This window comes from Clarias gariepinus, chromosome 24 (genome assembly GCF_024256425.1).
Source record: "Clarias gariepinus isolate MV-2021 ecotype Netherlands chromosome 24, CGAR_prim_01v2, whole genome shotgun sequence".
NCBI lineage: Eukaryota > Metazoa > Chordata > Actinopteri > Siluriformes > Clariidae > Clarias > Clarias gariepinus.
The window spans coordinates 10,190,960-10,335,138 of record NC_071123.1 but is presented as its reverse complement, the minus strand read 5'-3'; the positions used below and the strand labels follow the sequence as shown (position 1 = coordinate 10,335,138).

At 38.0% G+C, this 144,179-nt stretch overlaps 2 long non-coding RNA genes across 2 annotated transcripts; both read left to right on the top strand.

Moving 5' to 3' along the window:
- The first annotated feature begins 25,140 nt into the window (after window positions 1–25,140).
- LOC128512230 (uncharacterized) lies at window positions 25,141–93,103 on the top strand. The gene is made up of 3 exons (XR_008356271.1): window positions 25,141–25,447; window positions 69,149–69,195; window positions 93,047–93,103. It is a non-coding gene; the product is annotated as an uncharacterized LOC128512230 (long non-coding RNA).
- A 37,958-nt stretch (window positions 93,104–131,061) lies between these two features.
- LOC128512229 (uncharacterized) lies at window positions 131,062–138,214 on the top strand. Its single transcript, XR_008356270.1, has 3 exons — window positions 131,062–131,229; window positions 135,666–135,942; window positions 136,398–138,214. It is a non-coding gene; the product is annotated as an uncharacterized LOC128512229 (long non-coding RNA).
- Window positions 138,215–144,179: the final 5,965 nt, after the last annotated feature.

Genomic DNA, 144,179 nt, shown 5'->3' with positions numbered 1-144,179 from the left:
TACCTGCATTCCCTGACTTACGAACTTTCCGCAGATAAGAACCCGGTTCGCATCTAACATTAGTAGATACCAATATTTACAATTATATGCGATATTTTCAGTGTGTATGTTAATATGTATAAAATGTGTAAATACCAGTATATAGAATGTGTGAGTGTGTGGGGCTGTGGGAGAAATGTGTCAGCCTCACTGGTTTTAAGGAATCAGTCTGGAAGCATTATGATACAAAATGTCTGTCCTGTAAAGCTGTCTCGATGGTGAATACAGTAATCCTAATTCTGGAAAATCCTCAACAAAACAGTTTACAGTACAGTGGGGCATCTGGGATTCCCCTCACAATCTTAGGCTGCAGTCTAAGGAAAGTCACAATAAACCCAACAAAATGGTGTCCAAGATTTTCTTCATGATTTAGAGGGACAGAGACAACATTTTCCTGAGATTATTACCTTAGGCACTGTTACGATTTTTAGACCACATGATGGCAAAGAGGAATAGATTTAGGCAAGCGAGTTGGTATGCTTTATATTGTATATTTGTGTCTAAGGTGTGTAAGACTCATTTTGCCCCTGACTTATGGACAAATCTGCCTTACGAATATGCTCCTGGAATGGAACTCGTTCGTAAGTAGAGGACCACCTGTATATACTCAAGGCTCATTTAGCATGAATTGCTGCATTAGTAAGGCATGGCATGGAGGTGATCAGCTTGTGGGACTGCTGAGACATTATTGACGACCAGGTTGCTTTAATATCAGTCTTCAGCTCATCAGTATTGTTGAGTTGCGTGTTTCTTATCTTTCTCTTGACAATAGCGGCCAGATTCTGTATGAGGTTAAGCCCAAGTGACCTGGCTGGCCAATCAAGCACACTAATGTTATGGTCAGCAAACCGGTAAGTGGTAGTTTTGGCACTTAAAATCGTCAGTACCAAAACCAGTTACTGAGCTCTGACCATCAAACATAAAACAAAGCAAAAAATGCTTGAAATATTATACTTACATTTATTTTTTTAAGCAAACAAAACTAAATTTATGTCATACATGATGCTTTAATACACTTTTCCCCTGTTTTATGCACAGTGATACTAGCCAGCCAAGGGTATATTTAATTCATGTACCATAGCATGTAAAGGATTCCTAATATGTTGCCATTGCTATATAATATTTACAAAATAATAGTATGAATTATTTATTAATATTATTAATTATATTAATTTATGGTCAAAGAATAGTTTTTTTAGTTGCGAACTAGTGTAATTATATTATAATTAAAGAATCATAAATAATCATAAGGCAGTTTAACCAGTTGATCGCAAAGACTTGCTTATGGAAAAGTAATATATAGAAAAATATATACATTACCAGAAAGAGAGTTGGCATTACTAAATGTGGAATTTAATATAAGATACCATTTAAAATGACAAAACTGGCTAAACATATTGGGATATTGAACATAATCAGCCTGCTTAGAGTCAGATAGAGATTGAGCCTCTTTAGGCTAGTTGAGACACTGTTACAAATGAATACACCCTGTGGTCAATATCAATCCTGTTTTGGGGCATTTAAGATAGATGAACTGTTACACATTTCTCAATATTAACAGAGATTTTTCATTAATGAAGGCATAAAATTAATCAATTGCTCAAATATTTTTATAGAAGGTCATACCTCAGTAAATTATGATCCTAACTTGTGGATAAAGACATGAAGCAGACAGTAATACGATGGTTCCTGAGTACTGAGAATACTTTTTACCCTGATGGTATCAAAACACTAGTGAAACGCTGGGATATGTGCATTAGTGTAGCAAGGGACTATGTAGAGAAATAAAGGTATTTTTTACCCCTCATAACTGTGTCCTGTTATTCCGGAAAATCAAAAATCACTTTGACTTGAACCCTCCTTATACAGTACACTGAGCTGACATTTTGTGATCTTTACAAGAGCTTAAAGGTGATTTTGGTTTGAGAGACAAGAGGGAATTTATATATATATATATATATATATATATATATATATATATATATATACAGTATATATATAATTCCCTCTTGTATAAAATGGTGGCCCTGAGCTGCATAATAAATTTACATACACAAAATTCATAAAATACTATTATCCAGCAGTTATCCTTAGAAAATGAGAATGATAGGTACAGATGATTGGTACTGCTGGACTTGGACTGCTTGGACTGATCCTTAGTTTTGTACTATGAGACAGATTGAACATGGAGATCTGATTGGACTTACAGGGCTTTGTCTTTCACACTGGATACTCAGACAAGACCTGGTTTGGATAAGTAATGAGCGAGATCCCTTCTTTTGAATGCGTAGATGCAAGGACTAATAACCATGAAGGGAAGTTTGGTCTCAGTTATTAGGGTATATAAGGAAGGAAACATAATTGAAAGTTATTTCTCTACTTTGTATATATAGTACTTATACAGGTATGTTAATAAGCACAAAATCGCCTCTATTGCTTTTTCTCTTCCTCTCTCTCTCTTCTCCTTTTTATTAGTATTTCCTCTAAGTTAATAGCTTCTGTTTGTTGTAGTTTAAAATATGAAGAATATTGGCCTTTGCTTGATTGTTGATTAATTGTAATTTGTGTGTTTATCATTTAGATTTTTACATAATTTGTAAATAACATGTTGTTATAGATTGAAAAACTTAATAAAAATATATTACAAAAAAAAAAAAAGAAGAAGAAGAGAATAGCAGTTTGAAAAGATTGGAATTTGAATCTCATCTTCGGTCTGTATGCGTGGAGAAGGTTCTCTTCTCACCTCCAGGTACTTCGTTTTCTTCCCGCAGTCCAAAGAAAGGCAGTTTGGTGTTTCCGAATTGCCCTTTGTGTGTGTCTGCATTTGTGAACGTGTACCCTGCGAGTTGGCACCCCATCCAGGATGTACATTGTCTTGTGCCCTAAGTTTCCTGGGATAGGCTCCAGGCCCCTGCAACTCTACACAGGATAAGCAGTATATATGATAAATGGATGGATGGATCTACAGAATCTTGACAAGAGAAAAGGTTAATGAACATAGCTTCACTTTGGGAATGTGCAGAATTTCCACTAGGTGGCAGTGCAAATCCAGTAAGGGTGCATTGGCCTATTTTGTTTTATGCAACATGCATCTATAGAAAATGTCTGATAAAGTATTTACAGACAGGGAAATAGTGACTTTCAAAAAAAAATTAATAAAATGTATAAAAATTGAATATATATATAAATACGCTGTTATCAAAGTAAGCCTTATGGGACTTATTTGTATAATATATACACTGTTGGTCCCTTGAGCAATGACTATCACACCTGCTCAGATACAATCAGACATCATGCTTACAACCCAAACTTGCAAAATGCGATTCTGAACAACAACATATAACATTTTTTCATTGTTTCATTATTTAGTTAACAAAAATTAATTAAAAAACGACATATTGGTCTCTTACATCATTGAGAATAATTTTTGGCCTATTCTTCTTTATAACAATGCTTCAGTTCATTGAGGTTTTGGGGAATTTGCTTGTGCACAGCTCTGTTAATGTCTTGCCACAGCATTTCAGTTGGGTTGAGGTCTGGACCGAGGCCTAGGCCATTTCAAAACCTTGATTCTTTTATTTTTCAGCCATTCTGAAAAAAGGATTTATTGATATGCTTTGGATCATTGTCCTGTTGCATGACCCAATTTCGACAAAGCTTTAGCTGTCAAACAGATGGCCTCACATTTGCGTTCATGGTAGATTCAATGACAAGGTGCCCAGGTCCTGTGGCTGCAATACCAAATCTAAAACATCCCCCCTCCTTTGCTGTGTTTACTTGGGCATTAAGGTCAAACAACTACACTTTGGTCTCATATGCCCTTAGGACATTGGTCCAGAAGTCTTCTGGTTTGTTTAGATGCTGATTTTGCAATACCTCGGCTGTGCTTCCCTGTTCTCTTTAGACAGATTAGGGTTTTCCTGGCAATCCTTCCAAGCAAATAGTACTCGTTTAGTCTTCTTCTAATTGTGCTGTTATGGACGTTAACGTTTAGCATGCTCAGTGAGATCTGTAGGGTCTGAGATGTAGCTATTGGGTTTTTTGTATTATTTGTAGAATCATTGTACTGTCTGATCTAGGGATGAAAAAATGCTGGGACATCCTGGGAAGATGTCCTGGCAAAAGTCTTGAACAAATATGGATTATGTATATAGTTAACAAAAGTGTGTTTAATAACCCAGAACTTGAAGGAGTTCCCAGAAGTATTAAGTCGTGCTATTTTTTTTCACTCTCTGGTCTAACTCAAACCCAAACTATCTCAGTTGGATTTAGATTATGGAAGCCAGGTCCTCTAATGCCGTGCTCCATCACTCTCCTTCTTGGTCACATAGCTCTTACATAAATTAGAGGTTCATTGTCCTGCTGGAGAACAAATGATGGTCCCACTAAGTGCAAACCAGATGGGGAAGATGCTCTGGGGCCATGCTGGTTATGTGTGTCTTCAATTTTGACTACCAACAAAACCCCACACCATCACACCCCCTTCTCCATGCTTTACAGTGGGAACCACACATTCAACTGACTGTTCACACTCTCTACGTCTGTAATAAAGACATGGTGGTTAGAACCATGTACAACTAGAATAAGTCGTACTTATCAGACCAAAGGACGGTTTTCCATTGATCTCTTGTCTATTGCTTGTGTTTCTTGGCCCAAGTAAGTCTCTTCTGCTTGTTGTTGTTGTTCTGCTGAAGTAATGGTTTCTTGGCCATAATTTGGCCATAGAGCAGGATGTTGAAATATATCTGTCATTTGAACTATGTAGGCTTTTATCTAAGGTGCTGTAAAGAAGCCAATTAAACAAAATCTGTTAAAAAGTCATCTGGGGACTTCCGGTTAGGCGTTATATGGAGTAGTGCGTGTTTACGGAGGGTCCTGCAGAATTTCACTAAGAATCGATATTAAAGCACAGTTTTTTTATATTACCGAGTATCTTTAATAAAGTTTAGTTGGCCTGGTTTACTTTTCTTTAATTTGGATAAGTTAAAATGAAAACTAGAGCCAATAAACTCGGTAACGAACAGACAACGCAACAGCGGCCTGCTACTGCTAGTTCATCCATGGCGGAGAGTGACACAGCTAGCGCCGAGGAGCGGACCGGACTCGAGATGACTTCAGACGACACTCAGCGTCTAAAAGTTGAAATACTGTCATCACTACGTAACGAACTGGCAGAAATATTTCGTTCGGAGCTACGGTCCATGCTAGGTGACGATTTATCGACTATTAAAAGTGAACTTCAGGCTGTGAAAGCGGAGTTTTCGAATAGTCTTGTTTCGGTTCAAACGGACATGCTTGCACTGAAAAGTACAGTGAAGGATATGGAACAGTCACTCTCTACCTGTTCTGATGACATCACCGTGCTGGAGGATAAGGTGGACTCTCTCATGGCCACTGTGGCAAAATTGGAAGATAAGTGTGAAGACCTGGAAGCCAGATCTCGACGCAATAACATAAGGATTATAGGAATTCCAGAAGACAATCCCTGTACCACCCTTGCTATCTCGGAATTGCTCAAGAAAGTCCTTAATACTGACAGGGACATTATGGTTGAAAGGTCACATCGCACGCTGCAGCCCAAGCCCAAGCCGGGGGAGCGTCCACGAGCTGTTGTGGCAAGGTTGCATTACCACTCAGACTGTACTGCGGTTCTGCAGCGTGCGCGGGAGGTGAGGCAGTTTAAAGTTGGCGATATGAAAATTATCATCTTTCCAGATCTCACTGTAAAAACTGTTCGTGCTCGATCTGCCTTTAATGATGTCCGTCAGCAGCTGCGGAAGATTCCGGGGGTAAAATTTGGATTTCTTCATCCAGCCAAGCTGCGTGTTACTTACGATGGAGTGGAGAAACAGTTTAACTCACCAGACTTGGCTGAAGAATATGTCAGTACTTTACTATCTCAACGTACATAACCAGATGTTTCATGAGTATCCGAGCGTGTGAGTAGGGTGAAGTAGTTTCTTGATACTATATTTTATAAGTATTGTGTTGCATAATAAGATATTAGTCTTTGTCACGGTTACTTGATTGAAATAAATGTATATATAATGTTGGTGGCTAAGCTGGATTAAAATGGGCCTAATGTTGCAATGATTGAGATACTGTGCATTTTTGTTATTAGTAATGATTGGGACAATCTGCAGGGTTCCATCTTTTCTTTGGTTACTAATCGTGAGAGTGAGGAGAATGGGTTGGCTCCAATTGGAGTCTGCACATAGTTTCACATCAACTAGGGATGTGAACATTGGTTGTGCTTATGGGTGGGATTGTTTGCAGGGGGATGGTGTTTTGGTTTCTTGGTTGTTTTTTGTTTGCTTGTTTTTTGTGTGTTTTGTTTTTGCTTTGTTTTACAGGAGGTATGAATACATCTTTGAATTTTTTCCCCAGTGGATTAGTAGAGTGAATGGCTAATTTTTCTGGTTCTTTGCATAATCCAGTCTGCTCCACAATTAGATTTTTAACGTGGAATGTTAAAGGCATGGGAAATCCCATTAAAAGATCAAAGATCTTTTCGCATTTAAGGAGGCTAAATGCTGATATAGTTTTTTTGCAGGAGACACACTTAAGAAGTCAGGATCAGATTAAATTAAAATGCCCCTGGGTCAGTGAAGTCTTTCACTCAAATTTCAATTCCAGAGCTAGAGGGGTTGCAATACTAGTTAACAAGAGGGTTCAGTTTATTTGTAATAAGGTAATAGCTGACAAAAATGGAAGATACTTGATCGTTGTTGGCTCACTGTTGCAGAAACCTGTGCTTCTTGTTAATGTCTATGCACCAAACTTTGATGATCCTGGCTTTATGAATAGGTTATTTGGGATTCTACCCTCACTGAATAGCCACTCATTGATATTCGCTGGGGATCTGAATTGTGTAATGGATCCGGTTTTAGACCGCTCTGGCTCTCAGGTAAGGACTTTGTCATCGATGTCGAGGTCAGTTGCAGAGTTTATGTCCAGTAATGGATGTGTTGACCCTTGGAGATTTTATAATCCTCAAGCTAAGGCATTCTCCTTTTTTTCCCAAGTTCATCAGTCATATTCCCGCATTGATTATTTTTTTATAGATAGTCTATTACTTTCTAAAGTAACATCAGTTTCATACCACGCTATTGTTATTTCGGATCATGCTCCTCTCAGCATTGATATGCAGTTATCTGTACAACCTCCATATTCTTCATCGTGGAGGTTTAATTCTCTACTTTTGTCTGATGAAAAATTTATAGATTTCATTACAACATCAATTGATGATTTTATGGCTACAAACCAGGATGGCACAGTTTCTTGTTCCTTACTGTGGGAGACACTTAAGGCATACCTCCGAGGGCAGATTATTTCTTACTCTGCAAATTTAAATAGACATCGCACTGCAAGGATACGTGAGCTTACTTCTGCTATTTTCCACCTTGACCAACAATTGGCTAGATTCCCTTCACAAGTCCAGTTTAAACAGCGTCTGGATCTGCAGGCTGAACTTGATATTATTTTAACAACTGATGCTGAACGGCTTCTGTTGCATACTCGTAGTTCTTATTATGAATATGGTGATAAAGCTAGTCGGCTCTTGGCACATCAGTTAAGACGTCAGGCAGGTAGTCGCTTGATTCCACAGATTCAGGACTCATCAGGTAATTTGATATCTGATCCAGAAGGTATCAATGCTGTATTTAAATCTTACTATTCCATCTTATATTCATCTGAATCTCCATCGGACTCCCATGATTTGACTTTGTTTTTAAAGGATTTAAATATCACCTCAATAGATACAGCTGCTGCTGCAGATCTTGACGCCCCTTTGGATATGGAAGAAATTAAACAAGCAATTAAAATGATGCAGTGCAATAAAGCACCTGGGCCTGATGGCTTTCCAGTTGAGTTTTTTAAGAAATTTCAAAGTAAATTGGTCCCATTACTTTTGGATGTTTATGTGGAATCCTTAGAGAAAGGTTTCCTACCAGAGACACTAACACAAGCATCCATAATTCTGCTTTTAAAGAAGGATAAGGATCCCAAGTCATGTGGCTCCTACAGACCTCTGTCTTTACAGAATGTAGATGCCAAGATTCTGGCCAAAGTATTGGCTCTTCGCCTGGAAAACATACTTCCAAAGATCATATCTGAGGAACAAACCGGTTTCATTAGAGGGAGACAGTTATATTTTAATGTTCGCACTCTTCTAAATGTAATTCATTCTAAACATTCTGCTGTAACACCTGAGGTTGTGATTACATTTGATGCTGAGAAAGCATTTGACCGAGTGGAGTGGGAATACCTTTTTGCAGTGCTTCAAAAATTTGGGTTTAGGAATGGTTTCGTCTCTTGGATACGCCTTTTATATGCTTCTCCCCAGGCTAGTATACACACCAATAATGTAAGATCCAGCTATTTTAATCTGAGACGGGGAACAAGGCAGGGGTGCCCACTTTCCCCGTTGCTGTTTGCATTGGCCATTGAACCATTGTCGATTGCTTTGAGGTCGTCATCTCTGTTCCGGGGTGTGGTCCGCGCGGGTATTGAAATTAAATTGTCACTTTATGCTGATGATTTGCTATTATATATCTCTAATCCAATATTATGTCTGCCAAATATTTTATCCATTATACGAAAATTTGGATCATTTTCTGGGTATAACGTGAATCTTCAGAAGAGTGAATGCTTCCCTGTTAATGCATTGGCTATGGGACTCTTACAGACAGACATTCCCGTTAAAATAAGTAAAACAGGATTTAGGTATCTTGGCATTAATATTACCAGATCCCTGCCCTCTCTGTTATCCGCCAATTTTTTTCCTTTGTTAGAGCAGACTAAGTCTGACTTTCAGAGATGGAGAAATTTATATTTATCATTGACTGGTCGAATTAATGCAGTTAAAATGAATATCTTACCTAAATTTCTCTTTGTTTTTCAGTGCATTCCCTTATTTCTTCCTAAGCGCTTCTTTAAATCTATCGATCAGATTGTTAGCCACTTTCTGTGGGGTGGTAAAGTGCCCAGAGTGCGGAGATCATTGCTTCAGAGATGTCGGCTTAGTGGTGGGCTAGCTCTTCCCAACTTTATGTTTTACTACTGGTCAGCAAATGTTCATAAATTAATGTTTTGGCTCAATCCATCCAGTGCACTGTGGTGCAGATTGGAGGCAAGTTCATGTATATCTACCTCATTATTGGCATTGCTTACTTCACCCCTATCTTGTAACGTTACTTCCTTAACACATAGCCCGGTAGTCATATCCACCCTTCGGATCTGGGGTCAATTCAGGCGACACTTCAAATTTATCTCTGCCTCAACATTAATGCCGTTACAGGACAATCACATGTTTCCACCATCTATTAATGACCCTGTTTTTAAGCAATGGTATGGAAAAGGTATTAGATGCTTTCAAGACCTATATAAAGAAGGTACCTTTTGCAATTATCTGCAGTTGTCTTCAGAACTGGGGCTGCCTGATTCCCATCTGTTTCGGTTCTTTCAGGTTAGACATTGTGCTGCCACTCTGTTTCCTAGCTACCCCTCTTTACCCCCTATGCAAGAATGGGAAGAATTTTTGAAGTTTAACCCTCATCATAAGTCACAAATCTCAAGAATTTATGGTCGATTATTATCTTTAGATGGCAGTGTTATTGATAAAATTAAAAGAGCCTGGGAGGGGGAGCTTGGAGAGGATTTTGAAGAGGAATGGTGGGCCGCTGCATTGGACAGAATACGTTCTAGTACAATATGTGCTCGTCTGAGCCTTATACAATTTAAAGTACTACATAGAATTCATTTCTCTAAGGCCCGCTTATCTACAATATATTCGACTGTAGAGGACAGATGTGACAGATGTCAAGCATCTCAGTGCCATTTAAGTCACATGTATTTCACTTGTTCTAAGCTGCAAGCTTACTGGATTAACTATTTTACAGTGATGTCCAAGGTGCTCCGGGTTGATATTGATGTTTGCCCTGCTATTGCAATTTTTGGGGTTCCACGCGTCTGGTCTCAGTTTAGTTCCAAACAACTTGATATTTTGGCATTTACCTCTTTAATGGCTAGGCGCCGTATTCTGATCCACTGGAAATCTGCTAAGCCTCCTACTGCGTCTCAATGGCTCGTAGATACCATGTTCTTTCTTAAACTAGAAAAGATTAGATGCTCTGGGAGTAGTTGCTTTTTTAAAAAATGGCAATCATTTATTTCATATTTTAAATCTCTCAATATTCTGCCTTCTGTTTAGTGTAATTATGTTTTATTTTTTATAATAGTTTTTTTATTTATTAATTTATAAAAAATGTTGTTTTTTATTTATTTTTTTTTTTTGTGTGTGTGTTTTGTAATTATTTATTTATTTTTTTTTGTTTGTTTTGTTTTTTTTTTGTTGTTTTTTTCTCAATGTTTGGGGTGTGGTTGTTGGTTCTTGTTTGATTGTACTTAATGCTTGCTTTATTGTTTTTTTGCATGTTTATATTGTTTAAAATGGACAATCGCTTAAATTTATATCTGTCATGATGACTACACAATAAAAAGTTTGAACCAAAAAGTCATCTGGGTCATTTTATAACATATACGATTTTCAATCTGAGATGGCTTGTGCTCACTGTTACCATCCCCCAATCCCCAACCCAACCCAACTCAGTCCCATCCCATCCCCACACACACACACACACACATGACCCTTGGGAGCAATGACCTTAGAGGTCGGATGGCTTGTAACGGTTTTCGGTCTTTGAGACTTGCTCTAGATCATTTATGAGATTTCATAAGGTTCAAGCAAACATTATCCTTCTTACAGGTGTGTGTGTGTGTGTGTGTGTGTGATTATATATTATCAGCAGCAACCTCATTTCCCCTCTCGTCTGTTCCAACCACTCAGCATTCAGTATCACCAGTATACTCATCACAGTCTTACTAATCATCTGCACCTGTTAGATGGTTGTAACGCTTGAATGATTTAGAGGTCACTGTGTGGCTTAACAAACAAAAAGCCTTCATCTGAAACTGGTCGAGTTCAGGGACTTGACTGAAAACGAGAGCCAATGACTTGCCGAAAGAGCGTCAAACAAGTCCTTCAGGAAGCCTGGAGAACTATTTCTCAAGACTACATAAAAATACAAGAAAGTCTGGCACTTTGCGAGCAAAATATGAGGAAATAAGAGTTGCTCAAGACTTTTGAACAAAAAATAAACAATGTGCAATTTTGCGTTTGCACTTGCAAAATAATCTGATGCTAATTTCAAAACAACAAGCTGTTTGGACGGGTTTAAGAAAGACGCCTTCCTAAAACCACAAACCACTAAATATATCATGCAAGCATCATCAAATGTCATGATGTCAACTTGCACTGGGAGTTATGGTCAGATGAGACCGAAACCAGACAAGGAAAGCACCTAAGCATCATGAATTTTCTAAGTAGTAAACAGTTTCAGCCTGAACTAGAATGTTTTTGACAGGAGGTTCAGATTTGACCTGAGATAAAGCTTTGAATGAGATAAACCTAATACTCGAGCCAAGTCAAAAGAAAAATAATTGAAAATCAATGTTTCACTTCTGGAAACTGTGGGAGCTTTGTGCCTTGTCTTGTGTGTTTTGTGACTGAGTGTGAGAATTAGTGTCAAACCTGGTTGCCTCCGCCAAGAGATTCGAACTATACAGTACCTGTCTCAACAACACAACAAACACAAACAGACAAATAAACAAACATGTTTTTCTCAATGGTCCTTTCAACCCCAATAAAAGGTTCGAATTGTAGATGGAAACTGGCATGTACAGACCCAAGTATATAAATAAGGATGAAGATGCATCGTGTCATTATTCCCTCCGGGAGATGCTATTGTCTTTATACACGTTGCAGACGGAGAGATGTCCCTCTTTTAACAAATACTGCATGAACATGTTGAACAAGCTGCGAAGAAACACACTACATTAGCGAATGCTTCGCTTTCTTTTTTGAAACTGTTTTGTGTCGGAAATGTTAAGGGCTTCAGGGGAGATTGGCTCGTGTTTTCTCTAAGCGGAAAAAAAAAAAAGCTACTGCTTTTGTCTTCCTGTATCAACCTTGGAGGCAACTGTCCTTTCAAAGCGAACAATCACATGTCCATGTTACTACACAAACGTATTATTGCTTCTTCTATTTGGCTTAAAACACAGACATGGATGCACAGAATGAAAGCTCTTTTCTTTCTCTCTGGAGATCTTTTGTTCCGTGCTTTTCTCATGACCTTTGACCTTAGGTATCAGTCGGGTGCCTGTGTGCAGCTCAGAGGTATCTTATGCTTTGTCACACCCTGATAGCTACTTATACCCATGTACACACACACACACAGACACACACACACACACACACACACACACACACACACACACACAAAGTGAGAAACGGTTAAATTTAGGAGAAGGCGTCAAACTGTGAGAGTAAATTGCCTTCACATTCACAAGTGAGTATAACTTTGTTTATTGCTTTTGTATTTAAAGATACTTTACACTATCAAGAAATCTGTAACAAAAGATTAACCAGGTGTTTTTTCCCCCCATGTGAATCATGAAACAAGTCCAAAACCATCTCAAATTAGTTAAAGCCAATACTGCGGAATGGTGGGGGGGGGGGGGGGGGGGGGGGCTTTTTCCTTTAATTAAAGTACTTTGTGTGTGTATAGTTCCTCATGTCCTTTTAAAGAACAAGGGAAAAAAACAGCTAAAAAAACAACCTAAAATCCACTCTTGTTTTAGATACACCCCTGTTTCCCTTTTAACTCAGGATCAATGCATTTTTAAACTCAGATTTGAAAATCGGTGTAATTGACTAAACACTGCTGCTAGAGTCCAGAAAAAAAACGAAATTAGGAAGACTAGGAAGAGAAAGACCAAATAATGGGAAAAATTAGCAAATTGAAAAGCAACAGATGAAGAACGAACGATGAGAGGAAAAGAAGAATTTGTGAGAAGGAATAAAAGATTGATAGGAAAAACAGAGAGCTAGCGGGATAAAGCGGAAGAGATTAGAGTGAATGAAATGGGAAGGTGGTGGAGAGGTTAGCACTGTGGCCTTGCACCTGCAGGGTCAGGGTTAGATTCCCAGGGGCTGTGGAGATTGTATGTTCTCCCTGTGCGCGGTTGGTTTCCTCCGGTTTCCTCTACAGTCCAAAGACATTCAGATTAGGATAACTGCTGTTCCCAAATTGCCCGTAGCGTGTGAATGAGCATGTATGGTATGTGTGTGTGTGCCCCACGATGGATTGGCACCCTGTCCAGGGTGTTCCCTGCCTCATGCCCAAGATCTCCTGAGATACCGTAGTTTTCAGGCCTGCGTGACCCTGTATACAGGATAAACGAAAATGTATTCATTCTCATGAAAGCATTATCCATCTTTTTTACTTAATAATGATTGACCCATTATAGTTATGCAGTATGCAGTACCATAACAAAATAATCACAGGAGCTATACTCACTCACTCACTTATCTATACAGCTTAATCCTGTATTCAGGGTCAAAGGGGCCTGGAGCCTATCTCAGCAGACTTGGGGCACAAGGCAGGGTACACCCTGGACAGGGTGCCAGTCCATCGCAGGACACACACACACACACACACATACGACGGGCAGTTTGGGAACGCCACCAAGCACGGGGAGAACGGCATGCACACAGAGACGGGAATCGAACCCATACCCTTGAGGTGCAAGGCGACAGTGCTAACTACTAAACCACCATGCTGCCTACAGTAGCTATAATATAATAAAAAAAATGTGCAAAAATATAATAACAAAACAAACACTGACAACATTTTTATGGGTTTCTGAATGATCAGTCATATACTGTACCGCACTTTTTATTACTATTTTGTTTACCCTGAAATGTGAAGTCACATTTCACAAGTCAGAAAGTACAAAGATAATGTCCTTTTTCAACTAAACAAATTGTATTTCAAGTTCGTAAATTCCTTTAACGTAACATATCTGCTGCTTGTTGTGAAGATTTTTTCAAGGTAAAGGATGGTTTCACTACTCAATTTACCAACTGTGTTGCCAACAGAACTTCATCCTGCAACTCCTAAATTATTTGTCCCAATGCCAAGGCACCAGCATCAAATGATATGATTTTATTCTTTAGCATTCATTTTAATATTAATATTGAACAATTTGTGCTGTGACATATGTATACTGATAAGGTTAATGCTGGAGAAATGATGACTGATTATGTACATTACTGGGTGAACTATAACAGTGTACATATAGTTCAATGAATACAGTCAATTTATATACTCCATGAAAATCAGCTGTGAAGTTCTGTTTTTAACTTAGTTGTCAGAACTTTTTCAGACATCGATAAACTCTCACTCAGTCACTCCCTCATTGTCTATACCGCTTATCCCCTTCAGGGTCACTGGAGGCCTGGAGCCGATCCCAGGGGACTCAGGCACAAGGTGGGGTACCCCCTGGACCTGGAGCCAATCTATTGCAGGGCTAACAAGAATGCACATATGCCCACACACTAAAGGCAATTCAGATACACCAATTACCCTAATCTGCATGTCTTAGGGCTAAGGAAACATAAGGAAACCCAGCAAGCACAGGGAGGGAATGCAAACTCCATCCACACAGGCCCAAGGCGGGAAATGAACCCCAACCCTGGAGGTGCCAGGCTACAGTGCTAATATCACCGTGCCACCCCATTGCTAAGTTGATATTGATTGAATATTGATAAAAAAAATCTATTTTAAAACTGTATTTTTTTAGGATTTAAACTTAAATAAATAAATAAATAAATAAATCAATAATTAAATCTAACAGATATTGATAATTTTAATGTTTTTATTTATATTTTAAAACAACTTTAACTGCAAAATAGCCAAATTATGGCAAAAGTGCTCAATTTGGCAACATTATAACAATTTTCAAGCTAAATTAAGCATACAGTATGATGCACATAATGTTCGTATGATATTCTCATATTTATAAATTCTTTATTTCTAAAATTTCATATTCTGATTTCTTTCTCTTAATAGGTAAAACATGATACTCCTCAAGAAAATATTTAAAATAAATAAACTTGATCACCAATAAACTCTGAATGTCCAACTTTTCTAATGTCTCCTGTATGTACGCTATGAGCATCCAATCATCTGAATTCCTTTTAATTATTTATTAATTTCTTATCTACGCTATGGCATCCTTATTATTATTATCATTATTATTATTATTATTATTATTATTATTATTATTATTATTATTTTTACATTTTTATTATGACCTATGTGGAAGCTTATTTCTCAATCATCTTGTTTATTTTAACCAGTGAATGTAACATAAGGAAGCAGTCTCTGACATGAGAACTGAAATATCGGCAAATACAATAGATAAGGCAACAGTTTAATCTGATTTGGAATTGCAAGTTTAATCTGATTTGGATTTGCTTGAGAGCCACAAACTGGAATGTTTTGAACTAAATTTGATGTTTATGTCAAATTAAAAAAAAGGGCTGAGACATCTCCTCTGTAAAATACCAGGGAAGACAGTTTAAGTTTCTTGGGGTGTTTCCTCCAGGTTCTCTGGTTAACCTCCACAGTCCTCTGACAGTCCAAAGACATGCAGAGTAGCCTAATTCGCATTACCAAATTGCTCAGAGTGTGTGATTCTGCCCTGTGATGGATTGACACCTCAATCCATGTAACCTGCCTTGTGCCTTAAATCCCGTGGTATGGCTTCATAGAGAATGTGTAACTAAGTGGCAGGATGAAGGATGACACTATGATTAAAGTTCATACTGTATAACATGCTAGAATGAGGAAAAAAGTGATTTTTGTGACTTTAATAACTGCATGGTTCTTGGTGCCAGATTTAAGTATTTCAGAACCTGCTGATATGTTTTTTAAGTACATCAGGTTAAAGAGTTTGCATGAAATGGTGAAAAAAATAATACCACATTTAATAAAGGGCAGGTCTGTGGGTGGTGTCGAAATACTGTCATGTTCGAGTTTTAACCTTAGCTACCATGCTTGTTAGACTGCAAGTCAGAAGGTTCTTGATGGCAGATGTTAGATCTGAGTAATATGACCAAAAATGTTGTGAAATCATAATACAATTGTCTATATTGATTAATGATTAATAATAGTATCACAAACTGAACATTAATCAACTATATACTGTAAGAATAAACTGATGACAGGATCATTGGCACCCAATTACTCACCCATGCCCACAGGGAGGTAATGCACCGGCAGGCAGAGAGCCCAAAGACTGCTGACCTGGCCTCCAAACTTCTCATCTCCCAATTCTTCACACAGATAAGACAAGTTGGACAAACAAGTTAGGCCCTACGCTAACCCACAGCAGCCAAAGGATCTGCTGCTAATGTCCTGGTGCCAGACACAACATCATACTCCAGAGGTCTCGTGGTGTCATGTCTGAGGGGCCAGAGCTGCCCAGCCAGCCATCAGAATACCTTTTCTTCTTCAGAATAACCTTTTCAATAATGCAGAATCTACAGTATAAACCAATGTTGATTAAATAACTTAAAGGTTGCTGCCTTTGATTTTGCAGCATACGAGTTATTTTCTGCTGGTGAAAAATACTTTTTACACTACTTCGCCAGTCTCAGGTTTGACAAGTGAACTGCCATTGGAAGACCCATTTTGTCCCCTTCAAGAATCATTCTATTGAGTCTCTGTCACCATGACAACCATAATGCTGGCAAAAATGTGGGATGAATACGATTATAAAGAAGAAAGACTTATGTTCTACAGGATGGTGGCCAACTTTTACATATAGCATAATAATGGCTAAAGTCTTAATCTACTGCTGGTTAGAAGTTCTGCTACTTAATGGCTGTCTTATGGCACTTGTTCTTACTTTAAGCTCTATATGTTATCTGCTGGGTGGTAGATTTTAAAAAGTGAAACAAACCGGTAGTGGCTAAACTGCACTTCATCATACTTTAGCTATCAGAACAGAAAATGAAGTGACTGTTTACACATAACGGTGTTCACCAGTCAGACTTAAAAAAAATGAAAAAAAAACAAAAGCTGCCGTACTGGCAGGCTGACATGTCCTATTTTATCAACAGTTTCCTTACCATCTGCACACTGTTTCTGTTGTTATGACATATGACACATGTTGGTGGTGCATCAGAACATGACACCTGTTAAATGATTAGCTGCTTCCGTGTCATTTATTGCAAGTTGCTTATTATTGACTTGACTGATTGAGCAATCAGGTGAATGAATTTACTGATTGGATGTTAGTACCCCCTGGCGGGTGGGCAAGCATTAGGGTCGAGCCCCGAACTGACCATTTTAGTTTTAAAAAAAAGCACTTTTTCCTTAATCTACCTTCTCTTCTACACTTAACAAGGTGATTATTGTCCAACTTGTGTAATTATGTCACCTCAGTCTTCACACTTATAGAACTCTGGATTTTAGATTGAATGTACGTATGGTGGTAATTCACTGTTTGAACAATTTGAGAGCTCTGAAGAATCTTTCATGAGCCATAAGGAATTCTTAGCTAATCAGCTATGTATTAAATGTGTGGAAGAAGTGCCAAGGGCCATCTCTCTCAGATGACGAGAGATTCTGTAGCCTTGAGAAGCCTGGATCATCCTGATGTTGTGAAAGAGAAACCTACATAACCGTGACAAGTTTGCAACACAGACAGAGACTGATAGATTGTCTAGAATTACACCAAGGTTTTGTGTGTTGACAGATGGTGTGATCAGAGACAGGGATTTCATTTCAGCTGATGAGCTGTCATCCATGCTGAGATGCTGACACACATTTGTGAGATCCATGCAGAAGCATGGTGGTTTGAGGGAGGAGAGGGTGATGTCATTAGCATAACGGTGGAATGAAAAACCATGTAATTAAACAGTATACTGTACATAACTTCAAGGAGAGAGTGGGTATAGAGGATTACAAAATGAAAGCGGACCAAGATGTCCTTGCGGGACTCAGGAGTCAGGAGTGTGCATGGAACAGATGTGGATGTTACCTGATATGACCGTCCCTCCACTTAGCAAGAAAACCACTTCTAAACCTGGAAGGCTAATTTCAAGGCTTGTCGAGGGGAACAGCTGAGTCTTGGGACAGACCATGCCAAAGGCTACTTGGAGGTCAAGAGGGATCAGTTCGGCAGATTTGGTAGCGAGATGCTTTTCAGTCGCAGCCACAAGGACTGTTTTGATTAGAGCTGTTTCGAGGGATCATTTCTGTGGAAAGAAACAGCTGAAAGATACCTGCACAATTAGAGACTTGGAAGAGAATGAAATGAAGTGATACTGATCAGAGGTGTCCGCTAATGTCCAAGCTCTCTGCTTTTTACAGGCAGTGATAGGTTGACAAGTGGAGGACAAGAGACACTGCAAATCGAGTAGAAAGAGAAAAAAAAATCATAAAGGGGAAAAAGAGAGAAGGAGAGTAAACTTTATTAATAGAGGTAGATTGGTGGATCATGTTCATTTTCTCTTCAAAGAAGGTGGCAAAGCCATCAGGAGACAGGGATGATGATGTGGGGGAGACCTGAGACATAAAGTAAGACATTTGGATCAGTGGAAGATAAAGAAAAGTTGATTCTAGCTTCACTTTTAGAAGAACATCTTTGCAGAATTCACATCCCAAAAAAAAAAAAGCTTAGCGAAAAAAAAAAAAGCAAGCAATAGAAGTGGAGATTAGAAAATTAACATCAAGTTATGAGATTCTGTGACTTTCTCTCAGGAGCTTTTAATACTTTCCTGAATGCCGTGTCACACATCTGGAAGTCAAGGAGGAAAGCAAGTCTTTCTTTCACAATATCACCTTGGATTAGTGCCATGGATCTGTTCGCAATTTTAAATGGGGTGAAACACTTACTTCTTTGTTCTTTTATCGGTAAACATCCTGTTTTTGTCTCTTTTTTTTTTACAAAAAGGAAAATAAAAAAAATAATATGAAAGTCTGTAAAAACTCTTTCCTTCCTGACATAATTTCTTTAGCCCTATAGCTATAGCTGGACTATACAGTATGCTGTTTTTTACATACATAAACACAAGAGATTGTATATGCTGCCACAGAGGATCTGGTACTGATGCAAAGCAGTGAGCTCTTGTTTAGACAGAAGGCAGCAGTGGACAATGGAGCAACTGAGAAGACAAAAAAAAGTGTTGGTTGCTGATCCAAGTGGTAGAGAAAACGGTGGAGTGATTGAAGAGGGATGAAACAATAGATTTGTAATGAACCGATATACTTACGAGCTAAAATTCTAGATACATCAGCAGCCAGTGTCCTTAATAGAACCAGAAAATATGAGCACATCACCACCCCTATCCAATCCACACTGCATTAACTCTTAGAGAAATTTCGCATTGATAAAAAAAAAAAACTTTTTACCTATAAGACACTTTATGTTCTCTCATTACGCTACCTGAGTAAACAGCTAGTGTTTTATGATCCACCACACCAAAGGGTGCAGGCTATATGTTGACACCTCGTATTCTGAGAACTACTGCAGGGGCAGAGCTTTGTCTTAGGAATCTCCCAAATTATGGAATAGCCTTAAAAATAATTTTTGGGACTCAGATACAGTCTTTAGCCAAGCCTTTCATGGACGTAGAGTTTTATGGTGAACTGCAGGTTTGGATGCTGTCTTCCCTATGCTCATTGATCACTCAGGTTTGTTGACGGTAAAGTGACAGGTTGCATTACTTTCCAGGAAGCCCTCATGTCTGCATTTCCTTCTGGCTCTCCCTTCTAGTTATTCTGTCATAGTCAGTCCTGCCATAGTGCCTTCTTGCACTCTACACTAAATAAACACACCACATTTTATCAATGTTAGCATATCTAACTGATCTCTCTCTCTCTCTCTCTCTCTCTCTCTCTGTGGTGACCAACAGTTCCACTTGACCATAAAGATAGCTGATGCAGGCAGTATGGTGGCTTATGACTATGGTCACTCGATAGTTAAGGACTAAAATTTCCATGAACAGTTTTGCCCCTGAGTCTCCAACAATGGAAGTGAACTTTCACATTATATTTAAATCTCAACCTGTAATATATGGTCATGCTTTCTGATATCACCCAAATGAGGATGGGATCCCTGTTGAGTCTGGTTCCTCCTAATGTTCCGTCCTATTGTCTTCTCAGGGAGTTTTTCCTTGCCATCGTTGCCATTGGTTTGCCCATCAGAAACAAAATGATAGTTGCAGTCTAGCTTTATTCTGTAAATGTTCTAAGGTTTTTTTTATTCTGTAAAGCTACAGGTAGGCTATGTGGTTGAATTGAATTGAATTTTGGCATGCAGTTTGACTGACACTAGTAACCACGGGTAACCATTGGTAATAATTGGTAAACATTATCTTCATTTAGAACTAACTGATTCTGTAGTTTTTGTTCAGTTCAGTGCCTTAATATGTAACAGAGATTGTATTCTAGCTAAAAATCGGCGCATGGAAGTAAATATTGCGTACAAATCCTTAATTAGTGGTGAAGAGACAGAAAATTGTATAAAATATATTGGGCACAGTTTGGCAAATAGGTAAAAAAGCTCTTGAGACAGTTTAAATTACCAAGTTGGTGCATACATGGTCATTTACTGAGAGTAATCCACATGATAGGAAAAGTAGCAATCTGATAGAGATACATAGTGAAGACTACTGTATGTCATAACATTTCCTTGCGATTAATAAGACAGTGAGCAAGAATTATGCAAGGCCTATATACCTATATAAAACACGTTAACATTGACTATTATTTATATACCAGTAAACTGGCAATTAAAAATGATTATGGACACCCAGGGTACATTTATGCCTGAATTGAGGAAAGACTAGCCTGTCTGTTCTAAACCAATAAAAAAGCCGATGCAACACAATTTGGTGAAAAATGTTAATGCTGGCCATAGTAAAAAGGCACCAGAACCCCTGATAAACCTGCTGTGTATGGGGCCCAGCAGGCAAAGAGCCCACAGCCTCCCACCCGGCCTACAAGCTCCTCAGATCCCAATCCAATCGAGCACTCATGTGATGGACTGGATGGATCCCTGAAGGCTCCACCCCACAACTCACATTAGCCAAAATATCCACTGCCAACATCCTGGTGCTTGGTCAGAACAAATTTTGAAATGGGAAAAAAAAAGGGTGGTGTAAACCTTTAATAATCTGTTTAATAGGTGAACATTACCCATGAGCCACTTGTTCCGATCCATTTGTTTCTCACATTCTGGGCGTGTTTGCCCATGTAGGTGTAAAATTATGTGACGTGACAAGTTTTCAGGAGGGAAATTTTGCTTCCATTCCCAATCAGCAAAATCAGAAACACTGATTTTACATGTAGTAAAACATCTAACCAATCATATATGAGACTGAAGTCTTGTAATCAGTCATAACACGGAAGGCGGGATTTATAGGACGGATTTAAGATGGGAACTCTAACCTAACATCAAAGCTCGTAAAATTTTTTTTTTCTTTCTCTGTTATATTTAATATAAATACTGCACAGGGGTAGAACTACGAAAAAAAAAAGATCACTGTAGACGTAGCCACTGTTAACTTTTGCTGCTTATACAGTAGCATGCATGCACATAAGAATCTGAAGATTTCACAAATCCATCTAATGACAGTGTGTGCTCGGAACGTTCATAAATCAAACACACAAAAGGATGTTATTTTCACCGTGTTTGGATTATGGCCTACATTAGTCCTCACTGTATCGTTCCCGCGCGTCGATCATTATTAAACACAGCAGCAAAGCCGCTTGAGTGTGAAGCAAGAAAACAGAACGTTCCGTCTGCTCCCTGGATTAGTAGAGCTATTTGCAGAACTTGGTCTTTCTCTCGTTCAGCCTCTGGAGACAGCTGTGCTCAGCACGGGCACACTGACTGCCCAAAGCCATGCTGACCGCCTGCAGCATATGTGGTATAAAGATAGAGGTGACTATATGGTGTGGGTATACTGTATATGTATGGGTTTGATACCAGATTTCCCTTCTTTTTGAAGGAGCCGTTGGTTTAAATATTTAAAAAATTTACTAATCAATGAAAGCAATCAATGGAGTTTAAACTCCAAAAAATGTTAGACATTTTTGACATTCAGAATTTAGTACGAGTGGGGTTTTTTTTTTCAGCATAAAACCTTGTGGCTGGCCATGTGTGTGTGTGTGTGTGTGTGTGTGTAACTGGGTCAGGAAAAAAGAGAAGATTATGTGCAGAGCTCTTTCCTATCTGTGTGTTGATGTTGCTGAATGTATTAGGCTGAGGGATTTCTAGGACATGCATCAAAGAGTATGCACACACACACACACACACACACACACACACACACACACACACACACAGTGTTCTGATTTAACTGTTACATAAAATAGCTTTTAACAGGTCAATAGGTTCACCAGGGAGCGTCATTATAACTATAGCATAGTTCATCTATATCCTAGCCAGAAGTGTGACTGTATCATAAAAAAAATGGCTCGCAGCTTAACTGCGGCACCTTCTATCCGAAGATGGACGTCGACATTCTGGCACTGCACATCCATGTCTTAGACGCTCACTTAGTACACCAACATCCATGTCTACCTTGAAAACTTTGATGTTTCAATAAGGTCTGTATTTAATAAATCTCCTTTTGAAAACATATTAAGTGTAATAAAGTGTGATTCTCATTGTGGATACTCCACTTTTATTTTAATTCAATGAAATAAGCCTTGAGTTCTGTGCAAATACAATCAGGCTTGATGGTCACATGGTAAAAGGGGGGTATTTTCAAAAGCTCAGGGAGATAATGCAAACTCCATCCACACACACACACACACACTGATGTGAGGTTAGATTCGAACCAAAAACCCTGGGTTTTATATTTTGAAAGAACAAACTGTCACTGTACTGTACTGCCTCTGATAATTAGTTACCATTTAGTCATCATCAAAAATGACATAGACAAACAGTCAGACAGAAATTTCAAATTTCCACCCATGAGGAAGTGGTTCAGCCAAACTGGAACTAGTGGAACCTTCTCATGAATGAAGGAGTAAAACTGATTGATGTGACTGTAAGCTGCAATAAAACGATTGATTGCTACAAACATTTTAAAGAAGATCATCAAGTCTGTAAATGATGATCTCAGCCGACACGATCGCAGTTGTTCCCGTGTACATTCATTACGGCATTTGGTAGACGCCCTTATCTAGAACAACTTACAGTACATTTGATCTCATTATACAGTACATCTGAGCAGTCGAGGGTTAAGGGCCTTGCTTAAGGGCCCCAACAGTGGTAACTCGGTTGTTGTGGGGTGTGAACCTGGGACCTTCCGATGCCTTAAGCCCTGATCTATCCCTGACCTAGCAAGTGGAATGCCTAATCCTTAAAAATCAATGGATAACTTGCAGAAGAGATGCAGCTGTCTGTGGGAACTCTACACACACTCATTTACTGTACCAACACCACTTTACAGGAACAAAGCACATTACAGGAACTCTGCTGGGAGTTATTGCCACATCCCTGTACAGTCCTGACCTCGCTCCAAGGCGGGGTACACAGTGGACAGGGTCCCAGTCCATCGCAGATTAGTAAAGGAATAAAAGTCGTTTTTTTAGTACTCTCATAACTGTTTTCTGATCAAAAGTCCCGGTTTGACTTGAATGGTCTTGATATTTTCGGAGCAGTTAAGAATTTTTATTCTGAGTATGACGTAAGTTCTTTATGAACCAGTCCAATCTATTTTGATAGGTTGAATTTTCTTTTCCTAATTTTTATTAATAGATGTGAATAAACGTACATGAGAAACTTGTAAAGCTTATTGGCAAACACAGACTGCGTGTCTACACGATCCATTTTCAGTAACTCGTTTTTCCCAGACGCTTTAATCAAAATCAGCTTATAAGTGAGGCAGGATACAATTTAAGTTCAGAGCTGAAGGTTAAGGACCCATCAGTGACTCGGTGGCAATCTTGCTATCTGAATTCACAGCAAGTACTACATCTATTTCTAGAATTTTTAGAAAAAAAATGCTCAAAATGAAATCTACAGTAAAGACAGATATGACACTAAATAGCAAAGCTTAGTGTAGCAAAGGCAAACAATATGCACTAATAGGAAATGATACAATTTCCTGGCAGTTTGTACGTTTAAACTGTTCGAACTATAAATGTCTTGTATCGACTGCCGCATTTGTCTGACGATCAGATAAGGAGTGACAGATAAACAGAAAAGGCGTGTCCACACACTTAAATCTTACCGTCACAGTCTGTAATAGACCTTTCTCTGGGGCTGGTGTAATAAAATCCTGTTGATTTACGTGCACTATCAGATACCATTACCTACTATGACACTATGTAGTTACAGTATACTGTACCATAAGTCTGGTTCATATCCCCCCTTTTCTTTTTTTTTAATGCTCTTCCGTGAATGCAACTTTGCCACTGACAAACATAATTACTGGCTGTGCTGCTACACTTGCAGTGTGCTCTCCAGTGTGCACCCACTTCTCTATAAATCCCAGTCCTCCCATGATGTATGAGCACGAATGAATTTCTCCAATTCTGAACAGACGAAAAGAGCTGAGGAATTCCTAAAAGCTGAAGCGGTTTTAGAATGCATTTCGAAATTTATGAAATATACTGTATGTGAGAAGAGATTATGTGTGGGACGCATTAGGAATGGGAGAAGATTATGAGATTTATTCATAAGCAAAATAATCTGGCTCTGTGCATGAGGATGACGCAGCTGTCAGGAGTCTGTGGTCTGGGGAAAAGGCGTATTCATTTGCTAAATTGCTGAGAGAGGGAGAGAGAAAGAGAGAGAGAGAGAGGGATCAAATGAGAGATTTTTGATAGAAAGGAAAAAAAAAAAGATGAATAAAAAAAAAAGTACAAAAGTAATGCTCACAAATACTTCCTATCTGTTATAGGTTTTGAGTTTTACCCCAGTTTAAGTGGACGCTACATTAGGGACTGATTAAAGAAAAGAGAGCAAGTAAACATACCTTTAAAATATTCACACACACACACACACACACACACATGCAAGCATTAGTTAGACTTTGGACAGAGCAGGCTGGCTGGCTAAGGGGCGGGCAGGAAGAGAGAGAGAGAGAGAGAGAGAGAGAGGAGGGAAGTGAGAAAGGGTGAAAGTAGAGGGAGTCCTAAACAGAGAGAGAGAGAGGAAAAGTGGCAGGCTGTTTCTCTTCTCATACACTCCTTTCTCTTTTTTTTCTGCTTCTCCTTCTTTTGTTCTCTCTCACGGCTGGTTCTGTGACGAGGTTCAAGGCAGAAGAGACTGAGTAGAGAAATGGGATCAGGCTGACAATCTCAACTCATCAAGTAATGATAATAACAGTAAAAAAAGAAAAGCAGGAGCTGAAGAAACATGAGAAGGTGTGGAGCTAAACATATGTGTGTGTGTGGGTGTGCCCAAAAAGTGCAGAGGGAAAAGAAGGAACACAAAGAGACAAGTTTGTTGGGAGAAAAGAAGAAGGAAGGTGAGTGAAAAATCCTGTCCTGCCTGAGAGCTTCGGGTTGAAGTCTAACTCAGTGTTTGTGTGTGGTGTGTGTGTGTGTGTGTGTGTGGGATGGAAGTTGAGCCTAGCATCAGAAAGCTTTTTCTAAGAACCGACTTTCAATTTATTATTGACCAACCTTCTAAAGTTAGACATAATGAAGGTGTGAGATTGGTATTTGTCCTGTTGTGGCCATTACAAACTTGATACTGTGTGAGTGTGTGTTTGAGTGCAGTGCATTGAGCTGCAATGTAATATGCATGCATGATTCAGTTCGATTCATGTACAAAAGTGTCCCGATCTCGACCTATGCTAATTATGATATCCAATCACTGTATACCTGATCATATGAATGATTACGTTTGTTTGGGTATAATCTTAATTATATTAGAAAATGAGATCAACTGGGTATTGGGGTGTAAATCAAAAAGCAATACTTTTAAAAAGGTCCATTGGTTCCCCATCCTTACCCGAAACCAGTAGGTTATCTTGTCCAGGTTTTGTTTGTTTACATCATGTTCAATTTATATATCTATAGTTATAAATCACTGTATTGTTCAAAATTCATTGACATGACACTCAGTGTACTCATGTGAAAGTTTACGTGAAAGTTTATATCATATATACATGGTGATTCCACAAATAAATGCCATTTAGACAACTGATCTCTACACTTTTATCTTCACAAACGTACTGTATATGCACTTTAAAAATGTCCCCGGCCAGACACACCCCACGTCTTCTCCTGTTAAACCAGTAAAAAAGTCAACAGTTCCCGTGAAATTTTCTAGGGATTAATTTGTAAAACTGTCAGGGTTGAAATCTGACATTACAAAAAGTTTATGCGTGCCAGCGTTTAAAGCATATAAACATAGTCAAGTAATTAACCTACATTTAATGTAACCGCAATTTTAAAATTTTAGAGTATTTTTAAGTAGCATGGTGGTAGCGCTGCAACTTTTACCTCAACTGCTTTGTAATGTGAATTTTGCCAGCTGAGAACAGCAATAGCACTTGTGCGGTCTCTCTCTCTCTCTCTATTTTTTCATTTACAAAAATATATTTGAATCTTTTAATTACATCCATAAATTCGACTCTGGGTGGAACAGTTTCAGGGTTCATTGTAAGGTTGGTTTACTGTCGTTGTGGTGTTTCACGTGTTTGCACCGTGCCTGTGTTTGTTCTATTCCAACCTTCAAAACAGTGCCAGTATACTGTACCACCACTATAGGTGGATTGGCTATGCTAATTTGAATGCGTGTGTATGCATGGTGTGCTGCCATGACCTGAGACAAGCTCTGGGTCCTTCACAACAACCCTGACCGGGACAAAGTGGTTACTGAAGCTGTGTTGCCAAGTGTTTTCAGGGGGAGCTAAGCAGCTAATGTGTGCTCAAGAGGTCAAAAGAAATCTGCTTATTCATGCAAGAAGGACAACAATGGTGATCAGTGATTGGGAAAGAATAGTGATCAGTGATTGTTCCTTGGAAAAGAAAAGTCGTCATGGAATGATTTTTGGAAAAAGAATAATTAGTGATTGGTCTTTGGGAAAAAAATAGTGAGCAGGGATTAGTCTTTAGGAAAGAATGATCAGTAGTTGGTCTTTCGCAAAGAATAGTGATCAGTGATTGGTCTTTGGTAAAGAATAGTGAACTATGATTGGTCTTCAGGAAGGAATTATCAGTAGTTGCTCTTTGGAGAAGAATATTTATCAGTGTTTGTTTTTGTCAACATAGGCTTGCACAAGAACAACTCATTCAGGCTTTGCACACTGATTCGGCTGTAAGCGATGCCATGTTCAAGGCAGTTTCTAACATCTACTTTAAAAATGTAGCAATTTCTTTTGCTACGTAGGCTGTGATCTGAAACAAAGCTACTAATATGTCACCAATTCTAGTGGCAAGTTGGCAAAACTGTACTAAAGTTGAATTAATAAATCAATTAATGCAAATTATAGATGCTTCTTATTTGTTAGCTAAAAAAACAAACAAACAAACAAAAAAACCCAAAACAAAACGATTAACTGCTTATAGGACCAAGTTGTTTACAAGAAAATATTGTCAGGACGGTGAATAACTATCGGATATGGTTGCCATTGACAACTGATCGGGTTCCACTTTAGCCCTTGGTGTAGCTAATTCGTTTTATCAAACAGCAATTTACATTACATAAACTTCTTAAAATTAGCTCGCCCATTTAAGTATACTGTGTTTTCATGTAAACTGTATGTTGTTCACACTAGAAAGTCTTTTGCAGCTGTTGGGCTAAAATCTTAATTAATTGTAAAGTAGCTCATCATCATCCCATAGTTAATACCTGGTTCTTATTGTTGTTTTCCATTGGTTGGGCCTGGTGGAAAGCTTTTTTAGGCACTGCATCTGCACAAGTCAGTGACATCATCCATCCAGGTGTGTCATGTCTGACATTACCATGTGCTTCATGTGGTTGTTATTCATGCGGTAGATACTGTATGCCCAAATAGAGTAATTTTCCCTATCATATTTGGTCGATAATAGTTTTTTGTATGTTCCAGGTATTCCTGATTTGTTCATTTCTGATTTTCTTCTGCCAATTAATTTTTATTATTCCACGGTAGTGACACATTTAAAACGGCAATAGCTTTTTCTGATCGCTTTTTCAGCGTCCACATTTCAGCTGCATACAACAAATATGCTGAAGACAAATACTGTACATATAGAATACATTTAGCTTTACTGAAATGGTGATTTTCCTGGACTTTTAGCAATTCTGTTTTTAATCTTTACTGTGCAGTTGTTGTCCTACATGATTGTGCTTCCTAAATACCCAAACCGTTATTTTCCTCGCGGACATTTCCTTCTACGTCAAGAAGAACTATTTACAGCTACATAGTTAGCATGTCTGCATGTGTGAGCTACATAGTTAGCATGTCTGCGAGTAAAATACTGTACAGTATATTTTTATATGTTAAACACCTTGTGCAAATAAATAGATATATTTTGTATGGAATAAAGGATGGCGGGAAGTGCTGTTATAGGAAAATAATCAGAAGTTGTCTGGTGTGAGTGAGCTGGATGTGAAATGTTAACATAAATGGGTATTATTCCTTATACCATGACATTATTACAGTAATAATAATAATTATAATAATAATAATAGTACTAAAAGAAAAAAAACCACAATGAACATGTTATGCTTTGTAAGTATTGTGGAAGATGGAAGTTGAGAGCTTAGTTCCTGTTCTTGTTCTTTGTCACTTACAGTATGCTATAGAAATAAAAATACAGATTTTTTCTCCCATTTTTTAATACTGAATAACAACTTTTTTAAAAATCCACTTTTTATTGGACTTAGATTTTCATCTGCCATACAAATCCCAGTGAATGAGTGGTTACTATAGAAACATTAATGTAAAAGAGTGAGTGCATTAATATATTCCTGTGATTTGCCTTGGAGCCAGCACTAATGTCAGAGTTCCTGTTATAGAAAATTAACAGCCTTTGACTAAGTCAAGACTTCAAATTTGTATAAACAAGGTAGCACAAGGGAATTATTCTGAATTATAAAAAAACAGATATTTAAAATGTAATAAATTATCTTGGACTCTGACTTTTCAGTTGTCTTATTGTAAAATTATTATTTTTTTAAAGTTATGTGGTGATCAGGATTAGACAATTGTTGAGCACAGAAAAAAATAGTGATAACCGTCAGCTCTTTTAACTTGGCTGGTAACACTTATTCTGTAGTCCATATTCATAAATCATTATAACTGTGGTTATAATTTATTTTCATTTTCATAAACTATATTATTGGCTCATAAATTTCCAGCAGTGGAAAATACTTGTGGGTTATTTATACTTTACTGAAGTGTTACTGATGTTCAGTATTTTTTAAATTATATTTACAGCAAAAATAATACAACCTTCAAAGTACTCTAAAAATTAATTTTATTAGTCTCTTCATCACTCATCTAGAAAATGTATCACACGAGAAGGAGTGCTGTTGTGCTGGATATCAGCAGGCCTGTGATGCAGTATTAGGCATGATGTGATGCAGAGTAGGGGGTAGTAAAATGGATGAAAGTAGTTGTAAATTCTTACTAAAATAATGTAGCTAAAAGATTGAAGGTGGTAGACAGTCCTGAAAAATGCACTTTATAAATTTTATATTTCCACTTTCGATTATCAGATAACTCCTGAGTTCCAGGGTCGAATCCCAAATAGTCCTAAATGGAACGCTAGTGCAGTAGGTTGTACAGTCACTTGTTCCACATAGCAAGTAGTGCCCTTGATTGCGGTTACAGAGGGATTTGGGATTTAGCTTTGTTTTAGAAGCTAGGTAGCTCTGTAGCTCATGCTAGAAGTAAATAAAACAACAGGGATGCTATTCAGAATTATTTCGAAAATATTATTAAGTAAAGACAATTAAGACAAAATATTTAAGATGACATAATGTTTTTGGATGATTTTTCTTCCCTAAAGTGTTTTTGTAACTGGATTGTAATGTTGGTTTACATTAGCAGGATGTTGCTTTCTCCTCAGTACTGCGGTCCATACAGTACCAGTTTGTCATGATGTATCCAGGCACATTTAACCGTCTGACCTTACCTCAGTACAGTGCTTCAGTATACTAAATTAAGCAGTGATGTGTATAACTATATCCACAGAAGGAATTCATTGAGTTAGAAAAAGTTTTTTTCAGGTGAGTTTAGCTAACTGTCTACTGTTACCTGGCTGGTATAATGAAGTTATATCGTTCCTGTTGCTAATGCAGGGTTAGACTAGCCTATAAAATTAGCCTGTAATGTCATCATCCTTATCATTTTTATCCTCCTCCTCCTCCTCCTCTCTACCTCCTCATCATCAACATCGTCATGCCTTCTGCCAAGCTAACAATCGCGGTGGCTTGTCAGGAACTGCCGCCATCCTTTTCTGTCTTTTGGGAGTTGGTTTGCATTATTAACTGACAGCCCATGTAACAGCAAGTCCTGTTTAATGTTCAGCCTATTCTTTGTCATCCTCTACTTTTGGTTCCTTTCACTTTTGTAAACAGTGCTTCAGTCTTATTTCAGTAGTTTTGTTCAATTTAGGAAGCTTTATCGTTTCTATAGCTTCTGATATTCTCACACTTTAATCTTTGTCCTTTGCTTAGGATTGTACAGTTGCAGCTCATTTCTGCTGCCAGTAATCTGTGCTCATCTTTTTTTCTTAATGCCCATGAGTCTCTAAGCCCTACAGCTTATTACAGCTAATGCAATTCTAGCTAATGGTAAATGTTTAAGTATTTTATTTCTGATTAACTGATTAACTGATCAACACTGAGTGTTATTTTTTTAACTTCCCTCATTATAAACAACTTATAAAGAGGAAATATGAGATACTGTATGACATATGGGACATGAAGTATATGTACTGTATGGTGCTTATGTGCAGGTTTTAGAGGCACTGTGTATACCATACATGGAGTGAGTTTTGCGACTGTGTAGACAGTTTACACCACTGAATGTTCGGCTCTTTTGAAATACACACAAAGCCTATACATTTTATTTACTTTGCTCTAATCGCTGACTTGGGTAAATATACTGCGAGTGTAATAATAATTCACTTCGTCAAGGTGAATGTAATGATCAAAAAAGAGTAAATAAGGTGTCTGGTTAAAACTACATTTGTAAAAACTCCCCCCCCCCCTTTAAAAAGTTAATTAATCCAAATGTGGTACATACATCTGATGAAAGCATATTTGAACAGTTATGTTAAGTAATTAACTAATCTATCCCAAAGTCAGCAAATTACCTGGATAGCTAGTAGTTTTCTATGTGCTTTAGCTAGTTAAATAAAACTCACATACAGTATACATATTATAAACATTTATACGTATTTCTAGCTACATACTTAGCTAATTAGCAAAGAAGCCTTTTACACATTATACTGAGAGTTGCAAAATGATTTGTAGTATTTGTACTAAATATATTTGCACACGAGCATAAAAGTAATGCTTTATGCACAAGTCAGATCTAGTCATGTTTAAAAGTTAGTACCCCCACTTTTAATTCTAAGTGTCTTTTGTGTGAAAACATAATAAAAATTATCTGATCATAGCAGGTCTTAGTATTAAGCAAACTCAGACGAATAGCAATATATGTGGTTATTTGTTTAAGGTTGTATTTTCCTAATACTAAGACTATAACTATACTCTATAACTCGGTATACTGTATACACCATGAGCAGGGATGAAATTAGTTTTACATTGTTGTTGTATCATGTTGCCAAAAGGTGAGGAGAATGAACATGGGGATGGTGGACTATCCTGTAAATCTTGTAAGTTTCTCTTTATATTTTAACACAAACAAATGTAGAATAGCCTCAGCTAAGTAACTGATCCGTGTTTGAATCGCAAATAGTGTAAAGAACTAGAAACGCTAGTGCATTCTGTACCCTACATAATGCACTAGCTTTTTTAGTACAACCCCTTGGTTCACACACCAAGTGTGGATGCTTTGTAGCTTTGTAGCTTAAGTAGCTTAGCAGCTTTAATTAGCAGTGAACAAAGTTGAGCGATGAACCTGTCAGTGACTTGGCAGAAGATTGTGCTCATAGTAACTAGCAGTAATGAAAGAGTACGGGTCTGGGGCAATTCAGAACAACGTAGCAATTACTAAAGAGACAAAAATGTTGTTGACATAACTTTATCAGGTGTGTTTTCTTGCTAAAAGTGCTACAGTGACTAGTTTTGAATGTGGGTTTTTGCTGGCAGCTCCTCCACCCCCTTTTTCCGGTACTGCGTCCCGCCAGTGAATCTTATAGTGTTATGCAGTTCTGGACTATGCTCACCATTGACTGCCAGTCAAACGTCTGGGGTCATACAGAAAATGTTGTGTTTTGTATTAAAACATTGTATTTTTTATTCCTCAAATGAGCTGTAAAATAAACAGAAAAGTTTATTCAAGTCAAGACATTGATTTTTGCATGAAATAGAACTTCTCCAAATAATGATTTTGTTAAAGAAATCTTATTTAGGCATTCTAGCTGGGAAAAAAAAATTTTCCCCATACTTCTTGAAACACCTTTCACACTTTGGATTGGCTTGACAGGCACCTTTAATGAACCACATGGTTGCGCTGCTCAATATGCTCACAACAGCTCAATGGGGTTAAGATCTGGTGACTGCGCAGGTCTGTGCATTATAGATTGAATACCACCGAACTTCTTAGTCTCTAAATACTTTGTGCATATTTTGGCGCTGTGCTGTGGGTCACTGTCCTGTTGTAGGAAGAAGCTGGGTCTGATCAAATACTGTCTACAGACCATGAGTGGCATGTCTTTTAAAATAAATTGATAGGGATCATGAACAAAAAAAGCTTTTATCAAGCTTTCAATCTCTCACTTTAGCACCAGCAGAGCAGCCCCAGACCATCACCTTTCATGCACCATACTTGACAGATGGCGTCAAGCACTCCTCCAGCATTTGTTTTTTTTTCTTTTTGTCTTACAAATGTTCTTCTTTGTGTTACAAACACCTCAAACTTATTCATCTGTCCATAACACTCTTTCACTGTGCAAAGTCTGTGTTCTTTGGCCCATCTGAATCTTCTTTTTGGCCTGTCTCAGATATGGCTTTTTCTTTGCAACTCGAGCTAGGAGGCCAGAATTGTGGCGTCACCTCTTGAATGCTAATGATGAGAAGGGTGTTTTGCTTGGAACCAATCAGTGAAGCTGTCAGTTGAGGAGACTGTTTCTCAAACTAGAAACTCTGAAATTCTTGTCTTCTTGTTCAGTTGGGCATTAGGGCCTCCCACTTCTCTTTTCTTTCTGTCCTGTTTAGTGAAATACACAATGAAATACAAAATCTTCAGTGGCTTGGCAATTTGGCAATTTGTTGGGGGACGTGACTTTTTAAAGTAACATACAAATTACATGAAATAAATTACATAAAAAAATTACTGTCATTAATAAGGAATCCGTAATTGATATAACGAGTAATCTAATGCATTATGTCCGCCATTTAAGTACTCAGTTATTTAGTTACTTTTTCAAAAATGTACTCTGTTATTCTGCCAATTTATGCAATCCGTGAGCCAGACAGCAGTCATTCCCAATCTCTTAGTGTGTGTGTGAAAGCCGTCCTACAAGCCCCATCCCTGAAAACTCGTCCCCCAACTGTTATTCCTGCTGTTGTACCTCTATCTCACCTATGCGGTTTGACTATGCGAGGGCCGACACGCGGAAAGATGGAAACCTAATCGCAGCGCCAAAACTCGCAGTGAATCATGATGGACCGTACTTACGGCCACCGCGAGAAACCGCATAGGTGAGATAGGGGTATTAGTGGTTAACAGATTATGGGCCAAACTTCACTGAGTGATGATGGTAGAATAATTATAAAGGTTTTGACTGAAATAACATAAGGAATCACAAAGGAGTTTTCATTTTCTGCAATGGAAAAGTATTCGAACTAGTTACTTTTATAACAATAACAATGTCCAGTGCTTTTTTTTTTAAACTGGTGGAACTTTTGACTGGTACTGTATGCATGCTTATGAGTGTGTGTGGGCACGTGTACAGGAGAGCCCGAAAACATGCACGATGTGTAAAAGGATATCCTGTGGGTGAACGGCTTGGTAGAACTCTCATTAACATGGTATAGTAGAGGTGCATGTCCTTAGAGAGAAATTCAAGTAAATGCGGAAAGTGAGACTGAAAGCAACAGCAAGGAATAAAAAAAGAGAGAAAAAAAAGTTCACGGGAGCCATGCTGGCCACCCACACAGGCGGTAAAAAGGAAAAGGAGGGAAAGTGAAAGGGTGCTGCATGTTGTGAATTCTAAGCTGCTGACCTCTGTGGAAAATAACAGGAGGTACTCAGGAAGGTCAGGCAGAGAACATCGTCTTTACACTGGCCGAACTCTTGATGACACACATGCACACGCACACACACACACACACACACACTCCTAATAATCGTGTCAATTACTTTAATCTTAGTAACCAAACAGAAACTTTTTTATTTTATATATAAATATAATAGTGAGTTAAAAATTATCTGCACTTTGGTAGTAAAATATATTTTAATTAAATTTTAGAGGAGACAAATACATTCTATTATATATAATCTCCTGGCTTTTCAATACACCGTGTCCATCTTCTGTATTCCCTAGTTGAAAATGTCTTAGGATGAGCTGCGAGCCACGAATGCACAGCTGTCTTCACTTCTTCATCAGAAGTGACTTTTCATCCTCGTAGGGCTGCTTTCAGGGGACCAGACTGGTAAATGTCTGATGGAGCCAGAGCAGGAGCATCGGGAAGATGCTTTAGCACCTCAAAACAAAGTTTTTGCAGAGTGTTGACAGTGTGGGCAGAAGGGTGTGGACGTGCATTGAAGCATTGAAGTTTACATGTGGATTTGCTTTGAAATATGAAGTTTGGTCTTTAGCTCTTCGATAAACATCTCACTGTAACGAGCACTGTTAAATGTTGAAACTTTTACCTGATAAAGTTCCAATACTGGCCCTTGAGGATCCCAGACAACTATAAGCAAAAATTTTTCAGCTGATGCTTGACTTTCGAACTTTTTCTTGGTTAGCGAGGCTTAATTAAGAATGTTTCCCTTTCATACGCTCAGCCATTTACTCTCAGGCTTGTAGTGATAAATCCATTCATCACCAATAATAATTATTTTACCTCCCTTTGAGTGCTGGTCCAAATTGTATTTGCACACATCAAAATGCTCTTTTTTTAAGCGCAGTATATTTTAAAAAACAAGACTGTCCCTACAAGGACAAACAATGTAATTTATTCTACAGCCCCTGAACAGAGATATATTATCCACAGTGACATTATTAAATAAAAAATTATTCCCCAGCTCATTCCGAACACATGCAAAACTGGTCAGTGTGTCCGAATTTTTTTCTTTTTTTTCCAATAGCATGCTTTTTTTCCATTTCCCAAAAAAGATTTCCAAACAGACTCTAGAAATGTCTGTTTATATCATACACACTTCGCAGCACAGTGGTTCACTGGTTATCCATGTCACCTCACACCTCCAGAGTTAATAGGATGGAATCTCGCCTCTGGTCTATGTGTGCATGGCGTGCTCTCCCCGTGCATTTCTTGGTACTTCGGGGAAAGAGTCTAAAGACATGCGCTGTATCCAGATTGCGCTTAGTGTATGACTGGGTGTGTGTGATGTGCTGACACCCCATCCAGGGTGTCCACTAACCTAGGCTTCCTGCGACCCTATACAGGATTAACAGTATAGACAATTTATAACTTTTGATCCTGCAAGGATCGAAAGTTAATGTTAGACATGTAAAAAGTAGCTGTAGAAACTTTTGTATTGCGATTCAAACTAATAAAAGTATTATTTCAAAGCAGCACAATGTTAGTTTTATTAATAGAGATATTACTGTAGGTGTATCCCACAAGAGTTTTTTTGATGGTATAGGTACCATAGTGGTATGATGGTACCAGTACCAAGTTATGTCTGACAGCACCATGGTACTTACTGTATTTGCTGAAGTGGTACATGGTTCTGCCATGGTACATAGTTTGGTACTGTGGTACTTGTGGTATAGTATAGTACTGTACCATGTATTGTAGTACATATGATATTATAAAACACGTACCTGCATACATACTTATAAAGCATAATTATACGCTATAATGCTAATATTTATATAGTAAGTTCTGCAAATCCAAAGCTTAATACACAATACCTTGGTGAGTACTATGGTTTTTAATATAGTATTGTCTGTTTTTATACCAATAGCATGCATTTACATACTATCTAATGTGTTACAGTATGTTCAAACATATCACATTAAATACCTGATGAAGTTTGGTAGCAATTGCGGTACCCATGAGTATCATATTATTTACCAAAGTGTTGTGGTACAGACCATAGTTCTACCACAGTATCCAATGAAGTACAATGGTCCCCATAGTTACAGTATGTCTGAAGTACAGTACCATGGTAATTCTATTATGCACTATAGTTTACCATAATGCATTATAGTACATAACTTGGTTAATTTTTGCATTGGATATTTTGCTAACACTGATATAAATACTTAATTACCTTGCAGTGCTAAGCAAAATATTTCTGGTTGCATTGTACAAATTAATTTTAATTCCTCTTTTACTCTTCACTGTCACATTAAATGGCATTGCCTATGTATAAAACATGATGAGCTACTGTAGGTTGTCATGTATTCCACATATGCATGCTTTTTACTATATATTTAGATTAAATTAAATTTAATGAACAAGCTCAAATAACTTTATTTGAATCTCTTTGTGACGTGAATGATGGAGAGGTTCAGATTTACTGGCTATTAAACTTATTTTATTTCATTTATATTCATGCTTCCATAATCCAGCATCCTCTTGTGTTGGTGCCTCCAGGGCAATGCTATATCCAGCAAGAAAGCATAGAAGAGAACGAGTTTTTACACAGAAGTAATGCAAATACAGAAGGAGGTGTAATTACTTTTAATGACAGAAAGTGTTATTTGGCATAATAGATTTCAGAGGATGTCTATGGAGATAGAACAAGGAAAGGTGACATGCAGGCTAGAGTTTGACGCACCCATAACATGCTTCTGACTCAACCAGTTTGGACTGAAATGCCAGATAAAATATAAGTGTTATTGCCGAGTGTGACAGGTCTGATGCGTTTCGAAAACTGCTTTGCATACTGACCTTTACACAAAGCATGGAATGTACTTGCTTGGACTGACAAAAAGTAGCAGAGTAGCAAAGTTTTCTTGTGGAATTTCTTAAACCTGTACCAGCCACAGTCCAGAAATTTCATGACGACACTTTCTAAACTAAAACGATCCTTACAGAATTTTTTAACATTTTTAACCTGATCTCTTCTTATGCACATCTGTAATGTATGTGCAAGCATTACAGTCAGGAATTTCACAAGGTTTTATTCTACTGAGTAAAGAAACCTGTTTAAGCCAAACTCACATTAATAATCATCGAATTCAATTCAATACAATTTTATTTTTATTTGTATAGCGCTTTTAACAATCGTAATTGTCGCAAGGCAGCTTTACACAATTAAAATAGTTTGTATGAAATGTTAATGTGTATGAATCAAAATGATTGGATAGTCCCTGATGATTGTGGCAAGTAAAAACTCCCTGAGATGGCATTAGGAAGAAACCTTGAGAGAGAACCAGACTCAACGGGTTGATTCCCGTCACTGTTTGCATGGAGTGTGCATGTTCTTCCCGTGCTTGGTGGGTACTCTGGTTTCCTCCCACAGTCCAAAGACCTGCAGATTAGGCTAATTTGCATTCCCAAATTGCCTGCAGTGTGTGAGTGATGTGTGTGTGCGCTGTGATGGATGGCACCCTGTCCAGGATGTACCCTCGTTTCCGAAGTCTCCTGGGATAGGCTCCAGGCGCCCTGCGACCCTGAATACAATTGAGAATTCAACACTTACTTTTCGTCTGTGAAGGGTTTGTCCAGAGATATATGGGTTGGCTAATGTATCTAAAGGATATCATTATTTATTATGACCAGTTGTCATAGAATAAGTGATCCCATAAATCAAAGCAAAGGGAATGTGTTCATAAGGGGCTAAGCCACTGATCGAAAGGTTGGTGGTTCAAACCCGAGCTCCACCAGGTTGCCATTGTAGGGCCTTTAAACAAGGCCCTTAACCCTATCTGCTCTAGGGGTGCTGTATCATGGCTGACCCTGTGCTCTGACCCTGGTTATGCTAGGATATGCGAAGAAAGAATTTCACTGTGCAGTAATTTATATGTGACAAATAAAGGCTTAACTTATGTACTTAGTGATGACACATCAAACATTGTATACTGTATGTACCACATGCAGCTGAATAAAAAGTGACTGCTTTACCTTGTTGGAAGGTTTGTGGCTGCAAATGCAGTGAATTCATGAAAAGATGCCTAGAATATTAGGGTAAAATTTTCATCTGAGAACGTAGGATGCTTTCATATTAGGGACCTAGGCGTGGATCTAAGTGCACTTGTCCCCAAAGTTTGGTGTGTTTGCATAATGTGAACACCATAATGTGTACCGTGCCTGGGTAGGGGTAAGTATATCCTGCTCAAGTTCAGCTAAAAAGGTACTCAAGCATGGTTCCAACCAAATATTAAATCCAGTCAGGTAGCTGTTTAGAATGGGACTGTGGGATCTGTGTATGCTTTCAGGACACTCCGATCTCATCGTCTGAACTCCACAGCCATAACTGATAAGTACAACCAAACTCATAGTAAAGTTGGGACAGTATGAAAATAAGCAGTAAAAAAAGGGTTATGTGTAAAGTCTTTTCACCTTGTATTATATTGAAAACATTACAATAAGACATTATTTGTTGCTTTCCCATATGAATTTAATTTTTTTTTTTTAGAAAATATTCACTCTGGTGGCTGCAACATCCTCCAAAAACAGTACAAGGCAAATTATGTTTGTACAAGGCTAACCCTAGGACTAACAATGGTGAGATAAGATGAAATCACAAGGTTATGGGAAACAGGTGAATGAATTATGTTACAATATATATATCCATATATACAGTATATATATATATATATAAAAAATAAATATATATATATATATATATATATATATATATATATATTAGTGCTGTCAAAATTAGTGCGTTAACGCATGCGATTAATTAGAAATATTTAACGCATTAAAAAAATTTAACGCAATTAACACGGTTGCGGTTTTTTTTATTTCCTGTTGTGGCCGACGTGTGTTCAACGTGCAAAGAAGTATGGATAAGACCAAGGAAGGACTTTTAGACGGAAAGTTTCAGTATAAAACTCTGCCGGATGGTTCTGTGGATAAAACAAAAGTAATCTGTACATTTTGCAAAGCCGAATTTAAATACCACAGAAGTAATTCGTCTTTGACATATCACTTAAAAGCAAAACACCCCACCGAAACAATCTTTACAGGGTTTTGCCAATGTAAATTGCATTAATTGTTTTGAAATTCAAATGACACAAATGGCACATACCTGTGTTTTTATTTCTGTAATAAATATGGCTTTCAAGCCAACAGTTAATTTGGAGAATATTGATGGTTTATTGCAGGTATGTTGTTTACATGAGAAAATCTGTGTTACAAGTTAAACAAAAATTCCAATAAACAATCATATTTGAATTTAAATAGTTTCATTGTCTTGAGTTGACATTAATTATTTACATTTACATATCCCAAAAGTTTCAGTCTTTTAATTGTGATTAATCGCGATTAATTGCAAAAGAATTGTGCGATTAATTAGTTAATTTTTTTTATCAATTGACAGCACTAATATATATATAGTCCTTCTAGATCAAGGCTGTGTCATGGCTAGAGTTGCAACAGTATGAGAATTTAAACATTTTTTAATGAAATGAAATGAATGAAAACATTAATTGAAAAAAAAAGGTGAAAATAAAAAGAACAGGGTATTTAAAAACAGTTATATTTTTAGAGATACTATAAATAAACAGTATAAATCAAAAAGAAACAAATGTGCAGAACCTAAAATCAGACTTTTCTAGCAGCATGCCTTTTCCAAATTGTTTTCAGTCCAGGCTGTAATAAAGAAACATAATGGGTGTTGAGATTTCCATGGCTCAGTTTTAACCACTGAAGTGACACTGTGTCTGCTTGTGCATGAGCAACAGCTATGTACAGGGTTCTAACCTTGACAACCCAGCAGTCTAGGCTGATTGGCATCGTTTGAGTCAGTTGGAGATGTACAGTACCTGTGGATGTCTTTTAAGGCCTATCTTTAAACTCAGTGCAGCAGTTGACATCATGGGAAATTCAGACAAATCTTAAGTCAGAAAAATGTCTGAAGGTACCACATTCCTCTGTGCAAACAATGCTAGGCATGTATACACACTATGGGACCAGGCAGCCATCAATCTGCATGTCTTTGGACTGTGGGAGGAAACCGGAGTACCTGGAGGAAACCCACCAAGCACGGGGAGAACTTGCAAACTCCATGCACACAGAGGCAGTACTCGAACCTGACCGGGAATCGAACCCAGACCCTGAAGGTGCAAGTCACCAGTGCTAACCACTAAGCCACCGTGCTGCCTAAATGTATACAATGTGTACAGATTTTTGTTTCTTTGCCAATATTCATTATGTGTAGAATAAAACATGACATTTTGTTCCTTGTTGTAGGAGAAACAAAATCATGTTATACCTTCAATTATAGCAGCTACAAACAATGAGAGACCGCTGTCTTGGAGATTTTCCCATGAAAATCAGAAACATACTGAAGTACTAACCACCGAATTCCTTTTTATTCTGAATAACTGAGCACTTAAATGGCGGCATAACACGTTAGATTATTTGTAACATCAAAAAAGTAATCCAAGTATTCTACACCCACCACTGGTTGCTCTGAATTGGGTGTTATTTAGTTAACGTTACTGTTACAGAGTTACCCAGACCTGCTTTCGTAATCTGATGATTATTCACTTCTTCTTGGTGCTGACTCAGATACTTTGGGGAGGGGAGATCAGGGTCCTTGTGCAAGGTCATAACCTCTGTATGTATATATGTGTGTGTGTGAGAGAGAGAGACTGTGGTCCCTTGCAGGTCAAAGTTCAGTTAAGGGTTGATCCCTCCTCTTGTTTAGATCTGAGTGGGTGGATTGGTGTGTATTGACGTAGTGGTGGTATTGTTTAAGACAGTGGGAAAAAAAAAGATTTTCCCATGAAAACAATGCTAGAAAACGAACGAAATCCGATACAGGCCAGTTAGCATGACCTGCAGAGTAATCTTCAAAACTGAGCGAAGCAATAATTGCTAACATGGCGTAAAATGGATGAAACCGGATTAGGTTGCATTGTGGTAACAGATCCACTCGAGTTTCCTTTATTGTGAGCTACATTAGCATTTTTAGTATAATTATTCCTTTAAACCATGTAGGGGATTACCCTGTGGCTAGACACTGAAACCAGTACAGGAAATGAGCATCATACTGTAAATGCCTTGTTCTTTTGCATCAGTAGGAAACTCAGGTCTTTTCGTTCTGTTCTGCTCTTCGAACACCATGTAGCTTCAGTAAAAGCTAGTAGATGATTAGTCAAACTTGAGTTATTCAGACATTTTGTACTGGTTCATGGTTAACTGGATTTTGTCTTGCGTCTTACCTGACAACCCTCAACTGCTTCTCTAAAATTAGGATTAAACAAAGACTACACTTGTTTTTATATAATAATATAATAATAATTATGTTGTCTAATCCAAAGTCTTATTCAAAGCCACTAATTTAACACAAAATGATCATGCTAGTTCTGTATCGTTGTGCTAGTTTAATAGGTCAGGATCTAAGAATACCATTGAGCTGAAGTTCTCATCATTAAATGATACCATTGAACTCATCATTAGAGAGGTGGTAGTGCAGCAAGTAAACACACAAGTCAAAGAATTGGACGGGATAGTTATAAGAGTAAAAACTACTGTACCTTTATTTCTCTATATAATCCCCTGCTACACTAATGCACTTATCCCAGTTTCACTGGTGCTTAAATACCATGAAGATTTTGCGTCTCTGACGGCCTGCCTTATGTGTGAAACGCTGTTGTTCCAGGAACTCCTTCAATGGCTTAAACATGTGAAATGACTTGGCGTGATGTCGGGACTATATGGGGGATGTGGCAATAACTCCCAGCAGAGTTCCTGTAACGTGCAAGTGGTTGATGATGATTCCCTGTACAGTTCCCACAGACAGTTGTGTCTCTTTGGAAATTTGGTGACAAGTTATCTATATATTTTTGAGGATCAGGTGTTACACTTGCCAAATGGCCGAATGCCGCTTCCGAGCCACCGCAGGTCATAATTTACGGATGTACGGCCATTTTTTAATTGTTCGCACCATTCAAATATGTTACTGTGGCTATCAGTCTGATTCGATTTTGCGTCTTTATTCATGAGAAAATTGACCTGAACGTCCCCCGCATATAAGTATACTACTGTATTGTGTATTGTATTGATTCATTTTTTTTTTAAATTCTTATCAGCTCACATCTCCTGGGTTGGGGAGTCAAATTTCACCTCTGGTCTGTGTGAATGGAGTTTGCCTGTCCTCCTCGTGCTTGGTGGGTTTCCTCTAATTGCCTGTAGTGTATGAATGAGTGTGAGAGTACTGTATGTGTGCTTGTGCAGCTTAATGAGTTGGCACCTCATCCAGGGTGCCCTTCGTTCCCATGATAAAGTTCAGTCCCCCTGTAAACCTACACAGTAATTGCACTATTCTCCAGTCGGGATCTGGAAGAGCTCCCAGAAACTAATGTTCACAACGTTCAACGGAAATGTAAGAGCACTCGCAAATATCCTTCTGGAAGCAGGGTTTTTAAATGTGTGCTGTATTATACAGCAAGTACACTGTTTTTATTTATTCATTTTTTTCCTCTTCTAATGGAATCCCAATGTAGTAGGCATGGAAACTACATGACTTAAATCATGTAGGTGATTAAATGTTGCAAATAGAAGCAGTGTGACTAGTAGTGTAATTCCTATTTTAACTTCATAGTCAAAGTTTCCTTAAGACATCTTTAAGTGTCAAAGTTTTTGCTCTCCTGATAAATTCTTCTGTTAATATAACCGTTTGTGATCCTGTTTCACCGAACCGATGGTTTGGCCAGAGGCTGTTTTCTTTATGTTTGTTTGTAAAAGACATGTTGTTACAGTCAAATGACTTTTTCATTACTGTTCCACCCTTCTGCTATATTTTCCCGTTATGTCCTCCACTATATATTTTTTTCTTTCTTTTGTGTTAATTATTCTTGCTAAAGAGAAAAAAAAGATTCTCAAAGCCTTACTTTAATCTTTTTCTATATGTTGACATGTTTAAGTCTTTCAGATGCTGTGAATCTCCTGTTAGACCACATCCAGACTCTATTTTATAGGATTCGGATTTAGTGACTGGGAAGACCATGGATAAACGCTGAAAGTTTTATTTGTGGCATGGTTCATTATCATGCTGAGCAAAGCCATTAGAAGATGGGTGAATTGTGTATATGAACGGATGCACATGGTGAGCAGCAATACTTAAATAGGCTGCCAGATTCACACTGTTAATTGGTATTACCAGGCTGGAAGTGTGCCAAGAAAACCTTCCCCATGCCATTACACCACCCCCACCAGACTGGAGTTATTGGCAGATTCATGCTCTTGGTGCTTGACTGTACAGTAACCCTACTATCTGTGGACATCAAAAGAATTCACGATTCATTAGACATCATACAACTACCATTCAGGGCAGGCTGAAGACTATCATGTGTTTCCTCTTAGCCACATGAAGCCAGCCAACCGCTGCTTTAAACCTGTCCTTGTCAAGATTTAACATGTGACTTCTGACATGCTTGTCTGCTAAGCACAATTATACAGGTCTGTTGGTCTGTTGATCTCCATTATCAACAAGGCTTTTCCATCTGAACTCCCACTTAGTTGATGTTTTTCGTTACTGCACCAATTTAATTAAACTTGAGTTCATGAAAAATCCCAGGATATTAGCATTAATAAAAATGCTCAAACTAGCCATAATCATGCCACAGTCAAAGTCAGTGAGATCACATTTAGTCCCTATTCTGATGTTTCAAGGGAGCATTACCCAAAGCTATTGACTTGCATCTGCATAATTTTATGCATTGTGCTGCTGCCACATGATTGGCTAATTAGATAATTAAGTGCAGTAAAGTAGTAAAGTAGATGCCCAGGTGTTTATAATAGTGGTTGGTGAGTGTATTTATGAATCAATGTATGACAGATTAATTATGTTATTAGGACATAACTGAAAAGCACTTAAAAACTCTAACCCTACAATAGAATATGAACAATAACACACAATTACCTCTGTCCCGTATTTCCTGTACTTAAAGGATTATTACAGATGTCACACCCAGTCACTGCTGTGACTTGTTGATTTCAGGTTACATTCTTTACAGATTTTTATTTTTTCCTATAAATGAAATGGATGCAAATGTGTCTCCTAAATTCCTTTTGGAAACATATCAGATTTTTTCCTTTATCTTAGGTTTGCACCGAACATTGTTCAATGTATTGGAGCCAATCTAGGATATGAAAATCCTTGAGCGATGCCAAAAGTATCAACAGGAATAATTATGAGCCTTCTCCTTTATAACCTGTGTCTTGCTGCTGCAATGATTTAAAATGTCATGTTTGGCATGTCTCAGACAAGGATCATCCTGTTTGATCACATCTCTTGTGCACCTGTCTAACGCTTTAATCATTGCAATGTGGAAGCTAGCTGAAGATGATGCTGGTAGATGTGGCACAATGTGTAGGATGTTGCTGTCAACAGTATTGCCAGAATAATTTACATATTTATTGCAATTGTATTTGATTGCATATGAAAACAGTATCAGTAGACATTACATGACAACTAAGAACAGTGGTGACCAGTGAATGGCCATTAAGAACAATGGTGACTAGTGATTGGCCAATGATTGTTGACCAGTGATTGGCCATTAGGAATGATGGTGACTGGTGATTGGCTATTGAGAACAATGGTGACTAGTGATTGGCCAATGATTGTTGACCAGTGATTGGCCATTGAGGACAATGGTGACCAGTGATTGGCTATCACTGGTCACCATTATTCCTAATAGCCAATCATTGGTCTCCATTGTTTCTAATGGTCAATCATTGGTCACCATGGTTCCTAATAGCTAATCATTGATCACCATTGTGACTAGTGATTTGCTATTACAAACAATGCTGACTAGTGATTGGTCATTGGGAACAATCATGAATGATTGACTATTATGAATAATAGTGATTAGTAACTGGTTATAAGGAACATATGCATACAAGCACATCTCTTCACACTGGCGATGAGTTGACTGACCAATCTCTTAACCATATGTGAAGTGGAGAATCATATAAAATGAAGGACAGTCATGAACACATGCTAAAAATATCACTAGATATGTTGCTCTTTTTAATTTAAATAAAGCCTCTAAAGGGGTCTGAAAATTAATACAATTTAGTGAGGAAGTTAAAGTTGTTAAAACTACCTATCATTGACCTTTCAAGAAAAAAAATCCCTTTGTGTGTTTTAATTTCAGTTAAAATAGCAAATCAAATTTCGCTGTGGAATTCCCCTGTAAACACACATGCCATTGCTTGCTCTGTTACATATTTAAATGCTCTTGCACCCACATAATGAAGTTTCCTTTGGCAACTCAGGACTGTTACAGCTCAGTGGTTAAGGCTGTGAGTTAGTGACTAAATAATAAGCATAAAAGCAATGTAGGCTTCAAGACATAAGGCTCGTAGACTTCATGGACAATATCCACTTTTTTGTAATTGTTGATATTGATGCATTTTTCTTAAAAGTTTATAAACCTCTGTAGTAATGGTGGTCTAGACAGAAACATGTCCTTAGGTAGACCTGTTCAGGAGTTATTCCAGAATTTCCTTCTAATCAAAAAGAAGGTTCAGGTTAGGAAAGCTACTACTGAATGACAGAGCAGAAATGACAGGTTTAAAAAAAAAAGAAAATCATGAATCAATCGAGCTTTTCCTCTTTTTTTATGTAGTAAGAGTGCACACACAAAGCCTAACTAAATCAGAGTGGACAGATTTCCCTCGTGTGTGGGTCCAGTTTGCTATAAAGTGTGAAGTAATTATCAAATACAGTGTAAATCAAGTCCTTGTCAAAGCCCATAACCGAGTTAAGTAAATGTTGCTGTATTTTTACTTTAAATGTTGTTTTCAATTTTGTAGTTAGTCAGTGACATAAAAAAATTGACATTACTTTTTGTTGCACAGAAGACGTTTTTATTTACAAAGGTTAATGGAGAAACATTAAAACATTAAAAACAAAAAGATATTATTAACAGCCTCTTCCTCTACCAATTTCAGTTTCATTTCAGTACTTAATGACGACACCTTACCATAGTACAGGTATGGCCTGTATAGCGTTTGATTGCATGTACGTCTGTGGTGTCCTAAGGCTATAAAATAGTTCAGAAATTCCAAGAGGAAACAAGAATAGTTGACATTACCAGACATACAGTAGCACAGTATACAGTACATAATTACCAGACATACAGTAGCACAGTATACAGTACATAATTACCAGACATACAGTAGACATACAGTACATAATGAAACAGCTTCCCACACACATTGGGTGCATCTCTTGTCTCTTGCATGAAGTGTTTGCACATCTTTGGAGTGTTTTACCTTTATCTCTTTGCTTAATTTTCTTTTGGAGGTATTATCATCATGGATCCCTATTGCACCAAAACCTGTGCTAGCAGGAGCAAGTATCGATTTGCAAGTGAAACAGAAGTTTTGACTACAATATCCCACATAAAACAGGTTTACATGTATGCAAGGTCAAAAAACACTTTAGTTTTCTCCAAAAATAGATTTAATTTGACCCCATTTCTAAATGATTTGTAAACGACTCGTGTGAAGCAGTTTGAAGATTCAGTCTGTTTAAACCCCTCCTTTCCGTGAGCCCTCACTGCTGTGATTTATTCAGATGGCACAATCTTTTATAATTGGTCTACCGCTACAGCGTGTGTCGGAAAACGAAACGCCCATGACCATAACTGAAACTAGAAACCCGTCAATACGTAGAAAAGATGGCGTCGGTTTTACAGTGTAACGACAGGCTAATTTTATATTAACTGTGGCTACAAAAATCGAGAGGTCTTTTATCTTTGTGTCAGTGTTGCGTTAAAGGCCAGTGAGCAAAAAGGACAAACACAAACAATTAGATAAAGCAAACGTGTATTATACAAAACTAAATAAAGTAAACGAAAAAGGTGCACAGCAACCAAACAAAAATATAAACAATATTTACAAAATATATAAAATAAACTGTATGTGTATGTGAACGCGAGTGAGTGAAAAATGTCCGAAATCCGTGTCTATTGTATGCGTGTTATCCGAGTATACAGAGTATGGTTCGGTCTCACCGGGCTTAATGAAGTCCGAGAGGCTAATGACGGAGGGTGAGAAGTCCATAGAATATGTCCAGTCAAAGATAATCCAGTTAAAAAATCTTCGAAAGAAAATGATCCACAGCAATCTCTCCTTCTCTCGTCCAAACACAATGGCGGCGCTAGTCCACAATTACTACTCCTTCCCTCGCTTTCTCCCAGCTGTTTCTTTGAAGGCAGGTCAGGAAAAGGGCACGGCGCATGCGCACTTCGCGTGTGTGGATGCATTTTACCCTCAGGGCTTGCCGTAGAAGCTACAGCAGGCAGAGTGGCGTGGATCCGTAACAGAGTAAAAATAGATTTGCTTATGACTCGTTTGGCGAATGTGAGCTGATTCTTTTTTTTAATAGACAAAAACTTCATTTATCGTGCACTGTCAGCGTCACAGATAGTGCAGATAGTTTATGTTCACATACAGCTACATGACACACTGCATGAAAGAAAATATTTAAAAAAGCATAATAGGACCTCTTTAAATAGAAGGCTTTGATACTGTATATACAACATTGTGTGCCAGAAGAAACTAAGATGTCAAAATGTTGTCAAAGTACAAAAATGCCATTTATCACAGTTGAACAGCTGTAACTTAAACAGATGTTTAAATGTATTTGAAGCTGTATTTGAACAGCTGTCAAACTGTTCAAATACAGGGTGTCCCAATTTTTTTATTATTTTTATTATTATATATTTTTTTATTTATCATTATCATTTGAAATATAAATATCTGAGTAACTACATGTTCCGGGGAAAATGAAATTAAATAGTCTTTGTGTAAAAAAATGAAATACTTATTTATTAAAATCCCAACAACATATTTAAACGGACATAGATTTTATAACAGATTTCACAAAGCTTCACAAATGTTCAATACGCGCACTGCCTGTGACACGACACACGTCAAGTCGATAGTCCAGCTCCCACCAAACACGCTGTAGCACATCTTGCATAACATTCTCCAGCGCCTCAATGATTCTCTAAAAAGAGGGAAGATAAAGACCAATCCTTTCACAAAGACCAATATAAAAAAATGAGGCAGAGTCAGGTGAATGTGGTGGCCATTTTAACAGCACATTGTTATCACTGGAACGCCCGATCCATAAAACATTAAACTTAGTTAGTTTTTACTCATCTTCTTGTAAAATTTAGAGATCATTTGAGTGAGAATTGGCTATGTTGTTAGATTACAAAATTATGTCAAATTTTTTGGGACACCTTGTATATATCATAAATAGGCTAGTTGGATACATGCCTAGGTAAATATGAAGAAACAGTAACCTGGATGTTCTTAAAGCATTAAAACTTGCAAAAAACTAATAAGAATCAAGATAACGTCCATTCCAAGACTACTATTCCATGTTGTTATTGATTATTATCTTTTGTAAACTCACTCTCACTCACTTATCTTCTATACCACTTTATCCTGTATACAGGGTCGCAGGGGTCCCAGGAGACTTAGGGCACGAGGCACGGTACACCCTAGGTGGGCTGCCAATCTTTTTTATACTCGATAAAAAAATGTTTTATACTTTATTAAATATGAAAACCCTATTTCTTAGAGGTGGTGAAAATAGATTCAGTAGTGTATTATCATTCTTTTGTTTATTCTAAAATATTCTTTTTTGTATTATGTTAAAAAAATTATATATATATATATATATATATATATATATATATATATATATATATATATATATATTAAATTAATTAATTTTTATTTTTCCTAATTCAATTTAAGTATGTTTGCATTTGAAGTGGTAAACAGCTCAGCATCCTGCCACTAGTTCTTGTGCACTTCTGTTGCATTGTATTGCAGAAAGTGTCTGTGGAGTGTGGTTAAGCGGTACACTGATGCCATACTTGATGATTAAGCTTTACTCCTCACTAAGAGTTGCTCTGATCAAACTTTTAATCTGTGCTTTCAAAAATGTTCCACCTGATTTTGAAGACGTATTTACATACTGGTATAGATCCTTTTTAACAAAGTACACACTATATGTAACTACATGATTTTAAATCTCTGTAAGCATCACGGAACCAACAAAAACTGATGCAAATATATAGTACCATGGGGTTGATTATCATAAATCTTTTTAAAATTAATTAGAACGTTTGTTAAATGTCATACTGGTAATATGTATTCTTTTTATTCTTTGCCAAAATGTAAAAGGTGCTTTCGTGATGAATAATTTCATAACAATGAGTCAGAGTTGTAATACACAGATGTGGTTAAAAAACAAAACAAAAATGTCAGCAGATTCTGTCTCTCAATCCTGTGCCATGTAAATGCTGCATTATTACACATTCCATATAATCATTTATTTAATAAACATTTTCACAAAATAACTTTAATCTGTAGTTAAACTGTCATATTTTGAGGATATTAATAGTTTCTTTCCACCCGGGTTTCCAGATCTGCTGAATTATTCTGAATAGTAGAATTATTCTACTTTGGACTTAACTTGTTTTATTTTGTTAATGGGTTAAACTTTTGACTTTAACTTTGCATACTTTTGCAATAGATTATTTATGGCAGGGTGATGAGAATGATTTTGCAAGTATTAATTGCTTAGTGTGAAGTGTATAGATTCTGGTTGAGATACAGTATTGTACAGTAATGAGCAAACGTCTTCTGCATTTCGTCATTTATTGCTTTTAAAGAGGCAAAAAAAAAGGGTTTTCCAAGCTTCCTGAAGGACTTTTTCGTCTCTCATATTTAGCTTAGCCCCTGTACCTGACCAGTTTTAGAGGAATGGTTTTTGTTTGTTAAGCCACATAGTGACCAATGAATCATTCAAGCATAAAAAGCATCTAATTTAAGTCATGAACCAGTGAGAACCAGGACTTTTGCACAGTACCAGTTCTGTATAAAGTAACAAGTCAAATGGTATATCAAAGAAACTGGGTATTTAGATCCGGACATATAATAAAAATATATTAAAATAGAATAGTTTTAATACAGTAAACCGTACAATATAAGTCATAGGTGACTGCAAATAAAAAAGAAGAATATTTCTTAATTGTAGTCTTAGTTATAAATTTTATGCCAAAGTTTAGGAGGATTAGAGTCTCCAATAGGGGATAGATCCTTCATTATCACAAGTAACAAAAGTTAAGCACTACCGTATATGTTGAATGTGAAAAAGTAAAAAATGTTTAATTTCTTATTGTAAATATAAGAACGGCTTAAAATATTATAGAATAATTTCCAGCAGGCTTCAATTGTATCCTCTGAACTGCTTTTGGATCCTCTCAGTTGTAATGTTTGTAGACTCTGCTGCTCACCACCCACGCATTCCTCCTGACATATCTGTTCTGACTCTGTCAGAGTTACACACTGCCTTCTTCATATCATATCTAGAGTCTGGGAGCGTGAAAACTTTTTTTTTTTTTCTTCTTTAGAATCTTATCTGTTGTTTTTTTTTGGCTCTTGTTGTAGATTATTGTATGGTTGCAGGAGACACCTACATTAAATTTTAAACAGCTTGGAGTACTTTTTTTCATAACTCTGAGGTCAGTTTTCCACCCAGTCCTGGGGAAATGCATGGGTTTGCACTGGACCACATATATATTAAATATTTAATATAAAAAAAAAAACGCAGGCTGTTATACCGAATTTTTATATTTAACTTTATTAATTATAATAATGAAAAAAATAAGTTTAATAATTTAATAATTTATTTAATTATGTCTCATCTTAGGCCCATATTGATGGCAAGTGAACAGCTTATAAGACCTGCCTTAATGATAATGCTGCTAAGGTTATCAAATTAAAGCTACATACAGTACATATACACATACACAGTCTTTTTCTGGCTTTTTGTGGGCTGTGAGCAAATCCGAAGATGCAGGTCATGGTGAACGAAATGTAGAAAGAGAGAGGCAGAGATGAATATGGCAGTCAGTCTGTGTGTGTGTGTGTGTGTGTGTGTGGTTGTGTAGCTCACGTCTGACACCATTAGCGGCGTGGCAGACTAGCGACAGCCTGCGGCTCAGTCTGACCCAGCTGTGTAAAAATACCCACTGCTCCCCTTTTAGCGAGTGCACACATATACACAGTCTAAAAATTTTTGTTTATCTTTCTGTGCCGCCCCAAACAGGATGCGACTGACTGCGGCACTTTTAACATCCCATCCTGAAGCAGATAGAGAGAAAGAGAGAGAGAGAGAGAGAGAGAGAGAGAGAGAGGTGTGTGGCCCAGTTCTAGACATGTTCAATTTTCAGTTCTCATCTGAGATCAGATTTTCGTGTTTTTTTTTTTCCTTCACAGTTCACGGAAGATAGGAGAAGCTGCTACCAGATCAGTGTGAAAGTGTAATTTCTAAGAGCATGAGTAATGTCACTGTGATCGCTGTGGCTGCGTCGTTTTTTCTCCAGCTAGTTTGTCACTTCCCACTTACAGTTTGCTCTGACAAGTCAGGGGTGCCAAAAGATTCGCCGCTGTGAGTACGTACTGTATTTTTGTGTATTAGTGCATGCGTCTAAGTATCGTTCAAAACTAATCTCTTAAAAAAACTGTTCTTTGTGTGTTCCTTTTTCCGCAGATGAAGAATGCTTGTGTTAAAAAAAATTTTAATTAAACATTAAAAAACTATCTGAAAGGAAGTAACAGGGTAGGTAGAATTATTATTATTTTATTTCTTATGTCCAGTATGATAAGTATAACGACCCAAGCTAGTGTTGGTATCGCTGGACTTTGCAGTTGACGATAGAATCCTCCAAACGCATCCCAGAATAGTCCTAAGAATGGCAGGAAGCGGGTTGCCATAGCACTAAAGGTCAGGCAGGGTCACCAGTGTGTGCAGACTGAGATTTGAGGGATGGAGTGGAACAGATTGTTCAGGAGAGATTCCTATATGCACACACACACACACACACACACACGCACACACATTTCTAGGACAGCACGGGGTACTAAAGGAACACAGTGTCCCTTTCTCACACTTAAACCATTTATAGAAGGGTTCTAAATTACCCTGTTTGTGTGTACGTGTGTGTGTGTGTGTGTGTGTGTGTGTGTGTGTAGTAAAGTGTAATATAGGGAAGTGTAAGCATCTAACTAAAATGTGTCCCTGCACTTATGTTTTTTTATTAGTGTGGATGAAATGGAAAAAAATGTCCAGATGTTATGCAGTTGTGACATTATGCTATACTGTATTACAGTGCAGTATTGTAGATAGTTAGAGGATATGGCGTACTGCAATAAAGCTGCTAAAGATTAGGGAAAAATCGATTCAGTTTTGATTTCCGATTGACTCCAAAATGAAAAAAAAAAAAATATGTTAACGTTTATTATAGGGATGAGCCGGTGATCAAAGAAGCTACTGAGTGGCGCAACAGAGACGCATTTTTATGGCGTTACATTAACAAAAATCGAGGACGTTAAAAGTCTCCGATCTGCCTCAAACCCACTTATTACACACGTTTAAATCAGTCTCAACACACTGCGAGCACAAATTTTTCAAAACTACAGTAACGTGTTAAAAGCTGCACATGTGCGTGTTTGCAGCAACTCAACTGTCAAGTTAAGTTTTAAGACTTTGGGTAGCAAAATATTGCCGTTTCGTTATAATCCTACAGGCGGTACACTCATTTTTATCCCTTGTTGTAGTAGCGAACTATTTGCCAAGTTTGTTTAGAAATAATAATTATGGCAGATGATAGAGATACGTGCTGCTCAGTTAAATGCTGAACTTGTATTTGAGGCTATGTTGTATTGTTTACATTTTATTATTTTTTATGAGAAAACTAATTTTATAAGGAATGGGCTACATTTAATAACCCATGAAACTTTTTAAAGGTTTAAAATTGCAACAAAATTGGGGGGGAAATGTAATAACGAATAGGGATATTTATAAAATTGTGATATTTATAGCATCACAATTTTATTCAAATCAGCACCCAGGTATTGTGATAATATTCTATCAGGAGGTGACTGGTGATTTCCATCCTCAATAGCTGTACTGTACAAGTAGGCCCCAATCAAAGGCAATATTCACTGATTTGAAATTAGTAAAACCTGCTGTTTTACTTTCAAACTAGTACTTCTCCTTTGTCTCTCCCTGACAATCACCTTCTTTCAGCTTACGCCTATCCACCAAATGTGTATGTGTGAGTACCAAGGACAAGGATTTTGACCCTGCACTGAGCACAGAATGTGAAAAATGTTGTCATATAAAAATCCAAACTTGCATAATATGATACAATTCTGAGGGCAGCCGTTGAACTCAATAGATGTGGAAGACATTTTTCCAGTCTTAAATGAAAGGCATTCTTAAATGAAATCTGTATGTTAAAGGATGCTTTAAAAGGAGGAATTTGTAGCATTAGAAGAGCACAAGGATATTGCAGTAGCTTTAAGAATTCTTTTGACTGGATTGCAAAGGTATTGCTAAAATTGCTTTAGAACATATCTGTCAAGATGTGTGCTCATCTTAAGACTTTTATTCTTAGATAGATAGATTTCAGGTGAGTTTCAGTCGATACCCTACAGGGGCCCTTGAACTTCATAAACCAAGGATTTCAGCACTTGGCAACTGGCAAGCAATATAAACACTAAATAATAATAATTTTTTTTTTCCTGCCATTAAAATTCTATTACTTGGAAGGACACTTTAATATGTTTGTGGTAATCCAATATGCTACACATACATACAAAGTTAAGTCCTAACTTTAAGCCAGTTGGCAAAAATCATGGTTTGGTGCATTTTCTTTCATTGTTATAAATTTAACTTGCAACAAACATTTCAGTATTTGCGCTGTTTGCTACTGGTTATGGCAACATTACTGTTTTTGCACAACTCAGCAAACCCTTCTCTCTTGATGAAGTAAATGCGGATCATTTCGTTTATGGCATGAAACGATATAAGTCAGCTTGGGACGATATACACTGGTGTCGTTACCATCATCAGATTAACTAACCTAGATGAGTTTTGTATGACATTCCACTTTCTGTTTTGTCTAACTCTTGTTGCTAGACAAGATGGATTATTATATGGTCTTATGGCAGAATTTGTCTCTTTATACAGTCTTCTGTTACTAATACTGAGCTGTAACACTGCAGTTTGCCCTACGGTATAAGCCGCATTTCTACATTCTGTCAAATTCCGCCAGTGGCGGGAGAATTCCTTTCATTTTAGTCTAGAATGAGTTTTTTCAAACAATTTACTGTTAATTGAATCAAAATATAATACATTTAGATCATGGTAAAAGTTCAAAGAATCAGCAGTCTCTGGTCTTTTAAATGTAAAGTCCTTAGTGTGTCCAGATGTAAACTGTCACAGGGGAGTCTGTTGGGCTTGACACAGAACACGTCTTGCTCCTTTCTCAGTTCACACGCTCATGATATCCTGTTGCACATTTGACTTTTAATCAAGCTAGACCAAGCAGGATTGGGCAAGTGCAAAAGCATGTGCGAGCGCATGTCATTCTTGAGGAGATTCATTAAACAGTCCTATTGTTTGTTTTGCTTTCATGGCTATAAGTCAAGCAAAGGATCTGATGATCGCTTAAACTGAATCTCCGAGCCGCACACACATAAACACACTCCCTCCGACACACACTCCCACACTTGCTAACTTCTTAAACCATGTGTGTCTTAGAGGGTTTCTTGGCTAAACAGACGGGACCAGCATTTTCCACCATTATTTATATAAGGAAAGCTCTGGAGAATCACACTCTTTAACCATTATAGCTAAATGTTCTTCTCATCACACACACACATACAAACACCATGATAAGGGAGTCAGTGTGTTTCCAAAAGAAGAAATTTGATGTCATAATCATTTATTGGGCCATAAATGATATATTAAATGAACAAAGGAGAAAGTCTTCAGGAATCTCAGTTCTCTAGCTGTCCCCAAGTGTAGCCTAACTTCTTGGTACAGTATCTAGCCTTCAGGTTACAGCACCAGGTGTTTTTTGGCTGTCCTTGTTTCCTTCTTTCCTTGGGGTTCCATGTAAGGACTTGTCTAGTGTTGCTTAAGGCTTAATTACAAAAGTATATTGGCTATCCATCTCCAACGTCACTGGAGACTCTACTCTTCTATAAGCGTTCATCTTGTTTGCTGCAATAGTTCTTTGTTGCTAATATTGTCTGGACAGTAAATGGACCTTTGTTGAGGAATGTCTGCATCTTCTTCGCAGGGTAACACTGGTGCTCAAGCATCTCAGCTCCATAGAGTAGACTTCACATTGCTGTTTGATCTTGGCTTGGATGGACAGGTTTATCAATCTCCAGACCTTCTTTACTTGGAAGAAAGCGGCTCTGTTCTTTCCAGTTTTGACACCTATGTTGGCATGTGCACCACACTGCTAATCAAGTATGCCACATAGGTATGTGAAGTCGTTTAACGCTTCAGCCTTTTAGTGTAACAGGTGCAGGGTTGGTAGTGCTGACTTTGAGGACTTTGCCCTTCCCATTGTGTTGTTACCAAAAAATTGATTATTTTCCAATAAAAACATATCCTGAATGTTGCTTTTTTTTCTTTCTCATATACAACAGCACTTTGTTATTGCTAAGACATGTGATACTCCTATTTATAGCTATATTATATTGTGGTATTTTCCTTTGTCTGTGAAATGACATAGCGCTATCAGAGACATGCTGGTGGATGCAAGCGCAGGTAGGAAAACCGTGACTATCTCGGCAATCAAAACAAAACACAGGTAGTTTGGATAAGGGTTAGCAAACTAGCAAAGCTTAGTTAATCTACAGTACGGTCAGGTTGAAACAGGGTACAACAGAGTCAGGGTCAAAATGTGTGATGGAGATCAGACTGGTTAGAACAACTCGTAAGTGTTTGCAAGGTCCTTGTATACTATGGTGTGTGTGAATGTGTGATAGACTCCAATTGTGTGAATGAGTAGTTAGGTGAAGTCGAGTGTGTGATTTGAGAGCTGGAGTCCATTGCGGCCATGCTTGGATAAGTGTTCTGGGAAATCACCAGCTACTTTTATGCACTTTAAGTTAATATGATGATGATGATTAAAAATTTTTTTTTAAATAAATGATATAAAAGGAAGTCAACACAGTGGGTTAGCGGTTAGCACATGTGCCACACCTACAGTATAGGATTGGGGTCACCGTGCTTAGTGGGTTTTCTCTGGTTTCCTCCCACAGTCACAAGACTGAGGTTGAGTTAGAGGTTGATTTAGGTTTCAAAACCTTTTTTCATAGTGGATGATAAAGTTTGTAATTGTGTGTCATGTGATGGACCGGCACAATATCCAGGGTGTACCAGCTTTGTGCACTAGGATCTATTGGATAACCGCAATCTCTATACTGGATAAAGTATGTGGAAATTGCATAAGTTGACCTAACATTAGGTTTAGTACTTATCTTGCCTGATATGTCTTTATCTTATTGTGTCCTAGCTAGCTAGCTTACTTGTTCTCGGAAGAAGGGTAAAGAAGTTCAAAATAATCATTGAAGAGCACCTTAAACCCTGTACCAATGACACAAATTGCTGCAAATGATGGCAGCAAGTCTATGGCTTGCCTAGTCATGCCAGTCATCATTGGTTCTTTCACTCTGCAGATGTCATGAAACTACACGAGAAGTGAAATTCAAAGAATGCTTTACACTTTGGTCCGATCAATACAATTACATTATTATTGATACTGTGTGTGTGTTAAATTGGACATTTTCCAAGCAAAGAAGTGATTAGAACCATGACTTTGATGAACTTTGATGAAGAGTTTTCTGAGGGCATGGAGCATTGGGTATTAGTAGGGCAAGGTTAGAACAGGATCGATTTTGACTCGTACAAAAAAATTGTAGGAATTTTAACAAGCAACAGCACAAGAGCTTCTCAAAGTTGTGAGATTAAAAAAAAAATTATTAAAAAAAACACTAAACTGGCCCTAAATCTAATTATTGATAACTTTTATATACATTTAGTTCCAACAGCTTTCTAATTATATGCGAGAAAGGAACCTTGAACTAGACAAAACACTTGTTATAATATTTAGTATTACATAATATTAAGAACAATCATTTTTAAAAGCTTTTAGGTGATCAATGCTTCCAAGTTTTAATGAGTATGTGAGTGTGAGAGTGTTACTCGTCGCACATGGCATACCGTTCCGTTCTTTGACAGAATCAGGGCAAAAGACAGACAGGTAGTAGAAGTAGTGACTTAAATATCCAACACCTAGAAAAGAAGCTGAAACTTTCTCTGTGTATTGTAGCGCATACTGTGTGTCAGTCCTGATCCGATCGTGTTACTCTCGTAACTAAGCTTGTCTTAACCTGAGTTTAATGAACTTTCGCATACTTCAGTTTAACTTTTTTTCTTTTTGAGCTACAATACAGAACGTATATGCCTGTCATGAGTTACAATGCGTGTGTATGTGTGTGCGTGCATGCTCACATATGTGCTGGTGGCGTTAGATGGAGGAGGCATGTGCGTTTCCTCCCTTAGAGGCCTCTCTGGGCTGGGCTCATGTGTGTGTGTCGATGAACTCGTTGCCCTCGTGCTGTTTCTGAGAGCAGAGGGTCACAGGGTGCAGAATTCCTCCGGCTGTTTACAGTTCGGGGCCTACGCCATTAGAAAACACTCACACACACGTACACACACACACACACACAAGCATGTTCGGAAACACACAGGGATATCATGTCATGCGTTCACATGCATACCCATATGGGGCGCAGTATGTACAAAGCCGAATACTTGTTTGTTTCTGACTTTGAAAGATTTGAAGGCAGTCGGATGTATTTAGATAGCAGTTTATGTTAAATAATAGTTTAATAGCAAATAATCAGAATAGAATCAAAGCCGTTACCACAGACATTTGCTGTGGCAAAGGTCAATTTTCAACATATATACAGATGAATTTCACAAAGTTCGAAACTGTTCAATCTTTGTGATAAATATCTGAAAACAGACTTTCAGGGAAGTATCCACGGCAGTATAGTTACGGATTTCCGAGTGACTTTCTCAAGTTAATATCCACCTACTGTACAATCACTAATATACTTTATTAATGCACAAGAGGACATTCGTGAAAATGAAACTCCACTCATTTACCCAAGCTGGCTTTTGGTAATCACTGTGAGTGACATCTTGGAAGGTTTTTCCAGTCTTTATACAGTCCACCTACCCATCCATCTAGGAACCTCTGTACTCCATCTAGGAACCTCTGTACTCCATCTAGGAACCTCTGTACTCCATCTAGGGACCTCTGTACTCCATCTAGGGACCATGGCGGTTAATGGTAGAACCTCCAGTCAACATTCACACATTATGGGCTGTTTGGAAACTGAACATTTTAACTTAATCTGTATGTCTTTGGACTGTGGGGGAGGAAACCCATTGAACCTAGACCCTGGTGGTGCAAGGGACAGTGCTAACCAGTAAGCCATCGTTCTTATACAGTCCAAGGCTATTACCAAAAGTTGCTTAAAATAAAAACAGACTTAATGCCATTCAAAGTTTTTAAATTCTAATATCATGAAAAAAAGTCATGGCCTTTCTACTGCCATACAAAGCTGAAATGGTTCTGTGCCCTGTACATAGGCCTACACTGTCTACATTTCCTTTACCATCCTGTATTTAATTCTGATTATTTGCTTTAGAACAAGATCTTGATGGACTGTTTTTGTAGTAGTCACGAAATGCGATCTGTTAACTTGCTTTTCACATCTTCGGCTTTTTTCCCCAAAAAACTTCACAACATCTTGCAAACCTGTGAATTTTCACTTTTAATATGTCAGTTTCACACTCCTGTTTACTTTGAATATTTACAATAAAACTTATGTGAAGTCGCTATCTAAAGTACCAGAATAGTCTTAAACGTAAAAAAAAAAAGAATAAATAAAAAAAAATTCTATTTTTAATCGAACCAGTTCCCCGGGCCAAACTCATTTCCTTAGGCTGTTTTCACATGTAATTAGGCTGTGTGAAAAACTTTGCTGTTACGGTGCTGCTAGAAAGTTTGTGAACCATTTTGACCTGAAATGATCTTCATTTAAGTCCTAGAACTAGACAAAGGGTACCCAGTTAAACAGATCCGTCAAGCAAACTTCATACTGGTGGGCAGTGTTTTTCTTAATTAAGTTATGAGTTATAATTTTAATTGTTATACTTAACCATTATATGAGTTATAATTAAGTTATGACTTTTGAAGACTTGCTATCCTGTTACGTATGAATGATGATGATTAGATTGTCCCTGATAATGGTGGCAGGGAAAAACTCCCTGAGATGGCAATAGAGAGGAACCAGGGAACTCATCTTCAATTGGGTGTTAACGGATAGCAGGGATTGATCTGCAGTCATACTGTGTGTTCGGAGGCTGGACGTTCAGTATTACAGGAAAAGAGTTTAGGTTATTATAAAGTCCACTCTTGTTATTAGCGGCTCATGTGCAAAACTGTTTTGTGGTATTTTCTGACTCTAAACTGTTAAACTCACTTCTGATTGCCATTCCCTTAATCACAACTTTATTAACCAATTAATTCAACAGTGTTTTCCTGTAATGATTCATTATACAACAAGTGACAACACAACACAAGCACATGCTGAAAATGTCTTTGAAAAGAAAGGTTAATCTGTTTGCCTGGACCGAGCAAAGAAAACAACCTTGGAGACTCACAGTAACTCGAATCGGGTTAAAAACTGTTCAACCATTATTAAATCCTGAAAGGATAAAAAAAAAAAAAAAAAAAAATTACAGTTATGTTCAATAGTGAAAGCACACAATTTGACGAGAACTTACAGAATCGGGACTAAACAGCCGTGTGGCCATAAGACAATCACTTGTTAGTAAGGCTAATCAGAAAGAAATGTCAAAGTCGTTACAGAGCATGAAGATCAGACTTTGGAGTAATGGAAAAAAGAATGATGTGCACGTCAGGGTAAGAAGGGAAGTGCATCTGGAATCTGTCCATCTGATCTAAACTCAGCAATGTTAAATGTGGCAATACAATAAAGTGAGCTGATGACCTGAATAGACTGAACAACAATCTATTGAGTTTTTTTTTCCCATGATGGTTCAGGCATGTTCCAGGACTCGAATTGTGAAAGAGTTGTTCTGGGAGCATGAGGAATCATTTTCACACATGAACTGTTCACCAGATTGGGCGCCGTAATCAAAGCTAAAGGTGGTCGACTAGAGTGTGCAGCGTTTTTTCTTTTAGATAGATAGATAGATTAAATGAGTTGTACATGCTTTAACAAAACAATCAGATCATCAAAATATATTGCCTTACTCCCCTGCAGGTTAGTGCATGTGTGTGTGTGTGTGTGTGTGTGTGTGTGTGTGTGCCTGGAGGACTTACCCAGGATGAGTTACAGTGTAACCACATACATGTTTTCTCAGGGAAGTGTGTTTGTCTTGCAGGCCTGTGCTGAGGCCCTTTTGTTTAACTAAGCGAAGTGGTTCTCGTTTAACACACACACACACACACACACATATATAACCCCCCTCCCATCCCCCTACATTACACATGTGAAAAACTTATCTACTTAAACATACCTAAAATGTTAAAATACATTTGTAAGGAAAATGCAACTTTGACAAGCCAATCAGCATATAAAGATGTTTCTGTCTCACACACACACACACACTTGCATGCAATATGTCAGGTGTATTATATGCACTGATCCCTCCAACCTCGGGGATGTGAACTGACGAAGGTGTGTGTTTTGATCCCCAATGATGACTAGAATGTTCCCCTCCAGCTCAATGCTGCTCCCTTCTGGTGTGTGTGTGTGTGTGTGTGTGTGTGTGTGTGTGTGTTTGTGTCTGCAAGGGGAGGCGGATGAAAAAAAAATTGTTACTGCAAGGATATTTCCAAAAATATTTCATACTGTTGAACGCTTACCATATATTTCTGTCTAATAATGCTATATATCAATAATATATATTTTACACTAAACCACTGATCTATACATATATCATGTCATTTTGGGAAGCAGGACAGTCATGTCATGTCAATCGAAATATACAAAAGACAAACCCGAAGAATAATAAAGCACAATGAAACAAAGTATAAAACAAGGCTGTTGAATTTTGGAAAAGGTAATGATTAGAAAGCGTTGATTTATTTTCTAATTTAGCTGCCAAGGCTTACATGTTAATACAGTGTGGGATTTTTTTTTTTATATATATAGACTATGGTTTATTTATTTAGCACTTTTTATATGGAATCTATAGCGTTTACACTAAATTAAGCTATAAACTATAATAATTAATAATGAAAGTCACAAACAGCAATTTAGAATTGTTATTTTTTTACACTATTTATTTCAAGAGGGAAAATTGAAGCCTAGTTCGGGATTTATAATACGATCTATACCTGCTATATTATAAGCATTGTTATGCTAGTTAATAACATAATAATAAGCTACTATTACTAGGAACTTTTTAGTAAAAGTGATATTCCTATAACTTATGACTTTTCTATAACAGTAATATAATGTTATGACGAGTTACACTTGTGTTAGTTTTACATGAGTGTATTTGGTCTAAGGCCATGTTAAGATTTACTCAAACAAGCAACCACATGAAAAGCTCTCAAACGCTTGGCTGCAGTTAACGCCTCAGTGATGTAGACACTAAGTGTGTAAGAGCCGTGCCCATAAGAGCCCAGTGCAGCTGATTAATCCCACTTTCATGCTTTAAAATTCAGTTCACGGGGTTACATGTTTTTCTTCCTTAAATAGCACGAAAATTACCATTCTCCTTAGGTAAAAAAAAAAGAAATAGTAATAATAATTTCAAAAAGAATCTAAGACAGCTCAACACAACACAAGAAACAAGTGGAAACTTGTACTGTACATTATGCCACTTGTGTGTGATGAGAAAAAACGAACAGAAAAAATGAAATGTAAGCACTTGTTATCTATTTTATTTTATTTTTTTGAATGGAGCTAGTTCTGCATAACTGGATTTAAAAATGACATTGTTATTATTTTACGTATCGCGATTGCGTATTAATCTGTGGATATTTAATTATTAAATGTACGCTTCAGTATTAAAATTTATTTATCTACCCTGACAAGACATAATGCAATAAACGATCTTATATTGTAGCCTATTTATTTTGCACAATTTAAAATTATTTTAATTATTATACAAAAAGAATGATTCAATTATTGACAAGCTCTGCATAAATTCTAATCTCAAAAAGATGTCATTTATTCCAGGTTATTTATGCAGACTTTTGTGATTCGATATTGCACAGGTCAATATTGTGGTTTAGATTTTTATGCAATTAAAATCTATTAGCCGTTTTCCTTTTTTTTCCATTTTGGTTTTGGTAATAAATATTGCTTAAAAAAAATTAATTTTTTTTTCATACCATAGTGAAAAATTAATGAATAAACATAGAGTGAATGATTGAACAATAATTGATTGAACACAGATTGTACACACAAAGTGTTTATGATAGAGGGATTTCGATCATATGGTATATCAAATGAAACAAATGTGAGCTTTCAACAATTTGTATGTGGAACAACAAAATGCACAGATGATTGACACACGATAAATAAGGGGGAGTAAAAGATTACTAATATAATAATAGTAATAACAGGAACTTGTTTTGTGAGAGGCCCAGAACATTAAACATAACTAAATATGTTTTTAACCCTTTATAAGGCATACATATGTGTGTGTGTGTGTGTGTGTGTGTAAAAAAAATCTCTATAAATATTTATATATATAAATATTCTATATATATATATATATATATATATATATATATATATATATATAATATAAATATTTCTTGCGTTACTGATAATGCTGTAGTATGCTGTAGTATAAAAATAACAAAACACATTGGGGTGAAATGTTATTTGAAAACCTAATTGAAATAATTTTTCTATTCCTATTTTTCTGATCCTATCTGGATCACCACTGATGTTGAAAAAGGTATAAAGTCCCTTGTGCTACTCATTTCTATGCCAGAAATAACCTTAAAAGATAAATATTAAACTGGAAGGGAGCTGTTTCTTTCAGACATTTCAACTCTGTATAAATCCTAAAGGTATTTAAGCACTTATTTTGGAGATATCATGCTCATGAGAATCACGAAAGGACAGTTGGACAGACAACTTAGAAACATACATAATGCCGTTACCAGTTGGTTTTAAAAGCATATTAAAGAAGTATTCTTCAACATACTGTACACTTCATACTTTTCTATCACTATCTAACTACTATGACTGATGCATTCATTGATCAATAGATAGATGGATAGATACATACATACATACCTACATACATATAGACACATAATATAAAATCAGAACGATTTAAATATAGATATGGCTCCATGGCACATTTTTCTTTATATATAGTAACTGATGCAATTTAAAATTAGGAACAATAAAAAAAGAGGAATGAATCCAAAATAAAAAAAAATCATTCTGTCGTTTTTCTCCAAAATCAAGTTTACAGGTTTTTGCTGGTATTGGGATCATTTGTTGTATTTTAATGCAGTTTATCACTGTTTACTTAATGTCGTACAATGCATATTTATTCGTTATTAAATTTCACCGTAAGTGTAGGTATGAACTACATACAGTATCAACTAAAATAATAATTTTTAGTTCATTTTAAATCAGATTGTCGTTATTGGTGAAGATTAACTATAAATGCGTGTTGAGCAACTAAAGAAAGCTCTAGGAGTATATGAATCACCTGGGCAAATGTTTTGGAAAAAGAACTTTTTTTTTAAACAAGGGGCGTTCAAGTCAAACTGGGACTTATGATGAAATGTCCTGTGAATGAAGTCGTAAAAAACAATTCTTCAAACCCAGTCCAAGACAGTGTGAGACTCTTATCCGCAGTAAAACTTTTCAACGGTGCCAGCGTTTTAAAGAAAGCTCTACGGCCGTGAATTTTGATCCCGGTCGAGGTGGCTCTGAGCCTACTGCAGTTGTTCCCCTGAACAGTCGGCGAAGGGGAACTCCTGATCCATGAAACTTAGGGAAGAGACACATTTGTCTGTGGGAACTGTACACACACATGATTATTTACAAAACTACTGGCGCATTACAGGAACTCGGCTGGAAGTTTTTTTTTTGCCACATCCCCTGTACAGTCCTGACCTCGCCCCAAGCCATTTACACATGTTTGGTCCATTAAGAGTTCCTGGGAAGCCAGTATTTTAGACATGAAGCACACAGTCTGATCATGCCTCTGGCGTACTGAGAAAACATTGTGAAACGCTGAGTGCATTAGTGTAACGTGGTTTTATTTTGAAAAATAAAGTTACTTTCTACTCTTATAACTGTTCTGTTATTTTGCACAATCGAAAGTCCTGATTTGACTTGAACGCTTCTGTTGCTAAAAAAGAAAATTTTTGGAAGCATTTTTTTTTTCTTTCATGGGTCTGTTTAGGGGCTTGACATTTTTTTTGCCTTTACTAAGGTCAATTTTAAATAGATAGTGAGATGATCATAAATTTAATTGAACAGGAGCGATTTATTTAGCGTATGCTGCTATGTCACACTGTTAACTGTCATCACGGATTACAAGCATAACGGTATGTATGGCTTCAGCCCTAAAACTGATGCTGAAGAATGCTCTGTTTTGGTGAACCCTGAACTGCTCTCTTTGCAGCAAACCCTTAATACATATGGTAAAGAATGAAAACATGCCACACACACACACACACACACACACACACACACACACACACACACTCAAATTGATCACTGTGATCTATCTCTATCAGATAATTTAACAAGTGAGCCACACAGAGCTCCGTGTTGTGTACACACACACACACCTTGCCAGCCAGCGTAAACGTGTCATTTTCAGACGGCCTTTAATTACCTATCGGCTGTTTGTGGCTGTCTGAATGAATGGACAGCGTGTTAATTAGCTCTCCGAAGCCAACCCGTTAACGAGACGGCAGCTGAATGGCAGGCTAGCACATGTAATCACGCTGTCTCACAAATTCATGGAGTAGTAGACACACACACACATACACACACGTTTACTCATGTACACTGGCAGAAACAGAACTGTCTGGTGCCATGGCAACCACTGCAGATATGCCTACCCTCCCTCCATCAGTGAGAGCGAGATAGAGACAGAGAAATAATTAAACTGACGATAAAGCGTGAGAGGCGCTCACATATATTCCCTCACATAAATAAGAAAAATAATCAAAAAAAGCGTAGGAGAATGAGGGTTATATACGATAGCAATGAGAGCAAGAAATGCTGCGAACTACAGATTAACGTGCCACAGTCTTATTCCTAATATCAGACGTCACTGCAGTGTCTGTCTCCACGCCTGTCTCCTCTGCCACAACATCCCCACATGCACACTCGCTGGCTTCTCCAGCTCTATTTTCTCTGTGCATTGTGCAAGTTGATTATAATACAGTTATAATTAATCGTACTGGGAAGTTTATTTAAGATGCAGTAAGTACATGGCATTGGATTTTAGCGGACATAGTAGACCACTACAAACAAATCTGTTGTGCCACAGGACAATATGTGATGATCAGTGTTTGGTCATTGAGAACAATAGTGGTTAGTGATTGGTTCTTAGGAAAAATGGTGATCAGTGATTGGTAAATTGTGGTTAGTGACTGGTTGTTGGGAACAGTGACAGTCAGTGATAAGTTGCTTGTGCCAATTGCAACCAGTCATTGGTTGTAGGAACAGTGATTAGTAATTGGTCATTGCAATGCATCACAATAGTCATCAGTGATAAGCCATTGGAAATGTTGATTAGCAATGGGTCATTGGAAAATAATGGGGATCAGAAAATGGTTGTTGGGGAAAATGAGGATCAGCCATATATTTTTTTTTTTTTTGGAAAATTGAGGATCAGTATATGCTTGTTGAAAACAATGGGGATCAGCTTTTGGAACAATAAGGAACAGCGATTGTTTGTTTGGAACAATGAGGATCAATAATTGCTTGTTGGAAACAACAAGGATCAGCGATTAGCTTTTTAAACAATGAAGATGAGTAAATGGTTGTTTGGAACAATAAGGATCAGCGATTGGTTATTGGAAACAATGATAAATAGTGATTGGTTTGTAGATACCAATGAGATTTAGGCTACGTTTACACTGTCGGGTAAATGTGACCCAATTCCGTTTTTTTGCTCATATGTGACACATATCGGATATGTTCTATGTCCGTGTAAACAGGAAAAAAACACATGCATTCCGATATTTCGAGATCGGTTTCAGGCCTCCTTCATATGTGGAAATAAATCAGATATAAATCAGATATGTCCTAATGTTCTGAGGCATTGTGTTCTGTACGTCATTAAAACTGCGACTTCTTCGCGGTTTAATGACGTAATGTTATTCACCAGTGGAAGCGCGTGTGAAATTATAACATCGCAGGTGACGTGGAATATAATGCTCTTAATGCTCGTTAGGGCTAAATAAAATTAAGAAATCAGTATTTGGTGAATAAAGCATTTGCACAGGCTGCAATTTATGCCGTTTTTTTCTCCTCCGTTTTAAAACCATGGTGACGTTTCACGATCTTTGCATATATCGCAGAGCGTCAAGCATACTTCACCTCCGTCTATCTTGGCTAGTGTGTAGCGCAAGAACCTCCCTTTAAGTATGCGCGATGTTTCAGATGGCATGGCAAGTGTAAACACGTGCATCGGATATGAGTCATAGTTGAAAGAACGTGTAAACAGACGGTCAAAAAAATCAGATATAGGCAACAAATCAGAATTGGGCATCGAGACCTGCAGTGTAGACGTAGCCTTAGTGATTGTTTTTGGAAACAATGGTGATCAGTGATTGTTTTTTTCAAGAATAGGTTTGATTAGTGATTGGTTTTTGGGGGCGATGTAATTCAGTGATTGGTTGCTAGGAACAATGGTGATTAGTGATTGGTTGTTGAAGATAGTGGTGATCAGTGATTGGTTGTTCTGAACAGTGATGATTATTGATTGAATAAATAATCAGTCATTGTTTAATCGGAGAATGAATAATCAGTTACTGGTTGTAAAAAACAATGATTATTACAGTAGTGATTGGTACAGTGATGAGTGTCATATTTTATGCACAGCTCTCGAATTGTGAAAGATACTAAATAAAAAAAAAGTGAACTAGTGTATATAATGCATTAATGTTAACTAGTAAAAATATGTTGCCTTTGCAGTAAAAAGATGATTATGCTCATGATCCCACTCCCTCTGTTAAGTGAAGTACAACTGGACCAGATGTACAAGCTGTTAGCACCTGTGTTTTTGCACAGTAATTAAACTGCGATCTGCATGCACCACTCTGTGCTGTGGATGAAACTGGTGCACAACTGAAACGTGCAATTTAAGTACTATTTACATGCCAATACGCAAAACATGCTTTTTTTGTTTAAAAAAAAAGGGGAAGTCCGCTCGAAAAATGATGAAGAAATGGGATGTTGCTGATTACATATTTTGGTTGATGTACTGGGCAATTAGCGGTCGACAGTTTTGTGTGTGATTTGTCCGCCCCCTAAAACGAGGTGTAAATTACTGCCATGTGTGTTGCTCTGAGCTTTCTAGACAGTGTTGCCCAGTTGCATAGTGTTTACAGTATATAGGATTGTACTAACCCTGAACTGCCGTTCTCATACATATTTTCACTTTGGGAGAAAATGTCTAACTTGTAAGAATCGTTACAAATCGTTACAAATCGTTACCCCCAAATGTAATACAAGCTGAAGTCGAACTAAGGAAACATGGCGTGAACAAGTATCATTTTAGCCACATTATTGCACTAATTTTTTTAAATGAATTGTTTAATACAAACTGCACGTATTAACACGTCTCCGTTACTGCAAGGCTTGCATTCCCACGTTCAGCCTTAGGAAGAAAAAAACTCGTTTAGCACCGTGGTTGGATTTCCCCCACTTAACATCTGATTTTTAGCCACAGTTTGCACATCACACAGAGTGCACTTAGCATGCTAGAGCCTTAGTAAACTCGCTCGTTTCAGATTTACTGAGAGACATTTTGCCGCCACACTTGAATCTTAATGACCGCGATCCATAAAAAAAATCTCATAAATTTAAAAGGTCCTAAAAAATATTTGTAGGGTATTGCTCAGATTTTATAATTATTGCCAGTATAGAAACAATCACATTAAAATAATCAACTGTACATTTAATTTATGTTTATTTACCGTTTAACCACCTAATTGAAAGGAAAATATCAAACAATCTTATATACAATACAGTACAAAATCTTAAGCCGCCCCATATTTCTTCATATTAGTTGAAATTGAATGATGTAGATGAGGTTTAAGATGTTTCAAAAAATATTTTAGGCTGCGGAAATGTTAATTTAACAACCTCAGCAGCAACCTCATTTCCCCTCTCGTCCGTTCCGAACACTCAGCATCCAGCATCACCAGTATACAGTACTAATCACCGGCCTGATTCATGCCTTAAGCTTGATGTTTTTTAATGTTTAAATGATTCATAGGTCACTGTGAGGCTTAACACACACAAGACATTCCTCTGATCAGAACTGGTCTGGTACAAGGACTAGACTAAAAAAATGAGAGCCAAACAGCCTTTCAGGAAGCTATTCCTCAAAAAAATGATAAAAATATTAGAAAGTCTGACTCTAACCATAAAGTCTAACTATAAACTAACTATGAAGAAATAATGGGTGGCTCAAAACGTTTTTATTATTGTATATTTTATATTCAAGAGATTTTTGTCTGTCTGTTCAATTTCATTTGATAGTTTTGAGGAATAACCACACTATTATTTGTCTTTGCGTGTGTATGTGCGTGTACAGATACTAGCGCATGGATTCATAAAGCGCGGACCACAGACGACTTCATGGTGAGTACAAGTTTATGGAGGAATGCAGTACTCATGTAAATCTGCAGGTGGCAGACTGGCACATCAGCATCGTTTTGTGTGTGTGTGTGCGTGTGTGTGTGTGTGTGTGTGTGTGTGTGTGTTATGTGTATTTGTGTGTGCCTGTGTGTCTGTGTGTATGTGTTCAAACATGACCCAGCAGAAAGTGTGTTAGGAGGACAGGAAGGGGTGAAAATAAGGAGTGGTTTTCATATCACCAACTCAATGCAATTCAAACTCATGACTCAGCCGGATATAACTGGCCAAATCTCTCTCTCTCTCTCTCTCTCTCTGTGGTGTGTATGTGTCTGTATGTGTCAGAGAGAGAGAGAGAGGGAGAGAGAGAGAGAGAGAGAGCGATAGAGAGAATTTGCTTTGTCATCTTATTGTGTGTAGGTTTTTTTTTTTTTTTTTATCCCAAAGACCACACCCCGCTCAGGATTTTAGGAGCTCTCGGGAACTTTGTTGCAGAGAATGTATAACCAAACATTGTCACGGATTAACATGGTTGAACATTCACACAAGGCAATGAAAAGTTCAAATTGCCTCTCACAATACAAATTTGTTAAGGAGGTGAATCTGTCTATGCATATATACACAAGGGGTGTTCAAGTCAAAGTGGGATTTGTGATGAAATTTATCGTGACTAAGAGCATGATTGACATTTACAGAAGACTTTAAGGACAGTACCATGACGAGACTCTTACCCGCAGTAAAACATTTGAATGGTGCAAACGTTTTAAAGAAGGTCACACATTTATGAGTATCAATCCAGGCTAAGGTTGCACGGAGCCCACTGCAGTTATTTTTATGAACATTCAGCGAGAGAAACTTGAAAATCAATGGATTGCAGAAACTTGCAGAAGAGACGCATCCGTCTGTAAGAACTCGTTCAAGAACACCACTTGGCACATACCTCGTACAATCCTATCCTAGCATCAAGCCATTTCCACACGTCTGGGCCATTAAAGGAGTTTCTGGGAGGCCGGTGTTTCAGACGTGAATCAGGCAGTCCAATCATGGCTTTGGTGTACTGAGAAAACTTTCTACCTTGATGGCACTCAAGCACAAGTAAAACACTGGGATATGTGCATTAATGTAGCAGGGGATTGTATAGAGAAATATTTTTTTTTTTTTTTTTTGCGTTTATAACTATGTTATAACTTTGTTTTGTTATTCTGCACAATTAAAATGCCTGGTTTGACTCGAATCTCCTTTTGTATACACATATATATTGTTGTGTAAAAATCTACAGAATAGCTCGTACTGTACAGTATGCCATTTGAACAAATTCAGCCTTGGATCCTATTGAAGGTTTATCTCTGATGTATGCTTTGTATTGGTGCTGTTAATGTACTGTATATCCTGTCTTTATTAGCAACACTAAGGCTACTTTTCAGTGACATGGCAAACAATGTGTGCCAGAGGAATCCATTTGCATATAACTTTTAAATGTTCAGTAAATCTATGTAAATAGGGCTGTTTTTTCACTTGTACAAAAGTCGTGATCAACCCGGGCAAGTCTGGTGTCTGACATTTAAGTCTTTGCCTGAAAGCTATGAAGAACAAAGACAATCTTGCTAAGATGTAACAGATGTAACAGAAAATCTGCCCATGTTTTTTTTTTAAATACTTGTTTAAAAAGATATAACTAAGCTAGATTTTATTAACTAGCATGTAGTAGCAAGATTAAGATCAAAGCAGAACAATCCATGTAAAGATCTTAATAAACCAAAATATCTTTCTTAACAATTTATTGAATTATGCAGGGTCACATGAGGCCACGTGTGGCACAGTGGCACACATGGCGCACACATGTGTCACACATGGCAATGGTGCTAACCACTAAGCCCCCGTGACGGCCATCTTTCAAAAAATAAAATGTGAAGGAAAATCATTTAATGTCACAAAACCCTTAAAAAAGGGTTAAGTGTTTATTTTAACAATAGCATTTCAGCCGTTTTAACATTTAGAAGATGAGATATTAGACCTTTTCCGATTTGAGTCTTGGAAAAGAAATGGGAATGTGAATGGGTTTTATCATCATTTACACAAAAAGCCAGACGGACTCATCTGAATAAAATGACAAATCTATTTTAAAAAGTAATATTATTCTGAAACAAAAGGTGTCCCCATGACCCACTTTCATTAAAACAATCACTGAAAGTTTAACTCTCATAGCATATTATGAAATGAGATATGAGTCAGACACTTTTAAGAGGGTGCTTCTTGGCCTCAGATGACTACCAGACTTTTTAGAGCTACTTGCAAATGAATAGCACGATCACGCTTGCAAATGAATAGCACGATCAAAAAATGCGTTTATTCATTAGAAAATATGCTTTGTGGGACACAAGTTCTTTTTTTATAAGTGGAAATAGAAAGAAAGAGAGAGAGAAAGAGAGAGAGAGAGAGAGAGAGGGGAGAGTCCATGACTCAGCAGTCTTGCTCAGCAGTCTCTTAGTCTCAGATCTCACTGTGATCCAGCTGCCTGCGATCAAATGCCCGATCGAATGTGCCTTAATCTTTAAGGCACCAGGATAAGCTCCCGGTCATCCTGGGACTTGCCTGGGAAGACATACCCACTGTGTCTTCTTCACGCCCCTGTGAAGGGATGGAGACAGGGTACGTCCACATCACACCTCTGCGCTCACGCTGAGTCTGAACGAGAGCCAATGGGCTGGAGTTAAAGTGGTTCGAGGTGTATTTTCAACCAATCACAGAACACTGCAGCAAGGCGAGGGCAATGAGAGGCAGATAACAACGAGAGAGAGAGAGAGAGAGAGAGAGAGAGATATGGAGGAAAAGGAAGGACTTTGAAATGGGATCATAAAAGAAACTGGGAAAATAGTTAGAAAAGATTAAGAAGAATAGATATATGGAGAAATGGAATGAAAGGCTTCATGTAGGAGAAAGACAGGTGGCTATTGGGAGAACGGAAGAGGAATAAAAGAGAAGAAAGATGGATAGACGATTAGGAAAAAGAATGAATCGGTTGTTTAAAATTAAGAAACAAAAATGACAAGGAAAAAGACAAAGATAAAGACAAGAATAGGTAGAATGCAAATGTGGTAGCAGTAGAGGATAAAAGTAAGATTAAATATGATGATGAGAGAAAGAAGAAGAAGAGGCATGACAGAGGTACAGTAGAAGGCCATAAGGAAAGAAGTTAGGAAAGTAGGGGTAGAAATTGTGAAAGAAAAAGAAGTAAATGAATAAGTGATAGAAGGAATGAAGAGATTAAAAAAGAAAAGAAAATTGTGAGAGAAAAATGGAAGGATTAGGAAAAAAAACTAAAGAAAGAAGAGTAGAGTAAAGGAGGATGAACAGATATTAAAAGGGAAACTAAGGGAAAAGTTAGAGAATGGAGAAGAAAACCAGAGGGAGATAGAACATAAAAAAATTATGTTGTTTAAGGTACATGAGAAGCAAAAAAAGTGAGTAAGCTTAAAACAGAGGAAGATATGAAGAGATTAAGGAGAGAAAGAAGGAAAGAAATAAGAGAATGTTAGAGTTAGAAGTAAAAACTTGTTTAAAATGATGGGAGAGGAAAAAGGGGGAGGAAAAGGAAAAGGAAGTGAGACTGAATTGGGGTTATAGGGACAGATTATTGATTGCTGGAAAACTTGTTTAGTTCATACACCCTTTCCCGCGGAGAACACACACACACGAAATATATTGCATTTCACACAAGGCACGTTCTCATATTGCAGGGATTTTTGCTGAGGCAGGAAACTACTTCATCAAGCTCGTCCACACCCATCACACCGCATTTCCCACAAATCCCTTTGTTCTTTGATTCCAGAACAGCTGCTTTAAGCTTAACGAGGCAGCTATAAATCTCCAATAAGTGCATACACTGCGGTGCTGCTATCTATTTGCAACTTTCCCCAGTCCAGGTGTTGTCAGATCTTCCGCATGCTCTCCTGAATCCAATATGATTCAGTTCACTGACTGGGAGAGATGACTGATGGAGTGTGCTTCTCTCGAGGAGCTTGGAGTGTTTGGAACACAGACGCTGGTTTTTCAGCTTATCCATCTTTTTAGGCAGCTGCTGCCTTCTTTTCCTGACCTCTATCTGATCTGCTACGGTGAAGACCCCCTCAAGAGTGCAGGCACATACAGTACTGTACACTCTCCTTCATTCTCTCGCTCTCTGTCTTTCTCTTACACACACACACATTCCCCATCTCTTTACTCTTAAAGGAGTCATCACAAGGAGAGAGCAGCATCTCATTCACTCCCTCTCAGCACACACACGCGCACACACACACCCCTTCTTTTCACTCTTAAAGGAGTCATCACAAGGAGACAGCAGCATCTCTCTCTCTCTCTCTCTTGCTCTCCCTCTCTCCCCATCCCACATACACGCATCCTAACAGCAGGGATCGAGTCGTCCTGGTGATGTCTGTGAAAAATATGGTAATGAAGATGTCTGGAGAGACAGACGCGTGACTGCATGCTATTTACGTCCCCCGAGCATCATCAAAACCTTATTTACAGTAGCTACTACGACGTTCTTCAGCGTACTCCCCGTCAGCCGCATCTGTGGCATAGAATGTCTCACATGTACAATATTTTAGACACGTTTCTCCACACCGAGGACAGAAAACATGTTTACTTCGAACTCACAAAGACTTCCCATTAAAATGACAGCTGTTACACTTCAACACTAAAGATCTAAGATTGGCAATCGTCATTCACGGATCTATAGACTTCTTTAAAACGTTTGAACCATTCAAATATTTTACTGCGGCTAAGAGCCTCATCGTGTACTCTGCTTGAAGTCTGACGTAAATGTCAATCGGTTTTACACCTTCATTCACAAGAAATTTCACCACAAATCCTAGTATTAACTGTTGCAACATTGGGCTAGACTGTGGAAAAGAATCATTGCGTAATTATACTATAGTTAGTTTCAGCAGTCTGAATGGACGAGAGGATATGGATATGATGGTAACACAACTCAGACATTTAACTATATGTTTTATTTCGCATCACAGATGTATTACGTCGTTGATTACCAGTGTTGGGGAAGTTACTCAAATTACTACTTTATTACTACTTTAAAATTGGCATTTGGTTACATTGCTGATTATTACATGTAAAAAGTAATCAGATTACTAAATACGTTACTTAAAAAAAATCTCTCGCTGCGCGCGTCTGTGAAGGGCGTGCGCCTCAACCTGTTGTCGCTCCTCGCTCACTTCGTAGGCTCCCTACGTAGGCGTTCTGCAGGTGCGCGAAGGGGCGGGGTAATACTAGTAATAAATTAATATTAATGGAACTTGGGCTACAATGTGTGTTAGTGCGTTAAACTAACTGTCAATTTCAAAAACATAAACATCTTTTTGTAATCCCTAATAAAGGGCCCTACTTGTTGTTGTGTTGAACGAGTCATAATACAGCCTAGCACACTACCTTTCCATTTAATGCAATTTGGGATTTAACCCTAGTGCTAGAAAGTTAACGGAGCTGATATTTCTAAAGATGAATTACAAGATTTACAGGTTTGTCCACCACCTCCACGGTTTAATTCTCCACATTTTTCGGTACGTACTGTAGTATCGGTAAGAATTTAAAACTACTTTTAAAATCCTGTAGCGATAGTTCATAAACGATTTGTTCTTATGAACGAGTCTTTAACGTGACTCAGAAGAACGAGAGTGATTCGTTCATTTTCCACTGGCCGCGCATGCGCAAAGCACCGCAAAATCTCCGTAGGTTCTGTAGGGAAAACAGAAATTAGTACTGTAGTTAGTAGCGATGGGAAGTTCGAATCATTTTGGTGACTCGGTTCTTTGAATCTCGTTTATCAAAATGAATCTTTTCTTGTCATTTTGTCATTTTAATAAATTAAAGTGTTGCGCTTTTAATAAAATACCCCCAATACGTCTACATACACGAAGTTTGGCTATAGTTCCAGTTATAAAAATATTACAATGCAACTAAGTACATATTATAATAAACAGAATGAGTAGCTCACCTCTTATATCTTCCAATCTGAGTCGTTCGTTCTTTTGAATCTATTGCACCGCATAGCGTCTATGGGAGTCACGTGACAAAAGAACGTACGACTCAGGACCGAAAAGACTCAAAGGTAACGACTCATTTCTGTTTCCTGTATATAACGTCCAGGGGTTTTGCGATGCTTTGTGCTAACACATGAGCGGAGATTTTTCCGTACGATAAAGCATCTCTTAAATTTACTAATTTTGATTGATAATTTGGATTTAAGAATTGTTAAAAAAATATATTATAAATATAATGTTAAAAAAAAACAAATATACTGTATTTCTCATAAATATTGACTGACACAACATGAGAGTATTGTGATTGGGTCTGGTTGACAAGGGTCATGACAATAAGAAATTTATCCTCATGGTGCTCCAGCCATCTCTCCTGTGTGTGGGCTGAAAAACCTAATCCGGGGTTCATTCCCAGCCGTTGTGCCGGCCGTGCTACACCATTCCAGCTAGTTACTAACAGGTGACATTTGTACCAGGCCATTTGTCAGTGCACATTTATTCGACCGAGGGGGCAGAGCTTCAGAAGGAATACCAAAGCGATTACTAGAGACTTTGTAAAAATCTTTTTTCAATATCGCTACCTCCTCCCTTAATATTGTGGAAAGTTATCGCTTACGTTATAGCAGCTATAAAGACTCACACTTATTGTGACATTGTTTCATTTTCATTTTCCCAGTCCTGTCTTGCCTCTTGTTCTGCCTCATACTGTATGTTTTACTCACCTCTTGGCCTTTTAATTCCAGATTAGTCTGCCTATTTATATCTTCATATCACTTTGTCTTTTTGTAAAGTGTTGTTTGATTTATATGTACATTTTACATTTAGGCATTTGGCAGACGTTCTTATCCAGAGCGACTTACATTTTTATCTCATTACACATCTGAGCAGTTGAGGGTTAAGGGCCTTGCTCAAGGGCCCAACAGTGGCAACTTGGTGGTTGTGGGATTTAAACCTGGGATCTTCCAACCTTCCGAGCTACCCCTGGCCCATTTTTAATCATTTTGAGCCTAGAACCTTTTCACAATATTCTAATGTTCTGAGATTGTGGATTTGGGTTTTTTAATGAGCTGTATGCCATAAGCATCTCAATTCTGGCAAATCACGGCTTGAACTATCTTGCTTTGCATATAATGAGCCTCTCTTATGTATTAGTTGCACCTTTTAAGTTGCATTACTGAAAAAAATGATCTCTTGCACAATATTCTAATTTTTTGAGTTTCATCTGTATATAAAATATGAGTTGACACACTCTGCACTGTATATCTTTATATGTAATGTATATCTCCTTGTGTGTGTGTGTGTGTGTGTGTTGTTCAATTTTTTTTTTCCATCTGGGTTTGGGGTTTTGCAGTAGAGCTTTATTATTTTTCCTCCAGGAGTGAGGGTAGGCACAATGCCACATGCTGAACATACCAACACATTATCCCTTTGCCCACTGCAGAACTGCTCGACTACACTCATCCTCTTATCACACACACACACACACACACGCACACACACACACACACACACACACACACACACACACACACACACAGACATATACACACACACATTTACACACACATACACACACAAACAAATAAAGAGAAAAGAGCGCGGAGAGAGAGAGAGAGAGTAGAATTGGATTTGGATGCATATTACCAGTCCTTGAGTAAAAGATGCCTGTCCAGTGAGTGGAACAGAACACATGCTGAATTTCAGCAGCTGCATCTGAGTCTGTGGCCTCAACACTCTCAGGAAAAAAGCATTCCTTGGGGGTTCTTTGAATAGTTTGAGGTTCTAAACTTCATAAAGCAGTCCAACCCTCTCTGTTCAGAGTCACGTTTCTGTAATGGCATAGGATTCAATTTTATTATAAGTTGACATTTTAGTGTCTGACACATCTTATAGCAAACTATATATTCTGCTTGTTGTGCACATTTCATGGGTAACATTTACAATAAATCAACTCCCCAACTGACAATTTGAGTTTATCAGAATGTTTCGTTCTATGACCATTTAGCTTATGTGAAGATTTCTGGGAGGTCATAACTCTGGGACCAAAAAAAAAAAAAAGAATATACCGTGATTCTTTCTAATTCTCCCCAGAAAAGTCTGGCACATGATTTAGCACTTAGCACTCTGGCACATGAGTTAGCACCTACTCCATGTTAATAGATCTAACACAGGTTTTGACACCTTGTTTCTGATCTGTGCGAGGCCATTAAACCTGAATGGAAGCACGCGGACATGTCCCAGTGTAAAGCGTCTACAAGTCCATGTGTAAAGACATTGTTGCCACCCAACAGTCCAGGGTGCCTGGTTTAATCTTGAGCTGGTTTTACTGTCTGTGTGGACTTTTCTTCTCCAGAGCAACTTACATTTAAAAAAAAATATCATTATACATTTGAGCAGTTGAGAGTTAAGGGCCTGGCTCAAGGGCCCAACAGTGACTATTGATGCAGACTCCCTCTGCCCTCCGGACCTGTCTGACTCACCCTGGTGCCCCGCTTCTGGTTAGAGATCTCATCACATGGATGCTCGGAGAGAGACTTTGGGATGCGTCCGGTGTCTGGGGACGGTTTCACTTTACAATGAAGACGGTTCTGGCCTCGACTGGTGTTGACAGCTGTTTCTCTGAGGACTTGACTTGGCTGTAGTTGCTCGATAGTTCAGAGTATAGATAGATAGAATTTTCTACAAGTCTACCAGAGTCTTCAATAACTACCTGGACATCAATTAACATCAACTGTTATGCTGAACTGCCTGCCACCTAACACACAGTATGAATGCAGATCAATTCCTGCTCTCTGTTTCACCCAAATGAGGATGGGTTCCCTGTTGAGTCTGGTTCCTCTCAAGGTTTCTTCCTATTGCCATCTCAGGGAGTTTTACCTTGCCACTGTCGCCCTTGGCTTGCTCACCAGGGACTATCTGACCATCTTAATTCATACACATTCACATTCCGTAAATAATACTTTTGATTGTGTAAAGCTGCTTTGCGACAGTGACAATTGTCAAAAGCGCCATACCTGTCCAAATAAAATAAAATTGAATTGAATTGAATAGTGGCAACTTGGTGGTTGTGGGTTTTGAACTTGGGACCTTAGTCCAATGCCTAAACCACTAAGCTGCCCCGACCCCTAAGGTTCAATCATGCCTTGTTCCCAGTGTTCTCACAGATTGACTATGACCAGGATAAAAAAAAAAGGGAATAAATATTTACCTTCTATCTCTTAAGTTTTTTCCAAAAAAAAAAAAAAAAAGTGTTTCTTGTATTTCGGTTGAAGTAGCATATTTATAATTCGGTGGCGTGACGGTAAAAAAGTGTGAATAGTGTGACAAACAGCATGTCTGTGCTAAAAATGGATTCAGTTGATGAGTATTCAATATGCACTAATTTGGAGCTCGGCTTAGGTTTTGAAAGTCACACCGTCCAGATTTTGAACATCACACCGTGTGTTGTGCAGCTTCACACACGTCAGGACACGTGCATTCAGATGAGAACCTGAGAACTGAGATAATTGTGTGTGTGTGTGTGTGTTTTCTGTTTGGGGGTTCATCAGCTGCCCAGAAATACTCTCTCTCTCTCTCTCTCTCTCTCACACACACACACACACACACACACACACACACACACACATCCAGGCCAGGGCAGATTTTGATGTGTCAGGGCTAAGTGAGTCATCAGCGGTATCTGTGTGTTCCTCAGGAAAAGTTTAATAACCCCTTGAAATATTTATTTATGGGTGTTGTGAGATGTGTGGTGATTAAGCTCATGCTTTGAATTGTGTGTGTGTGTGTGTGTGTGTGTGTGTGTTGTGAGAGATCAAGAGATGTCTGGTGATTAGGATCATGAACACAATGATTTTAATTGTGTGTGTGTGTGTGTGTGTGTGTGTGTGTGTGTGTGTGTGTGTGTGCACGTGCGTGTGTGTGTGTGCGATGCGCTTCATTGAGGAAGAATGTGTGTGGCTTAAATATTCCACACTGTACATGCCTGCCATAAAATATGTGTAAGATATGACTCAAGGAACCAGGGATGTGTGTGTGTGTGTGTGTGTGTGTGTGTGTGTAAAGGACATGACTCAGAGGCCATTGGATGTGCGGTTGACGGTGCAGATCAGCATATCTGAGTTAATTGATGGCTTGACCAGCTGGAGAAAGTGCACTGTAATTTTAAAGCAGTAGTAGTAGGAAGAGTAAGAAGCTACCTCTGACCACACACACACACACACACACACACACACACACACACACACACACACACACACACACACACACACTTTATAAGAAAAAAACTATTCTGTAGTAATAGCTAATAGGAAGTCAACTTATTTAATTATTTAAACATTCTCTTAATGTGCTTGGGGAGAAAGGACTCCTAAGTTGTAATTATTGTCCTTATAAACACATTCAATTAAGGAGCCCATATTTGACAATTTTTATAACAAATTCGGGGGCACAGTGGTGTATTGATTAGCCATGTGGAATCGCACCTCCAGGGTTGAGGGTTCGATTCCCACCTCAGTTCAGCGAATGTATTTTCATAACTTAAACTCCCTTTATTTCTTTCATGATCCACATGTGTCATTTCAGTGTCTGTGTAAATGAGGCACGTCCAAGAGAACAGCAGAGCTGGCCAAGAACCTGGGGAAGGGATCTTCTTATATGAGATCACAATAGGGGGAAAACATCTAATTGGCTTCTTTAAGTCCTGGCCAATACAAAAATGTGAAAGAAAAAAACCCAGAAATGTATTTATTGTGATAAAAAAAAAAAAAAAAAATCTCATTAAAAAATTTTAATCAGAACACACTGCAGAAATGTCATTCTAGCAAGTGAAAACATCTCAAATATGGCCAAATGAAAATCCCTGAAATATTGTCAAATGAAAATATCTCAAATATGGCAAAAAATCTTAATATTTTCTAGTTTAAAATTGTTCAAGTCAAACATAGGACTATTTAGACTGTTTTGAGACAGATTTTAAGACATTATGAATCATTTAGCAAAGGATTTGCTTCTTTCTTAAAATAAATACTTTCCAACAAATTCTGTCAATTGGAAAGAATAGTAATAACATCTAGGAGTGCAGTGAGTATACTATTCATATGTGGTGTTTACAGACACCTGCTAGAAAACATTTGTATATACACAAAATAGAATGAATACGCTTACTAGGACATGCGCGTCTAAGAAATGCGACAACTGAATAAGTTGCGTTCATATTATATACTGTACAATATTATTCACATACAGTATATGCTTGGACTGATGGTAATTATGTTTTTTTTTGTGCTTTTTTTCAGTTTTTTTTATACATATGTACGCACAAGTTTTGACTGCATTTTTGTATCTTATACAGGCATTCTCTTCTTGGCGACATGATAAATAAAATTGCATAGTTAAAGAAATAAAAAGCACTATTCAGGCATGATTAAGCATTTATATGACACATAATGCATACAAGTCCAGATGTATTAGGTGCACCGGGCCTGTTTACAGCTGTATTCTGCACAACTCAAAAGTAGAAAGTCAACGCGAAAAGGGTTGAGAGGGGCTGATTACATATTCCACTTGACATGTCAACCTTCTAAAGGCACTAAATGTTTGTTTGCCTTCCAAAACCAGGTGACAATTAGTGCCATGCATATCGCTTAATATGCAGAGCTGCCAGGTGCATGGTTTTCCCATGAGCTACAATACATTGAAAATTCATGTGCATGTTTATTTTTATTTTTGTAAACACTCGATGTCCACTTTATTAGAAACACCTGTACACTTAGACATTCATGCAGTTATCTATAATCAGCCAATCAGTGTCTCAGCAGTGCTATGCATAAAACTATGATATAGGCTTGTTACAGAAAAATCTTGATGAATCCTGTCTTTGCCTGTGGCATGGTTGTTGGTGCCTGACAGATTGGTTTGAGTATTTTAGAAAATGTTGATTTTCTGAGATCTAGACAGAATTGCACACAAAAAAAAACCCAGTCCAAGTGGCAATCCAGTAAGCATTACTTGTATGGGTGGAAATGCTTTACTGATGAGTGATTAGTTAGACTGTTTTAAGACGTTACACTAATTCAAATTAGCTCTTTTTTTAACCATGATAAGCAGAAAAGCATTGGAGAAACCACAACATGCTGAACCTCATGGTGGGCGGATTCTAATAGTAGTGTCATGTGAGGTACACTGGGTTTAGATTCATGAAAACTGGACGGTTAAGGATTAAATAAAAACCATACGATTATAGGAATCCGCATCTTATAATGTTATTTGAGAATTGAGCATTTTTTTTTTCTTTTTTTCTTTTTTAATTGCTCAGTTCTGGCTAAACCTTTTAAAAGATTCTAAAATACCAAATAGGCATTTTTCTGGTAGCCACACAGACACCGCACCTTTCAGTGGCACCAGACACTCATTCACTCTGCTTCCCGTGAGTAAGCCCCAATGTGACTCATGCTTGTTCACACCCATTTTATGGATCGATAGAGAGTTCCACATTGCTGATTACTCACACAGCTTGGGGTCACTCCACCAGTTCTGTGGTGAGGAAACTGAGGTGATGGGTTGACAACGCAGAACAGATTGTATTTGTGCATGTGTGTGTGTGTGTGTGTGTGTGTATTTGGACAAGAGAAAAGTGCTTTTTGTCCTACAACTGAGCCCTCATGTGAGTCATGCTTTGTTTTTATGTGAGTGGACATCCAGATCATGACCAAGATCGGAAGTGATGCTTTTTGTCTCTTGTTGGGTGTCACATTCACAATTTTATTCTCAATTGTTCTAGAAGAATTAAATAAATTGATAATTTAAACAATAGAATAAATAATACAAAATACTTATCATTCTTATTATTAAAAAAAAATGAATTACTTACTCATCATCTGTACTGCTTTATCCTGAATACAGGGTTGTGAAGGGCCTGGACTTTATGACAAGAGACTTCGGGCACGAGGCGGGTAATACACTGGACCTGGTGCCAGTCCATCACAGAGCAGATTCATTATTCTATTATAATAAAAATATATATATATACTGGTCCATGAATGCAAAGTGTTTGCATTTTCTTTAGTTTTTTTCCTTTCTTCATATCTAGTGATTTATTATTTTTGTATAATTAAGGCTTCTTCATACTTTGGCAAAAAATATGAATTAATCTATGACCAAATTGGGTCACAAACTGAATTTAGGAACGAATTACATTCATGAACTGAGCTTCCACTGTATATATTTAATCCATCCATCTAGGAAGCTACAGTATGTAGACCAACTAGGGACCATGGAGGCCAACAGTGTTCCAGTTTCACGTCTGTGGTAGGACTTCTGGTCAACATTCACACACACATTGCCGGCAATTTGGAAACACCAATTACCTTAATGTTTTTGGACTGTGGGAGGAAACCAGAGGCAGGAATTGAACCCATACCGTGAAGGTTCAAGGCAACAGTGCTACCCACTAAGCCACTGTGCCGCCATACACTCACTTACTCATCGTCTATACCGCTTTATCCTGTATTTAGGGTCACGGGGAGCCTGGACACTATTCCAGGAGGCTTAGACATTCACACACTCATTTACACACTATGGGCAATTTGAGAATGCTGATTAGCCTAACCTGCGTACAGTATCTTTGGACTATAGGAATAAAACTGGAGTACCCAGAGGAAACCCACCAAGCACGGGGCGAATATGCTACAGTAAATCCATGCACACAGAGATGGGAATCGAGCCTGGCCGGGAAGCGAACGCGGACCCTGGAGGTGCAAGGCGACAGTGCTGACCTGCCACCATACAATCTGATAAAAATAATTATCTAGTATTGTGACCTGCATAAAATTATATCATTGCAATCACACAACCAATTTGCCTGTTATGCTACAGAAAAAAGCAATCTTTTTGATATAACTGATTATACAAGTTTTCGGCAGTTATAAATTTAAAAAGCTGCTCTTAAGAGCGAATACTTTTGGAACACTTAGAGCCATGTTTACTAAGAGAAGCACCAATTAGAGCCATTTTAGCAGCCATCTGTGTGGTGTGAATGGCTAGTTAAGCAGCTGATCTATTAAAAATGTGCATGCAAACAAACACAGGTGCACTTTGCCTGATTATAATCTCTACTTTGCGCCCAACTTTCGGTTTCCAACAAAACGGAAAACAATGTGCATTTGTCAGGTTCGTACTACTTCCTAGCAATGTCTTTGTCAGGTTCTTAATGCATCTATCATGTGCTCTATCTATCATATCCCATGCTGATTACAATGTCATTGTGTTCAGGGGGTTGGTATACTGTAAATATCATGACACAAACAAGCAGTGCTTTTTTTTTTTAATCAAGTGATGGCATGAGGAATTGGATCTAGCATTTATACTTATCTCTCTGAACGTGACATTGACATCTTGAATTTAATGTGGCATTCTGCAAAGTGGCATGGACCTACTGTCCTGTGGTCAAGCCTGAAGAAGTCATTGTGAGAACAATGAAGAGACATCCTAATGGACAATGGCTTCCATACTGTATCTTTCCCATCTACGTCGTGCGTGTACTGTAGTACCTAAAGTCCCAAAGAGATGCTAGTTATGTGTTTAACTGGTCAATGCTGTCGTTAATATTCTACATCATTCCTGTTTCTTGTTTCGATCATGTCCTCACCAGGTTTTTTTTTAAAACGTGTCCAAAAAAAGGCATGGCATCTCCATGTCAAAGGAGACAATACTACTGTACTGTATATCCCTACCAATTTCTATTGCGTTCTCGTCAACTTCTGACTGTGTTTACCCAATTCTGTGCATATGTAGTTAGAACGGGGCTATAGGTTAGGGACAAATAGGTTAAGGACACCCTGTAAAATTCAGATCATTTTCATGTTAGAAAGTATTTAAAGTGATGCTGGCTTCCCCATTGACTAGAGTTGTGGATGAGTGGTCAGGTCTCTGGGACACTGGTTAAAAAGGTCATGAGTTTAAAGCATCGCACCGACAAGCCATGGCTCTTTACCCCCCAGGGATGCTCTGTGCTTTCTGCCATTCCGATCTAAGCTTACCAGTAAACTGGGATGCTCAGGGAAAAGATTTTTTATTGTATATGTGACAACAAAGGCTCTCATCTCTTTTCTATTTGTTCTGCAACAGTTGGGAGAAACTCATCTTTCCACATCTGAGTTCAAACATCTATTCATAACGTGCCGCTACTCCTCAGGAGAGTCCGATCTAGGTATTATTTCCCCCCCTACTTATCTGATACTGACATCACCTGGCTTTAACAGTTCCCATGTGCATTTCTCAAAGTTCATTTCTCAGTTTGGTATTTCTCCTTTGCCTTCTTCTTCCCATTCTCTTTTTTTCTTCTAAAATTTGACACCTGGCCACTGCCTGATCTATTTAGATGAGTTAGATCCTCAGTAGAAATTCTTTGCTTATATCCACCTGCCTATAAAGCCTACAGATATTGTTGAACCCCTTTTCTTTGTTTGCCAGCAGAATAATCTGAACTATGTTTACCATATCGAGCGCAATTTTGTGATGGAATGGTGAGAATGCTGTTCATTATTTTCGGAAATTTATGTTGTGTTATAAAATGTGACCATGGAACAGAGAGACATTTTACCGTGATGGTCGCTAAGCTGAGGTTCCAATATACAAAAAAAAAAAAAAAAAACCAAGGTCAGCAAAGGAAGCATGGATAAAGGCTACCTTTTTGTTTGGGATTCTGAATAGTTTTGGATTGTTTTTGAAATGGCCATCGATGTTGTGACCATATGTACGATGGTTAAAAACTCTGTGCTACTACCCCAGTGACCTTATAGACTTTTATGCTCAAGTTGCTTCATGTCTGTCTATTATAAAGCTTGTAACATTTGGCAATGGTGCAAATCTCTTCAGATTTTGCTTTAAAAGGGCTGGGCTTTTCCTGTTTGTAATGTAGACTTGAGGAATAGTTATCCAGGTCTTCTAAAGGATTTTTTTGGCTCTCAGTTTCAGTCCAGTCTCAGTACCTGACCAGTTTCAGAGGAACGTTCTTTGTTTGTTAAGCCACACAGTGACCTATGAATCACTCACTCTCACTCGCTTATTGTCTATACCGCTTTATTCTGTATTCAGGGTCATGAGGGACCTATCCCAGGAGACTTAGGGCACAAGGTGGGTCACAGCCTGGACAGGGTCCCAATCCATTACAGGGCACACATACACATACACACACTCATTCACACCCTACGGAAAAATTTGGGAACACCAATTAGACTAAAACATAAGTTCATCTAAGTCACTCACTCATGGTCTATACCGTGTTATCCTGTATACATGGGTGCAGGGGGTCTGGAGCCTATCCCAGGATATACAGGGTACACCCCAGACAGGGTGCCAATCCATTGCAGGGCACACATTCATAAACACATTCACATTCTATGCAATTTGGGAACGCCAGACTGCATGTTCTTGGACTGTTGGAAGAAATCGGAGCACCCGGAGGAAACCAACCATGGGGAGAACATGCAAACTTTATGCACACAAGGCGGGAATTGAACCCGGACCTTGAAAGTGCAAGGTGATGGTGCTAAGCCACAATGCCGCGTATTTGTTAATCTACATAATCAAATTTAAAATGAAGAAATGAAGCGTGGCTTAAGACTTTTGCACAGTACTGCGTATCTTTATTTGCAAAATTTTCCTCTCGCTTTCTGTCTGTATTGCTTGTGCTCTTGTCACAGTAAGGTTTCTTGGCGCCCTGTTCCAGCGGGGCCCGCAAGGGGAGTGCTGGCCACTTCTACCCTCTCTGGTTGAAGCATTACAGATCTTTAGCCTGTGTAAACACACACTAACGGCAAAGCACTCTGGCGCTGCATGCTCTCAGTCTCTCACTGTTTTGAACCTGATGACACTTCCCTTGTAGTTGCGCTTAAGTTATGTATAAAAATGGCCACGTTCTAACTGATTATGCAGCTTATTTTGTGTATATGTTGTTGGATGGTGCAATAAGGCTTGTTTTATGGTAAAACTAAAAAAGATTGTTCTTTTCTTGCGTAGATGAAAATGTACAGTAGCAAAAAAATCTTACTCAAATAAAATGAAGACTAATTTAAAAGACGTACAAGAGAAGAAGTCACCCAAATAACTACTTGAAAGAAGTTTCATATAAATCACAAAAAAGTGTAATGGATTCTAATGGAGGCGGATGCAAGTGTTGGTGATTGGTACAAACAAAACAGTACGGTAAGTAAGAACCCTAAACACGAGCTACAGAAACACTACACTAAGCTACACTAAATATTACACTGCGTAGAGTTGTCAAGTTTTGTAACTAATGATATGAAATTCCAATTAAAATTTCAACTGAAATCTTTTGAAATAAATTTTCTTTTTTTTTTAATAAAAGAAAAAATAATAACAATACTAATGCATTTATTAGCATTTTCCCTACCTTAAAGTTTATGTTTTACATCACTCAAATTTATAAGGATATGTATAGATTTATTCAGCTACTAGATGTTCTTGCGACTCTGTTCTCATGGAAGTCAATTGCACACTCATAAGCATGTAAAAAAAAATGTCAAAAAGGCCATCAGCTGAATTTTGGAATTAAAGCGAAATTAATGTAAGGTGAGAGACCGCGTTCATTAAGTAGACTTCAGTTGCACACTCATAAGCGCATACAAAAGAAATGTGCCATCAGATTTTTCCAAGGTCGATTTTTTTTTACGTTTTTATTTAAATTTTAAAGTAGCATGTCTTTTCTTCCCATGGGACGATTTCAGGGAAACAAAGCCTATATGTTACCTCAGGCTCAGCTAAATAAAGCAGTGAAAACCCCATTTAAATTCCTTCAGTAGTTTTTATGTGGTGCGTGCACAAACAAACAGACAAACAGACAGACAAAAATTCCAAAAATCATCTTGATGTGTTCTCTTACTCATCTTACGTCTTAACTTATTTTGAATTGAATGGATAATTAAAAAAACAAAAACAAGCCAGTGATACTTGTCGATTTATCTGGGAATTTGCACATCAGCCTCTGCTTTAAACTCGAAAAAAGCCATAGCCAACTACAGGGACACGGGAATCAACTCTGGAATAACTTTTAATTATTGTGTCTAACAGCTTTGCAGGTTACACAACAATTGTTCAAAATAGATTTGACTAAGTGAGAGGGAGAGAGAGCAAGGTCGATAACCTTAAATGAAAACCAGAAAAAAAGGTACATCACCATTCCTGATAAATAACAGTTAAATCACTACTTCTAAAACACAACAGTTAAATAAAATTTAAACAAATACACCAACAAAATTATTTAACTAAGCTTCTAACACAACTAACTAACACATACTATTCTATTAATCCTTTAAAGGAAATGTAATACACAACATCATATTACATTTTTTGTGAATACATTTAAACCTTAAACAACAATCACAGCATACCATAAGTTACTCTTTTTCTTGTAATGAGCACTATAATGAATTAATTAAATATCAAGTAACTCAATCAAGATTCAAGTGATCGGTCCTTCGTATAAGTAAAGAGCGGTATTATCATACCATCAGTGTCCCTGAGATGACCAGCAGCCGATTTGCTTCCCTGTCTCACGTTACTGACTGCAGTCTCTTACACACACGTTTTTATACACAGACCCTATACTGTTACGTCATAGTTACATCATAGAAGATACTGTGAGGTGGCGATTCTCAGTCACAGATGCTGCTTGTATGTTGAGTCTTGTTTAACTTTACAATACCGTTTAAATGATTTATATTTTACTCAATGTTGCTGAGGAAAAATCGAGCGTTTTTTTACGTTCGTAGCTTCTGGTGAGTGCGGATCAAGCGGAAAGTGTTTTCTACACATAGGAGTCAATGAGAGTGTTCACACAGGGTTTGGTGACGTGCATTTGTCCGGCTGCGCGTTTATACGGCATCAAAAAAACGTTGCATGCAGCTTTTTTTTGCCGTTCAAAACCCAACGAACGCAAGGAAACCGCCTCTAGTTCGTTTTCTTCACGTTCATTTTACGCTTCGGAGGACCGGATATTTCCCATGATCCTACATGCTATACATAGGGAAATGCGGAAAAGGGCAAAAAAAAAAAAAAATTGTTAAAAAACTTGCGCGGAAATTTTAGACCACAAAAAAACCTTCCTTTAATCCGACGTTGTGCAGTCAGAGAGTGAACCCGGTAGCGGCGGGCTTTCATATCCAGTTCCCCCCACACTGCCCCCACAGGTTAACACACAAACTACAGTTTGGGCTGCAGGCTGACGTTAGACAGAGACAAACCAACGCCGGTGTAAAGGTCAATCAAGCGCCACCACAAAACACAACATAAACGTCTAGGACGTTCAAAGCACGTTCGTTTATCCAAAAATTTAACGCCCGTGTGAACAAGGCCTAAATAGCACCACATACGTATAGAAAAGCTCCAAGCATTTAGCCCAAGTTATTACATTAATCTCTACCTGTTGCTCTTCGTGTCACCTGTTGGTTCACTAACACAGCTGAGATTACTAACGCAGAGAAAGGGCAACTCTTTCCCGTGGCTTTGTAACAGTGTGAGGTGGGAGGTTTCGCTCCAAACAGGCTTTTTATTGAAAAGGAAATCTGCCAGCACCAGATAAAGCAGAATGGGCTCCTGGACATGAGGGGGGTCAGTGAGTTCAGAGTGAAAGGATCGGGTTTTCATCACCGCATGAGCACATGAGACGTCCAGTATGTGCATATGTGTGTGTGTGTGTGTGTGTGTGTGTGTGTGTGTGTGAAAGAGAGTGAGAGTATGAGTGAGTGAGAGGTTTGGAGGGAGAAAGAGAGAGGTTATACATATGGACCGTAAGAGAAAGTGGTGCTTTTTGCACTCTGAATGTCTGTGTATATTAGTGTAAACAACTATTAGAATGTTCACAATACATATTATTATATATTGAACAGATGTTTAAAATCTAACATGTTTTTCTATTTTCGAGAGGAGTTCAAGTCAAACTGGGACTTTTGATTGTGCAGAATAACAGAACACAATTATGAGAGATAAAAACCCACATTTATTTCTCTATCTAATCCCCTGTTACACTAAATCACTTATCCTAGTGTTTCACTAGTGCTTGGATACCATCAAGGGAGAAAGTTCCCTCTGTACAATGGAGCCATGATCGGATTTTACATCTGAAACACTGGCCTCCTCGGAACTTCTTCGGTGGCCCAAACATGTGGAAATGGCTTGGAGCGAGGTCAGGACTGTACGGGGATGTGGCAATAACTCTCAGCCAAATTCTTGTAATGTTCAAGTGATGTTTGACAATGAATGTGCACACGGGTCCAACAGACAGATTCAAGAGACAAGTTATCCATTGATTTTCAATGATCAAGCACCTTGGTTGGGAGAAAATTCCCAGTTTGTCTTAAATACACTTTGTTAAAAGTCCTTTTCTTTTTTTACAAACATTTTGCAAAGCTGCTTCATACTGTATACTGTACTCCTGGAGAGTTATTTAGTTGCTTGACAAACAGTTAAACAGTACATTTAAAGGTAAAGTCTTCCGGTTTGACTTGAGCACCCCTTGCATTATGTTATATTTTAAGTTTTCTAATGTAAAAAGTGATATATGTAAGTAATTACCATTAGCAAGGTTACACTCTTTAAGATGACGTGCACTGGATAGATTTAACAAATGATTATGTCGGACACTGAACTGTGGTTTCTATGCCAGTCTGGAAAATTTATAAACATATGAAATTTACATTCGTTTATTGCTAGACCTGGGAATCCTAAGAAACAACTTAAAATCGCTAGAAATGTATGGGGAAGTTTTCACATTTATTGTATTGAGACATTACTTTTGCCACAGCCTGTTAAAAGCACTCACTCACTCACTCACTCGCTCATCTTCTATACCGCTTTATCCTGTTTTCAGGGTCACGGGGACCTGGGGCCTATCCCAGGAGGCTTAGGGCACGAGGCAGGGTACACCCTGGACAGGGTGCCAATCCATCGCAGGGCACACGCCCTAATTTATAGAGTAAAATGATTTTTTTTTTTTAATCTATTGCAGCTCCTGTTAAAGTTTCATGATTTGTCCCTGATTTTCCCTGAGCTGTCAATAATCAGCCACTATAATACAATGTGATTCACTCGAAAGAGGCCCCGAATATTCTGAAATAATGATACAGCACTATGATGAATACTCTACATAGCTTGAGGTATGTGTAAATGATTGCATTACATGCGATTCTGAAAAGTGATCTCTGCCAGTTTTCTGCCAGACACATCTCAAAATGGCACTCCTTGTTCCTGAAAGTATCATCAAGGATACCTGTACCATTTCACGTTGAATGTTTTCCTTTAAGTCTTCCACAGTGCGAGGCCTGTTCCAATAGACTTTTCCATCGAAAGAAAAAGCAGACAAAGTTGCAAGTCACCAGTTGTGTCCTGTGACATTTTTATACGGCCTCCGCCATCAGAAGGGATCAATATTGCCATCGTTTCCAGTTTCCGTTCCATTCTTTAAATAACACTCATTGAAGGGACTCATTGAAGACACACTGCTCATCACTGTACACCACGATCTTGATGGGAATTCGAGTGACTGAGTAAAGGGGTATGCGTTAAATGGCGTAATGGCTGTCTGACGGGTATCTTCTCCGTTCGACTCAGTGGCATCCTGGCGGAATGCTCCGCATACTGAGGAGCACATTGTACATTGTGTTTTGTTCTTTATGGTTAGGTTAGATTTATTGTCATTTAACATGTCAGACATGAAAGAACGAACATTGTTACCCAGAACCAGCATCCAACATTAACATGCTTTCTGCTGGGAGTCATCATCACATGATAACAAAATAGATACTTACTAAATGATTTAATATAAACAAACCAGCTTGTAAGGATGACGAGCAAAAACAATGAACAAAGATTTCACAAAGAACAAAGACGTTTTTAAAGTTGTTTAAAAACAGGAATGTTGCAATTTAAACACACTTTATATACAGTACGTCCATTATAAGTATACCGTACATGCTGGAGGTACTTTTTCTGCACGCGCTTGTGGGTATGGTGGAATCACTTCTCACAAATGTCACAGCAAATCTGAAAAACAATATTTAATATGGCCTTAATATTTATTTTCCTAGACTTCAGAGTTTCCTCTAATGGGAAGAATATTGATCGGAAGTTTATTTCAGCCTGATTTGCCAGACTATTTTTGGACCTTGCTAATCATCCTCACATCCTCACACATAATTGTGTTTGAAACAAAAAATTTAAGTGAAGAAATCAGAGTACACTAAACGATGGGATTCATTTTATACTTCCTGTAACTCTTCTGAGACCTGGACTCTACTGTCGTGTACAGTGTAATTTCTACTCACCGTTTCTGTTTATTAACTCCTGGTGACATTGAACGTAATCAATTAATTAATTGTACTGTAAGTAATTAACATCAGCTCTAGACTTCTTTCTCCCGGGGAAGACAATGCAGTTTACGCTTGTTTATTTGACATCAGTGCTAATTTCCTGAGCAGATGTTTGTTACGTTGGAATAACAGTAGCCTTGACAGTAAGGGCAGCTGTAATTTCAATCACAGGGTAATCTTAAGGATACATTTTTGTATTTGTATTTTGTAATGTCAATACGTTTTTGCCTTGGGAGACCCAGAGGCAGAGGAATTTTCAGGGTCTTGGTAAAGTTATAGGCTTTGTTATTTTTTATTTTTAAGAAATGATGGACAGTTTATTTAGGCAATATCACACACGAGGGAGTGCTGTTGTACTGAATATCAGCATGGCATGATATTCCCGGGGTGAATACCCAATAGCATTTAATTGAAAGGGTGTACAATCCCTTGTTTCATACAACAAGTAGTGCCCTTGATCAGAGGTTAAAGAAGGATTTGGGCTTCAGCCTTTTTTTTTCATTCCAGGTTGGCTTTGTACCATGAACAACACAACACAGGCAATTTGGAACGACCTGAGCAGTTACTAAGGAGACAAAGAGTTGTTTAAGATGATGTAAAGTTATCAGACATGTTTTCTTACTGAAAGCGCTTCCGTGCCTGGTTTTGAATGTGGGTTTTGGCAGGCAGCCGCTCTCTCCTCTTTCCAGTACTGCGGAACGTACCAACCTCTTTTCACCCATGTTGCTGACCGACAGTTAGTGTAATTAAGGATTGTTAGAACACTCTGTATCTGAAATGCTTCTCGTCCAATCAGATTACTCGGTCAGAGCTAACTGTTGTGTAAAGCCGCTGTAATGTGCGTATCTGAAAACAGGAAATAGCTTGTTTTGTTTCTTCATGCATTTCATGCAACGTTAAAAGGAACGATTAATGTTTAAAAACCTCTATTGAATTAATTAAATAAATCTTGTGAGATAAAAGAAATGAAACTCTTTGGGATCTACTGTTGTGGGAAAACAGCTGCATGTCACACCTCGTTTTTAATTCCCTCAATATATGATGAATGCTATATAAAATGTTATTTTACATAAACAAGTTAAAACAGAAATGAATAATTCAGACATATAAAGTGAATAAGAAGTTAATACATAATTAAATAAATGAATGAATAAATAAATCAAACAATGTTGAAGTGTGTGTGTGATGGTGGTGGTGGGGGGGTTGGCACATGTGGCTCATGAGTTTTGGTCTAACGTCTTTGAATCTTGAATAGTTGCAGTAATTAAAAGCCAATTTGTAATTCGTGACAGCGTTGGTGTGCACACGGATCTCTGTGCACGCAATATGTAATGATGCATCTGTTTGCTGTGCTGTGTTGGTGAAAACCATTTGAAAAAAAGTAAATAAAAAATGTTTTGTGTGTGTATGTGTGTGTGGAAGTGTGTGTGTTCTGGCTCACTGAGGTGTAGTGCCCTCTTACCTCAGCGCTCAGGAATGCCGCTGACGAGTGAAGCGGTGTGTGAACGAGGAGAGTGTGAAGAGAGAGCCAGAGTTTCACAGTGAGCCTATTCATGTAGCCTCAATCCACCGCTATTCACACACAAAGATGCAGAGAGAGAGAGAGAATAGACAGAGACAGACTGCACCTACATTCTTGCACATGTTTAGAGCATCTGTGTGTAATTACTGTGTTATAAGACTCAGAATCACCTACTCAAATGGGTAATAAACATGTAATAAATTGCTCACATGTAATAAGGTATGACTCTCTTAGACCCCAGACCCGTGCTCTTTTTTTTTTTTTTCGATATCCCTATGCTTCTCTTCAGATGCCAGTCCACGCCCCCTTTCATCGATCTGTCCAATCCTATATCTCCAGACCCCGGCTTTTCTCCTCCCTCCGCTCTCTCTTTCTCTCTCTCTTTCTCTCTTTTTCTCTCTCTCTCTCTCTCTTCATGCCGAGGAGCCTCTCAAGATCCGCAGCGTTGCTTGATGATTTGAATTGCTTGTCGCTCCCCCCCTCAGTGGGCCCTGTTCAGGATCGGGTGGCCCAGTTCACTGTGTCCTCAAACAACCCGAGCACAGGAAAGGGGCCCTGAAGTGGGGGAGGCCCACCTCCATCTCTCTGGTGCGGTCTAAATCTCCTTTCCTTCTTTTTACGTCTTTTCCTTCACCTCTTCCTCTATCTCCTCCTCATCCCTGCACTACACCAATATGCTGGAGAATAGAATCAATCAATCAATCAATCAATCAGTTTAGCTATATGGGTTGTTGAATTGATACAACATGTTACAGAATCCTAAAGGTTTATATAAGAAATGAAGATGTACAGCAGAATTAATGCGAGGATGGATCATTACAAATCATGGACGTCAGATATACTGTATACAGTGACACATACAGTCAAAATTTTATTTAGGAAACACAAGTTACTATCTGTGTATGAGTTTGTCAAACCAATCTTACTCTTTTAATATCAGAGAATCTTAGAAGACATTATTCTTAAGACAGACCACATGCTAGGAGTTTCACTTTGATTGAAGTCTATGTTTTGATCCCCATGACGTCATTGATCTGCAGCTCCTGTGTATCATCAATCAGTTACTTATTAAAGGTACATTTTTCTCCGATGCTCTCATGTTCTTCATTGTTGTTCTTCTTTTCACCTGTCCTTCATTTATTTTTGTTTTTTTGTCTTGTAAAATTTTTCTTTAGAGCAACACCTGACCTGTAATGTCACTTCGCCTTATAGTCAAGTCCAGATTGTTTCACACAGCCTGCTTCTGCTTTCTGTGGTACGTTTCTGTCAAAGAAAATATTTCTTCTGTTTTATTTCCTAACCTGCACAAAAGCAGCGCAATCCGAGCGGACTGGTTCGGAGCGGTTTGGAAACTGCCGCCATGCTGGGTGGGTGAGTGGGGGGTTTGGGCACACATCATGAAAAGGACTCAACGTACAAACAGTGTACCTACACGAATGGTGTTTATGGAACGATCACAGCATAAGCGAAACAGGAATATCTTTGTTTTCCGGGCCACATGGGGTGCAAAATTATGGAGAGTTTTCAGTGCATAAATATTGTCTTAATGATGTGCTGTGTTTGTGTTTCGGTCATATTTTAGCTGCTTTGGTTTTATTACACTGTGCATATTTTGTCTTGGTTTCATATTGTCGACCGAATTCTTTTAAAACCCTTAACTAAGTCGTATTTCTGTCAGTAATTTTGCTGACAAGATGATCATTGTGTGTAAGTAACTCTTTAGAGGTGCCTTAATAGATATGCTTCTCTGGCCGAGCAAATATCAGAAGTGTGCATTGATCTCCAAAGTCTAAGTGGCTGTAGTGAAACGGTGGTCATATAATTTCGAAGGACTGTCATAATACTTTCTTTGATACCGTCAAAGACCTTGATTATTCGCACGTCACAGGTCTGCATGGCAACAAAATCAACAAAAGGTGGACATGGAACACTCACTGTCACTCACAAATACTGTTACATAGTGTACAGCAAATGTGACCCTACATTCATTCATCTTCTATACCGCTTATCCTATATACAGGGCTGTGGGAGCCTGAAGTCTATCCCAGGGCACAAGGCAGGGTACACCCTGGACAGGGTACCAATCAATCGCAGGAATGACACACTACGTGCAATTTAAACCAACAGAAACCAACGTACCAGGAGGAAACCCACCAAGCATGGGGAAAAGATGCAAAACTCCACACATACAGACCTGAGGCGGGAGTCAAACCTTTGATTCTGGATGTGCAAGGCAACAGTGCCAGCACGGATGTGACCAGTCATATCAAATCAGATATAAAGTCACATTTTTGGTGATTTGTGTTATGCATAATTTCAGATTCCTTGTTCAATAAGCTCCCTCTTGATTCCAAATTTATTACTGTATCAGGTCTGGTTGCTGAGATTTGGCATATAAAGTAATAATAATAATAATAATAATAATAATAATAATAATAATAAAAACGCATTGAAATCTTCTTCAATCCTATTTAAATTAGGATTTCCATGCTACGTTTTCCTAAAAAATAACCTTTAACAAATAACGATTTTGCAAGAAATTGAAGATTTGATACATTTCACACACTTCACCTGCAACTTCACCCCTGACTTTATATGACGGGTAACAAATTCTAGTTGGAGTCAATAGTTGATGAATGACTTTAGACTGTAAAACATGACGGTCTCACATTGTTTCTGTTTGCCCTCATGTACGAGAGGCATTTAAGTCAAATCGATCACAAACACACTTAACACATTACTGGAAATCAGCTGGGAGTTCTTGCCATAATCCTCGTACAGTCCTGACCTTGCTCCAGGTGTTTTCTACACTGGCCCATTAAAGGAGTTCCTGGGGGGCCTAGGTTTCAGATTGATATCTGGCGTACTGAGAAAACATTTTACCTTGATGGTATAAAGCATTAGTAAAATGCTGAGATAAGCACAACAGTGTAGCAGTGGATTATACAGAGAAAGAAAAGAAGTTTTTACTTTTAGAAGTTTGTTCTGATATTCTGCACAAACAGGAGTATCGGTTTGAAACGAATACCTGTCATAAGTAGCCATTTTCTTTTGTTTTTTTTGTTTGTAGAGTCTGACTTTCAACCTAACCCAATAGAAAAAGAAAGGTTAACCTGACATCCACGCACACGCAACCGTTCATACACACTTGAAGCCGGTTTGTGCACAGCCTGCAGCTCTTTGTTCTGTGGGCAAATATGCTCAGCTTCCATATGGCTTCTTATGGATCAGAACATATGATTATAATCCTCCGGCTGCCGCGATGAACGTAACTCGCATTGCACTCTGACACAATTACACATAGATCACCGTGCACAATGCCAAGCAGACAGACTGCACAAAACAGACTGTGTGTGGTATGCGGGTACACGTACATGTGTGTATGGGTGTGAGGGAAAGATGGAGTGCGGGAGGGAATGTGCAAAAGACACAAATTGAAGGATGAAAAAAAAACAGGGAAGGGGGAAGGAGGGGAGCAAAGAAAGAGGGAAAGTATAACCTGTCAGGAAGTGTGAAGAATGAGAGAACTTAAGCAATAATCCGGTGTGTGATTGCGGCGTACAAGAATTTCAATGTGCTGAGAAAAGAAAATTAGATTACTGGTAAACCATTCATAATGGAGGTCTAAGGGCACTTGTTAAATTCCATAAATTCCGTGAATTCAATAAATGTTTGATACATGCACCTGCTGTACAGAGTGTTGGTGATTTTTTTTTTGAGAGTACAATATGTACTTAGTAGCACACATGAGACCCTATTTTGACATTAACAAAAGGTTTTAACGTGGCAAGCGGCTCTTTGCTCTGCCTGGTTTTTGCACACCCACGCTAGCTACTGTAGCTGTGAAAGTTTGTTCATGTCATACACTCATTTTTGCTAAGTTAACAAAAGTTAGCAGATGTTAGAAATGTCCATCCAAAAATTCAAGAGGGACAAGCAAACGTCAACTCCAGATTAGCCTTTAACTCTGCTAATGTTTGAAATTCGTTCATGAATGTCCTTCAACAATTCAACATCAAATATTGTCGGAGGAAGAAGGCAGTTAGAAAATCTTATTGAGCGTATAAAATCAACAAGGAAGCTGGAAACAACAAGAACAGCTGCTCAGCCTTACTGTAGCAAGCTGGATTGAGGATTTTTAGGACAGTTGGACTAATAAAACTTTTTTAATTAACTTTAAATGACAACTGTCTAAATCAGGGTACTGAATAAAAATTTAAAGAGGTCCAGTCAATAAAATGTTCTTTGAACCGAGGTCCAAATTTTATGCACTGTAGGTGTTAGGATTCAGATCTTCACATATGTACTTATGAAGTTTAAAAAAAATAAGCTTTATATTTTTTTATAGCATTTTAATAATATTTATCGTAAATTTTATTGTAACTATGTTAAACATCTGGACAGATTGTACTTTGATGGTTTTGTATTTGTACGGAATGCAAACAATCTTTAATCAGCGTTTAGTGAATCTTTATTTGCATGCTGCTGCACTGGAGCAGCTGGGAGTTCCTGGGAGGCCAGCGTATCAGACATGAAGCAGGCAGTCCGATAATTGCTCTGTCATTCTGGGCTTTCAGTACAGGTACTTCCGACTGCTGCGGATATCTTTGCTCAAATATCGGATATTTTGGCTCGCTTAACGCCTGCTTTTTTTTAACGCCACTATTTTGGAACATATAAAACAAACTGGTTTTAAATTTCCCACTGGAAGAATAAACATACAATTATCTGTCTATACATCATTGAAGGTTCAGTTTTCATAGCCTTTCCTTTTTTCTTTTTTTTAGAATAAACCATTTGTTGCTCTTTCCCTTCTGTTTCTTCCACACACTCCGTCTGGCTCTATTGAGTGATGCGCGTAGCCACGCCCACCTTAAGGGAAAACCATTTAGTGTTGCCTAGAATAAATAAGGTGTTTGTCAAATTTTGATTATGCAAAGTAGCTTTAACCAGTTTTAAGAGTAAAAACGTAAGAAAAAAACCTTTTCTTTCAGTACGCAATTCCCCACACTATTGCACTTACAGTAAACCATCGAGGGAGAAAGTATTCTCAGTGCGCCAGAGCCATGCCTGCTTCACGTCTGATACTCTGGCCTCCCAGGAACTCCTTTAATAGCTCAAACATGTTGAAATGCTCTGGAGCGAGGTCAGGACTGTAGAGGAGACTCCTAGAGTGCGACTCCTGACTCTAAGTTATTGTAATGTGCATGTTGTGCTGTGGGGAGTGTGAGAGCCTGGGCATTTTCCTGTAAAAACAGAAAGCCTTTGGAGATCAAGCTGTTTTTCCATTTAAAGGAAAGGGCCATTAAAGGAGATCCTGGGAGGCCAACGTTTCAGCAGTGATAAGTGCGTTAGTGTGGCAGGGGATTATATAGAGAAATAAAGGTAGTTTTTAAGTCTCATAACTGTGTTCTGTTATGATAGAACGAATGAATAAAAATGAAATATGGTTACTTATACTTTGTTAGAACCATATGCGAATACACATTACTCAAAGTGTGGGCTCTTCTCCGAATAAAGCTATTAGCCAGATTTATAGCTTATAGTGCAAATACCTTTAAGTAAACAATTCATGCAATGTTTTGTTTATTATCGGAATTGCCTTAGATTATAACCGAGTTTTAAGCATACGACTTTGTTCTTTCTTCAGAAAATGGAAAATTTGTCAAAATTCACTGCACTACATATGCTGTATATTGAGACCAGGGTGAAAAAATGGTTGGTTATGTCTTTAAAGAAAGGACCGAACGAGGAGAAAGAGAGGCATCGACGGCGACGGGTGATGGAAGAGGGCGGACTGAGCCGTCGAGACGTCTTCTGTCCTTCTGCATCAACATCCACTGTGACACAGCTAAAATGGAGCTATTTGAACCCATCCCAGCGTGCTCTGTTTTATAGGAGCCTTGCATTCTTTATGTTTGTGTGTGTGTGTGTGTGTGTGTGTGTGTGTGTATGTAAAATCTGAAGTGACTTGGCAACCACAAACCACCTCACCGACACCAAAAAGCGTCATTTGCAGTCTCAGAAATTGACATTGTCTAGGAAAAGTTTGCTCAGTAGTATTATAAAGCCCATCTAAATAAACGTGTCTGTCTGTCTGTCTGTCTGTGTGTGTGTGTGTGTGTTTCCAGGGGGTAAATGACAAAGAGGAAATGTTGAGGTTTGTGTGCGTGTGAGCGAGTTGGTGTTCAGTATGCAGACCACGCTGCAGACAGTCTCAGCTGTATAATGGCAAGTTGACTGTTGGGGGTAGTGGAGGGGGGTAGGGGTGGGCGAAAGGAGAGGAGAAGAGGAAAGAATGAGGATAGTGGTGGTGGTGGTGGTGGTGGGGTAACGGACGTGGCAGTGCTCCAGAATCAATTGGCGGTGTAATGAGATGGCACGATGCCAGGTAACCATGGAGGCGCCCGCCCGGCTCTCCTATGAGAGAGAGAGAGAGAGAGAGAGTGTCTGAAAATTCGAGTGGAGAGGGGAGTGGGGGGGGGGGGGGGGTTTGTAAGTAAAAGAGGAGCGGAGACAGAGATGGAGAGGCGAGAGGGGATGCAGAAAGGAGGAGAGGAAGTTTAAGGGTCGGATTGGAAGCAAACGGGTTAGTAGGAGGGAGGAGAGAAAAGGGCACTTCAGGCCATCAGCATTCATTCCCTAACTCTCTCTCTCTCTCTCTCTCTCTCTCTCTCTCTCTCTATGTTTCTCCCCTCCAACCTGAAACGAGTGGAATATGGCAACCCAGATTTTATCTTATCATCATAACGCATTACCACACCTTTTTAATACAACCTGTAACTTGTATTTTTCCTTCCCATTTTTTCTGTATATAATGCAGAACAACCAGTCGCTAGCTCTCATGAGCATGACACGCTTCCCATCCACGCGGCACAAGACGTGTTTCAGACACCAGACAGGGCCTAGTGAAGTGCACAGGGCTTTTGTACCCCACCCATGTTCTGACGGCGCTCACTTTCAGACAACAATCACACCCATTCCGCACGTGCGGTGGCCGCTTTGTGTCCTTTTCCGTTAATAACTTGTCATTTCCATAGACGTGTCATTTCCCCTTCTTTGTCATCTCGTTTTATCCATCCCTCCGTCTGCTGGTGCCCTGCGGAGGCTCTGGCTGGATGAAAGGCAGCAGTCAGTTTGATTTCACTCTGGCCCCATGCATTTCTTCATCTCTCTCTCTCTCTCTCTCTCTCTCTCTCTCTCTCTCTATGTCTCTCGCTCTGTCTACGAGATGTGTTAATACTCTTAGCTTTGGCAGTCTTCCTCAGCTGATCTGATTAGCGTGTGAGTGTGTGACGGTTACTGGATGAATTGAAATTAAAATGTGATTAATATCATAATTAGCCCCCCTCTTCTTCTTCTTCTTCTTCTTCTCCTTCCAAGATTTACCCTCTCCTCAGCATCTTTTCTCTCTCTCTCTCTCTCTCCGGTGTGTTTGGCTGCCTGCCTGCATCTGCACATTGCTCCTCCTCCTGTCCACAGGGAACCGATTCATTTACGGCACTTTATGAGAAAGCTCGTGCACCACTGTATGTTTTTGTGTTTCCGAAGATTAGCACGCTCGACTACCTCCAGTGGTATTTCGAAATATATTTCACCCAACCGTCTCTCATGTCCTGTACGCCGCAGTCGTGGATCTGTTTACCATCCGCGTACAATTAAGTTAAATGACTGCTTGAGTGGCGTGATATGGCTGACTGAACACAGCTGCAAGAGGGTTCATTCAGAAATTGACCAACTCGTGGTTTTATTCCGACGGAGATGGAAAGGGCCCGCTGTGCAAATTCCTGCTTTGCTTCTCATATACGACGTTTTATGGCTGAGACGAAATGTCAAGAGGTGCTAATAGCTCTCTGGTGGCTCGAGTGAAAGCAAAAGCAGAGGTGTTTACAGCTCACTTTCCAAGGCAAACATATGTGAGTGCAAATATTGATAATGCTACTATGCATTCTTCACATTCAGATTCTTCGACAGGGTGCAACCTTCAGACGGCATTACTGACCTCTTCCTTCAAATAAATCGCATTCTTCGAATCATTCCCCTTTGAGCAAGACAAAGTTAACAGGATGCTTTGCATAGCTTCTTTTTGATAAGAAGGAGCTTGTGAAACAGATCGGCTCTGGTCCATTGTTCGCTCACATTGTCATAGCGTCCCTGCCATTTAATGGTCACCTGCCCCACTGTTTACCTGCCCTGTAACAATAATATATTTTATGGATGTATGTCACTTGTAATGTTTGATAGCATGTTGCCGTGCGTAGGCAGGGAGAGAGTGTAGGGTCTGATATGTGTATTGTGCCTGCAGGCTCTCGCTGGCCTGCTGTTGACCTGGCTTTATGAGCTCCTCAGAAGGAAACCCTACAGTCACACACGCGGAGAACGAAAAAAGAATGAAAGAATAAATGCACGACATATACAGCGCATTCATTTTATTGTATCCTTATATCTATGATATTGAATATGGGTATTATAATATTTTTAGAAAAAAAAATACAAATCTAAAAGTCAAAATCCTTTTGTAAATTCTAGCAGGTTAGTAATTTGATTGGATTTCCTACAGTATGCACGAAATAACAAAAACAAAAACTATGAGACGAATACTTCACGCTAAACCCTGCATGCTACGATGTGCCTGTTCTCATCTTTGTGTGATGCTGTTGTGCAGCTCGGTCTTGAAAATACAGTAACGATAAAACAAAGTGACTTGGTAATCCCTAGAGTATATTTCCAAAGAGAAGATTTCCCATGTCCCATGTGTTCCCATGGAGGAAAAAAAAATCTGCATAGCATTTTTTTTTAGCAAGTGAAAGCTTTGAACCTTATTTCACATCTCTTAAGATTACAAAATTACAAAACCAATAATAATGTGAGTTCACAATTTAAAGTAAAAGCTGTTTTTTTATTGTTAAAACGATACGTCCATAAACATTACTATTACTAGCATTATTAATCCATGCAACTTGTATTAGACTTGAATGTCTTAATAAGAATCAAGTATATATTTTTATCCATTTCTAATTTAGTGTGTCTGAGCAGACTAAAATTGCTAAGAAAAAAAATTAAAAATACCTTAAGTGAATCAAATGTATATTAATGTGCGTGACTGGAATGTTACGGCTGATAACTAAGCCTGGTAAAGGTTATGAGTTAGGAACAGTGCCGTGATCCCTGTTTCTTTTTTCACGGTTTTGTTCATACAAGATTAAATCTCGAACATGCTGTAGCCCCTGGTTGATTTAGAGTCATATAAACTCTTCATGATGTTCCTTTGCTATTTACTTGTAAAGCCATAAACAGTTTTGTTTAGGAACCAAAGTAAGAGTTTTGAGAACAGTACTGAGAACATTTTAAAATAAAATATATTCATTTATTAGAGCAAAAAGCCATAGGAAACTATTTGTTACAGTGATTTTCCCCACGGGGATCAATAAAGTAATTCTGATTCTGATTCTGATCACTGTAACAAATAGTTTTAACAAGGGTTTTATCACTAGGCTTTTTTTGAAGTGCAGTGATGAAATGAATGTAATGCAAGTAGCTTAATGCTTTTGTAAAAATGCAGATCAAATGCAGAATGAATAAAATCCTTTGTTTAGGAAACAAGTTAATAGTGTATATCATTACCAAAATTCTTATCGACATGCATTATAGTCAGTTAACAGACACTGGTTTATGTGTAACTGTTTTAATGATTTATAAAACTGGTGCATTAATACACTACTCATTAATTCACTATTCACTATAATAATTTAATAAAGGGCAGAATTCCCATTCAAATAAATTTGTAAGTTGAACAAAAACATATAATGACTAATAATGGTAAAAAAAATAAAATAATTATGCTTGGGGTAAAATCAAGCTTAAGAAAGACAAATGCGAACAAACCACACAAGGCCACCATTATTTTTTTGAGTGAGGATTGAGAACAGGAATGTAGTGGAGGCTAAAACACATAAACAGCACTAACGCACCTCCTGCATTTCCTAAATAAGGGGCGTAATTCCTAGTACAGCTTCCCAACATATACTGTAAATATATGGTCATGTATAAAATTTCCTCTTGCCTTTGTTCATGTTTATTTTGTTTTCTATGTGTAAAAAACATGATAAACATAATCTGATCAAAGCAGGTCCTACTATTAGGCGAATACACCCTCAGCTGAGCAACAAGATGTATTTTTTTTCACCCTGACATTATTTATTTAATAAGAGTGAAGTCTAAAAGAAAAAACATGTGAGCAATATTGATTACAGCCTTACTGCTTCCACAGGATTTAAGAGGGTAAGTTGCAGCCAGGTGCCGCTTATATCAGCCCTTTATTGAATGATCATCAGCAGGTGTGCAGATCACTATAAAAGCAGAGGTTTTGGCAGTTTGCTGGTCTGGAGCATTCCGGTATGTGTTAACAAATCTGAAAAGGGTTATGAAATCATTTCCAAACGATTTGGGGTTCAGATTTCTACAGTGAGAAAGAGTATAACGTGAAAAAAGTTACCTTGAAGTATTCAGGTAGGAGTGGATGTCCCAGCACATTTATTCTATGGGTAGACTGTACAATGCTCAGAGAAATATTGGCCTCACTGAGCATGTTAAATGTTTAAGCCCATGACAGCACAATTAGAAGAAAACTGAACAGGTATGGTTTACTCATATGGGTTGCCAGGAGAAAGCCTCATCTGTCTAATGAAAAGTGGAAACTTCACAAAAAGGTTCACAAAACTGGACAGAGGGACAGCGGGCCGTCTGTCTGACAGCTAAAACCTGGTCAAAATTAGGGCGAGGACACCAGCAAACCAGTAAATTTACATTAAAATGGCATAAAAATAAAGAAGAATTAAGGTTTGGGAATAGCGTAGTCCAGACCACAACCCAATTGAAATGCTGTGGTGGCACCTTAACAGATCTGCGCATAATCAAATGACCCAAAACCTCAATGAACTGAAGCATTGTTGTGAAGAACAATGAACCATAACGATGTGAGAGACTGATAAAATCATACAGGAAATGATTACTTCAAGTTATTGCTGCTAAAGGTGGATCTACAGGCTGTTGAATCATAGGGGTACTTAGTATTGCCCGCATGCTTTTTTCCTTTTGGGGTAAATAAACAATAACACAGGTTATATTTTTCTAATACTAAGACCTGCTATATTGTGTGTGTTATGTTTTTACACACACACACACACACACACACACACACACACACACACACACACACACACACACAAAACAAATAGATTTGAGAGAGGATGTATAAACTTTTACACATGACTGTACCTGTATGTCATGGCCTGCCTTACTGTCATCACCCTTATTTTTTAAAGGGAATCAAGGATAAATTCCAACTATCATGATATCTGTCTGGTCAGAACTTTTATTTGGATTTCTTAATCTAGTCTAGTGGAGGAGTTCTTCAGGCGTCCTAAAGGACTTTTTTTGGCTCGCATTTTAGAGACAGTGGCACTGAAGAAAAGACAGGAGGCAGAGTTGGAGGTAGCAGAGATGAAGATGTTGAGGTTTTCTTTGGGAGTGACAAGGATGGATAGGATCAAGAATGAGTTCATCAGAGGGACAACCCATGTTAGATGTTTTGGAGATAAAGTCAGAGAGTCCAGATTGAGGTGGTTTGGACATGTTCAGAGGAGAGATTGTGAGCATATTGGTAGAAGGATGCTGAGGTTGGAACAGATGATGCAGATGATGACAGATGGTTTGGCCGGTGATTAGTATCCTGGTGATGCTGAATGCTGAATGGTTGGAACAGACGAGAGTGGAAATAAGGTTGCTGCTGAGGTCGTTACATAAACAAAAAAAAATGTATTCCATCTTTGGGGACTTATAAAGACAAAATGAAACATTTGTGATCTTTTCTTCAATTTGATCTACACAATTTAATTGAATTTAATATGAAATAATTCGGGAGGCTTGCAGCTTAGTTAGAGTTATTTCTAGCTTGTTACCTTTATTAACAGCCTTGGCATCCATTTTTTAAGTATTGAGCTTGTTAACAGAATAAAGCTTAACTCAGCCATTTGGTTAGAAGTGTCTGGTATTTTCATCGCTCTAATGAGGCAACGTTTAATGAGACAGGTTAATTATGTCTGGCCCCAACCACTTCTTATTCCCCACTTAAAGCCACAAGTGATAGTATCATCATTTGACAAAAAATTGCAGAAATGATAGCACATGATGGCATTTTACACCTGATCTTATAAGCTTTATGCGCATATTGAGGATTTAACAGTGGCTTTCAACATGGCATGGGCAATTTTGGAACTGAAGGGGTAAAAACATTTCATTAAACTACATATACAACATGGGATTATTCAGGTGGAAGGTTAGAGTAAGAAGGACGCTTTACATTCATTTACAATTTCTGTGTCAACGAAGTTCGCTTTAATTTCCAACTAGCTTGCGTCGATTTAAATATAACATCCTACCTACCTACTAGTAAGGTTTTCAATATTCACCTCCTTTCACAAATGTCAAACCTTATGGCACACAGTGCTGTCCAGTGTCTAAAGTGTCAGGTGTCAGCCAGGTCTCACTAAATCCTAAATAATGTTTTCTATTAGTTTGTCTTAAGAGAACATCTGGACGCACATGGACTGTGTATAGTCTTGAGCCGCCCTCATTCCCTCATATTAAGCTCAGTTAAATTGAAGAAATTGTTTTATTGTCACAGGCTGCAATGTGCCTAAAAATACAAGAGAAAAGAGATTGGTTGTTAATTAACAACCCCTACATCAACCTCATCAGTATTTGCACAACCACTCAGTATTTAGCATTACCAGTTTTTTAATCACTGTCCTGATCATCTGTCATCATCTGCTCATGTTTCTCGCTAGTTCATGCCTTAAGTTAGATTATTTATAGGTCACGGTGAGGCTTGAACAAAAAACATTCCTCTGAAACTGCTCAGGTAGCAGGACTGGTCCAATAAAGTGAGAGGCAAATAGTCCTTCAGAAAACCTGGTGAACTATTCCTCAAAAGTACATTACAAATACAAGAAAGTCTGACTCTTTGGAAGCGAAATATGAAGAAATGCGAGGTGGCAAAAGATGTTTGCACAGTACTGTACATGAGAGAAAAGCAGAAACTGTCAGAGTGCTTGTGAGACTGGTCCTTGGCTCATCTGTGGACAGATGTTGCTTGTCAGTTGCTTAGAGAACAGGCACCTGGTTAACAAAATCCAGAGTGATTTACTGACTTCAAAGATAGATATCATTGCTTTTCTTGGGTAGGTTAGAACGTTTCATTTTTGTGTTCCACTGTGTTCCTCCCATTGCTTCATCTCTTGTCCCTTTTAATAGGCTTCCCACTCAGTGTGTGCTTTTACTGTCTATCTCTCATCCCAGGCCTTTGTCTGTTTGGTTTTAATGATTTGATGCCAAACCTTCAGTTTTGAAAGTGAACAGAACTCAACAGACCATCTTCAAAAACAGATCCCTCAGCCACGAATGATTGCATCCCGTAAATTGAGCATCAGTGAGGAGCTGTTTGTAGCTGACTGGTACAGTAAACTACAGTACATTCGTGGGCCACTTTAATAGGAACACCTGTTTTTGAACACAAATATCTTATTAGTCAATAACATGGAAAGAACCCATTTAGGCGTGTAGACATGATCTAGACATCAGAGCATTAGAAAAGAGAAGAAAGGTGACTTTTACATGACTTTGAACATGGCATGGTTGTTAGTGCCAGATAGACAGTGCATAGACATGTACAAGATATGATTGTCTGAAAAAGATAAAATAACCAGTAAATGCCCGTTCTCTGGTGAAAATACCTCCCTGATGTCAGTGGAGAGTGGCCAGACTGGTTTGAGGTGATAGAACGGCAAGAGTAACCCAAAGAAGAGCACCTCTGAATGAACACCCTTGAAGCAGATGGGCTACAGGAGCAGACGACCACTCCTGTTAACTAAACACAGGAAACCATTCACATGGGCTTACCAAAATTGGACAACAAAAGATGTTAAAAATCTTGCCTGATGTGATAGATCTTGATTTCTCCTCGCATTCAGATGGTAGGTTTAGAATTTGACATAAACTACATGAAAGCATGGATTCAACCTCTCAGGTCAATAGTTTAGGCTGGTGGAGTAATTTGGGCCCCTTAGTACCAAATGAGCATTGTGTACAGTAACATGTACCTACTGTACAGCAGTGAAAAAACAGCAGTGCACAAATATAATTAAGATCTGAGGAAGTATAATTTTTTTTACTTTTATTTATTGGAAAGCAACATATGCAAAATATTCCATTGTCTTATTTTATGTAGATTATAAAGAAGCATCAATGAAAAACAAATCAAAAGTCTGCACTGAACGTTTTTTTTTAAATAAAATAAATATCAGTCACTTGATATTTAAATCAAATTACTCTAACAAGTTAGTGTTGATTGACACTTATTTTCGAAAAAAAAAAATAAACTTAAAGGCCATTACCCTTAGCTATGGACCTTCAATTTCCTAGGTAAAACTGGTAAAAAAAAAACCTCCATTCCTCAACCAGCATCAAGGGGCTCTCACTCATGCTGAAATGCTTATCAAAAATGTGACTGTCCTGCTATACTCACAAGTTATGACGTGCAGCACATAAAACAAGGCTGCATCAATAAATAACAAATCGAAACTCTGCACTTAATGTTTTGAAATGAACATAGACATCAGGCACTTGATATTTGGCAAACCAATCATGGCTACTCATTAGTAAGCAGTGAGGGCAGGCATTTCTTAATAACCATCAGAATTTCTGCGTTTTTAAGAGACAGCCTATTCTTCTTATCATCCAGAATGTGTGCATCCATACTGAATAGTCTCTCACTGTCAGGCCGCATGCATGCTGCAGAAAGGTAAACCCGGGCTGCCTCGGCTCTAGTTTTTTAAAGGTTTTTTTGCTATAGCTGGTTGAGTGAGGGTCTACTTACAAGATTTAGCTGCTGCCATTGCAGGTAACTTTTCATACTCAAATTATTCACGGTCTGTCGTTCTTAAGTGGCGAATAAGGATTCGTTGTAATAAAGATTTTGGCAGACGTTTTCCCACAAGGTTTTGCTTTAGAGAATACTTTGCATATTGCAAATTCAAAGTCTTTTAAAGAGACTTGGTCATATTCCTAGGCTGGCGATGGCATGTTGATGTGGATGTCGACTCATGTATTTAGCGTCATTCACAATAATGGGTTTTGAGATGACTATCAGTAAAAATTAAGTGATTATCGGCCGATTCCGATCAGCAGCCGATCCGTTAAAGCACCCCATGAAGCAACATATAAGAAGAGTCAAATTACTCCTTCCAGTTAGTGTTGATTGACACTTTCTGTATTTGTGAACATAACAAACTTAAAGGCAATCACTCAGCTGTAGACCTTTAACTTCTAGGTAAAACCTGAAATATTATGTTACATTACAATACAGGTGTACAAGAATAAATATGAAAAATAAAACCCAAAGGGCTGACTCTCTGACTTTGCAAACCAAATTTAGTATTTCATTTGCAAAGAACTGGCAAATCATCCAGGCATTAAAGTGCGGGAAAATATACAGCCCATTTATTTAGTAAGTTAAACAAACAATTTATCAAACGTCCTGAAAGAGAGAATTTTGTTGATACTGTAAACCTGATAACCTGTTGGACACTGAGGGATAAACTGAGGGAAAAAAAAAAACTCACAATAATGTTTTTAAGACTAACTTAACTACAAAAATACACTGCCTTGCAAAAGTATTTATACCCCTTGAACTTTTCCACATTTTGTCAAGTTTGTCAACAACCACAAATTTAAATGTCATAGATCAACACAAAGTGGCACATAATTGTAAAGTGGAAGGAAAATAAATGGTTTTACAAATAAATATCTGAAAAGTGTGGCGTGCATTTGTATTCATCTCCCTGAGTCAATACTTTGTAAAACCATCTTTCGCTGCAATTATAGGCATAAATCTTTTTGGGGTATGTGTCTACCAACTATGCCCATTCTTCTTTGCAAAATAGCTCAAGCTCAGTCAGATTTGATGGAGAGTGTCTGTGAAAGGCAATTTTCCATTCTTGCTACAGATTCTCAATTGGATTTGGGTCTGGCCTTTTACTGGGCCATTCAAACACATGAATATAATTTGATCTAAATCATTCCATTGTAGCTCTGGCTGTATGTTTGTGGTTGTTGAACCTCAACCCCAGTCTTAAGTCTCTAACAGGTTTTCATCTAAGATTCTATCCACCTTCCCAGTACCTAGAAAAGCATCCTTACAACATGATGCTACCACCACCATGCACAGTGTTAGTTTTTCGCCATACATAGTGTTTTACATTTAGGGCAAAAAGTAAAATTTTGGTCTCACCTGACCAGTCTCCCCCATATGGCTTGTTGCAAACAGGACGGGACTTCTTATGACTTTCTTTCAACAATGGATTTCTTCTTGCCGCGCTTGCATCAAGGCCAGATTTGTGGACAGATTCTCCTACCTGAGCTGTGGACCTCTGCAGCTCCTCCAGACTCTCATGGGTCTCTCGGCTGCTTCCCTAATTAATGCTCTCTTTGCCCAGCTGGTTTAGCCATGTCTAAGTTGATATGCATTTGTGTCATACTCTGTCCATTTTCAGATGCTAGATTGAACAGTGCTCTGTACTGTAAGATGTTCAAAGTTTGAGATTTTTTTTATAACCTAACCCTGCTTCAAACTTCTCCACAACTTTATCCCTGACCTTGTAAGTATGTTCCTTCAGCCTCATGATGCTGTTTGTTCACTAATGTACCTCTGAGGGATTCACAGAACAGCTTTATTTATCCTGAGATTAAATTACACACAAGTGAAAGGCAATGAAGGAAAGAAGGCAACTGGTTGCACTGGATTTTAGTTAGGGGTATCAGAGTAAAGGGGGCTGAATACAAATGCACACTTTTAAGATTTTTTATTTTGAAAATTTTGACACACCAAAATAATTTCCCTTCTACTTCACAATTATGTGCTACATTGTTTTGGTCTGTCACATGAAATCCCAGGTGCTACAAACACATTTACGCTTGTGGTTGTAAGGGATATGAAACGTTTGCAAACGTTTCACTATATGTAAGCATTACATGAATCAGGTTCACATGCTAATACTGTAAATAATGAGTTTAAATGCTGTTAACTGCAAGTGATTGTTTCAAACAGCTTGACATTCTTTAATTCTTGTGAAAAGACCAAATAACTGGTGTGGCTGTAGCTTTTTCTTTACTGAAATTTTGTTTTCATATTGATTGGGTTTTACAAAACTTGTGATTTTCCAGGCAACCTAATTAGGAAAAAGGAAAAAGTGCTGATTCTTTTTTGATCTGTTAAAGATGATGGGAATCATTGTAAGCAAGACAAAAACCTCTACAGCATCATCAGACTTTTCTATCAGTTTTAGTTTCACTTTGAGACATGACGAACCCTCCCTTAGATGGTACAGAAATACACCATAAATACTGTATACAGTGTGTATTTATATGTATAGGTGAAACTCGAAAAATTAGAATATCGTGCAAAAGGTCATTTATTTCAGTAATGCAACTTAAAAGTTGAAACTAATATATGAGATTCATTATATGCAAAGCAAGATAGTTCAAGATAGTGATTTTTTATAATTAAGATGATTATGGCTTACAGCTCATGAAAAAAAATTGAATATTGTGGCAAAGTTCAATATTCTAAGCTCAAAGTGTCCCACTCCAATAAAGCCATAACACGTGCAAAGAGTTCCTGAGTCTTTAAATGGTCTCTCAGTTGGGTTCAGTAGGAAGCACAATCATGAGAAAGACTGACCTGACCAGACAGTTGTGCAGAAAACCATCATTGACATCGTCTATAAGAAAGGAAAGTTTCTAATTGAATATTAATGCTTTTATCAAAGCATTAATAAAAAGTTATGTGAAAGGGAAAAGTGTTAAAGAAAAGGGTGCACAAGCAGCAGGAATGACCGCAGCCTGGAGAGGATTGTCAGGAAAAGGCCATTCAAAAGTGTTGGGGACTTTCACAAGGAGTGGACTGAGGCTGAAGTTAGTGCATCAAGAGCCACCACACACAGACGGATCCTGGACATGGACTTCAAATATGTAAAGAGAGACGTGATGAGAGACATGAGACCGACCAATGCAGAAGAGCTGAAGGCTCCTACTGAACTTCCTGGTCTTCCATAACACCTCAGCAGTGCCACAGGCTGATAGCTTTCATGCCACACTGTGTTAAGGCTGTAATTGCTGCAAAAGGGGCCCAAACCAAGTACTGAGTACATATGCATACTATATCTGGTATTTTCTATGTACAATCCTTGTTTTATTGATTGCATGTAATATTCTAATTTTCTGAGATTGTGGATTTGGGGTTTTCATGAGCTGTAAACCATCATGTCTCAGGTACACAACCATAGAGTCTGAGTCTCAGGACATTAATATTCTTGTCAATTGTCATTGGTTACTGCTGGAGTGACTACGATGGCATTAACAAAATGTAAACGTCCTTTTCTTGGCTTTAACTTTCTCCAAAAATCTTTTATGCACATTTTAATATTTTGATCGTGACCGAAAAAACATCAACGATGCAATAGCAGGTATATTTTTTAATTAATCGTCAGAGAATATTATTTCCCCAAATTATTAAAAGTTTCAAAATTATGTTTTTTTTTCCAACATATTTTTGTAACACCTGGCGAACTGATAAATAAAAGTCGAGGCTAAATCAAATAATACTTCATGTATTTATGTAAATCCTGTACAGCTTTATGATATATATAAAAATTAGAAATTGTTTAAACAGATTTAGATTTAACTTGCTTTACAGATTTACAATCGGTATGTTTTCTGCTAACTAGTGAAACTAGTTTAGCTTACTATGTATTATGTTATCATCTAACAAGGTTAGCTCTGTAACTTGGAAAATTATACTGGATTTGGGAGAAATTGGATCTGGCTCGCCTGCTTAGAAGGCAGCGATGCTAACCATTGTACCGCTTGTATTACAATCTGATAAGAGGCAGATGACGATAGACTGAATAAAGATAGAGCACTTCACTCTCTGCACTGTTTAATCTTTTAGGTGAGGTTTGCAAAAATCTCTGATAACCAGTGGTTTAGACAAAACCAACATCAACAAGAAAATGCCATCTGCTACCATTGGTCTACCCACTTTAGATTTGGCAGATTGAGTGATGTTATAATAGGCAAATCTTCCACCATCCATTTCAGTGGGGAAAAACGATGGATGGAAAAAGAACAATAACAAACACAATGACAGGAAGCATCGACAACCTTTGTACACAAGCACTACATGTGATATCAGTGAACATAACAGCATAATAGAGTTGTAGCAGTGTGGATATGTCAAAAGGGCTAGGAGCAAGAACGATGCAAAAAATTTGTGTAATAATAATAATAATAATAATAATTTTTATTATAATAAAGATAAAGTTAAACTTAAAAGAACAACAGACAAATATGTGGGGATGAAAAATGCAGCATGTTCTGCTCTGGTTAAATATATTTGTGGGTTTTAAAGCAAAGTTGATTATAATACAGTAGTTACAACTTGGTTTAATCGTGCCAGTGGGAATATTGTACAAGTCAACTTTAATGAACTGTAAAACATACTCCACATACACAAAATAGCTTCTATAGTGCAGAACTTCTATAGTGTGTACAATTCCTTATAGTATATTATGTATACTGTATTATCTTTATACTAAGTAAAAATATATATTTATAATTACATTTTAAAGATGTAATAAGTCTGCTGCGGATATTTCTGCATGCTGTATAATACACTGAACTAATCTGCCTGGTTTAGCTGTGTTTTTGTACTGAATACTATCAGTTCTCGTTTATTGCAATCCATCCACAGACTGGTTCAAACTCCCGGCTGTGTTTACCCTGAACTCGAGCTGACCTGCCTGTGGAAGCCTGAGTCTCTGTGCTCTTGGGTTATTTCTGTCAGATGTCTCTTTTGATCTGAACTGGTCTCCATCCCGACGGAGCTACATTTATGAGTCAGTTTTATTGTTTCGTATTGTTATTGTAAAGACAGGATGTTCTTAGTTGACACTTCTTGGTCTCTTGAATAGGGGATTACAGTATGTGGAAGGGAAATGGCTAAAAATTGGTAAACACATGCAAAAGGCAGGTGGATTGAGGCTTTAAAACCCTAGCTTTGTATTATGACATTTAATACCATTTTGTGGTCTTGAGTGCTTGAGTAATTGCATTTAATGTTGTCTCAGTCTTTGTTTCTGGGGTGCTGGGAGACAGAGGTCTGGTGCTTTGCCCTCTGTCCTGGTGCCCTCTTTGTTCACTGTTCTGTTGGGGGGCTTTCTTTACAGCTTGGCATAGATGGTTGAGGGTGGGCAGGCCCGGGCCAGACGTCGGGCATCAGACAGCCAAATTCACTCATTTAGATTCAATAGAAGCAAAAGGATTTGGCAAGAACTCAAAGAGACTTCCTCATGCTGTTGGTCCCCCATTGGGCTTGGGAATGACTTCTATCTATCTATCTATCTATCTATCTATCTGTCTGTCTGTCTGTCTGTCTGTCTGTCTGTCTGTCTGTCTGTCTGTCTTCGTTCCTTTGCAAAGGTACTTGGAATAAAAGCTATACCAAGTACACATGGACCATCTGTATTCAGAGCTGTTTTTGGACCTGTATTGATGTTGTTGTATTTGTGATAATAAGACTCATTCAATTTGAACCAATAATTAATTGTCCTAAAACATTCATCTACATGGAAGGCATCTTCCACAAGCAGCAGTTCAGCAGATACCCACTGTCAAGCTGCCTTGTAGCTTGTATATCTTTGCTCTACAGCTGAAATTTTATCTCAGCAGCTAGCTTTACTTGCGTTATAAGTTATCCACTCACTAAAGTGTTTCTGTGGTGCTAAACATAAGTGAGTCTCCAGAATAGTGAGGGACAACGTGTATAAGATAAATCGGAAAACGTTTCAGCCAGTTTAGGTCGAATCATCAGTTACGAGAAAAGTACAGACAACAAATGTTTGTAGGTCTAGTTCTTTCAAGTTTAGTTACGTTTGAAATTTAACTTTTAAATATGCCGACAACAGACAAACTCATGTGATGTTTTTCACTGTCTAGGTACCTTTGGTTCAGTGGCAATTATCGGGGGAATAAATATAGTGTTACACATATGATGACTGCAGCATGTGCACCACTGAAATCAGTCCCCCAGCCATATTAAGCATCCGCAGCTTGAAAGCCATATTGAGATGAAACCACGTTGTTTAATAAAAGTAATAATAAAAAGAATAATTCAACAGGTGCTTTATTTTTTAATTGCTTTTAAAATGAAAACACAGTTTCAGTAATCAATAACAAGAGTCAACAAACAAATAATGTGGAAACAATTTGAAAACAGAGAAGGAAAACGGGACTCGAATACGATTCGATGTCTGGCGAGAGGCAGATCGTCTGACAGACTGTGACCAACTGACACACACACACACACACACACACACACACACCCACATCAGAGAAGGCTAGGGTAGCCCATGCCAGCGCCTTGATTAAAACAGCCATGTAAACAAGCAAATTGATTTTAGGACCATTACAGACAGATGAGCAGACAGATGGACAGAAGGACACTGGGATAGAGACAAAATGGTTAATTGCAGGCATTTAGTGTAGCCGGCAGTATGCCCGCTCACTCGACGGTGGGCTTTCTCTGTGGCCATTTTGGGGGCAAAATTTTTCCCCCCACTGCGTTGAAGTGGAGGGCTTCAGTTAAATAGAGAAAGAGAAACGAGACAGCATAATATTTCCAGGTTTGTCATTTTTTTTCGAGAACAGGGCAGGGAGCGGCTCTCCTCTCTCTTACTCACTCGCTCTGTCTAGAAACTCATCTCCAGCCATTTTGATGACGCTGAATGAGAGTACTCTCTCTCCCTCGCTCTCTTTCTCTTGCTCTCTCCCTACGTGGCTTGGATTGGTTGCAGCCAGGAACGAAGGAGGGAGTTTGTGTGGGAGAGAGATAGTGCAGCTCACCGGAGAGAGAGAGAGAGAGAGAGAGAGACATGGCACGTTTTTGCAGAAAAAGAAATCCGGTGTGAAAGCAGTCCTTTTGAGTTTTCACTTTTTTTCTTTTTCAGTACTCTGCTCCGTTTCTTTTTTTTTTTTAACCCTCACCAAAATCCTCTGTTAAGCTTCTACTGTTTTGTGCAACACTCTTCGTCTCTCTCTCTCTCTCTCTCTCTCTCTCTCCCTCTCTCTCTCTCGCTCTCCCGGTATCTCCCACTCTCCTTTCGTTCTCTCCCTTCGCAACAAACTTTTGCTCAGCTTTTTCAGTTCGCGTTTGATTTTTTTACATCTCCGATCCCCTGTTAAGTTTTATTCATGGCAGTCAAAGACAATGGGAACCGTGCACATTTTGGCACCGTTGAGGAGAATCAGAACTGCAGCCAAGGAGCCTGCTGTGATCCAAAAAACTCGAGCACAGCGAAGCGTCAAAAAAAAAAAAAAAAACACCACCCTTTCCTTTGCTTGGTCACAAATTCCACTTTCCCTGTAGCCTGGGCAGTGTTGAAACTCCTCCTCAACCACATCTCACCGCATTCGACCTTTCCGCCTTTTCCCTCTCTTCCTCTTCTACGGAACCTTTTTTTCAGAACCCGCGTTCAGGGTTTTTTCGTCTCCGCTGGTAAATGTGGACAGGAGCCGCTGCCCAGGATGGCAACTGAAGGGACAGTGGGGTTTTTAGTTTTTTTTTTTTTGTTTTGTTTTTTTCGCCGAGCATTTGGCTATACTGGGGTGTTGATGTAGTGCCGGGACTTTGGTCTGCTGTTTGTAGTTGTAGGTTTCTGTGTACGCTCCCCGTTCAGGTCTGGACATGTCTCTGTATTAAATGATTTGATTTTGTAACTAAACCTTGAACAGTGTGTTCTAATGTGTTATGTCCGTTTTCTTATTCCAGATTTTTAAACAAATTTTGGCAACGGAATCGGCCTAGTCTGCGTCCCGAGCCTATCTCTGTGTCGTGGCCAAGAGAAGACTGAATGCTCCTTTTCGGACCGCACTGGTCAGTACCACGCATGCCACCTCACGCCACCTTCCTCTGCCGGTATGCTCCTTTTTCTTCTGCCTTTTTTCTCGCCATTCTTCGTTGCTCGTTTTCTTCTCGTGCCTCTCTGACACAAACTGTTTTTTAGACTTCTCGCACTTACGATTCAGCCCAACGTTTCCGCCCGTCCGCCTAAACGTCGCAAATACTAAAAAGGATGAAATGCATTTTTTTTAAATATCTGCCCAAAATGCGAAAGATTATAAAGATATCAAAATATCATTTCTAATCTTCAATAACGTTACAGTTTGCAATTCAACTAAATTTCTGTGATCCTATGATATAACGTATGTTTAGGCCCATCGGATAAATAAAACGCTTAAATAAACAGGTTCTATTGAAGCTGTGTGCGTACTTGCTGATTAGATTCAGCATTCGTATTAACGAGATTCGCGGAAGCACATGGCTAAAACTGCGCCAAGTAAACCGTCATTTTTTCCAAGGTTGTCTGACAATTTAAATGATTCATGTTTGCCTTTTGTCTAAGAAAAAAAAAAAAAAGAACAAATATTACCCAGATAGCTTCTGCACAAAATCACAAAACTCACTAGAATGTTGATTACATCGTCTGATTTCTCGAATCCAGTGCCAGCACACAGCTTGCGCACTACCAGCTACGTGATTTTTTTAAACAGACTTTATGTTGGATTTTACGTTGCCATTACGACAGCAAATGATATCACAAAAGTAACAGAAGATGTTTTTGACATTGCGGTCCAGGCCTGAAAACAAAATTGATCAACTATATAGCGAATGATAAGTACGCTAATTCATCCAAGTCCTAAATTAATGTAGTTGACTATTAGACTTTATGCAGTATTTGTGGATTTTTTCGAAAAACCTTGGGTGTGTATTCTGGTATCACAGACACGCTAAAATGTGGTAAGTGGAGCCTTGTGATATTGCTGCATTTTTGTTAGCACCCAGCTACCATGTGTCCATGACTTTCAACGTGACCTTCACACAACGCTGTTGCTGATGTGGAGAGTCAGGAATCTGGCATGCCAAGAATTTATGGCAATATGAAAAATTCTTTAAGGCATTTTCAATAAGTTTGTAGACCTTTCCCTCAAAATCAATTTTCATTTTTGCAGCACAAGCGCTTTCACGTGAAATTTGGGTTTGAATTATTTTAACGAGTTACTCCAGATTCCAGGCTAGATTAGCCTTATTTATTTATTTATTTATTTTATTAAACATTATATTATCATGTATATTTGACCTTTTTCTAAATGAATCAAAATACATTTGCATGTTGTGTCTTTGCTGTTCTCACAGCTTTTTTTATCTACACTTGTTGCATGCGGAACATTTTGCTCTTGGCATAATGAACACACAGCATTATGGATTTTACACAAAATCTATCCAAAGAAATATCATATCCATGACCAATCTAACTGTTGTTCTTCCTTTTGTATTTTTTGAATGTTTGAAAGTATCTGGAAAACCAGAATAGGGGCATTACTGTATGTAGGCATGTTTCTCTTTTGTGTACTGTAGTCCCAAAACAACCTGACCACGCCCTAACGTAATGCATCTTTTGTTAGTGTGCTTCGTCCCTTGTTCGGAAGCTGTTTTCTTTAATCGTGGATGGTCTGGGACAGAGGCAGGAGAAGGATTTACTTGATTGAGAGCAATGCTGCCAGCTGCCACAAACCCGTAGATCCGAACTTGTGGTGACTCTGGGCACAAGCTCGCGTCTACAGGTATGTGTCTGCGAGGTCACTGGGACGCCATTTTTCCCCTACAACAGCTGGAAGTTTCTCCGAGAGATAAAAAGTACAATGATTAAAGCTTTACATTGGATAGAAAAGCAGAATAGTGTTCCACTATGCACTAGAATGTGCACCAAATAAACTTTATATCATGCTGCCAATCAAACCTGCTCAGATCTAACCTTTCGTTATTGTCCAATGGTGTCAAAATATAAGATCTACTTTTATGAGACAAAATGTCGATTAGATAATGCACTGATTGTTGGTATTAATTTAATTCAAGATATAGGATAAGCCAGTTGTAAGTAGTTATTGATCTTGATTTTAGGTGGAATTCCCCAACGTTGTAATGGTATAAGCTCCACTTGATATTTCCCATTGGTGCATTGCGGTTAGTTTGATGTGAGCTTTTAAATTCTGTTAAAAGCTACATGCCAAATGTTGCATTGATATAATATCTATATAGGATTGCCCAAGCTTATACAGTATAGATATTACGTTTAAGTGGGATTGCGCAGTAGTTCCTTGATATTAATTCTGTTCAGCAAATGGTGTAATTCCAGTTGATCTAAGTTTAATTGATGTATCATCCTACTGTATGTGGATTCGCTCAATGGAGAATCAATATAAACTGTATGTGAGACAGGAAAAGAGCATTCATTTTTACTCTGAGATTGCCCAGTGGTGCACCAATTATCGACATTAATTTAATTTAAGGTATCATTCAATTGTGTATTGATATTAATTTTAGGAGGACTGGCCAAATGGTGCAAATGAGCATATTTCAGATGCATTGATGCATTGGTATTAAATTGATCCTAGCTTGTCACAAATAGTGCAAGCATACAAGTGCAAGTTCAATTTAAGCTAGGACATTTGATTGTGCAGAATATCATAACATAGTCATGAGAGTAAAAACTCCCTTCATTTTTTCTATATAATCCCCGGCTACACTAATGCACTTATCCCAGCGTTTCACTAGCGTTACACTAGTGCACCTCTATCCATCAAGGTACTGTAGAAAGCCTCCTTAGTATGTCGGAGTCATGATCGCTTCACTGCCTGCTTCATGTCTGACACACTGGCCTCTCAGGAACTCCTTTAATCACCCAGTCCCTTGATGAAAAAAAAAAAAACATTTCCATGTACGACCTTAAACTGACCACCGCACCACTTGCATGTTCCAGGAGTTATTGCCACATCCCACATACAGTTCTGACCTGACTCTAAAACATTTTAACATGTTTCAACCATTACTGGAGTTTTTTACTATCATAGCTATGTTGTGTTTCTCTGCACAATCAAAGGTCTCAGTTTGACTTGAACACTCATTTACATTTTTTTTCATATGATAGTGTCATGTTGCATTGGTATAAGGTCTGGATAAATTTGGAATATTAAAATGAATTCTAGTGGAAGCTGCCCAGTGGTGCATTCATGAACCCATCCATATTCTACACCCAATGATGTACATGTATTTAGATGGTTGCTGATCCAAGGTGCTTATTGATGCTCATATGTTTGCGTGATCTTTTCCACTGAAATACACTAGAAATGCCTGAACTGAACTCTAACCTGACTCTTCATCCCTGTCTTAGTTTCTCCTTGCTTCTTCATGGACATGAAGCTGTTGTCTCGGGATGAGGTAGTAGGTTGTATAGTTTAGAATAATACCGTTGAAGATAACTGTACAGCCTCCTAGCTTTCCCCGAGTAGACGCTATGCATTCCACTCACCACCTGACTGGAAACTTGGTGCAATAAAAATGCTTTGGGGATACGTTCCTGCACGATGAATGTTTTTTTATGCATCTAATTGACTTTTATTTATTTTAAGCTAAATTTGTGAGAATTATTATTATTATTATTATTATTATTATTATTATGATGATGATTATTGTTATCATTTTAAACATTTGTGATTATGTGATTAAGGTTGATCCATGTTTCCTTTTCCTAGTAGGATAAGATTTATTTTTGATTTCTTTCATTTGATTTCTATAGTGATTCTTATACCAATATTTTATTTATGTATAGACATGATATACAGTAGGTATGAATGCTTCCCTGTCTGAGCAGACAAGCACTTCCTTGACAGACTTCCTTATGCTGTGTAATTATTTAACTAGATACATATGGCATTTCCTAAATATAGCTGTTGTTAAAAAAATGTTCACTACTGCTCAATTCTTGTCATAGAAAACGACCTAACATTATCCAACGTCTTTCCACAGATTCAGTGAAAGTGTTTAAGTTGCACACAGAAAAGCATTTACTATATACAGTACGTACGGTGCCAGTACAGTTGTTGTTCAACATTTGAAAGCCTTCTGAGATGGAGTAGGAGGGACATGTTAATTGAACATGCATTATGGAAATATTTGTTTTTTTGACCGTTCTTGGCTGTTAACTTTTGTTTTATTATTATTATTATTATTGCAGAAATGAGCAGACGAGGAGTGTGTGTGTGTGTGTGAAAATGTGTGCGATTGGGCAGTTGTGTTGCCACACCTCTATTCTGCAGTCTAATGCGTCAAACAAAAGAGCCGAGCCAAATAATGCAGAACTGACTGGCACACCTGTCATAAACTGCACTTTGTGTGTGTGTGTGTGTGTGTGTGTGTGTGTGTGTGTGTGTGTGTGCATGCATCTCATGGGGCAGTGGCATTTTGTGTCCTGTGGTGAAGCATAGCCCAGGTGTGTGTACACACTGTGGGTGTGGTGCGTTGGTATGGTGTGTATGTGTGTGTATGTGTTTGACTGGTAATTTTGCTCAAGCTCAGAAAGTTTATTCATTTATACATGTGCAAGCATGCATTCATGCATTTTCTGCTAGTCTGGCAACTTTTCCTGAGAGTGCCACAAGAAGACAACTTTCATGTATTTTGGTCCCAGTAGGGAAGAATTCAAAGTGTTCCAGCTGTTAGCACATAGTATGTTGCTGCCCCTTAATTAGTAAAACCGCCCAGTCCCACTGATTCACGACCTTTATCATGTGGCTCAGACCAGAAGATGATTATCTCAGATAAGACATGCTTGATTTAACATCGAAAAATCACCAACACCATCTGTCTGTTTAAAACAAAAATGCCCAGAATGCCACAGGGGATGTTTTTTTTGTTTTTTTTAGCCAAATGTGTGCAAAATTCGACTCTCCTTGCTTGCACCAGAACACAGCTCCAAAAAGAGCTTTGAACCTCGACATCCTAAAGAGTCCCAAAAACCATAACCTCACGCTGGGTGATTGCACACAACGCCCAATCTCTGGCTCAGCTATTCTGAGCACCGTCAATGAGTTGGGAGCTTTATATTTATACCACGTGCAATTTCCGAAACGTTCACAAGTCGTAGTAATAGTGCATTGCTTTTATCAAAGTTCCCAGTATTAAAAGTGGTTATGAACCTAATACTGAATATTGAAATGAAAATGGGAAGTATTGATGAGATTTAAAAGATAATTTTATACAATTTACAAATAACAATATATACTATAAATAAACCATCATGTATTCTCACCGCCAGCAGTCATGCTTATTGATTAGAATAAAATTTTAGTTTTTGCCCTAAAGCAAAATGTATTTATTTATTTATTTATGTGTTATTTTGTAATTTAATAGTTCTTGTTAAATGAATCGTGTGCATGTGTGTGTTCGTGTATATATTTGTTCTCTCTCACCTGCAGTAGCAGTTAAGCCGCAGTTGAGGGCCCCCTGTTGACTGCTTGGGGTGTCTGCGCTATTCTCATGTCTATCCGGTATAGAGCAGCGTTTCCAATTTACTCTCCCTCCTGTAGGTTGTACAGGTTATTCTATTTGCAGGAGGTAGTTTTTAAGAATTAAGTCCGTTTCCCAACTTAACTTTCAGTGGAGTGTATCATGTTGATGCAAATATGGTTTAAAATTGAGCGCTCTCGACACAATTGTGAATGTGTAGAAAGTGTTTATTGTTACTAATGTACCTTGATGGTTCTGCAGCAGCAACATGAAATACAAAATATATACTGTACTTATGCGAACAGCTAGTGGGCTCGGTATCCTCATCTCCTTGGCGTTCTTAGAAATTTCTGTTCGGAAAATAAGTAGAATATAATAACAATTAGATTTGAACAGCATTGTGTGCTGGATACACTGCAGTCTGGTGCCTAATTGAACATCTGTACAAGTCAATACTATGTGAACCATATCCAGCAAGTTGTAGCACTCGCTGTGTGCATGTGAGAAGTGGCAAATAATATCACTATTTGGGAAAATAAAAGTACATTCATCACTATTTTTAATTAATGTCATTCATTTTAACACCATTGCAGCATATGATGCAATGTGTAGAATGATTGGCTTTAGATCTGTATGTTTAAATGTTAATTCTGTGCCTGTGTGTGTATATATATATATATATATATATATATATATATATATATATATATTTTTTTTTTTTTTTTTTTTTTTTTTTTTTCTTAATCCGTGTTGTATTGAGTATGTACAAGGGGTGTTCAAGTCAAACCGAGACTTGTGATAACATTTCCTGTGAATGATGTTGTAAAATCTATCAACTTTTACGGAAGACTTCAAGCACGCTGTAATACAGTGATGAGACTTTTATTATGAATAGTGCAAATATTTTTTAAAAATTCCATACATCCGTGAATGACGCTCCCGGCCAAGGTGGCTCAGAGCCCATCATAGTCGTTCCTGCGAACAATCATCTTGTAGAACGTGTGATTCTTGAAAATCCACGGATACCTTGTCACTAATTTGTGGAAGCGTTTGAGGCGCATCTGTCTGTGAAAAACTGCACACACAAGCGTTCACCAGCACCACTTGCACATTACAGGAACTTTGTAAGATGGGAGTTTTTGCCACATCCCCCATACAGGCCTGACCTCACTCCAAGCCATGCAGTGCATCTTTGGCCAATTAAAGGAGTTCCTGGGAGGCTGGTGTGTCGGATATAAAGCAAGCGTTCCAATCATGGCTGAGAAAACTTGATGGTGTCCAAGCAGCAGTTAAATGCATTAGTGTAGCCGGGGATTATATACTGTAGAGAAATAAAGGGAGTTTTTTACTCTTATAACTGTTCTCTTATTCTGCACAATCAAGAGACTCAGTTTGTCTTGAAAGCCCCCATGTACAGTAGTATTGTATTTAAATATTGCACTGCTTTTAGTAATTGTAGTGTTTGTTCTTTTTTATTTCCAGCTTGAAGTGCTTTAATTAAATGTTGTTTTAAATTTACTTTTAAAACCAAAAAAGCAAACTGAACATATTTGGGATCTTATTTTTTTTATTTTATTGCCATTTTACTGTTGGATTATTTATTATTATTATAAAAAAAATTTTGGGGCAAGATTGAACGGTATAGTAAAGCAGATATAGAAATGCTATTACTTTAGGTTATATATATTTTGAGAGAGAGAGAGAGAGAGAGAGAGAGAGAGAGAGAGCATGCTTAGACACCCCTTCTGTCGTTGATTAAAGCCTGCTCTCAGTTGGCTGTCAAGAAAGCCTCCTCCTCTGGAATCTCCCTCCATCCCCATTTTTGTCCCTCCTCTCCATTCTTCTCCTCTCTTCTCCTCTCCTCAACTCTTTCCCTCTTCCATCATTCCTTCTCCATCCGATTTGCTCTCTTTCTTATCCCTCCGTCATGAGACAACGAATAAGAGCTGATATTAAATGTAAGCCAAGCACATCACACAGTACAGTTTGCTGTGCCTCAGTCTCTGCTTTTATCCCCTCCCTTCTTCCCTCCCTCCCTCCCTCCCTCCCTCCCTCTATGTTCCCTCGTGCGCTCTCCCTCTCTCTTTCTCTCTATCTTGCTCTTTCGCTCTCTCTCTCTCTCTCTTTCTCATTTTCGCTCACTCCCTCTCTCTTTCTCTGGCTAGTGCCCTCCCTCTCACTATTCTCTCTGTAATCCCCTCCTTCACTCTCTGCTCCAATCTCTAGTAGGAAAGGAAGGAGTGAGAGTGGGTGATAGAGAGAGAGAGAGAGAGAATGAGAGGAATAATGTTAGACGACAGGGGAAATTCCAAACTTTTTTTTTTTTCAGGGAAACTTGAAAGAAACAAAGAAAGGACAAACACGACAAGAACGGCTTCTTTCATCATGCTCTTTTCTCTCTTTTAAACATCTTCCTGCTTTCTTTTTCTTTTTTTCCCCATTTTGATCTTTCATTTTCCTCTGTCTGTCCGTCTCTCTTTATTTCTTTCTCTCCGGCGCTAGTGGGCCTCCCTGCAATAACTGGTGTCAGCTGTGGAAGAAAATGGAGAGATGTTTTTTGTCCGGTCATTTCTGTCGGTTCATCAGAGAGAGAGAGAGAGAGAGAGAGAGGATCCCATGTGGGGAAAGAGAAAGAAAAAAAGGGATAAATAAATGAATGGGATGGGTAGGAAGGAAAGAAGACAAGAAATGCAGGAAAGACGACAGCTGAAGCATTCTTTTAGTTTATCCTCTCCTCTTTTTTTCTTTTCTTTTAACGTATGCTTTTTTTTTCTACCTGCTGTTCGGCTGTTCTTCAACCTCCAGCGTGAATCTGCAGCACCAGCACACGTGACACATGGGGTGAGAGACAGTGTGTGTGTGTGTGTGTGTGTGTGCAAGTCTGCGTGTGTGTGCGTGTGCTTTATATTTCGTGCTAGAGAGAAGAAAGACATCAGACGTAATCAACCAGTTTTTGTATTTTATTGCACTTTAGTGCCGGTTGCTTCTCTCTCTCTCTCTCTCTCTCTCTCTCTCTCTCTCTCTCTCTCTCTCTCTCATACATTTAGTGCCTTAATTTATTTAACACCTACATGTATTTAACGCATATTTTTTGTCTTTCACGTGCTTGTAATTATCGTTGTAATCGTTCCTCGTTGCCTGCAATCGGATTTAAATTTCCCTCCATTTTTTCTTTGCTTAGTGTACACCCTCTCTCTCTCTCTCTCTCTCTCTCTCTCTCTCTCTTCATCTTACTTTACACTCCAGGTCTACCTCACAGTCACATTCTCCTCACTCCCTCTCTCTCCTTCTCTCACTCCCTCTCTCTCTCTCTCTCTCTCTCTTCCTCCCTCTCTCTCTCCTTCTCTCTCTCTCTCTCTCTCTCTCTCTCTCTTCCTCTCTCTCTCTCTCTCTTCCTCTCTCTCTCTCTCTCTCTCCACTCCGCTCCAGACAGTGGTCAGACATCAGCTGTCTGATCGCGCTCTTTCCTTTCTGTCCCCTTCTCTGTCCTTTGTTTCTTCCTGATTGTCTGTCTGTCATTTTCTATGATCCAATAATGCCAACGCCTGAGGGAATTACCTTCCGTCTCCATCCCTTCCTCTACCTTTCCGTCTCCCTCTCGTTCTTTCTTTCTCTCCATCAGACATGCAGCGACTGCGGCACCCAGACGCTCACCAGAGTAAGTCGGTTCTCTTCTCTTGCTCGGCGTGTTGTGAGTGTGACCTGGTTAGAAACTGATCCTCCATGCGTACGATGCACAAGGCTGTGATTTGCAGTGTGTCTGTGTGTGTGTGAGAGATAGAAATTGTCTTTCTGTTCATCACGGTTTCTCTAAGGCGAAACGGATAACTAATTAAACATCATGATGTGTGTGTGTAGTACATTCTGTATGCATTATGTTATTGTGTCTCCATACAAGTGTGTGAATCTCATTCATTAGTGTTCCTGTGTGTGTGTGTGTGTGTGTGTGTGTGTGGCCGGCACGCGGTGACTGTGTGTGGGGCCGCTCCTCTATGCATGTGTATGTGTGTGTGTGTGTGTGCGCGTGATGGCTTTATGTCTTTGTGCGCTACATGATCTCGGTGTGTGTGAGAGTCGACTATTAGTCTACACTGCAGAATCGAGTATCAGAAAATGAAATAAAATGAAAATAAGGGAGGATAAAAGAAGGAAAATTGACGCATGGATGGACAGAACGCAGAATGGCGGCCCCTCTCGCTTTCTTTCTGCACCTCTCTTTCTCTTTCCTCTGACCGGACTGTGCCTCTCTTCTTCCCTGAGACCCTAACTTGTGACGTTGTGTCTCGAGGTCCACGGGTTGGGTTCTCGGGAGCTGTGAGGGGCGCCTGAGCTTCAAACCGGACCGGAGAGAGACGAAATGTGGGCCAAATCATTTTGCGCACGAGGGTGAAAGGTTCGCTGGGGATAAAATAGACGGACAAGGCTTTCCGGTTCAGAAATCTCGGCCTTAGTGAGGAACGGTTGTTGAGTTTGGCCCAAACATAGCTTCGAATGTGAGTCAGGAGACTGAAATGGCGTGTGTGTGTATGTGTGTGTGTGTGTGTGTGTGTGTGTGTGTGTGTGTGTGTGTGTGTGTGTGTGTAAGTAACAGCATCTGTAACACCCTAGGTCCACACCCAGATCTGCGCGTGCGCATCTGTAGAAATGTCTTTGCGATATCTATATGTGTGTGTGTGTGTGTGTGTGTGTGCATATAACATACATGTAATATATATATATAAATATGATATATATATATATATATATATATATATATATATATATATAAATATGATATTCATACATAATATTTATATTAGAGAGGTAAAAAAATAAGATGGATTTATACATGTGTGTGTGTGTGTGTGTGTGTGTGTGTGTGTGTGTGTGTGTGTGTGTTCTGCTGTCCTGAGAGCAGCACAACGTACTGTTGAGAGCGTGATCCTGATGGCTCAGTACATTTGTGTTTGACCTCACAATACCTTTCAGCCAGTGTGTGTGTGTGTGTGTGTGTGTGTGTGTGTGTGTTTGTACTAAAAATCTCACATTAGTGTTTTTGTACTGTTAAAAATGACACTTTTTGTTAGTTTTTCCCTACCTAATGTATTTGTAGTGTGTGTGTGTGTGTGTGTGTGTGTTATTACAAACCCAATTCCCTCATAATGAAACTCTGCGAACTGTTTCTTTAATTATTACCATCTTTCAACTTTTATTATTATTATTACCATCTTTATTACCATCTTTCAACTTTGCAGTGCCATGTGGGACATTAAGACATTGTCTTACCAAAGTGACTCCAGTAGAATTGTCCAACTCTGGGGGACAAAATATCTGTGTTTAGGTATCAGTTCCACACCGTCATCCGTCTGATTAAGTCGTTCCTGCTGGACTTAGCGTACATTTTTACTGACAGAAAAAAAGTTTCTCATAAACAAAATGTTTATAAACAAAATGTATCATTTTTGTTGTTGTTGTTGTTCCATGTCTATATAATCGCTTTTTATGCAACAGATGCGAACAAGCTTAGGTACAACTTTGATGATCACAAAAGGCTTAATTATTATTACCTTTTTTTCATTTACAGAGCAGATCGTCTGATTATCTGATAGCTACTGTATGTTGCATGGTAAAAATGGTGGAGAAAAGCTGCCGGCTGCCATGATGCTCGTGTACTGATGCGGTTGAGCGTATCGACGTATCAGCGTGCTCGGAGTCGAGGCAGCATGGCGCCTTTCATGTGCCTGTCCCTGCGTGTGCATGTGATTCACGGGCCTGCTGCGTAAGATGGAGTTCTGTCGCCACGGCTCGGTTCCAAACGACACTGTCTGGTGCCCTACGGCGCATGCTCCCTTCGGCAGGAACTTCTTTTGACTCAGAAAGGCGAATGAAACACAGCCACTAAGGCTGCCTCGTCTTGTCTTGTCTGGTCTTGTCTTTATAAACTACAGGACAGGTGTTATTACAGTAAACTCTAATATGTTCATTTTTATTATAATAACCCTACTACTGACTTGTACTACCACTAATATTCTTTTTAATCCATTTTATGCTTACCATTCAAAAACTCAGGGTTGCCTAGGTAGCACTTTTGTAAAAATAACACAAAACGTAGGCTTTTTCTTGTTGGCATCTTTTATTCAATATCATAAAAAAAATATGCATCTGATCAGTGAGGTGCAAAGGACCTTTTCCGAGGAGGTCCATTCTCAAACTTGTAGCTTGAATATTTAATTACAGTGCTAATCTTAGTAATTATGCTTCTCATCCCACTCGTTAGTTAAGTAGATGAGAAATGGCGAAATTATTTTTAGCTCACTATGGTCACTATGAAATATTCTGGATCATGTGTGTGTGTGTGTGTGAGAGAGAGAGTGAGTGTATGCATGAATGCGTATCTTTCCATCGCCCTACTTTACTACAAGAAGAATAGAATAGTACAATGGGTCATGACAGCAAGAGATGATATAGTATAGAGACGTAGGGAAGAATGCTGCAGCACAAATATCTCCATAACAGTGGAGTGCAGTATGCGAGGGATATATGCGGTAGTATATGTGTGAGATTAATGAGTGTATGCAGTTGGTGTGTGTGTTTTGTACATATACACTATGAGAGAGAGAGAGAGAGCAGTAGAGTAGAGTTGGAGTGTGGGAGAGCTGTCTCCATTGTTCTAGTGATTGTCCTCTTCCTCAGCCTGAATCGAAACTCTAATACACTGGATCAGTGTGTGTGTGTGTGTGTGTGTGTATGTGGGGGGTGGGGTTGTCCTTCGCTTTGGGTATAAGTATTGAACACAGCCACAGACTGTGTCCTGATTCTGAGGACTCTGATTCTGGTTTTCAAGGCATCAGCATTTAAAGCCATGCCCCTCTCTCTCTCTCTCTCTCTCTCTCTCTCTCTCTCTCTGTTCGAGTGAGTATTTGGTCTGCAGTCCCACCCTGGACTGGAAACGCCCAGATTTTACCGCAGCACCGAACTGTCTCACACTCCACCAGAATCCCATCACACACACACATTTCCATAAGTTACAAGGTTTGTATGATTTCGGTGTTGCACATGGTCCAATACACACATACACACCACCCTGACTTACACACCTGAAAGAATTGACTTACACGGTGTGTAGGTCTGTGTGTGTGTTGGTGTGTGATGGCATTATGTTTTACACTTATTTACCTGCGAGTTAGTGCTGTACATCCTGATGAGCACAAGTTTGAGGAGTGTGACAAAAGTACATCAAACATAGATAGCCATGACCCTTACAGTACAGTTTCTATCGTCTGCTCCATTTGGATGTGTGGCATTAAGCAAAATTATGGAATATATCGATACATGGATATATATATATATATATATATATATATATATATATATATATATATATATATATAGATAGATAGATAGATAGATAGATAGATAGATAGATACCCAGCAGAACCTTAGAGATAAAATAAGAATTAAAAATATATATATATTACTGTACTCCTGGATATCATTTCTTGTTGTGCTATGTACATTTCATTTCAAGTTATTATTAGGACTTTTTTTTAGCTGGCTAACTAAAGGTTCACTAATAGGAGATTTTTGGTGCATTAGCTTAGCGTTAGCGATGTTCTCCCTGGAGTTTTTCAAGAGCAATTTAATTACAGCAAAAAATATGTATCTGGCACAAAGTATGAAACACCAAACCTTTTTTTTTTCTCCATAAATGATTTTCTCAAATGTAACCATTGCTAAGCAGATCTACCCATGAATGTGCACATTACTGCAAAAATGTAAATTATTTCCTGTAATATTTAATATTTTTGCCATTTGTTGTAGTGTTAATATTCCGAATATTCGAAGATGTTTAAAGCGTTTTTTTTTTCCAGTGCATTTCAACAAACCCTGCAATTAAACATTTAACGCGTCTCATTTTTTTGTTCTTGCCGTTTTGTTCTTGCCGTTGAAAAAAAAACCCCAGTGAGGCAAAAACGGCGGGAAAGTGGACGGTGAGTCACACAGCGTATTGCGTAGAAGTTTGGATTAAGGATCTAGCAGAGGTATACCTCAGAGCCACTTTGAAACGGAGCGAAGACGGCCACGAAAAGACGGCCATGCTGAGCTTGTTGTGGAGTGACGTACGTGAGTTGTGGTGTTTATTTGTGCCCTTGCTGTGTACAAGATGAGATGTGTTTGAGTGGGTGGAAACCTACTCGAAAAAAAAAAATAAAAATCGCTGGAAATATCCCGGACCGTGGTAGCAGTTTGAACTATTTAATCCTCACATTCGTTCGCATTCTTTTCATTTCTCACTGGCTCGCTCCCTCCTTCCCTCCCTCTCTCGTGCTTGTTCCCGCGTTCTCTTTCTCTCTCCCTGTCCTCAAATGGCTTTTGCCCTACTTTACAGAGCAGTGCTGAGACGAGCCAGCCTCTACAGGCATAACTGCCAGACAAACACCCTGCAAGCCCTGCTGTGTGCGCGTGGGCGTGCGAACAATAGAATAACTGGGTAGAATAAATACGGCAGGTTATCTTAATAGACACCTGGAATATTTTCAACAGCGTGGTCTCGGGAGTGGAAGCAGTGAACATCCCACGAGCCGGTGCTCGAGAAATCAATATGTCAGCTGTAGTCTTTATGTAAATTTCATCTCGGTGAACAGTTTTGGGGTTTCAGTGTGGAAGGGGAAGAAAAATTCGCAGAATGGTAACTCGATATTATGGATTTTTAATACATCATAGTATTAACTTTGCCTTTTCAGAGAAGAAGTGGCATACAACACTGCAGAGCAATTAGGATCATCTCTGATGGTTTCCTGCTCCATGCTTATGCTTAAAAATGGGGATTTTAATACCAGTGTAGCATGGCATGGCAGTACTAGTATCAGGTTTCAGACTGCCTTCTCAAGGTATAGCACTATATCACGTACTGTATATGCATTTTCTGTGTTTAGTGCTATTTCTGTCTACCGAGAAATATATTCCTAAATCTCGTTTGATTAATATGATAATTATTTGTAACATTACTGCTATTGTTACAACTGCAGCAAAAAAAGAAGAGAGAAATAAAAGCAAACTACATATACATCTCAACACGTTTGTGGGTTTTTTAATGGTCTGCTTTTTTCATTGTTTTCATTTTATTTTGCAAACCAATGTCAGTAAAGTTGCCGTATGAAGTTATTCTCCTGTCTAAGTTAATTATTTTTGCATATATAAAAAACATTCCATATTTCTTTAAGTTTTGCAGCAATGTACAGGTCAACAATGAAACTTCCCTAAAAAATATTTCTACAAATATTGGGTAGAACGATGCAGTCTGCTATGCTATGCTATGTATGGTGCTTTTCTTTCCTAACATTTTTCTTGTCTTTTGCAGCCTCTTTCTTTTTTTTTCTTTTACTCTTTCACTTTCTCTCTCTCTCTCTCTCTCTCTCTCTCTCTCTCTCTCTCTCTCTCTCTCTCTTTCACCCCTCTGGCTTTTTATGTGTCAGACTGAGCGTCCCAGGAGGCTGCATGGCCTCTATGGTCCAGAAAAGAGCGGGACTGGTCAAAGCCCACCTGTTCAGCATTTACAAAGAAGGAACAAAGAATGACAAGTCTATAGTATGTTAAATCTCCAGAACCTTTAAAGGAACCCGTTTTCTTTTCATGGCAGTAGAGTAACTCCACACAGTTCATTTTGAAACATCTGCGAATTTGAAAAAAAGAAGAAGAAAAAACAATATATGGTCAAATCATTTAAAAAGTGCTTGCATGACTTAATCATTGCTATACGCACTAAAATCATTCCATACTTTGATCTGAACTGTTTAAATCATCTTCTTTCTCACCGTTTCCCAGCTGTGAGCTCCAAAAAGGGTTTCCTCACTCATTCGTTCTCTCTCTCTCTCTCTCTCCTTTACCCCCTCCATCCAATCCTCTCTGTCAACGAAAGTCCTTTCATAATGAATGGCAAGGTACGATAATAGTCTTGCCGTTTCCATAGAAACCAGACAGTAGCCCTGTGTGTATGGCATACCCCCCTGTTTTTTTCTTTCCTCTTTTTTCAAGAGGGCAAATGATAGTGGAATGTGAGTCGAAACACCTCTCTCTCTCTCTCTCTCTCTCTCTCCTTCTGTCCCTCCTTCTTACTTCATGCACTCGTTGCACTGTATTCCCTTTCAGCTTGAGCTTCTCCCTCTTAACTCGTTGCTCTTGCTACTTTTCTGTATTTGACTTTTTGGGATTTTCTGAAGTTCGCCATAAAATAAAGTATAAACTGAACTGACTAATGGGATTTACACAACCTCAAAAAGTTCAAGAAAAAAGTGTCTGTGTGTTTTTTTTCTTTTTTATGAAGTTAGCATTGATACAAAGTAAAATCCTTAAATGATTATCTACCACTACAATAAGCTCAATTGTTCAGTGATTAATTAATGTATTAAATAATGATTCATTAAATGTATGGACCGTTCCATACTAAAAAAATGAGTCACATACATTGATATCCAGCTGTTTGCTCATTACTAAATCATGTGGCTTGCAGTACCATTACACACCATTTACATTAAGGATGGTGGGAACAATCTAGGCTAACACAAATGATAGAAGATGTTTAGCAAATTTAAGGTGTTTTTTTTTCTTACACAATAATTAAGCCATAACAACTATTTATATATATAAACCAATGCCATATTTCATACTTTGTGTGATTAATTGATCAATATCTTGAGAGATCCCCTTAACTTTGAACATGTTGTCTAAAACAAAGTTTTTAGATCTGACATTGAATTACATTTTAAAACATAATTACAGGAGCTTAAAATGTGGCACATTACCTGAACTCACCAGTAGCTCTTTAGACTTGGGCAGCATAGTCAACTGTTTTATTATTTATTATCCAAAAACTGTCCCAAAGCATCTACTGATTTTTTTTAGTGGATAAAAAAAGGCATTTCAGAACACTATATACAATTATAATTTTTATACCAGAGCTGATAATATTACTAATATTAATTAGTATATTCATTTACAGTTTTATGCAGAAGTAGGTTATCATGATGATATTTTACAAACATACCACACATCATTCAGCCATTTAGTTGTTAAACTAAACTGCATTTAATTATTTTTTGATGAGCTAAGGATTAGTCTCATCTCATCGTCTATACCACTTTCATGCCTTATACAGGGTTGCGGGGGGTCTGGAGTTTCCCCCCTGGCACAAGGCTGGGTACACCGTAGACATCGCAGGATAAGGATTAGTGCATGCATGAATCAGTTGCTATGAAAGCATTAATTCAGAATGATAATATGGTGATTTATGGACCTTACTGTTAAGCATTACTAGTGATTAATGATGCGTCAAGGTTCTTTAACTTTCCAGCTAAATAACATAATTACAGTAGCGACTGGACTTGTGCCTTCTCACAATTGCAGATGAAGAAGAAATTCCACAAAGTTTGGGAAAAGTTTAAGAATGGTTTACAGTTTAGTCTCAGCTCTCATTTTAATGTACACTTACTAGCTAGTTTATTAGGTACACATATTCAACTGTTTGTTAACACAAATATCAAACCACATGGCAGCAACTTAATGCATTTAGGCATGTAGACATGGTTCAAGACATTTTTTTACAGGATTTGGCAAACACCCTTATCCTGACATCCTTACATTTTATCTTAATATGCTTCTTAATTGAGGGTGAAGGGCCTTACTTAAGGGCCTAACAGTGGCAACCATGTCTAGGGTTTATAGAGAATGGTCTGAAAAAGATTAAATATCCAGTCCTTTGAAGAAAACATCTTTTAATACCAAAGGTTTGTGAAGAAGGGCCAGTCTGGTTAGAACAAATAGAAAGGTAACAGTAACTCAAATAGCATCTGATTACAAAAGTAACAAGGTGCATCAATGAATGCGCAACATGTCGAACTTTGAAGCAGATGGGCCACAGCAGCATTAAACCACACCAGGTGCCACTCTTGTCAGCTAAGAACAAGAACCTAAAGCTACAGCTCACATGAGCTCACCAAAATTGAAAAAAAGAAGGCTGGAAAAAAGTTACCTGGTCTGATGAGTCTCAATTTCTGCTCAACCATTCACATGGTAGGGTTAGAATTTCCCATAAAAAACATGAAAGCATGGCTTCATTCTGCCTTGTATCAATGGTTTAGGCTGATGGTGGTATAATGGTGTGGAAGACATTTTCTTGACATATTGTTACTGACCATGTCCAACATTATATGGTCAGAAATGGTCACAGGACAGTGTGCTGTGTGACAAAAATAAAATCACCCCAAACTGACTCAAATGATCTTCACAGTCACCAGATCCCAATCCAATAAAGCACCTTTGCGATGTGGTGGAACTTCATGGTATTATGGATGTGCAGGTGACAAATCGACAGCAACTGCATGATACGATCATATCAATATGGACCAGAATTTCTAGACACGTTGAATATATGCCAGGAAGAATCAAGGCAGCATCAAGGCAAAAGGGATCTAACCCAGAACTAGCAAGGTGTACCCAATGAAGTGGCTGGTGCGTGTACATTGAATTGATGTACATAAAGTACATTAGAAATTGGAATTGAAATCAAACATCCTGATTCACACTGAATTCACATAAACTCTGAGACTGATTTACCAGTTTACCTATTAATTAAGTTATTTAATAAAAATAAAAAATTAATTTGAATGCTCGTCCTTGGCAACATAGATACATCATTACTAATTTCTAAGAATTAGTCATGATCACAACAAAAGTTATGAATGGATAAAAAAAAAGGGAAAAGCCATTTAATTTTTTTTTATTATTTCAGTTCATTTTGTTTTATTAAGGCCAACAAAATAATTTGTGTTTGTTGCAATTCCAGAAAATAAAAAATCTAATTAAACAAGTTATTAATTTGACCTGGCACATTTGCTAAGCTGAGCTGACCGAATTGTTTGTCATCAAATGATTCAAATGCTTTGAAAACAGTGCCAGTATATGCCTAGTCAAGGCTAAATAAGGTTACATTTTTTTTTCAGCATATTTAATCTTTACAACATTCTTGCTCCAAACATCTCACAAAAGATTGAATTTATTGAGCGGTTTGTTTGCGGTGGAATTTTCATTCCATGCTAATGAAAGCTTTCATAAAAGCACATTTCTAAGCATATGCATGAGCCATGTCATTAAAAAAGGGACTCATAGTTACGACTTGGGCTAAGAGATCACGTATTCTATGAGGCAAGTCGAATACAAACCTTAAAAGTGCAGCATAAATTGAGAAAGGAATCCTTTTATTATTATTGGAATCGAGACATTGGTTCAGCACTAAAACATTTGCATTGAATGAAATGTAAAGAAATATTTACTTTTGTGTCATCAATTTGCAATAAAAAAATAAGTAGATAAAATGTAATAAATGTATTTGGTCAGTCCACACTACATATTTCTTTTCAGTAATTTTACTAAATTAATTTGTGCATAGTAATGCTAGTGGTTTTGAATATTTAAATAAGTTACAGGTTTTGTGAATAATTTTTTACTGAACATCTCCATTGACCTAACTGACCTGAAATTGCACTCAGCACATACATACAGTAGCTTTTAACAAAAACTTATTTTTATTGCCCTATATCTGAATGTTCCCCCAAGGTTGGGTCATATTTATGATAAAATAATAATAATAATAATAATAATAATAATAATAATAATAATAATAATAATAATAATAATAATAAATAAAAAAACTCTGTTAGTGCAATTTTTAAGGGGTTTAAGACAACATCACTACAAGTCTTTAATACTGTAAGAAGATGCATATTGTTCTGTCTTTTACAAAAAAAATCCATAGAAATAATTATACCTAACTATTCTAATATGAGTACTGTACAAGTATATATGGACAATAAATGGAATATAGAGGAAAGGTATGTCCTTATATGAGGGCATTCAGGTTTTAAGAGTCTAGCGTTATTTCTTAATTGTAGATTAAAAAAAAATATTACATCATGTTATATTATCTCACTCTCTCTCTCATCGATTATACCACTTTATCCTGTTTTCAGGGTCATGGAGGCCTGGAGCCTACTGTACTATATCTCAGGAGACCCAGGCGGGACACATCCCGGACAGGGTGCCAATACATCGCAGGACACACACACACACACACACACACACATACACACACTCACACAAAACGGGCAATATGAAAACACCAATTACTATGGCCTAATCTGCAGGTCTTGAATGAAAACCAGAGTACCTGGAGGAAACCCACCAAGGACGGGGAAAACAAACAAACTCCATGCACACAGAGACGGGAATCGAACCTGGACCCTGGAGGTGCAAGGCGACAGTGCTAACCACTACACCATCTTAAATTATATTATATTATATTATATTATATTATATTATATTATATTATATTATATTATATTATATTATATTATATTATATTATATTATATTATATTATATTATATTATATAGAATAGAATAGAAATATATCCTCTAAATCCAATATCTTTTTTTGATGACCACCAGTTTGCTGCTTGTATTTAAATGCCTCAGAAATAGTTGGTTTAGAAGTATTAACTAAAAAATGTAATGCAGATTTAAGGTGTTAGGTAAAAACAAGTTAAACATGCAATTACATTCATGCTTAGTAGCGCGGTACTTTATCGTGAATAACATAACTCATGTCTTCTTCAGGGCAAATGCATAAAATGTGCCATATGATTACAGTATATCCAGCTGACTTGTCTTGTATTTTACAATATCATGTACTGTACTGTTTAGATACTACTAGCAGAGAGAGGACCATCAGAATGTTTCAACTTGGTGCAATGCAAGCAGACATCACTAGAAGATTTGGAGGAACTGTGGAATAGATTTTGAGCAACTGGTTCCACTGCTGATCTTCCGTCCCAGGTCTGGAAGACTGAGAATAGCAACGCCAAGACAAGACAGACTCATTCTTTGGCATCATTTGACAAATGGTACAAAGGAAGCTGCTGGTATTAGACGATAAGTTGTCAGACTATTTAACTAATGGCAATAGTGCACCAATGCTGACATTGACAACATCTTCTGAATTTTGAATTTCTGGTGCTGATGGACACACCAGATTTTTCTACAAGTAAAAAAATACATTTTATGAGAAATTTATACCTGGAATATGTCTTTTGTCCTGAATTAATAATTACTCAGGCCTTTTATTTCTTTTTCTAAATCTATAAATAATTTTGTAAGAAGATTACAAAGGCACATTCTTAAATGAATTTGGATAGCATGAGTTCTGTTAATAAGCATACTTTCACAACAATTGCAGAATATGCACTACAGTAAGACATTTAGGTCTATATATTTTAGACGAGCGGTTATTATGATGACACTGCTGTTGATAAATAAATAAAACAAATCTCAAAATTTTGCAGAAATTACAGAAAATGTATGTATTGCTACAAGATGTAAATTTCTGGAGGATAACAAAGCCACATGTAGGATCAGTTACTGTGAGGTGCTTCAGTGAATACAGAGCACACCACGGTGCTGTTTCAGCAGTTTCTGCATGCAAGGTTGCAACTGATTAGATCGATGTCAACCCTAAATTAATTTAGAGCCTATACAGGCCCTGGCTCCTCTTTCTGTTCTAGCTGAAGCAATATGGCACATGGGGGATGAGAACATACACTGCAGTGGAAAGTGGTGAACACAGATTAATCATCAACACATATACACACACATGCACTAACACACACACACACACACACACACACTCATATGTGTGCACATACACCATCCTCGTCCAGCTGTCGAAGTCGGCGCTGTCGCCATAGCGACAGCAGAGTGCTGCTCAACATCCTGGCCAACAGCTGCTCTCTGTGGAGACGGTATTGATTGAGTCTGTTCTCGCCCCACTCTACCCAAATGTCTGTGTTCGTGCGTTAATGCACCTGAGGCAAACTGGTAAAACACCTTATCCATGTATGTTCATGTGCCTATACAGTAATAACTACTGTTTTTAGTTGGAGTGAACCAGCTAATGCTAAACCCTAAAAAAAAAGAAAAAAAGATCCAGCCCTGGTCTCATTGTTCCTGTGTAGGCCCGGTGATAGGTCCTTCACAAGACCCTTCATTTCCTTTCAGCACACTGTGTATCATCAAAGCCAGGATTATCGTGGGCTGAGCCGGAGATCCAAACCTGAGCACCTGACAGATCTAAGCTTATTAGTGCTCATGAAAAGAAACCTGCACAGGAAGCGTTTAGAGTTTAGAGCTAGCTGGAGATGAAACGTACAGTAGATCATTCTCTAGCACTTCACCTCACTTTTAGATAAAGCGTAACAAAAGGCGAATGGGAAATTAATAAGAGTTTAATGTTGTCTGTGTGTGTGTTTAATCAAGTGCTATAAAATGCAATTTTTTTTTTGTAACTTCTATCCTTGTTGTTTTCTGAATCTCACCAGAGACAGGCATATTTCCAGCTGCCTATCACCTGCCACTAGTTCCCTCACCTTCCCCATGCAGTTTCATCTTGAACACTTATCATCACCTTCTGTTCAGAAAACCTTTCACAGCTCTTAGATGTGCCATCACAGTCCAGTCTGTGTTTCTTTCCCCAAAATTGAGAGTAAAGCATTTCTACACACACCTGTGGTGTAGTCACCCTTCAATTACCAAACCTCTAAATATTTTTTTTTTTTCTTTTTTTTTTTTTTTTTTACAAATTTGGAGATTTCAACTTGGGCAACAGCATGTTCCCTATTTCTTTTGGGCTGAGTATATTTGATAGAAATCTGATTTTGACCTAGCTGATACTTGAGATTTAAAATAGAGCCAGTTCTTGCTCTTTGAATAACATGAATATACAGTACAGCATATGATTTATTCTAACAAAAATGACTAGTTTACAACTAGTTATAGAGCTAGCATTGCAATGTTTCTTACTTTTTTTTATGAGTCCAAAAAAAAAAAAAACTGGCTTTTTTTCTCCATGTCCATGCATGCATAACCATTCCCCAGTCTAAAACTCACCTGACACTCTTCTGCATTGCTTTTCCATCCATGTGCATCGGTCCTGCGTTTTCTACATTTTAGTCTGGTTGTTTTCTCCTCTTTCTTATGTATACTATTGTAATAAGTAGTCATATAATAATAATAATGATTATTATTATTATTATTATTATTATTATTATTATTATTATTATTATTATTATTATCATCATCATCATCAACATCAATTTTATTATTATTATTATTATTATTATTATTATTATTATTATTATTATTATTATTAATCATCTTGAGTGGTAGTAGTAGAGGAAATTTTACTAAACCTGTTAGTTTTACTAAACCTAAAAGAAATCCATATAGACACAAAGAAAGTCTTTGAATAGATATTAACCTACACTCAAACCCAGGACCTGGACCACTGTATCATCCATAATCTGATGTAATTAAATTGTATATACTGTATCAGCTCTAGATCACACATTCCCAGATCAGTAGAATAAAAGACAGGCTCTTCTTCTTTAGTAGTAGTAGCAGCAGTAGTAACGAGGTAGAGGTAGTATTAGTAGGAAGTATATACTTCTGGAATGTCATCAAGTGGAATACAGAAGGTCACAAACCATCAAACAAACCTGAGCTGTTTGCCTTTTTTGCAAAAAGAGTGGTATAATGCTACCCAACGGCAATGTGAAAAACTGGTGGAGAGCATGCCGAAACACATGAAAGCTAAAAATGCAAATCAGGTTTATTTATTTTATTTGATTTCTTAATGTTATTTAGCCAAAGCCTTAACACAATTATTTGTGTTTTGCTTTATTTAAGTTATTTAAGCTCTGCAAATACTGCATGATCTTTGGTTATTTTGATGTGTTATTTTTTTTAAATACACTCTAAAGACTCAGATTATACTTAATACAGTTTTAACTTTCTTAAACAAACTGACAAACAAACAAACAAATAAATTAATAAGTTGTATGAAATGGTCCCCACATTGAGTTTGGAGTTATGGATTTGTCTGGAGTTTGTTTCTATTCTTATCACTGAATTTGTGTACATTTGAAGAAAATCCAACCACATCACCAAGGGTGCCAACTGTATCGACTGTTTCCAGTTCTGTCATGTTCATTGATTACTGACTACAGAGCATTGCTGGCTGGTTTTGGGAGGCGGCAGGAAAACTCCACTGAAACTGGGGGAAATTCATATACAGTACTGTACCATAGACACAGGGAGAACATACGAAACTTCAACATGAACACAATACAAATATTATACAATATTATAACATTTTAAATACAAATTACAAAAAAATTTATAGTTAGAAAAAACACACCTTTTAATTATTTAAAATTATAAGGGTGTATAAGATTTCATTATTTTTGTGTAAATAAAACTGCATGAAAGAATATGGATGATAATTCCACTCCTAGCCTTAAACTTCATAACGTTTCATAACTAATTTAATCAGAAATGATTTTTGTAAATTGTTAAGAACTTTTTACATTTGGACTATGGTTTTACATTTACTATAAATACACTGAACTGTGCAAGTGACTGAGCGTAGGTTTTACATTTCCCAATTCATATTAAGATTTTGCACAATGCAGATGCTGTGACTATGTGCAGTCGTGTGTGCTTTTTCCACATCTGTCTTTTATAATATAGACAAGGCTAAACACTGTGCATGGCTCAGTACATGTGAAAATCACCAGTGCTGTTTCAGCCAGAGCTACGTCCTTCTGTTGTTGTTTTTCTTCCCCAGACTACCACACATACTGTACAGAGCAACATAATTTTCGATTCATATCCAGATTTTTTTTGATACAATATCCACTGTTAAAACCACTATACAAATAGAATGAATTTAATGTATGCTGTATATAAACCTTTATGCCTTGATACATTTAAGCATCATATAGTCTAAAACTTTTCGCTGATTAAAAAAAAACATAGCTGTTTATAAGATTTTGCACAAAAAGTCTAAGAAGCGTATATTTAATACATTCCGTAGTGAGCAACAGCCTTCACCCCCAACTCATTTCTTCATATTTTGCTTTTAAAGAGCCAGCATGCTTTTTTGTACTTTTAGCAGAAAAGTTTTTGTAGTCTTTGAGGAATAGTTCTCCAGACTTCCTAAGGGACTTCTTTGCCTCTAATTTTTGCCAAGTTTTTGTCTCTCTGTTCGGTTCCTGTATGTGAGCAGTTTCAGAGGTTTCAACGTTTTTGTTTGTGAAGCCTCACAGTGACCTACTGTACTGTAGGAATCATTTATGCATAAAAACATCTAAGTTACGGCATGAACCAGAGAGAAACAGGTGCGGATGATGACAGATAATCGGGCCGGTGATTAGTATACTGGTGATGGTGAATGCTGTGCGCCTGAAACAGAAGAGAGGGGAAATGAGGTCGCTACTAAAGTTGTTATATAATTATTTGTATTTTTTTTATTCTTTAGGAACTTCGCAGCCTGTTGCAATAAAACACTTGTTCTCATTTGTTTCATAAAATTTACATCATTTAGTTATATTTTAATATGAAAAAATATGGGTGGCACAAGACTTTTGCACAGTACTGAATTTTCAGTAGATCAAAACATACATTAAGGCATAACAAATTGCTTTTTTTTTAACCCTTTTTTGCATTGTTATTTTTTAATTAGATGCTTGAGAAACGTCCAACCTTATTTGACTTTATTTATCCATACTCCAGCAGTTAGGGTGTAGCATGTTCAGTAGCTGCCACACCTTCCTGAATCTAAATGACAGCCCTGAGGCACAGAATTGTATAAGTTGTAGCCTAATACCTATTGCATAGAAAGTGTAATACATACTCTCTCTCTCTGTAAAGAGACTTCATGTCATCTTTTGTTTGTGTATTATGTATATAGTAGTTAAAGTATGAAAGATTTATATAGCCAGTAAGTAAAAGGTCACATACAGTGCTTGCATCTCTCTCTCTCTCTCTCTCTCTCTCTCTCTCTCACACACACACACACACACACACACAAATACAATAAACCCTATATTAATGTTACAGAAAAAGTGGCAGCACCGGAGTACAGTTACAATAAAAAGTGTATTATTGAGCAATAAAAGGAAATGTCATAGCTGAACATACATTATCTGCAATCTCCATCCTGCATTTTGTGTCAACCGGCCTTGTAACCATAACGACCGTACATAATGTGCTGTTATGAGAAGTCACGGAGGTTTATATTTACGCTATAGATTATGTAAAAAGAAAAGGGCCTGCATTGGAACGGATTTGCTGTAAATCCTTTTGTTTTGTCTGCAGCTGAAAGAAAAGCACATGGCTTCTCTGAACATTCTCATGACAAAAACTGCATCCCACCCATGTTCGGAGGTCAGTCACAACCCAGAGCTGCAGATAAAGCTTTAGCTGTGAATCTGGAAGTACTTCAGTTTGTTTGAGTTCATTAGAGACCATAAAACCGAGCCGCTCTTCATGTTGCTGGTACTAAAGTAAGACAGATAGAGCGCGTTTTATTTGTCCAGAAATAGGTTTTTCAGGGCTTTAGCTACAGAACGGAATGCAGGTCCAAATCAAAGATATTAAAAATCCGCACAAGCCAGCATTTTATTATTTCTGCTCTTTGTCAAGCAAAGAAAATGGCCAAAGCATGCTGATGTTATCTCTATTTTCATTTGGGTTTTTCTAAATTTCAATAACCTTCAGATCACACTAAGGATAAGAAATAATAATAAAAAAAAGCCTGAAATATAAAAATACAAGTTTTGAGGATTACAAAAAGAAAAGAATATATATACAGTATAGACAAAATGCTAGTAATAAAAGACCTGTTTATGAGACATGGAATGTTTATATCTGGCTATCTGTGCAAAGATGCTGCCACAGTTAAGTTTTTAAAATATAGATATATACCGATCAGCCGTGACATTATGAGTAGGCCCCTCCTTTTGCAACCAAAGCAGTGTGTTCTGATGCCTTTCTATGAAAACCAGAATTAACCTTTTTTTAACTTTTAGCTGTTCTAATGGATTGCACTACAAGGAACATCCTTTGCTTCTCTTGGACTTAAATCAGTGAACATTGGCCGTCCTCGGTTCTGTCACCATTTGCTCTGATCTGGTTGTCTAACCATTACAACTTGGCCCTTGTCAAAGTCAACCAAATCCTTACATTTTACTGGTTTTTTTTTTTTTTTTTTTTTTTTTTTGCTTCTAACACATTCCAGGGACAAAAAACTTGCTACCTGATATATCCCACCCACTTGCAGGCATGATTGTAATGAGGTATTGTAACTGTACTGTAGTTACAGTAAAAAGGGCCAAATTTTGACTGCATCAGAGCAACTCCAAACCTTCAGCTCTTGTGGGATGTGGCAGTGTTCAGGACATACCAAAAGTGATCCAAGATAGGGAAACCAGTGAAGCGGTGGTGACTGGCAGCCAAGGCTCATTAAAGCCTTGCATAGGGAGTGAAGGCTGAACCGTGTAATTCTGTCTAATAGAAGAGCTACTGTAACTCGAATTGCTAAAAGGGTAAATGCTGGGTCCCATAGAAAGGTGTCAGAATAGTGCATCTGTATTTTGGTGGGAAAATGGGGAACTACTTAGGTGGTCATAATGTTATGTCTGATTGGTATATATATATATATATATATATATATATATATACACACACACATCACACACACACTCACACATACACATTTTCCTGTGGAACTATGCAAAGGGGGAAGTGTACAGGACAAAGCCTCACACACTGGAGGACAAAGATTCAACAGGTTCTCAGCCATATCCCAAACGACTTCCTTCAAAAGACTGTGTGTTTCAACCTGGCTGTTTGAGGAAACTGTTTGACTCCACTGGTCCCTACATTGAAAGATTTGCTTTCATGTTCCTAAGAAAGTATTCAATACATTTATATTGGAAATATGGACTTTATTACCAAATTCTAATGTATAGTTACTTTTTACTCTACTCTATATACAAGGAGAGAGAGAGAGAGAGAGAGAGTTACTAGTTACTATTATATAAGTAATGTGGAGTGTAGAATGTCTAGGAATGTAGAATTTCTTTTTTAGAAAACTGACCCAAAATAACTAGAACGAAATAAGTAAATGTATTAGTTTGGCAAAGATGATAAAAAAAAAATGTACCACCATCTTTGTAATAAGCAAACAAGTGCACATCATTGGTTTTATTCATCAAAGTTTCAGCGAAGCAACTGCAGGTTTAAGTGCATGGAATGAAGTATGAACGACTCAGCGTCTGATTTATAAAACTGATCACAAGATAAATGATCAATCTGCTTCCTTAGTCTCTATATGCAAGTCATAATTAAACAACGTACCCCACTTTACCCTTATATACATCTAATATACATTAAACGTATCTTAATTTTTGCAGATAATGGAACAGAGTGGAACAGAGGTGCTTCTGTCTGAGGCTGCTGCAAATAAAACTAACAGTTACAAAAGTGTACCTTTAACCCCATAATCAGGCAGAAGACTAACTAAAACTAATGTCCAACCTTACCGGAAGGACTTATGTAAACTCTATTCATGACTTTAGTTTCATAACT